General features: G+C 42.0%; 2 protein-coding genes across 4 annotated transcripts; both read right to left on the bottom strand.

The window, feature by feature from the left end:
* Window positions 1-37893: 37893 nt before the first annotated feature.
* Window positions 37894-96694, bottom strand: disc1 (DISC1 scaffold protein). Of its 3 annotated transcripts, none has more exons than XM_017721370.2 (14): window positions 96228-96694; window positions 83309-84150; window positions 81313-81382; window positions 79257-79410; window positions 75937-76018; window positions 75368-75600; window positions 66809-66863; window positions 63372-63474; window positions 62323-62511; window positions 61980-62040; window positions 57478-57718; window positions 48430-48474; window positions 43652-43769; window positions 37894-38592 (listed from the first exon to the last, which is right to left on the bottom strand). In XM_017721370.2, exons 1-14 carry the CDS (start codon window positions 96265-96267, stop codon window positions 38405-38407), a joined length of 2421 nt encoding a protein of 806 aa, XP_017576859.1. In that variant the 5' UTR covers window positions 96268-96694; the 3' UTR covers window positions 37894-38404. The 3 variants fall into 3 exon arrangements, 2 of the variants coding, with proteins under 2 accessions (XP_017576859.1, XP_017576860.1); XR_005130276.1 differs by lacking the exon at window positions 37894-38592 and adding an exon at window positions 52212-52259 and having other exon boundaries at window positions 43736-43769; XM_017721371.2 differs by lacking the exons at window positions 37894-38592; window positions 43652-43769 and adding an exon at window positions 44789-44853.
* Window positions 96695-124340: 27646 nt separating this feature from the next.
* Window positions 124341-128921, bottom strand: tsnax (translin-associated factor X). Its single transcript, XM_017685225.2, has 6 exons — window positions 128585-128921; window positions 128255-128347; window positions 127041-127155; window positions 126804-126934; window positions 125287-125408; window positions 124341-125021 (listed from the first exon to the last, which is right to left on the bottom strand). Exons 1-6 carry the CDS (start codon window positions 128598-128600, stop codon window positions 124644-124646), a joined length of 855 nt encoding a protein of 284 aa, XP_017540714.1. The 5' UTR covers window positions 128601-128921; the 3' UTR covers window positions 124341-124643.
* Between the last annotated feature and the right edge of the window lie 15258 nt (window positions 128922-144179).

The following is a 144179-nucleotide window of genomic DNA, read 5'->3' as shown; positions in this document are numbered from 1 at the left end:
CCAATAATTGACTCCCCCGTAACACTCTTGTGTTCAAATTTTCATTTTCATCTTCAGTCTCAGTTTTTGGTTTTTTAAAGAAGTGGTGGTCAAGTATGTTGGGTTGTTTAGCCATTTTTAGTCATTGATCACCTTTACCATATGACTCATTTCTGGATGGAAACATTGTTATCACTACTCTGCTGCCCTCTAGTGTTGTGGAGATCAGTCTCTTATGTACTCTGTAGTACATAGTTTTGACAAATGTCAATATTTCATAATTAAAGTGAGCTGACAAACATCTTGGTGGAGGCAAATGCCCCCCACCCCCTTGCTCACCAAAATGTCACCCATGGCAGAGCTGGCTGGTGATTGCAACCCCCCCTCACCACACACACACACACACACACACACACACACACACACACACACACACACACACACACACACACACACACACACACACACCCCGCTGCTCATGCTGTGTTTATCTGCTGGTGTTTAATAAAGAGCCCTACACGCAGTAGAATCAGGGCCTCTCCTATGTCTGTGCTGATGCCACAATACTGTACTATTACTGATGAGGTTCTTCAGAAACAGCTTCACAGCTCAGATCTGCTCCATCAGATCCCTGTGTGTGCAGTACCCAGTACAGCGTGGCCTATTTCTCCTCATCTCCCTGTCCCAGAATCACCAGCAGGGCGCTGGGCAGTGTTGGTAATGCACGTGTGTAAATGGTGAAAGAGATGGAGGTTTCCAGTATAAAAGTATGTGCTGTACGGAGAGCCTGAGGTTGTTGCTGCCTCGTTCAGCTCAGGGTTATTAGCATGCAGAGAGAGAGAAAACATCTGGAGCCCCTCAGAGTGAGCAGAGCTATTCATAGAGCAGATCCCCGAGGAGCAGCCATGTGAGGATCAAAGCACCTTTTGAAGAGCACAGTGTGCTGGAGGACATTTATCCTATGACCCAACAATGCCCCCCTCCCCCCCTCAAAAAAAAAAAAAAAACAACAATAGAAAAAGGGATTTTTAGAGAATACAAACAGACAGTCTAGGCTAGAGTACATGAACGTTTACAGCATTCAGTGGGGCACAGCCGGCGTGAGTGTGTACGGATTAGAATCTCAAATTCAGAGCACCACCAAATACACATTACAGTACAGTGGACACCAACATCTGAAACAGCCAGAAATTAAAGCTTATACCAGACATTTTCAGTCTTTAATGTTTTAGTCTGTAATTGTAGAGCTACAAAGTGCACCTATATTGTAAGTGGATCTGAAAAAATGGATAGTGAGTGTAGAAACAATATGTGTGTTATATCAAGTTAGGTATTTCAGTGAGATGCAATGATTACATTTATGTACAGTGTCACAGACATAAACTGGATTCATAAAAAGTGGAGAGTGAGATGGTCTTGTAATTATGTTTTTGTGTGTGGGGGTCCGTGTGGGTGTCCTTTAGTTCAGCCCAGGGGAGTTGAGGAGTCTGATTGCTTGTGGAAAGAAACTTGTGTTATTGTCTGCTGTCCAGTTTGGACCAGAGAAGGATGGGTTCCCCTTTTGAGTCTTGGTTTCTCTCAAGGTTTCTCTCTTGCTCTGAGGGAGTTTTTCTTGGTGACGCTCATGGAGGTCAGACTTGGATTTTTCTGTAGAGCTGCTTTGTGATGACGGCTGCTTTACTAAGCGCAGAATAAATAAACGTGATGGTCTTTTTTTTTTAATCAGGGTTTATTTATTTTGTTTTCATATTATATCACAGAAAAAAGAAAAACACACTGTATTCCCCACCCCCCATCCCTCACAATACCAGACATACTAACATAATACATACATACATACACAAAAGAACACATAGAGGGGGAAAATAAAAAATATTTAAAAAAAAGAATTGTAGAAAAGGAAAAAAAAAATAGAAAAAAATTTTTTAAATAATAAAATAAAATAAAAAAACAATAGTTACAGAGGGTAAATAAAATAAAATAAATGAATAAATGCAATAGATAAATAAATTAATACATTAATGAAATAATCATTCAAAAAGTTACATTAACACACTATCTGCATCGAAATATTCAACAAAAGATAAAAAAGGTTGCCAAATATCAAAAAACTTCCCAGTGGATCCTCTCAAAGTATATCTAATCTTTTCCCATTTAAGATGGTACAAGACCTCTCTAACCCAGTGATTGTAAGTTGGAGGATTAGTGTCTTTCCATTTAAACAAAATTAATTTCCTGGCAAGGAGAGAACAGAAAGCAAACATATTTATATCCAGTCTGTTAGGAGCGCTATCTATCGGGACTACACCGAACAATGCTATGAATGGTGATGGCTCCACCGCTTTCCCAGAGACCTTTGAAAAAGTCTTGAAGATAGAGTTCCAAAAGGTTTTGAGCATGACCAAAACATGTGTAAAAGTGAAGCAGGAGCTAGCCCACATCGGTCACATGTAGGGTCTAAACCAGCCTTGATCTTCGAAAGCCTAACTTTACACCAATGTAGACGGTGTACAATCTTAAACTGAATGACAGCATGCTTTGCACAGATAGAGGATGAGAAGATTCCTTGTATTATTTTGCGCCATGTTTCTTCTAATATTGTTCCACCCAGATCCAATTCCCATTTACTTTTAAGAAGCTCTAATGAGGTATGGTTATGTGAATCAAGTAGTCCATAAATTATACTAATTGCCTGCGTATTAATTGCTTTATGTTTAAAGAGATTACCCCTTTTGGCCCAAATAGCAAAAGCGTCATCCAACATTGATGGGGGAAACATAGGATTATTTATAATTGGAGCTGCCTGTGACAATCCCCTTAGGGAAAAGGACCTCCTAAACTGATTCCAGATTTTAATTGCACCTATGACAACAGGATTTGAGCAGAAGTTAGTAACAGGTTGTTTCAATGGCAGGTCAGAACACAATAATGCGGCTATAGAAGTGGACAAAACAGACGACTCCTCCAGGGTCATCCAAACAGGGATGCTAACTTCATCCTTCATCCAATACAACAGTGCCCTTATATTCGATGCCCAGTAATAAAACAGAAAATTCGGAAGTGCCAGACCCCATAAATTCCGGGATCTCTGCAGTTTTTTTCTTTTTATTCTGGGTGTTTTATAGTTCCAAATAAAGGACAATATTAATTTATTTAGTTTAATAAAAAATGATTTAGTTAAAAATACCGGAAGAGACTGAAATATATATAGGGATTTTGGTAAAATGCTCATTTTTACTATATTAATACGGCCAAGCAAAGAGAGTGGTAGAGGGGCCCACCACTCAATATCTTGTTTCAACTGGGATAATAAAGGTTGGTAATTAGTAATGTATAGATCATTATAATCATGTGTAATCCAAATTCCAAGGTATCTGAACATTTTAAGGCAATGTTTAAATGGAAAAAGAAAGCCAAGAAAGCCAAACCTTTCCCAGTTCCAACAGGCATCAACTCACTTTTCTGAAAATGTATTTTATATCCAGAGATCTTTCCAAATTCTGTAAGTTTTGTAAGTAAATTTGTTACACTTGCAATGGAACCACTCGCAATAGCTATAAGGCAAAATGAACATTATAGCTATTGCGAGTGGTTCCATTGCAAGCGTAAAAATTAATGGGGACAAGGGGCACCCCTGTCTCGTACCGCAGTGAAGTTCAAAATACGAGGACAAATTATATGATATGAATTTAGGGCCCAACCCAAAACGTCCCAGCACATCAAAGAGGTAGTTCCACTCCACCCGGTCGAAGGCCTTCTCCGCATCAAGTGATAACACCACCTCAGACACCCCGGACAGGGGTGGAGTATAAAGGATATTCAGCAGGCGTCTAATGTTAAAAAAAGAAAAGCGATTTTTATTAAAACCGGTTTGGTCCTGCGATATAATAGCAGGAAGGACACCCTCTAGACAACGAGCTAGGACCTTGGCAAGAATTTTGGTATCTGTATTTAGTAGAGAGATGGGGCGATACGAACCACAGTCCAGAGGATTTTTATCCTTCTTCAGGATCAAAGAGATAACTGCTTGATGCATGGTTAAAGGTAGAGATTGTACTGAAAATGATTCATTAAAAACTGATAGTAATAATGGAGAGAGCAAATCTGAGAATTTTTTGAAAAACTCTGTAGGGTAGCCATCAGGCCCTGGGGATTTACCACTCTGCATAGATTTGATCGCAGATGTTATTTCTTCTACTGAGAGTTCTTCCTCCAACTTACCAGCCATCTCTGAATCTAAAGAAGGAATATGCAAGGTTTTGTAAAAATTCTCCAGTTCGGTGGACTCAGAGTCAGATGTATGTAGTGACTGGTAAAAACATTTGAAACAGGAGTTCATTTTAAGACTCTCGTTCTGAATATGTCCTAGGTCGTTGTTAATTGCTGGTATGGTTATACCGAGCAGCTTTCTCCCCATGTTCATAACTCCTGTGGCGTGTTTTATAAATCAAATATTCAGCCCGTCACGTCGATAGGAGATCAAATTTGTAACGACATCAAGTTTGTAACGACATGCATTTTTTCACAGTTTCTGCAGATGGTGAGAGACTATTTAATTTATCTATCTCCAAGATCTCGTCCGTCAGTACCCTAAGGCATGCAGTTTCTGTTTTTTTTTTATATGCGCACCGTATGAAATTACCTGGCCCCGTATATATGCCTTCAATGCTTCTCACACAGTTAAGTAGGACATTCCAGGGGTCTGAATGATTTCAAGAAATTGTTTAATCTCTGAGGTAATAAAATTAATAAAAACTTCATCTGACAGAAATAATGGATTGAACCTTCAGGGACGGTAATTGAGCTGTGGGTTAGGAATATGTATATTCATAAGTAAGGGACCACGGTCGGAAATAACTATAGCTTCATAATCACACTTGGTGACGAAAGACAGAAGTCTTTTATCCACAAAGAAATAATCCATACAAGAATAGGTCCCATGGACTGGAGAGAAAAAGGAATACCCTCTAGAGCCGGGATTACGAAACCGCCACGTGTCTGCCACTCCATAAGACTCCAAAAATAACTGGATCGCGTGTGCTGATTTAGACAAAGAGGCCCGCTTCGGTGAACTGCGGTCCAAGACAGGAGAAAGTACACAATTCATATCACCCCCGAGAATAAGATGATGAGTTAACATGTTTGGTAAGCTAGAGAAAAAATCAGAAAAAACTTAGGATTGTCCCAATTTAGTGCATAAATATTGGCCAAAATTACTGGGAATGTATATAATTGCCCCACCACAACAATATATCGCCCTGATGAATCCGCCTCTACACTTGACACTGTGAATGGTACCTTTTTATTAATCAGTATGGCAGCACCTCTAGACTTTGAATTAAAATTAGAATGGAACATATGTCCTACCCATCCCTTTCTTAGCCGAAAAATGATCAACTGTGCATAAATGGGTCTCTTGTAAGAATGCAACGTCTACATTAAGGTGTTTTAAATGTGTAAATATCTTATTACGCTTTACTGGGTGGTTAAGTGATTTAACATTCCAACTTACAAAATTTACTAAAGAGCCTTCTGACCTCCTAGACATATTGATATGAACCATTTAGGTATACTGGATTATAAATGCGTGACACAAGGGAATCATAGCTTGGCAACAACTGAGGAGAGTAAAAAAAAACAAAACAAGACAAAACAAAACCACAAAGAAGTCTAGTATACCCCACCCCCATCACCTGTAAAACAGAGGTGAACATAGATCCCCACAAAAAGAGAACTACACATTTAGTATTATCTGGGAGAGAGCCAGCTGCGAGCTCCAACCGAGCATTCAAAGAAAAACTCACAAAGTTTTGACGCCGTGGAACATTATAGATTAACGCAATATTATCTTATCAGAGACCACAGAGAATAGAAAAAGAATGGTCACGCGAATAATAATAATAATAATAATAATAATAATAACACCAAAAATATAGATATATCAGAAATATCAGCAAGTTTGCGATACAATACCAAGCAGGACATGTTCGGACTAAGTGTGGCTCAAGAGCCCACTGAATTTAATCTCTTACCCCACAGTCTCTGCTGGCGAGATTATGCGCTTCTTAACATAGCTCATCGCTTTGTCCGCATCTGTGAATTCCTTTTCCTCTCCCTTGTGCGTGATGCGAAGTCGAGCTGGGAACAGGATTCCGTACCGGACATCTTGACAATTGTGAAGCAACCTCCTGACCTCCGTAAATGCAGCCCTGGCCTTGGCCACACTGGCGGAGTAGTCCGGAAAGATCGCGATTGGATCTCCGTTGAACCGAAGTGAAGTGCGGGTGCGTGCACGGGTTAGCACCTCAGTACAGTCCTGATAGTAGTGCAGTTTAGCTATAATTACGCGCTGCTTGCCATCTGATCTCTTTGAGGCTGGACTTCTATGTGACCGATCCACTAGCACATCTCTATCGAGCTGCAGTGTTTCCTGCAGCATCTTTGAGATGTTGTAGAGCAAGATGTAGAGCATGAGCCACTCGTCTCTGCCACCCCGAGAATTCTGATGTTGCATCGCCTCATTCTCCCCTCCATGTCCACACATTTCTCTCGCAGCTCCGCTTTTAAACCAGTCACCGTTGTCTGCAAAATAGTCACCTCATCTGACCATGTCGACTGTCCTTCTTCCACATCTTTTAGTGCAACCATCACCTGGATTGCTGCCATGTTGCTAACAATCTCAGCCTTAACCCCCTGTATCTCAACTTTCAAGGAGTCAAAATCCTCAGCAAGTGCATTTTTCAGTTCGGATTTAATCACCGCCGAGATATCTGCTTTTAGCACGAGAAGAATCTCGGATTTGAGAGCTGTCGCGTCCATCACGGGAGTATCTGGCGGAGGCAGAGTCGATCGCTCTGAGGGGACTGTGGAACTTGAGGTCGAGGTGGCACTGGGCCTCGTGCTAGGGGGTCCGGTGTACTTATATTTGCGCAAATTAGTCACCATAAGTCTACAAAACTCTACTGTCTTACTTGGAGAGTACTTTCAGCAAACTTTTCACAAATTTCTGTAGTCTCAAGCGTCCAAAAAAAGTAATAAACCAGAAGCTCGGCAGGAGCTCAAACTCAACACATCTTACTCCATAGCGAGCTCCAACGTGATGGTCTTTTTAAGTGAAGTCAGCTGGGTTAAGTTTACTGTGTGGCTCTGTTAGCACGGTGGTGTTTATAGCACAGGAGCACAGACAGGGTTTGGTTCACTCTCTGTTCTCTGTGAGGGGACAGCTGATGGTCACCTGTCAGCTGGAATGTTACCTTCTCTCCTCCATCTATTCTCTCCATCACGCGCCCCTCAGGAGGGCCAGATCAGAGGAGCTGATGGATGGATGTGGCTGAAGTGGCTGTCCTTTAACAGAATGTATGGAGACACAGTTCTGTGTTTTGCTCTGCTTGTCTTCTCTGTTCTCCACAGAGGTCTGACCATCAGCCCATTCTTCAGATTGGTGGAAAATCTGTTGTATATGAGTCTGTATAGCACCAAAAAGGTTCTGCTGTTGTACACCAGCTTGCCACTCCTAAAAATATGGTTCTTCCTATGTAAAGCCACGAAGGGTTCTTTGCATCATGAAAAGAATTGATAGAGAATGTGCTGTAGCTGGTTATATATAGAACCTTTTTGAAAAGGGTTCTGTCTAGCACCCAAACGGTTAGTCTATTGTTATTGAAGTCAAACATGTAACAATAGAAGAAACCTTGTTAGGTGCTATATAGAACCCTTTTTCAAAAAGGTTCTATATAGAACCATATACAGCACATTCTCCATCAATCTAAAGAACGCTTTCATGATACATGGAACTATTTAAGTATGCAAAGGGTTCTTTGAGTGTTTGTGGCTCAATATAGAACCATTTTCTTTACTAAACCCTCTAAGGACCATCATTTTAAGAGTGTTAATCTCACAGTACTTGGACTTTTGACACGTGAGTAAATTTAAAAGTGAGTGTTCTTGTTTTTAACTCAATTTTAACTCTGTGATATCAGTAGAGATCTGATGGAACTGGAGTGATATCTGGTTTAAGGAGATCTCTGCATGTGCACTGTGTCCACCATTGCACTGGAGAACAATAATTGGTTCTGGCACAACATGGTCAGCTCCAGAGGCGGTGTGAGTTGACTCCTGACTTTCTGTGAATTGTTAGTCAGCAAAGCGTCGCTGCTCTAATTTCTTTTGCATGAAGTGTTAATGAATCCCATCCCCTGAGGGTTGATGGCATTTAGCACAGAGGGCATCTTCACACCTAACACAGAGATAACAAACATACAGACATACAGTCAGAAACTACCTTTACTGTTTATATCCAGTCAAAACAGCCATTAAGTACAAGTTTTTCAGAAGGTGTTTTTGAAGATATTAGAAAATAATCTATTTACATAACAGAAGAAAAAGTCAGGAGTTTCCAGACCTGGAGTTCAAACACTTATTAAAAGCTCCAGAGAATATGTGTCTCTTAACAACCCCCTAGAAGAGCTGGTCCACCCCAAAACTGCCCCCATCAGATATACAGCACTTAAAGCTTTCTGTCCGTCCTTCCACTGTGAGAAGACCACTCAGCGCTGTGGGTCTGAAAGGACGTGTAGCTGATCAAGAGGAACCTCATTGAGAAAGGGAGATGGACACACCAAAGAAGGTGAAAAATGGACTGACCACCCCAGAGTCCAGGCCGCAATACCACTTAATGAGTTTGATTACTTCAGAAAATCATCAACCAGCTTCTAAGACTGAGCTTTGGAGGCGTGTCTGCATATTCTTTGACGAGCTGAAAGTGAGGCTACTGAGAAGAACAGAAGCTGAAATGAAGGGAGAGAGAGACTCACTGACTGAGCACAGCTGAGAGGAGAGTGAGCTGCTGAGGATTCTGGGTGATTTTCTGTGAACTGTGTGTTTTTCTGACACTGAAAAATGAAAAACCTGTATTTAAAGGCTGTTTTGGCTGGATCTGAAATTAGTGAAGGATCTCTGACATCTGTATATACTTTTCAACATCAAAATAAACAGGCTTTGCTAAAATGAAATGCACTACAGCCAAGGTGTGAAATACAGGTGGTCCTGGGACATCCAGGACCCCCTAATTAACCTCTTAGACCCCCTCAAAAAGCAAAATTTTGGGGGGTCCCTGAAAATAAACTTGATGTTATGATATTATGCTCTCTGTTTGGGAAAAATAGAAAAGCTGGTTGTTTATCTGCCTCCCCCACAATAGGCTTCTGTCTCTGGTGTTCTTAACTAACTAGAGCTGCAGCACTGCTCTGCCTCAGGGTGGAGTTGTAGCTGACTAGCTCATTCGGTCCTTCATAGCCTAGAAACCGTAACTCGGCCCGGATTCCTCTGAAAAACTTTCCAATGAGCTGCAGCAGATCTGAAAACCTGAAAACTCACCCAGTTTCCCAAGAGTTTGGAATGAAGAGTGACTGTTCCTCATTTCACACATTGAAGACGGAAGAGGAGACTAGGAAGATCTCATTTACTGTGAGGAACAGTGCAGAACCGCACTAGAACGAAGACTTTACAGAAGAAGAGACGAGGAAGATCTCAGTTAATGTGAGGAAGAGTCCAGAACCGCACTAGAACGAAGACTTTACAGAAGAAGAGACGAGGAAGATCTCAGTTAATGTGAGGAAAAGCGCAGAACCACACTAGAACAGAGACTCTACAGAAGAGGAGATGAAGAAGATCTCAGTTACTGTGAGGAGGAGCGTAGAACCGCACTAGAACAGAGACTCTACAGAACAGCTGTTAGAACAGACACTGATATTGAAGCATCAGCGCCGCTTTGGAGAGAGAGTTAGCAGACAGCCCGCAGTGGAAATGCAGATTTTAATAAAAAGTGGTGTAAGTGAAGCTCCAGAGCTGCAGTATGAGGCGAGTGTGAGGAAGCAGCAGGTGTTCGTCCAGCTCCTCTTTGGCTGGTAGAGCTAATCTCATATTCATCCCTGCAGGTGATCATCTCAGATAGCCAACCTCCCTGCCTGCCCCCCTCCCTCCTCCTCTCTGTCCATCTCTGTCCTCTAAGCTCCGGGAATCCCACATGACCACTCCCGCCTCCTGCTCGCTGCTGTCTCTGATGTAGGCCCAGCTTTTTGACTTTGCATACACTTTTTCTTCTTCAAGGGTTCTTCTTCAAGTGTTAATAAAGAAAATGGTTCTATATAGAACCATGAACACTCAAAGAACCCTTTGCAGGATTAAGGGATTCTTCTGTTGTTGCACACTCATACTGTAACAACAGCAGAACCCTTTTGGTGTTCTAGAGAACCCTTTTCAAAAATAATGCTGACCAGAACTGTATATGAAGATGTGCATTCTTAAAAAGGAGGATACTACGATGGTACTTCATTAACAGGAACAGCTCTATTTAGAACCATAAGTTCTATATAGAAGCAGAACATGCTTTAATGGTGAAATGGTTCTTCAGTTTGATGGAGAATGTGTTATATACAGTTCTATAAGGAACCTTGTTGAAAATGTTTCTGTATAGCATTAAAAAGGGCTCTGTATTTGTTATGATGTCAAATGATAGAAGAACCCTTTTTGGTACTTTACATTCTCCATCAGTCTGCAGAACCATTTCACCATGCAGAGAACCATTAAAGCATGAGCTGCTTCTATATTGAATGTATGGTTCTAAATAGAGCCATTCCCATTGATAAAGCACCCTTGTAGAACCATGATTTTTAAAAATAGATAGTCTTCATAAACAGTCTGGTCTGCATTATTTTTAAAAAAGGGCCTTATAGAGAACTAAAAAGGGTTCTGCTGTTTAAATAACATTATGTGATGAGCATGAGGATTTGGCTTCTGGACCAAAGAGGGGTTAACGTGGAAAAATAAGTTGGTGCTGCTGTTTTCCATGTTAACCCTAATGTGAACTGTGCTTTACCGGTTTGACTGGCTTTGCATGTCATTTCATTTCAGGATCATCATTAATTTGCTTCCATACCTTCATTCCACACAGCCTCAGTCACACTGGTGGCTTCATGCAGCATTAATCCCACATGTTTAATATTAATAGTATGTAAAATATTCCAAATAAAACAAGTTTGAGCATGCACATACGCTCAATTGACCAGTCAACCTGAAATGATATCAGTCGATATAAGCAGGATGTTTGTGGCTGTGAGTCACTCAAGCAACGTTTAAACCACAGCTTAACCTGATTACGTCTAAAGACACTATTTAGCGTAAGTCCTTTTCTCCTGTCTCTGTTTCTGCTTCTGTTTCTTCTCATTAGGCAAGATATCATTTAAGGGGTTAGAGCCTAATTTATAGTCCAGGTGACAGTCGCCGCTTGACGAAAAAGCTGGTTGACAGATGTGCCAGCGTTGTAGGCTTTCTCTCCTGCACCAGCGACAAAATGTATATCATTGTAGAACATCATCTGTAGTTTCTATGAAAACTCATATCACAGTTAAGGCTGAACGGTTTGGGGAAAATATTTAATTATATCTAAGATTTTTTTGGGATATCACAAGCTCTAGTGTTGTTAGGTTAAATTTACCCACTTAAAACATAAGACAGCATTATTGATAATAATTTGATATAAAAGCGATGAATGTTTAGGCTCCGTTGACAGTGCAGCTAATGAAACAGCAGTAATACCACACAGAACAGTAAACAGCTGCTGCAGTCAAACTGCATTAACAGTCAGAGTTTAAGCTGCAGAGTAGCTACAGCAACTAAAATTACACAATTCTGTCTCTTTCACATCATTTTTTTTGTCGAGAAACATTTATGGCCTGCAGTGTGTAAGATTTAGTGCAGTCTAGTGGTGAGGATGCAGATTGTACTCAGCTAAATCCTACTCCCTCACCCCTCCCTTTCCAAGCATGTAGTGGAACCTGTGGTGGCCGTCAGGTCGTCTGTCCCGATTTCTTTCCTTTGATGGTGAGGATTCACCCTCTCTGACTTTTTCTTTTGCTAAATAATAAGCATTTGTCTAAATTTAGGCTCTCAAACTTCATACACACACAAAATGTTCAGCAGCACCGGTGGCAACCACTGATTCTGTCTTCCAGCCGGAGCTACAGCGCCACCAAATTCAAGCTGCTGCTTCAATGTAAAGACATGAAAGGTGCCCTCTAGAGGCAGTTTTGGTCTGTCCACTCTGGAGTACAGTAGAAATATGGGGGCACAACATAGCAGCCTCTGTTGAAGAGGAGCTGGTTCTTATGTAGATATGAAGGGCTCATTCTAAGATAACTACACACACAACGATTCAGAGTTACCGGTGTATACCTGTAGTATACTACCTAATTGCACCTTTAAAATTACGCAATGCACCTTTATCATTACACACTCCAGCTTTAACATTACACCCTGTGCCTTTAACATTACACACTGCATCTTTAACATTACACACTGCATCTTTAACATTACACACTCCACCTTTAACATTACCCACTCCACCTTTAACATTACACACTGCATCTTTAACATTACTCACTGCATCCTAAACATTATGCACTCCGCCCTTAACATTACACACTGCATCTTTAACATTACGCACTCCACCTTTAACATTACACACTCCACCTTTAACATTACACCCTGTGCCTTTAACAATACACCCAGTGCCTTTAACATTACACACTCCACCTTTAACATTACGCACTCCACCTTTAACATTACGCACTCCACCTTTAACATTACGCACTCCATCTTTAACATTTCGGCACTCCACCTTTAACATTATACACTACATCTTTAACATTACACACTCCACCCTTAACATTACACACTCCACCTTTAACATTACACACTCCACCTTTATTACACACTGCACCTTTAGCATTACACCCTGTGCCTTTATCATTACACCCTGTGCCTTTAAGATTACACACTGCATCTCTAACATTACGCACTCCACTTTTAACATTACGCACTCCACCTTTAAGAGTACAGACTCCACCTTTAACATTACACCCTGTGCCTTTCACATTACACACAGCATCTTTAACATTACACATTCCACCTTTAACATTACACACTGCATCTTTAACATTACGCACTCCGCTTTTAACATTACACACTGCATCTTTAACATTACACACTCCATCTTTAACAGTACACACTGCACCTTTAAGAGTACAGACTCCACCTTTAACATTACACTCTGTGCCTTTAACATTACACCCTGTGCCTTTCACATTACACACAGCATCTTTAACATTACACATTCCACCTTTAACATTACACACTGCATCTTTAACATTACGCACTCCGCTTTTAACATTACACACTGCATCTTTAACATTACACACTCCATCTTTAACAATACACACTGCACCTTTAACAGTACACACTGCACCTTTAAGAGTACAGACTCCACCTTTAACATTACACACTGAACCTTTGACTTTACGTACTGCATCTTTAACATTACACACTGCACCTTTAACAGTACACACTGCACCTTTAACAGTACACACTCTACCTTTAATATTACACACTGCATCTTTAACAGTACACTCTGCACGTTTAACAGTACATACTGCACCTTTAACATTACACACTGCCCCTTTAAAAATAAGGTTTAAAATGAGTAGTTAAATCTGTGTTTTGGCTTTGCTGGATCGATTATAGCTTTATTACCTGATTGTGGAGAATTCCTTTAAAATGAATGTAATTTTGTCCCAAATGCACATGAGGCCGGACTTCGACAGAGCATGTTCTCAACAGGTGATTCTGGATGAGCTGCATAGTGAGAGTAGATCCAGAACAGGCTGTTGGGTCTTCAGGGAGGTGGGCTGTCAGCTCAGCTGAGCTTCACAATCAGGTGAGAACTGTTCTCTGACCGTTCTCAGAGCAACAGCCCCTTCTGAAAGAGAAACTGGTGGGCTGTGTAACTTTGAGCAAGAACCTCCTCAGACGTCCTGCACTTTACCTGCTGACTACACACTTAAAAAGGATGGTTCTTCAAGGGTTTTTTAATGAGGAAATAATTATGTACAGAACCATGAACATTCGAAGAATCCTTTGCATGACTAAATGGTTCTTTGCATTGTGAAATGGTACCTCAGATTGATGGAGAACGTGATGTGTATGGTTCTATATAGAACGTTTTGAAAAAGGTTATGGTGCTATGTAGCACCATAAAGGGTTCTTCTATAGTGACTTCTGTTGTTGTGTGTTTGTCTTTGACTTAAACTTTTTTCTGTACTAAAGAACACTTGAACAACCTTCTATTTTAAGAGTGCAGGACTGAATGAAACTCCAAACTCACAGAAAATGTTCTCATATTTTTTGCATTCTTCTGACTGACGTAAATGGACAGGAGGGGAATACTTATCTGAGGTTCTTCAATTTTTCAGTGTTTAAAAAGTCTAGAAACACCTTTAAAAAAAAAAAAAACTGCGCCGTATATCAATCCTTTCAATTCAGTGAGCAGCCATCACTTTGAGTTAGTGTCTCAGCTCAATGCTTCCTTCTGAAGGTACAACAGAGGTGAGACTTCATTAAATATCCATTCAACTGTAGATTTAAAATGAGAAATTTATATAATTTAATTAAATTATATAATTTAATTGTTTTTAATATTTTTTTTTATCCCTATTTGATCTGATATTTTGGGATTTTGTGGGAATATTTTTTATTATATTAACAGTATTGATTATTGCCGTTATTATTATTAGCATCTGATAAGATTTTACAATAAATTATTTTTCAGTCCCTGATGTCCGTATTGGCTCAGCTACACTGTAATTCTCAGTGTCTCAGCTTAAATAAAGCTTGATTGATTGATAATGTGGACACATATCACAAGTAAATCTAATTTGTCGAAGTTGAAAAGGAGTACATGCAAATTTCACCCACATGTTTGTTATTTATCAGCTTCATCTTTGGCATATCTGTCTAATCAAACTCAGAAGTGTGTGAATTTGAGTGTAGTAGTTAAACAACCTGAATGCTTTAAACTATAATCAAAATCATTTATAACACCGGTGATAAAACAAATAATAAAGTGTGCAGCACAAAGGATGTACTTGTTTTACCTGCACATTGATATAAACAAGCCCTGCAGATGTTTCATGCTCCATTTAAAGCAATATTACACAGTGCTTTTGTTTATTCTACTGGCTCCGCCAACAAAATAAACAATATAGAACACACCTAGTTTCATACACTGTAATAATAAATGTTTTTTGGGAAAATAATCAAAATCACACGATTGTGCTGTGTTAAAAATGCTGAGTTTTTTTTTTTATTTTATATTTTATACTTTCCAGTTTTCGTAATTTTAACACTATAAAATTTGGTCAGTAGGGGGGGCTGTGCACTTGCCACTCTATCTCAAGCTCTGCCTACAAGAACAGCCGCTGCATCATAAGCCACCAAATGTAGTCACTTTATTGGCTCCCTACAGAATCATCTGAATCGTTCTTCATGTAAAGGATATGCAAAAGAGGTGCTGATAGGCTGGCACTTGATTTCATGCATTGAAACTTAACGATGAATCAGCAAGTTACGGAGTGAAGATTTGCACTTCATGTGCAAATTCCTGCATAATTAACTGGTTAAGCCTCAGGGGTGAGCTGTGAGCTGTTCTGACTCCTTGAGGCAGGAACAAGTATAAAGGTTAGAGAGACAAGAAATAGGAAAAAGTTGTTTGGATTCCAACACTTTATGCCGTGTTCAATCGTCTCCTTTTCCAGGAAACTTGTGTTTCTTACACTGGTGAGGAGACTTTATACCACCCATCAGTTTGCTACTGGGCAAGGCAATACTCTTTTTCTGTTCAAACATACTACTACAGACTGCACAAGAAGACATCTCTGAGCAACAGCTTTTGTCTTCTTGTGGATTATATATTTCTCCAGTCATTCCTTTTCATCTTCCTCTCTTTCGTTCTCCTCCATCATTGGATCAAAACCGGTTAGATTGTTCCTTATTTAAAGCTTATTTGTACAGTTGTAAAGCTTGACTCAAGGACTTCATTTTCTGAAGAAAAAAGGATCTGGGACAATTTTTGTATTTTTTGGTTGTTTGTGTATCTGGTAAATCACATTTAATACACTTTGGCTTTTTTTTGACACATGGATATGTTTGAGTGCTCAATTTATGTCTTGCTGCTGTAGAATGTGTTAATGTTATTTCTGACTATTATCTGTCCAGTTTCAGGTTACCCTCTATTTCTATGTATATATATATATATATATATATATATATATATATATATATATATATATATATATATATATATATATATATAAAATATTGTTTTGTTGTTTTATTATGTGTAGCCCCTAATAGTTGGACGCTTACAATAGGAACCAGACGTCCACCTCTAAAATTTCCCTCACAGAAAGTTCTACATGAAATGGTTATGAATTCACTGCCTGATGACTCAGACGCTGTTTTATGATAGTTTAGAGAACTTAAACTTCATTCATGGAGGAGGGATACATGCAGGGTGCTGTCCGGCAAAATAATCCCCAAAGAAAACTTATTATTCCAGATTTTCCACTATTTTCCATCATCAACATTCCATATAAACTCAAGAGACTCATGTAGGTTCTCTGGTAGTTCTGGTTGGTAAATAAAATGTCTATATTTGTGTTGTAGTCATGGCGACCCCTGGTTCCTATCACCACCACTGTAAAGACATCTGAACCTTTCACACCAAACCGCTCTGAATCTCTCTGTTTACGTCTCACACACTGAACTACACTGATATGTAGAAATCATGTGTCACTGCTGAGGGAACGGTGGTGGTAAGGTTTCACAGCGATCTCAGAGATAAACACATGCACGGTGCTGCTCTCAGTGTTATGAGGCCCTTCAAGAAACAGATGGTGCTCCACTTTTCCTGTGGCTCTCCTGCTGCCAGCAGCTCCGTATGACCACCAGCCTCGGGCTACACTAATAACACCACTGTAATATAAAATAGCTGGAGGGGAGAAAGACGCAGGGATGATTAGAGGAGTCTCAGAGGAGAGGATGCTGCAGTCACATAATCAGCTCTTCCCTCAGCATCCTGAACGTACACCAGAGGATCATGAGAGTGTCACGTGAGAGGACATCAGGAGGACATCAGGACAGCTGAGAAACATGTTTTTGGCCATTTTAAGAAATAACCCCAGATTATACTAATCACATGCTATAAAACAAGCATAGAAACAGCGCAGGTTATATTAATCCAGTCCGAAATGCCAAAATCTGTAAACATTTGATCATATTCTGTGTGAAGTGTGTCATTTTTCTTAACTCTGGGGGCTCTAAGAAGCATTTCCTCATGTCTCTGATACTCGAATCAAAGTGATGCACTCCAAAAAAAGGCGTCAAGTAAAATTATCTTAAATCTGGTCAATAAATCTGATATGCCTCCATGTTGATCCTGCTGTAACCTCAAACTTTTAAAGTGATATTATTAAGTAAACTGATCTCATTGTATTGGCACATAAATTTGCTTGTTGAAAATTGTGTTTGAAACCAACATTTGCCAGTAAAATGAGTCCATCTTACTTAATAAAATCACTTAAAACAAGTAAAAACATCAGAAATAAGCTAGATAATCTTATAATGAGTGCACAAACATCTCAAAACAATAAATATTAGATCTATTAACTATATTAGCTATTTTCACTTGACAAAATTCTATTTTTGCATGTGTGTACTATCCCACCTCAGTCACATTACCGACTCACTGCATTCAGTTTAACCTCTTGAGTGGCCAAAGTTTTATTACACACTTCTATAATCTACAAATAACTCGGTCAGTTTATATTGAAGTTCCTGTAGTTACTTAATAATCAGCCTCAGTGCATCATAAACCTGAGATTTTAGGAGTTGAACTCAGCAGCTGGTTAAAGAAAGTGTGCTTGATGATTTTACCTTAAGTGACCTTTAGTCCCACAACAGGGAAATTTAACCCATCTGTGCAGTGAAGCACCACATACACACTAGTGAATACACAGGGGGCAGTGAGCACACTTGCCCAGAGCAGTGGGCAGCCCTATTCACAGCACCCAGGGAGAAGTTGGGGGTTAGGTGTCTTGCTCAAGGACCCCTCAGTCATGTACTGTCAGCCCTGGGGATGGAACCGGCGACCTTCCAGTCACAGGGCTAGTTCCCTGACCTCCAGCCCACAACTGCCCTTGTTTGATCTGGACCTTCAGGCTTTTCAGTTTGGTCCAAACCAAAACAGCAGGCGTGAAAGGTGCCTCAGGCCGCGGTCCGGACAAGGGACCAAAATTTTGTCCAACCAAAAGAGACGGTCCACACTGAAATATAGTTTGTCTGATTTGCAGTGTGGACAACTCAGACTTTCAGACTGATTTTAACAAGTTGAGGCGGGATATCGTCACTTGTTAAACAACAGAAGAAAAACAGGACCTGGAGAGCAATAAAACTGAGCCGCGGTAACTCACGGGGAGAACAAATGTGGACTTGAAAAAACACATAAAAATGCGGAAACGTCCCTGATTTATCTTTATTTCCCTATTTTTCCTTTATTTGTCTTTCAACTCTAAACTTTTTCATCACTTTTTATGTCACTCTAATAATTTAATACTATTTTTTTAACTTCATTTTTATTTGCCAATGTGTTTCACATTATTTTGAATATACATTTAGAAGCATTGTTTGATAAAAACATTTACGCTGAAAGAGAATGTAAAAGATAATGATAAAAGAATAACAATGTTAATAATAGGAAATAGTAATAAAGTGTAAAGGTTTAAATACAGAAGAACAGTAACTAAATTAGTATGGGTGCGCTTTCATGCATTTCACTCTGTTAGAGATGATACCAGTACAGTTGTTCAGCAGACCAGTGATACGTGATTTAACAACTTACCGCTTGTTCTCAAACAGTGGGCCGTTTCCATCTGTAATCTCTAATGGAATGTCATATTCATCCATCGCATAAATCTCCCTAATTATCACCCAGCATGCCTGCTGGGGGATGGTGAGGGGGGGGGGGCTCTTTTCTAAACTGGTCCACTGTGATGTGTTTTTTTTTTTTTTTTTACTCCTACCATCTACATCTGTGGCAAATACCAATATTTATTACTTCCCAGAATGGCTAAGGTTTTTTTATCTGTCATGGAATCATATACTGTAGTGCTATTTAATGTTTTTTTTTCTAGCAGTGTGTAGACCACAGCAGAACATTTTCCCTACAATTCCAGCAGCTTTTCATGGAAAAGCCATTCTTATGTCACATACAACGGTCAGGCATAACATCCTGAGCACCTCCATGTTTCTGCGCTCGTTGTCCATTTTATCAGCTCCACTTACTATGTAGGTGCATTTTGTAGTTCTACAGTTACAGACTGTAGTCCACCTATTTCTCTGCCCCCTTTTACCCTGTTCTTCAGTTGTCAGGACCTCCACGGACCCTCACAGAGCAGGTACTATTTGGGTGGTGGGTCATACTCAGCACTTCAGCACTGACGTGGTGGTGGTTTGTTAGTGTGTGTTGTGCCTCTCTGAGTGGATCAGACGCAGCAATGCTGTTGAAGTTTTTAAACACCTCAGTGTCGCTGCTGGACTGAGAACCAAAGATGTCTAGCTGGCAGCATCCTGTGAGCACTGATGAAGGACTAGAGGATGACCAACGCAAACTGTGCAGTAGCGGATGAGCTATCATCTCTGACTATACAAGGTGGACCGACAAGTTAGGAGTGTCTAATAGAGTGTACAGTGAGTGGACACAATGTTTAAAAACTCCAGTAGCACTTGTGTCTGATCCACTCGTACCAGCACAACACACAATAACACACCACCACCACATTTCCTGCTAGATCCTCTGTTGTTAGTAATTGATCTGAGTAGCCGAAACTCTGTGTCTTCTCTGTCAGTGGTGACGTTAGCAGTCAGTCCCTAGGCTTTTCTTGGTAAAGTACAGAGATGTGTTGCACAGTTGAATTGATGTCTTTGATGTTGTCAACTCTGTGATCATCCATATCCTGCTTTACTGCCGCTGCCCAGTCCAGCTGGGGGGTTTAGTCTGGCACCTCTGCTGAGACCTTTCTGGCGCTGGAGACCCTGAGAGGAGTTCAGTTCCAGGCAGCACAGCTCTCTGCTTCTCCTGAGAAGATAATCAGAGACCAGGACAGTGCTGGAGACAGAGTGACCTACATGAAGGGAAATGTGTGCCGTCATTCCAGCGCAGTCACAACGTAGTGGATCATTTCTAGACCAGCTCTTTCTAGGCATGTCCCCGGTGGTCTTCAGCCTGAGGAGACCATGAAGCACAGCGCGCTTTATGAAGTGTGTCAGAATGAAGAGAAAACGAGATTAGGGTAGAAATCTGTACCTTTGGGAAGCTCTTGCTTTTCTTTAAGCTGCAGATTACAGATCAGACAGACTGCAGTAACTGGGGTGTGGGGGGTGGTATGGGGATGGTGGTGTTTCTCTCCCTGCTGAGCCTGAAAATGGCCCCAGATGGACTGTGACACATTTGACGGGTGCCGCTGGTCTGAGTGTGAGTGTTTGCAGTAGTACAGATGATGTTTTTTTTTTTTTTTTTTTTGGGGGGGGGGGTGTTCAGGGGGTTTTGGGGGGGGTTTCGGGGGGGTTCACATACATCAGGGGTCCAAGTGTTATGGTCTGTTGGTGCTTTCAGTGGCTTACAGACCCATTGCTCATACTCTGATATTCAGTAATACACCAGTGAATAATAGGACTTGGAGTTAACGCATCTGCAGAGCCCTGTTCATCATCTTTGATAAATGAACTGGGTTTATAGAGTATTTACAAATAGCTGCTACAAGGTTGCTATGGTATCCCAGGTGGTTGCTAAGATGTTACTAGGCTGTGTCTGTGGTACCCAAGGTGGTTGCTAAGGTGTTACTAGATCATTTCTGTGGGGCTGCTAGGCTGTTGCTAAGGTATCCTAGGTGGTTGTTAGAGTTACTAGACTGTTGCTATGGTATCTAAGATGGTTGTTGAGGTGTTTTTAGACTGTTGCTATGGTATTCCAGGTGGTTGTTAAGGTGTTGCTAGACTATATCATGTGGTTGTTAAGGCATTGCTAGACCATTGTTATGGTTACCTGGGTGGTTGTTAAGATGTTGCTAGACTGTTGCTATGGTATCCCAGGTGGTTGGTAAGGTGTTGCTAGACTATCACAGATGTTTGTTAAGGTGTTGCTAGACTATCCACTATTCTTTGTGTCCAAAACTGCTGGAACACACGATACTGTATCCCAGTATAAGGATTGAAAAACGTGGTAGCTTGTGTTTAGCATACGGAGTAAACCTATAAATGTTCAAATGTGTAAATTGGAAACTTTGAATGATAACAATAAGAAGAACCCTTTAATCATGCAAAGGGTTCTTTGAGTGTTCATGGTTCTACACAGTGCCATTTTCTTTACCAAAGAACCCTTGAAGAACCCTTGGTACTTTTTTCTTCTTGTTTTTTGTGTTAATGTTGGTCTGGATCTCTTAGACATGGTTCATGACTGATGAACAACCTCTAAGATCTAGAAGGCTTTAAAAGCTCTTAGCCATAATGATGGTGGAGCGCCTTTATTATTAAGTCTGATACAGTAACTGTGAGCGGGAGACTGATGGCTCCTGCTGAGAGCAGAACGTTGCCTGTCACTCTTCACTCTGATTGTGTGTGACGTGGCCTTCTTTTACCTTCAGAAAGAGCAGATATTGCTGTGCTGCTCTTCTTCTTGGTGAGTTCTGCTCTGACTACTACAGGAACATTCAGATGTCTCTGCTTTAATGACGGTTTGTTTGTTTGTTTTGGGCCTCTTAAAGCAATTCTGTGTCCTGTCATGTGGACTGCCTTCAAGTCACTGATATTATGGGGATGTTTGTTGTTGTTTTGAGTGAAGTTGAGGTCAGGCTTGAAGAGTAATTGCCTCTAAAATGATGACAGCATTGACAATGAAAGTCAGCCCTTGTCCCTTTTGCCTTCAGACTGTATAAGTGCCCTTTTGGTCAGTGAGTAAATAATGTTGCATGTTCGAGAAATGCTTTGACGTGTTAGTTTTAGGTTACGTGTTCTCCAGTATTTTCTGCACTGGTTTATTTTTGCTATGAACTCTGATTGGAGGGGTGCTGTTAAGAAGGGTCTTCTTGGACTGTGTTCCAATGACGCATAGGGCTGTTGCGCGGTCTGTGCCATAAAGACGTAGTCGGACCGGTGGGGGATGAGTGAGGAGGCCAGAGCGTACACTCGATCCATGAGGCATCTGAAAAGACATGGTCCAATACACAACAGTAGCAACAGCACACATACAATAGGAGCTATCATGGCGAGATACTTTCCGAGCAGAGAAAGAGCATTATCAGCAGCATCATGCTTCTGCAAAACAAAAGAGAGATTAATAATAGGCAGAGCGGGTTATAATTCAGGAGCTTTGACACAACGGGAGGCGTGGATCCACTGTGGGAAAAGGTCAGTTAGGACACCAGTACGCGTAACAGCGAGTACAGTTGTGGGCTCCGAAAAAGGAGGGTCAGAAAAACCCTTTCGTTCAAACTTTTTGACCATGATTTGGTCCCCAGGCTTATACTGATGCGTGGGGGTCTTGGGAGGGTCAGTGATGTTTTGATTGACCCTCTCCCAGTATTCATTCAAGACTGACAACAGGCCCGCTGTGTACTCACTGCAACGTACTTCAAGGTCCGCCAGTCCCCCCAGAGCCGTTACTTGTCGAATGGGACAGGAAATGGTCGTCCCATGACAATCTCGTATGGCGATAGTCCACCTAAAGTGTCTGTTCGCGTGATGCGCTGTTCGGCTAAGACCACAGGTAGGACTTTCACCCAGTTGGTTGTGTTTTGAGTCTGCATGGCTTTTCTTAGCCGCCCCTTTATAGTGCGATTTACCCTTTCTACCATTCCGGAGGATTGGGGGTGATAGGGAATGTGAAAAGCCCTTCGAAGTGAAAGGTGTATCTTTGTCGGAGTCAATACCTAGAGGGAACGCCATATCGTGGTATGATTTCCTGATATAGTTTTGTCACTACCGTGTTTGCGTTTTCTTTATTACATGGGAATGCTTCAGTCCATCGGGAGAATTTATCAATCATTACCAGTAGATACTTGTGGGGTCCTACAGTTGTCATGTGTGTGAAATCTATTTGCCATTCCTGGAACGGCGTCTCAGGTTTGGGGAGAACCTGGTGAGGGCCTTTCGGCTTTGGGTTGTTCTGTGCACAAACGAGGCATCGGTCTAGAATGCGGTCTATAGCTGAATTCAAATTATGAATGCAGAACAATTCTGACATGTCATGCTTCACCCGTCTTCGCTCCCGATGAGGAATGCCATGAAAATCGGGAACGAGAAAAGGAACACAATGGGCGGGGAGAAACAGACGGCCCCTACCGTCACGGAACGGCACAACACCAGAGTCATAACCGCACGAGAGCCAATGCTGCGTATCCGAAGGCGAGGCAGAAGACTGGATGTCAACCAGATCTAGGCCAGGGAGGCAATCAACAGTAAGAGCGGCACAGGAGAAAGAGGAGGAGTCAAGAAACGGGCAAGGGGGCCCATGGAGCACGCCACGCCTGGCGGCAGAGTCAGCAGCGTTATTCCCGATCAAGTCAGGATCGGAGCCACGCTGATGAGCACGGACCTTGACCACAGCCAGACGAGAAGGCAGGAAACGTCCGGGCGAATAGAAGTTTCTGCGGCTAGGCGAGAAATGCAGTCATGGGAGTCAAAAGAGGAAGAAGTGTGTGAGTCAGACAAGGAAAGCAGGAAACAGAATCAAGGGCAGAGTGAGGACGGATAGAAAGATTTTCTGTGGCGAGAAGAATGTTCTCATAACCTGCACGGCGCTGGGCCGATAAATGCTGTGTGGAACAACTGTTAAGAAGCTGACACACCTGATGTGAAGTATGCAAGGTGAGGGCATGACCTAAAACGACTTTCTCTGCATCTTGTATCATGAGGGCACAAGCTGCGACCGCTCTGAGACAAGACGGGAGGCCTCTAGCCGCAACATCAAGCGATTTCGAGTAGTATGCGCAAGGGAGCATCCCCCCCCGTGGGACTGGGCAAGCACAGCAGCTGCGGTGCCCCCAGACTCCGACACCCAGAGATGGAATGGCAGGCTGTAATTAGGAAGACCCAAGGCAGGTGCTGAACGAAGGGCAGTAAGCAGTGCCACATAGGCAGTGTTCATGGCATCAGTCCAAGTCAGGGAGGAAGACATGGGCTGTTCATGGGAGAAGGAGGCCCTCAGGGTCTTATCGTGGGTGGAGCAGTCGGGAATCCACTGTCTGCAGTAGTTGATGAGACCCAGGAAGGACATCATGGCCTGTTTGGTGGCGGGTTTAGGAAGGCGTGTGATGCAAGAGACCCGGTCGGCAGAGAGCAGGCGCTGACCTTGAGAGAGTTCATGGCCGAGGTATTGAACATGCGGGAGGCAGAACTGCAACTTTTTCAGTGAAACCCTGAAGCCTAAGGTACCCAGCCGTGTGAGAACCAGTTTGGAGGCATCAACACAGGTGCATTCGTCTGGGGCCGAAATCAGGAGGTCATCCACGTACTGCAGGAGCACAGCGCCCCCGGGGAGGGAGAGGTCCGAAAGGAGGTCCCTAAGCGCCGCAGCGAAAGCGGCGGGAGAGTCGCAAAAACCCTGCGGCAAACGAGTCCACGTGTATTGGCGCTGACGGTGCGTGAACGCAAAAATGGACTGTGTGTCAGGTTCGACCGGAATACTGAAAAAAGCGGAACTGACGTCAATCACGGTGAAAAACGCATGATGGCAAGGAATCGATGACAGGATTGATGTCACGTCAGGAACGATAGGGGCTATCGGCACAACTGCATCATTTAAGCGTCGCAAATCCTGTGTGAAACGCCAAGACCCGTCCGGTTTAGGAACCGGATTAATGGGGGTATTGTAGGCGCTTTGACACGGGACTACCATGCCCAGAGACATCAATGTAGTGAGAATGGAGTCGATACCACGCAATTTGTGTTCGGGCAGCGGGTATTGTTTCACATACACCGGTGTAGAAAGTTTAAGAGTGGCCTCGTAGGGTTTACAATCTACACACCCCACGTCATCCTTATGGGCGACCCAGACCGTGCGAGGAATGGAGCTGAGAGGTTCCGGGATGGTCGGGCTGTCAGAGGGAGAGAGAGAAAGAAAAGCAGGTGAAAAAGACTTATATGATTTGTTAGCAATCTGCAAATCTCTAGAGGGAGAGCCAGTGGAAACAGTCATGCGAGAGCCGCTGAAAGCCAAAGTAATGCCAAGGCGGCTATGATGTCCCGGCCCATGAGATTAAACGGGCAGTCCGGCATAAAAACAAACACATGGGAAAAATGGAGGTCGTCGCAAAGAACTGATAGCGGGGGAGTGTAATGGGATACAAAGGGCTGACCTGTTATACCCACAGAGCTAGTGGTTCTGGATGACAAAGGGCCCTCATACTTAGGTCCGAGCGAAGAAAGAGTGGCACCAGTATCTATGAGGAAACTGAAGTCCACGCCCGACACGTTAAGCGAAATAACGGGAAGATCGTGTCTCTGGAAAGAGGAAAAAGTAGTGCTAAGATGAGCTTCGCTCGGGACCAGACTCTGTGGGCAGCCCTATACTGGGGGAAGTGGAGGGAAAGGGCCAGGAGGGCCCGTGGCATTCAAGTCTCCCACGTGTTTTCTACACTCGGGCTGCCAATGACCCTCCCTGCCACAGTAATGACATTTCCCCGGTTTTCTATCAGGGGCTGGCCTGTCCGGCCTGCGGTTAGAACCTGGATTTCCCTGGTATTGCAACAGAGCTGTGTTAGGGGCCATATCAAACAACCCATCTGATTCCATCATACGAAGCTTCTTCCCTACATCCTGTATTTTCAAGTTACTCCGATCAGTTAGCTGCATTTTCAGCATCTGCTGACAATCAGCACGACAGTTACTCATGAACGTATTAATGAGCAAAACATTCGGGTCTCTCTCCATACCTCCCTGGAAAATCCAAACATTCTTAAACCTTTCCCAAAAAAAAAGAAAAAAGCGGAACTGACGTCAATCACGGTGAAAAACGCATGATGGCAAGGAATCGATGACAGGATTGATGTCACGTCAGGAACGATAGGGGCTATCGGCACAACTGCATCATTTAAGCGTCGCAAATCCTGTGTGAAACGCCAAGACCCGTCCGGTTTAGGAACCGGATTAATGGGGGTATTGTAGGCGCTTTGACACGGTTACTCCGATCAGTTAGCTGCATTTTCAGCATCTGCTGACAATCAGCACGACAGTTACTCATGAACGTATTAATGAGCAAAACATTCGGGTCTCTCTCCATACCTCCCTGGAAAATCCAAACATTCTTAAACCTTTCCCAAAACCTAACAATTGGCTCACCCTACTCCTGCTTACATGAGGTTACTTGAGACAAATCCTGCCGATGTTGTTTGCAAGTGAACAGATATTTCTGTATATATATATATATATATATGTAAAAATCTTTTTAAAATCATCCCACACCTGTTTCATGTCATACCACGACGTATAACCCTCTTTCATGTAGGGGAGGTCCCATTGCGGATCCCCAATACCATCATAGATTATTCTATGAGCAGAACTCAAGTACCCTGCGTCAAAAGTCCCGTTCCTAGGGTATGGCGGAATTTGAGGATTACTCTCCGTCCATCCCGCTAGGTTAGAGAGAAACGGGTCAACATATTAGGCCAGATTACATCGCCTCATCCAATCAGCAGGTTTCTCATCCGGCTCTGGTTTGGGAAACGACGTACCCATAGCAACAAATACAATACAAATACAAATAACACAAAACTTGGGCATTAGAGGGATTGTGAGCATAATACCACTAGGCACCTAGGTTTGTCCCCTGGTTACAGGGGTAAATACCCTGCATCATCTCATACTCCCGCCCACCAGACAGGGCTGGGTAGGTTAGCTGATTCAAAAAAGAACGCAATATCGTCAACCAGGCAGAGGACCAAAGGAAGGAAACGGACTTACCAGGTGAGGATATCACGTCGGGGTCACTATAGTCATAAGGTCCTATATGGAAACAAAATATATTGTAAATGTATTAGTTAAATATGTTTTGCAAATTATATGAAAATGGCAAAGAATGTATTTGACAGAAAAGTCCCCATGAGTGTCGCCAATGGCAGTGACAGCAGCAAGGAAAAGCACCCTGAGAGCAAGAGGAAGAAACCTTGAGAAGAACCAAGACTCCAAAAGGGAACCCATCCTCCTCTGGTCCACATCAGATAGCAAACAATAACACAAGATGTGAGGTGGGTAGAGAACGAGCTGTTAGAGAGGGAAAAGCTTGACTTGTGTACAGCGTAGCTGTGGCCAACAACAGCTGGAATATAAAGTACCAAGACCTGTGAGAGAGCAGTGCCTATGTTAATGTTTTAATGTGTTATGTTTATAAATATGCATTCTTCAAGATCAGTTCATCCCAGAAATAGAGCTTGTAGGTTAGCTGAGGTTCCACAGCTGCTCTTGTGCGCCCCCCTCTGGTGCAATATCACCACATAACACCTGTGTAACCAAACACAGATTAAACTTAACTAGACACAAATAATTGTGAATTAGGGTGGCAACAAATGACTAATTTGATAGTGGAATAATCTATTGATTACTGAAAGGATTAATCAATTATTCAGATTATGAATCATTATATTACCAAATAACTCTTATGTAGCTATTAAATGTTAGATTTAGGTAGAAGTTGTTTTATGCATTTGCTACATAACAATGAAGACAATAATGATGAATAACATTCAAGAATTCACTGTTTTAATGAATTATCCTGAAAATACAAAAGATAAAAATATAAAACTCCAATATATTTTTCCTGACAAAATTTAAAACCATGGATGTGCAAAGTAGTACCTATAATAAATATAACAAACTAAAAAAGTTTTCTTTCAATCAAGTAAACAGAAAAATCTGAAATTAAAGTGTAAATATAAACAGTGTAGTCTATGCTCTGGGCTCTACTGTCTGTCTAAACTCTGCTGTAAATACATTCTACAGTCACAGGTCTTTGTTGAAATGTAGTAAAGTCAGTGTCCCTATGTGCTCCTGTGAGAGTCTCACTCTCCTCTAAGTGCAGATACTCCCCACTGCAGAGGGGCCGCTCTGATGGAGCTGATGGGAAAGTGGCGAATGTTTGCGGTAAACTTTTTCTATATAAGCTGTTAAATTTGGTATAAACAAATTAGCGGTAACCCTTTGTCCAGCTGCCCTGTGTGTTCACGGAGAACTACCGCCTGAAACGCGCGGTTTGCGAGTGGAGCCAAACGTTCACGGAAAATAGAACTGTTTGCAAAAGTTTGCCAAATTTGACCGACCTGGTGGCCTAGATGTTAAGATGGCGATGCAATCTGTAAAGTGAACAGGGTCACTGGGAATAACAGTTAATTGCTTCTCTGTTTCAGCATCATTAACGATTCCAGAGAACCTGCATTTTAAAATAAAAAATGTTCCAGCTGAGCTCAGAACATGAAGCAAACTCGTTCACTAGCACAGCTATCGCTACGACCGAATACACACAATTCTGTACTTTACACACTACACTAATGAGTGCATGTCTAATGGTGCATGTTATAGACTGAGTTTATACCTGTAATTGGGGTAACTTGGATGGTGAGAAGCAGAAAATTCAACCAGCTTCTAAGACTGAACTTTGGAGGCGTGTCTGCGGATTCTTTGAAGAGCTGAAAGTGAGGCTCCTGAAAAGAGTGGAACTTTTGCACTGTACTGTATATTATTATATATTCACTGGCACTGAGAACAACTGTGCAGACAGATATGAATATAGGAGAAGCGTCTTTTGTAACCCCTCTGAGCCAAACACACAGTAGAGTCTGCTCACCTATCCTGAGGGCGGGGTCTGTCTGAAAGCTGTGCTGTTCGCTGGCCTAAATGCAGGAGTTGCATGTCTTGTCAGAAAAGCTCAGCATCTCTGACGGACTGAACGATGAGCTCAGACACAATAAAATAAACAAACATGCAGACGAAAAGCATCTTCACATTTAGGCAGTGTAACACACCACCACCACATTCAGATTCCCTTATTGATCCCAGGGGGAAATTGCAGGGTTTTTTTTTTTTCTTCATCAGGGTCACTGCAGAGCTGAGAATGACCCACCACCCAAATAATCCCTGCTCTGTGGGGGATTTTTTGTTTTGTAGGTCAGGTTAATATCTGATTTAATCACCACAGATAACATCACTTTACTCAATAAAACTGTTCAAACACTATCACAGTGAAAATAACAAACACCTGGAAATGCATCCTACTGAGCCCTGCTGATGACATCACATATAGCCATGGCCTTATTAACACATGTGAACAAGATCCTAATGCCCATGACTTCATAAGGCATTAGAATGAGATAATTAAGTTGTAGTCACAACTTAGTAAAGCAAGCAAATGAGATCCTATGGCGTGTCCATGACTTAGTAAGCCACACATTAGGATCTCATTCCTATGCTTTACTAAGTGATTGCCACACATTAGGGTCTCATTCCCATGCCTTACTAAGTCATTGCCACACATTAGGATCTCATTCCCATGCCTTACTAAGTCAAGGCCATGCATTAGGATCTCATTCCCATGCCTTACTAAGTCATGAACACGCATTAGGATCTCATTCTAACAGCTTATTAAGTCATGGCCACACATTAGGATCACGTTCCCACAACTTACTAAGTCATGGCCACACATTAGGATCTCATTCCCATGCTTTACTAAGTCACACATTAGGATCTCTTTCCCATGCCTTACTTAGTCATGACCACACATTAGGATCTCATTCAAGTGCCTTACTAAGTCATGGCCACACATTAGGATCTCATTCTCATGCCTTACTAAGTCATGACCACACGTTAGTATCTCATTCCCATGCCTTACTAAGTCATGACCACGCTTTAGGATCTCATTCTAACAGCTTACTAAGTTATGACCAATCGTTAGGATCTCATTCCAGTGCCTTACTAAGTCATGGCCACACATCAGGATCTCATTCTCATGCCTTACTAAGTCATGACCACACGTTAGGATCTCATTCCCATGCCTTACTAAGTCATGACCACGCTTTAGGATCTCATTCTAACAGCTTACTAAGTTATGACCAATCGTTAGGATCTCATTCCAGTGCCTTACTAAGCCATGGCCACACATCAGGATCTCATTCTCATGTCTTACTAAGTCATGACCACACATTAGGATCTCATTCCAGTGCCTTACTAAGTCATGGCCACACATTAGGATCTCATTCTCATGTCTTACTAAGTCATGACCACAGCTTAATTATCTTATTCCCACACCTTACTTAGTTGTGGACGTCACCAGCGAGGCTCCCTAGCATCCAAAATTCACAATTTTTTCACAAAAAAATTAAATTTACAATTAAAAAGTAACAGTTAATTAACCAAAACTAACAAAAGTGCTAAAAACACTGGGAAGCGTTTTGGGCAAAAGACTCTTCAGTCAACAGAACTGATCCAAATGAACGGATCTTAACTATATTCACCTTAATAACTAAAGCATTACATGAAAAATAATCCAGTAAATGTTGCTGGATTTGCTTTAGTGTCTTTACCAAAGGAGGAAATTCAACCTAAAAACTGCAGTCAGTGCAGTTTTTCTCTTTTACGGCATGTAGAAGATTCTCACACTGCAGATCTAAACCATTCACACATGAACCTCATCGCATTCCTCTCTCTGCCCTCTCTGGTGATAGAGGTGAAATCGGAGAGATGCTGTGATACAGAGATGGAGGAGAAGAGCCTTCCATCAGAACAGGAGATCATTACTGTCACTCCCCATATGGACACAATGAGGAGAAATGGCTCCAAATCACACTGTGTGCATAATTAAGTGTGATTTCCAGAAGAAGAAGAGCCCATTTTCTGCTCTCGTCCCTCAGTCTGTCTCTCTCTCTCTCCGCCGTCTGTTTGTATCCTCCTTCATCATTGACGGGGAGGCAGTGAGATGTTGGAGACGCTCTGAACGCTCGCTAAACTTCAGGAGAGCTTCTGTTACAGTGAATCGGCCTGATGACTTTTACACGACTCCCACAACAGAGACCACAGGGAGCTTTCAGACCCGGTGGAGTGACCGTCAGTGTTGTGTGTCCATGTTGTATTAACGTGTGGGAATGAGATGCTAATGTGTGGCCATTAGTAAGGCATGTGAACAAGATCATGCCATAAGCTGTAGTCAAGGTATAATTATCTCATTCCCATGCCTTACTAAGCCATGTCCACAACTTAATTATCTAGTTCCCATGCCTTACTAAGTCATAGCCACAACTTTTCTCATTCCCACATATTACTAAGTCATGGCCACACGTTATTTAATTTATACTGGATGTGACCAGCAGGGCAGCAGACTCGTGTTTTTATTGCTGATTCTGATTTCAGAGTGTCTTTTCAGGGTTTTGGCTTCTGGGTGATTTTTACAGTTTTTATCAGTTATTTTTGAGGTCAAGTTAAACAAGGAGCACTTCATCAGGTGAAATGATTTTAAATTTAGTAAACATATCTAATGTTTCTCATTTTGAGATGGTTGTAAGTTTATTATAAAACCATTTTACCTCTTTTGCCTGTACAAATGTTTGGGGTCTGATTTAATTCAGACTAAACTTGTTTCTTTGAAGATGCGTTTTTAAAGCGATTCAATGATGAAACTAATCTTCAGTCTGTTTGTATGTAGCTGTAAAAATAATGATGTTTTGGATGATAAACAGAACTGGAAGTGATTTCATCATTCCTAATAAATCTATACAGCATTGAGGATGAACTGATACACAAAATGACACCCACAGTGTATCATATCTGAAAACCATTAGCCAAATCCTGCTAATTAAACAGATGCTCATAGTGTTTCCAATCAACAGAAAATTATAGCTTATTATTTAATAACACTTACATGTTTAACTGTTGTTTGCAGAATGCTGTAAACTGTTAATAGTTGGTTTAAGTTTTGGTGTTACATCATTTCAATTGTCACTGTTTGAGTTATTACTGAATAACAGTTATCATGATAAGTGTCCCCAAACTTTTGAGCTGCAGTGTAAAGTAAAAAGTAAAGTTAAAAAAACTCCAAACTGTAAATGCTAAAATTGTTATGTGTGATCAGACAAGCCCAACTCAATCGAATAACAACCAGCTACCCCATCAGACACGACACACCACACCACTAAAGAGTCGGACTCATGTTCTTGTGATGCTTCACAGGAATCAGAGCACATCAAAGACTTAAACCAACAGCAGACAAGCTTTTGTGAACTGTGCATGATCGAGACTTTCAGGATTAGAACGTTCCCCTCTGGCTCTTCTCAAAGCTGTGAAGTGCACTATACAGTCAGGGTAGCGTCCAAATTCACATCTTTAACATTGCTAACAATAGTCTCCCAAATCTTTCCTGTAAATAAAGCCCCACAACTTCTCTCAACCTGCTCACGCCTTTATTAAAGTTTCTACATACATTTGAAACATTAATATAGCAGCAAACAGCTGTTTCCTCTGTGAAGACATAGAGAAATAACAGCGTCCTGAGCAGAAAGTGAAGCCACACCCCCTCTGTGTGTGAATGTGTGTAATCTGAGCTTCTCTGTTTTTGTTTTTATAGCAGGTCTGACCACACGTACCCCCTGTGAAAACGTCAGCCCTCCCCACATTTTTGCCCTCCACAGACAGCACTGTGTAACAGTACAACAGGAAACGTTCAGCGACCTTCCAAACATTCCTCCACAAAATCTTCCTCAAAGTTGGTTTCCTATTTTAAATTTTTCTATATTTTCTCGTTCCACCTTAAATCTGACAGCAGTTCCACTCTGCGCCTTAGATGTCTGAATGTTACAGCTGCTCCATTTAAGGTGGAACAGGAAAATAGCTTCTTTCTATTTTCTTTAATTTGCTGTAGGAAAAAGAAGCCGACTTCAGCCTCGTGGAGAGCTGAAAGCCATGAAAATGGATGTGGAGGCTGCTCAGTTTCTGCTGGACAGGTGTGCAACATTGACTCATTTTTGCAGTAGGTCCCCATTGTTTCGTCCCATTTGTGAATATCAGTGAGAGCAGCTGGTTAGCTTTGTAGCAGTTATTGTAGTAACACTATGCTAACCCACAGCCTAATGTTAGCTACATTACTCGCTGTGTGGTTGTTTTCTGTAACATCGTATCCGTGTTGTTCATCTGTACAATGTTTGTGAAGAGCTTTATGGCCATGAAGATCTAAAACAAAACAAGTTCGCCAGCCCAACATTGTTCACCTTGGCAATGTGCGTTCAGGGATTTGGGGGTGGAGCTTCTGAAGCAGCAATGAAGGGAGGGCCGTGTTTGTTTTGCTGTTGAGTTCAAACATCAAGAATCGTTCTCCAGAATCGTATACAGCACCTTTAAGGTGGAGTTGCGTACAGTAAGATCTTATCTTACTGCAGATCTTAAGATCTTACTTAAGATCTTATCTTATCTAACTGTGTGCAAATTTTACACACAGTTACTGATCAGTTTGGCAAATCTGTACAATCAGTCATACCACACAATCTCATCTGGTAGGAGAGGATGTACGTGAATGTTTATCAACCTTAACAAAAACTATTATTACGGTCTATGACACCCATAGTAAGAATAAAAACTTATTTTACATGCACATTGAAATAAACGATCACTGTTCCATGTTCATTTAAAGACATTTGACACTGTGCTTTTGTTTTATACTACTGACTCCGCCAAGAAAATAAACAATACAGAGAAGTTAGTGTCCATCCATCCATCCATCCATCCATCCATTTTCTAAGCCGCTTCTCCGTCAGGGTCGCGGGGGGGATGCTGGAGCCTATCCCAGCACTCATACACTGCAAAAATACAGCATATAACTATTTTAAGAAAATAATAATAATTACACCATTCTACTGTCTGAAAAACACTGAGATGTTTTGTTTATTTCATGTTTTATTCTTTCCAGTGGTCATAATTTTAACACCGTAAAGTTTAGTCAGAAGGGGGCGCAGTGGATTGGCTCACAGGCTAATGAATGCTGTTATGTGATTGGCTCCCTACAGAAGTATCAGCATGAACTAGGGTGTGCTTTATGTAAATGATATGTAAATATCAGGTGCAGGTAAGTTGGTATTGATTTCACGCACTGAGACTGATTATGCTCAAATTTCTGTTCATTTCCACACCATACAAAATCCTGTGAATCAGAGCGTTTAGTACATCATTAAAGGCCGACTATGGATGTTAGATTCTTGATTTTTGTTGTTTTTGTATCTTCAGTTTGAAAATTGAAGATTATAGTTATGTTTTATTGTGTTTATTAAATATATATTTATATATGTGGGTTAACAAGACTTGTCATCCATTCGGCCCCGTCTGACAAGGACACAGACTCCCAGAATACACTGGGAGATTATGTGACTTTGGACGCCAGCTTGCGCTCCTATCAGCTCTCTAAGTCTCCTGAGTTCTGACTGCTTTCACCTGTGTCCTATCAAAGAATTTGTGTTTGATCTTTTTTGCCTGGACCCTGACTACGATTTGTGTTTTGCCCTTTTGCTTTGGTCATCTGGTTTTCATTAAACCATCCTCTCCTTCTTCCACACTCGTCTGTTTTTCTGTGAGCTCGTTACAACTATACATACATCTATACATTAATTATATAATTGATTCATTTTCCAAACTATCGCTTTAAAGGAGAAATTCATGTAATGCAACACAGATCAACTAGAATTCCATAAATAATTAAATTAATTAATCAAGCTGAGACTTTATAAACTGACCTTGTAATATTTAAATTACCAGTATATTCTAACTAAGCACTGACCAATAGAATGGATCAGCTGCACATTATCCTAAGGTCTTCATGTCCAGTGCGCAGTGTGGGCTAGAGGGTATAAAGCCCAACAGCTGTGGAGCAGTGGAACTGTGTTCTCTGGAGTGATGTGCAGTGGAGCTTCATCCAGTACCTTTTGGATGAGCTAGAGTGACCCAGAACAGACCATCCAACATCAGTACCTGACCTCACTAACGCTCAATCAAATCCTCACAGCAATGTTCAACATCTAGCATTTCCAGAAGAGTAGAGGCTGTTCCTGCAGCACAAACCCACTACTAACACCTTAATTTCAGAAGATACTCTGGACACACAGGGTTTTCATATATAGTTTAATAAAAATACTTATTGTACAAACAGACGCTTCATAGAAAAGACACACTGTCAGTGGTTAGTGGTCAGCACCATTAAACTACAGTCAAACCTCATCTCAGAACACACCATTATTACATCTGCTATGCTTTTATATATATAAATATATTATATATATAATATGCATCATTAATCACAGAGCTCCTGCCCAAAAGGGAAGATGATAAAGAAAGGCACACTGACCATTTTTATTTACTTAAATTTAAGGGTCACATTCATTTCTTTAAAAGGCCCAAATCCTCCAACATTGATAATTTATTTCTCCCTTTGATTTCCACCACAACATTAGTGTAGTTTTATTAATTAGCAAAAAGTCATAATTCATTTTTTTATACAACTATTTTCCTTCTTTATGTAAATTAATTTAAAAACAGCCCAGGCTGGAACACTCCTGATCACTTCAGTGTGAATGGGCAGAGCTAAACTGCTGTAGGCTGAATCGGCTGTTTTTGTATTCATGTATGGAGAGAAAATACACAGATTAACAGTGAAATGCAGTGGGCGCACGGTTTTAGTATGCATTGTTAAGGATGTGACATAAAGGATCTGTTGTAAAGATCGTGTTGTAAAGTATTTATAGTAAAGGACACAATGTAAAGGTTGTGTTACAAAGTACACATTGTATAGGACGTTGTGAATGTCATGTTGAAAAGAACATGCTGTAAAGGTCGTGTTGTAAAGGTCATGTTGTAAAGGTTGTGTTGTAAAGGACATGCTGTATAGGTCGTGTTTAAAAAGACATGTTTTAAAGGACGTATTTTAAAGGTCCTGTTTATAAGGTCACATTGTAAAGGTCATGTTGTAAAGGAAGTATTGTAAAGGTTGTGTTTATAAGGTCATGTTGTAAAGGACGTGTTGTAAAGAACATATAAAGGACATATTGTAAAGGTTGTGTTGTAAAGAACATGTAAAGGACGTATTGTAAAGGTTGTGTTGTAAATGTCGTGTCGTAAAGGTCATGTCTTCTGCTAACCAGGCTGAGATGAAAGAATAATACTGTGAAAAGCTGAAAGTGCTCATTGTGTTGAAGTTATGTTTTGAAAGTTAATCCCACATATGGTGATGTAGGCATGCAATTTAGTAGCAATATTAAATATAGTTTATATAACAAAAGAGAAAAAATAAATAATAAAAGTTACACCGTGTGCTTAAAAAGACGTGCAGGCACAATTCCGATCAGACCGAGACTGAGTGTAGGACACTGTGCTTTTGTTTTGTGTAGACAAAAACACAATCTGAACATACATGTACTGGATAAGGGGGTTTAAAGGGTTTATAACACTGGGGCACACGGTTACAACAATATACGGTACCTGCTAATGTAGTGGACGTGAACAGAGACTGATAATTAAGACTTTCCCAACTCACTTTGATTCATTATTAGCATCCTTAGCATTAAAAGGTAACCAATACTTTACTGTAGGTCAGTGTTCATAAGGCTGTATATCACCTGCATAAGCTCTGCATGATGAAAGACATAAACTTACATAATCATTTATAATGGCTTATCTAATACATCGTTTGTCATAAAGGTTGCATTGGCCAACTCTGATGTCAAGTTGAGATCATGTCCATGTCAGGTTGATTAGTAAAGCAAAATGTTATATCGTGATAACTCCAGAAATTTTTACGATGCATGATAAGCCACATGCTTATTATTTCAGATGAAAAAAGAGCCAGTAGTGCTACACTAAAAAATACTATCTAAAACTGTGAACACATTTATATTGTATTATATGTTATATTTATATCATTTATATTCAGTATTTATCACTAAATCCAGTTAAACCGACTAATTTTACTCTCTAATGAAACATGCAGAGTCAGAGTCTACAAGCACTGACGATACACAGGACATGTTCATATTGCATTGTGACATAATTTATCATAACTTATCACCATAATGATATACATTGTCAATACTGCCTAGCCCTACTGATTAGGTTGTCATGACACTTTCTGGGTTGAAATCACAGAGACTAGTGTTTGCCCTCAGTGGCCTGTGGCGGCACTGCAAGGGGGCTGTTGACAGTTTTTTCTAGTTCTTTCTTTTTTTCATTCTTTATTTCTATATTAATTTCTTTATTTTGTTCATTTGAATTGCAAACCTTAATTACAATAAAGCCATGTAAATAAACCAACTACTTTAAATGTGACAAAAGTGATTTCTGTGATAATGATTTGCAAAAGTAAACCATCAAAATTAGCTGAATGTTTAAGTCGCGCTCTGATTCTACTGGCAAAATGCAGTGTAACCAACACAGCTGGCTAGATATGCTTGTATTTTTATGTGTAATTTTGATTTTGATTATGATTACACAGTCAAGTGAAATTCAGCAGGCTACATTCAGTTCAATTCTATTTGTATGTATTTGTATAACACTGTTTATAGCGGGTGTTAAATCTTCCCGTGAGTTGCTAAAGGCTGGGAACCCCTGAGATAGCCTTCTGTAATTCAGTGTCTGTTACAGTGACGTAGTGCTGATAACAGCTTCTAAGAGGGACTGATTCTGTTATGCATAAACCAACTGATTTCCTGTTTTATCACATTACTCTGTGCTGTTGTATTTTTGAGCAACGTTAGCGTCATCACCTACGGATGGAAGCCTCCAGCCGACAGTTCCTTTTAGCTAAAGTCTCGTTTTCCGTTGTTGTTTTTCCTTCTACGTACATTTTTTTAAAAAAAAGATAGTGCTTCAAGGGTTCTTAAATAAAGTATAAAACTGGTTTTATATGAAACCATGAACACTGAAAGAACCCAGTATGATTGCAGGGTTCTTTGCATCATGAAAGGTTTCTTCAGATTGATGGAGAATGTGCATGAATATGTAATGGACACTTTTTTGAAAATGGTTCTACATAGAACCCAATAAGGTTTTCATATTGTTACAAGGTTGACACTGTAATAGAAGAACCACTTTTGGTGCTATATAGAACCCTTTTCAAAAAGGTTCTATGTAGAACCATCTACATGACATTCTCTGTCAGTCTGAAGAACAATTTCATGATGTAAAGAACCCTGCAATCATGCTGGGTTCTTTGAGGGTTCATGTACACTAAACTACAGGGTCAGATGGTCATTTCACCAAAAGGTGTCATGACGACCCAGTCAGACTAAAATCAGTCACCTGTACAGGTGTCGTGTGAGATTGACATCAGAGCTCACCACAGCAGCCTTCATGGCCGACGTCTATAAGAATAAGCCTTTATTATTGTTCATAAAGGATTAAGTCAATGGGCATGACAGGCTAATGTAGCCTGATGAACCCTGAAGTAAAGAGTGTCACCCAATACGCTGCTCCTTCAAATCTCCCAGCTGTCACTGAAGTAATTATCCTCCTCTACTTCTAATGTCTCTCCATCCTCCACATCATGAAACTGCTCTTTGTCCTCCTGCTCCTCCTCCTCTTCATCAAACGAACTCTTCTTTAGCTGGGCCAGCATATCCTGGAGAGTGGCCTTCACCTCCTGCACCTCCTTCTCCAAGGACAGTGCACATGAGGAGTTAAGGAGCAAAACCATGCAAATTCATTCATTACTGCAAGAAAAAAGAACCACTCTGTGTCAGTAAATGACACCGTTTAAAACGCTTGCTGATGAAATCAGAAAGGTGATTACTAACCACTGTTTGACCTGCATCAAACTGAAAGCAGCACATATTATTTGATGTGTAACAAACTGTAACCCCATTAAGAAATTAACACTTTTATAAATCATTTCCACTGAGCATCAATCCATTTCAGACGAGCTTGAGCCCAGAGAAGTCGGTGGCGTTTCTGGGTGTTGTTAATATGTGACTTCCACTGAGCAGAGCGCAGTCTTAACCTGCGTCTGCGGATGCAGCGACAGACGGTGTTTATTGGTAATGGTTTTGTCAAAGTATTCCTGAGCCCACTTCAACCAATCCACAGTCAGTGCAGTGCTTTCTAGGATGGTATATTTATACCCAAACATGAGTGCATCACCTATTAAAATGTTTCTGACCGTTTCACAATGTTTTTAATCTTCCTCTGAATCTTTTGTTGAAATTATGTGTTGTAGAGATGAAATACCTCAAATCAATTGTCCTTGTTCTCCAATGTCCTCCTAAATTTGTTCTTAAATGTGCTCTTGTGAAAGATCCTAAGTCTACGTCAGATTCATGTCGTGTCGGTTCTCACCTCTGTGCTCTTGAGTGTGTGCAGATTCTGTTCTTACCCAAGAACAAACCCAGATAGGAGAATATCGGTGAGTCAGAGTCTTCATCAGAACTGCGTTAGTGGGTTTAAGAAGAGATTTCATCTTGAGAATGGATTATGAATGAAGAACATTGTTTGTTATGTAACATTATTGTTAAATTGTGCAGGAATACTTTGACAAACTGCTGCTGCATCCACAAATCCAAGTTAAGACTTTACTACATACAGTGGGAGACGTTGGATTATTCGAAGCCTCGACCCCTCCTCAGTCAGTACCCGGCCTTTCTACGATGCTCTTTTAATACCCAAACATGAGTGCAGCACTTGTTCAGGGTGTTTTGAACATTTCACAATGTTTTTAGCCTTAAATGGAAACTTTTCTGGAAAGTGTTGCAGGCATTCATTTGTGAATGAACCTAAATAACATAAATCATTTACTCATCACTTCTTATCTATCTTTATGTATTTGTTACAGCAGAGTTGATTACTGTAATGGTCTTCTTACTGAACATCCTAAGAAAACCATACATCCTTTACAACTCGAACAAAACGCATCAGCATCCTAACAGAAAACTCAGAGAGATCAGATCAGTCCCACTTTAAAAGAGCTGCACTGGCTACCTGAAACGCTCAGGATAGAGTTTAAAGCTCTGCTGTTGGTCTTTAAAGCTCTAAATGACCTTAAGCTCCTGAACATGTCTTTGTTTATGATTTTAGATTCTGACCTTCAAACACCTTCGGTAAAACACAGAAAACGTGGAGAGGCTCTTTCAGTTCTTCTGCTTCTAAACTGTGGAGCTCAGTTCAGCTTTTATCAGACAGTCGACCTCAGAGCTCACTTTTAAAAAACACCTGTAAATGCAGCTCTTTAAACTAGCATTTAATTAAAATGTAATACTAATTAATACTAAATAATAAATACTAATGATTTCTTGTTTTATCACCTGACTATAAAGTACTTTGAGCTGCCATCAACATGAAGTGTTATATAAATAAAATGATGATAATGATTATTATTACTTATTATTATTATAATAATATGCATTTCTCATACTTTTTATTTTTAAGAAGGGCTGTAATTTCATAGCAGATCGTCCAAAAATGCCCTGCACGAGGGAGTCCTCCACTGTCTCCAGCTCCTTACGCTCATTCTTCGATCAGTAATTCTTCTCATGACTGAACGGTTCACCCTGAGGAGTCCACTTCAGACAGAGCACTGTGGCCTAAATACCTCGCGCTGTCTCTGGGGAACAGAGCGGACTTCACTCATCACTTTCAGACTGTTTAACCCGCCTAGAGAACCAAGCAAGGGGAAAGAGTCTCAGGCTTCAGTAGCAGATTAAAGGTACACCTCTCGTGGCAGATGGGACTGATGCAGCTCGTTTTGCTCTCCAAATGGACCCAGATTGTCCTCATTCATAATTAACCAGGCGTTCAAATGTGCATCATGAATTATGGAGAGGGATCAGTGAGATCCCCTCTGGCTGATCGGACAAACGTAATGAAGTTTCTTGGCAGGAATCCCTATTATCTGTCGGTCTGTCTGCTCAACCTCTGCGCTAAACAAGATTCTTACTCCTCCAGCCTGCAGCGGCTTCCTTAGCTTCACTGCCAGCAGAACCAAGGAAACAGAAGATGTCTGTGAAGATACAGGCCAGCTTGGCTGATCTCTGTTCTAACAGACCTCAACTGAAACAGCAGGGTCCTTGCAGTAAGAGCCTTTAGTCTGTTAGTCCTTTAGTTCTGTCACTGAATGTGTCTAAACTCTCATCCTCTTTGCCTCATAATCCCCCCCCCCTCAGGGGATCCCCAGCGCCACCTTAAACACTGTTCCGTTACTTTAATAGCCTTTGGAGGGCGAGGAAATGAGAGAACACCAGCGTCCACTTCAGCAGCAGAACTTACCCAGAAAATACCCAAAATAATGACGGGCAAAGTGATTTATAAGCTGCAGCAATAACTACATTAACATGCTTATCGTTTCAAAACCACATACTCTTTAATAAAAAAAAAAAAGTTCTTCCAAGGATTCTTTAGTAAATATGTAGAACCATGAAAACCCAAAGAACCTTTTGGCAAAATGGTTCTTCAATGGAGAATATCAGGCTTGTAGAACCTTTATTGGTACTATATCAACCCTTTTAAATAAGGTTCTACAAAACCACCAACAGCTCTTCATAAATCTGAAGAACCATTTCATCATGCAAAAAGGTTCTTTGAGTATTCATAGTTCTATGTAGAACATCTTTTTTAAGTGTGTAATGCACTTTGAAGCCACACAAAAAGAATGGGTTATTTCACTTTGCATGGTGAAATCGTTCTTCAGATGAAGAACCAAATGGTTCTGCTACTATTGTCATTGTATTGTATTGTCAAGCTTGTAACAATAGCAGACCCATTGTCATTATATAAAACGTTTTTAAAAAAGGTTCTATATAGAACCATATACAAGACATTTTCCATCAATCTGAAGAAAACCTTTCACCATGCAGAGAACCAGTTAAGCATGCATGTCTTAAAAAAGCATGTGTGGCCAAAGAACCTTTTTTTTAAAGAGCGGGGTACAAAAGCTGCTTTATGAGTTCCGTAAACAGAATAACCATTTCTTTAACACTCACTGATCTAGATAAAAGATCATGGTTCCTCTGAGTTTACAATAAGACCCATCCCTCTGAGCTAAACACTAAACTAACACTCTGTCATAGAACCTATAAAAGATCTACATAAATATTAGGAGTCGAGAACTGTAGCTGACTCTTGTCATGGTTCTAAGCGCTTGTTTGTTTCTCCTTTTCCAAATTTAAAGTTTCGCACATGTTTATTTAATTTCCAGTCCAAATGGCCTTTAAGTACAAGTTATTGATTTTTCAGCATCAGAAAACACATACAACAGAAAATTACAGAGCAGCTCACTCTCCTCTCAGTCAGTGAGTCTCTCTCTCCCTTAAATCCAGCTTCAGTTCTTCTGAGGAGACACACTTTCAGTTCCTCAAAGAATCTGCAGACACGTCTCCGAAGCTCAGTCTTAGAAGCTGGTTGATGATTTTCTGAAGTAATCAAACCCATTCAGTGGTGTCGAGGTCTGGGGTGGTCAGTCCATCGCTCAGCTTCTTTGTTTGATGTGTTGGTCTCCTTTTCTCAGTGAGGTTCTTCTTGATCGGCTACACATCCTTTCAGACCCATGACGTTGAGTGTTCTTCTTACAGTGGAAGGGTGGACAGAAACACTTGTGGATGTTTTCAGGCCTGAAGCAGCTAGATTTTCTCCTCTGTCTCAAAGATCAAAGCTTTCAGTGCTGTTTATCTGATGGGGGCAGTTTTGGGGTCGACTAGCTCTTCCAGGTGATTGTTAGGCCTCATCTTCTTTAACCGGTTTCGGAAACTCTTTATTGTTCTCCTTCCTTATACAAGCGGATTATATACCATCTAATCTTCTGACAAACATCTCCTGAAAAATATATAACTTGTACTTAAGGGCGGTTTTGTCTGGTAATTAAATAAATGAAGTTGGTCTCTGATTTTTTTGTTACGGTTCTGTAAATTTTCTGGACAAAATTATATTTTTGTGTCCAGTAATCAGATCAGATCAGTGTGGTAAATAAATTCTGATGTGTTGTTTGACAAAGAGAGTCAGTGTAATGTTTCCTGGCAGACGAAGACAGACCGGCAGACGGGATTAGACATTACCATGTCACTGCAGTGACAGTATAATCCACCACTAATAATAATTGGCAGCCCCCCCCCCCCATCATTCACTGAATGATGAAATGGTTCTTCCAGTTGATGGAGAAGGTGCCATATGTAGTTCATTATAGAACCAAAAAGGGTTCTTTTGTTACAATGTCAAGCTTAAATGCAGCAGAAAAACCATTTTTGAAACATTCAAAGAACTGCGGAGAACCATTTTAAGCATGCAGATGGTTCTTTAAGTTTTCATGGTTCTATAAAAAAACGGCTTTACTAAGAAACTCTCAAAACCAACATTTTAAAAGCATCGTTACGTTTTTTGGGATGTTATTGCCCATATTTTTAATTAACCTATAAAATGTGCAGTTGCTACTTTTTTATTTAATGTAAGGACAATATAAAGTTCAGTGAGATTTGGGTGACTATTGACTTCCAGTATTAGCATCATTAGCCTTGTAGCTCCAGTGCTAAAGAAGTAAGCCATTTCTTGGCTGATGGACCAGATCTGGGGGAAGTGGAAAACTGTGGACATGTGATTTACTGCAGAATCATTTCCTTAATGTGAATAAAAAGAGAGGTATATTAAAGTCTGTAAAGCTGAGCGATGTTTATCTGAGGTTCTGTAAGAGAATCTCATGAACACAATTCAGTAAAAACACTCAGACAGACGGGCAGAGAAAGGATATCAGTGAGGTCCTGGTCGCTGTTCTGCAGCGCAGTCAGTAGCTGCTCCTCTAAAGACAGCAGCCTTTCACTGATCAGCTCACAGCGCTCGATCAGCTCCACCGCCTCACCGTGCAGATCCTGCAAACATAAACAAAGACCGACAGCAGCAGCAGGTTAGGACTGAGATCAGTATGTTCAGGTCAAAGCTGGAGTGGAGTGGACAGGAAGTAAAACTCTGATAATGAGCCGTTTCAGTTTGGACAGTGAGGGAGTTTCTCAGGAAGCAGGATTTCTTGCTTATTTGTTTACGAAGTGCTGAAAGTATATGCTGTCCCAAGAATATTTACTCTGTGTTTATGAGTGGAGCATTGGCCTGCATGTGTTGTTGCTTTTGGTTGTGATGTGTCACAATGACCCTCACAACACACAGAACAGCGCGTCTGGCAGCTTATTATAGTGAAGGCACTAATGAGAGTCATTCTCTCTGGTTTAGCTCCTCATTCCTGCAGCAGTGGATGCTGCGAAGAAGTTAAATGGTGTGAAATTCGGGAGGGAGGGTATAGGGGGGTGTATGTGGGGGGAGGCAGACACATTGATTTCCTTTGTGTCAGCATAGCAGGCAGGTGGGCAGCAGCAATGTGGATCATTCAATTAAAGTCATGAGAGAGAGAAAGAGAGAGAGAGAGAGAGAGATCTGAGGGAGAGACACACAGAGAGAGAACTGAGGGAGAGAGAAAGAGAGAGAGAACTGGGAGAGATAGAGAGAGAAAGAACTGAGGGAGCAAGAGAGAGAACTGAGGGAGAAAGAGAGAAAGACAGAGGAAGAGAGAGAGACGTATAGAGAGAGGAGACAGAGAGCACACTCTCTCCCGTTGTCACTCTCCTGCTACCTGGCTCACCTGAACTCGTCAGCTCGGCTCTTTAATCCAACCACCGCTCCCCAAATCCCTATAATAATCTCACTGCATGATGGCAGTGATTATGTACATAAAGCTGGACGTATAAAAGCTTTTATAGGAATCGAAATCGCTCTTATTCCCGAGCAGCGCCTTCAGCTCAACACTCAGCCGCTCTTATCCCTAATGTGGACACCTCCACTGAGGAACTGCTTATTTTAGAATAATGCGATGGAGCCATTTGTTCCCTTCACTGCTGTACAGTCCCTGCAGCTGTGAGTCTCTCAGCTCAGCGCAACACTGCCCCCCAGTGGAGCACAGAACACCTGCGGAGCAAAGCGCATAGCCTGACTCACTGTTATTGATTGAATAATATTAAAACACTTATTATTAAAGGAAGATTCATGATTGAAGAGCTTCTTCCCAAAATGCAGCATTTATAATATATAATACAGGATATACAGCTCACTTAATCACAAAACACTCACTAAACACTCACACTAACAGGTATGAAAACAGCTAATATTTCTCACAGTGAGATGGCTGTAAAGATGCTGTAACATTATTCAACTTATTTACAGACATTTTTACTTGTTTTAAGAGATTCAAAGTGTCTTATTCCGTTTGGCAGATCATTTGAGACGTTTGGAGGAATAATGAATGATTTGAAGTACCACATTTAGAACATATCATTTTGAGTATAACTATGAGTATTGAGTATTTGCGGAAACAGCAGCTGACCGGCTAGGAAGGTTGAAAAAAGATGGTTCTTTAAGGGATCTTTAGTAAATGAAATGGTTCTATTTAGAACATAGAACCATAGATGGTTCTTTGCATGCTTCAGTTGTGTTGTATATGGCTTTATGTAGCACCAAATAATGTTCTGCTATTGCTTTGATGTTAGGCTTGTAACAATATTAGAACCTTTGGTGCAATATAGAACCATTTTCAAAATGGTTTCATTCAGCACCAAATACAACATCGATCTGAAGAACCATTTCACCATGCAGAGAACAATTTAAGTATGAAATGGTTCTATACAGGGTGTAAAACATCTCTTTAAACTCAAAAACCTTAGTAATATAAGTTATATATGATAAATCAATACAAACAATGAACTCTGGGTGCCCCCCTAACTGAAAACCTTAGAAATGACATTTGTTCTAAAAGCAAAGCTTTGGAGCAGTCGTGGGGTGAAAGTCAGGAACCAGCCCTGTGACCAGAAGGTCTCCAGTTCGATCCCCTGAGCCGACAGTGTGTGACTGAAGTGTCCTTGAGAAGGACACCTAAACCCCAGCTGCTCCCCAGGCGCTGCGGATATGGCTGCACACCGCTCCATGTGTGTGTTCACTAGTGTGTATGTGGTGCTTCACTGCACAGATGGGTTAAATGTGGAGGTGAAATTTCCCCGTTGTGGGACTAATAAGGGTCTCTTAATCTAAAACTCAGCAGTTCTGACTGTCACCTGAACCAGACGAGCTTCACAGCATAAATACGTAAAATATATTAATTAAAATAAATATGATCAGTGAGAAGATCATGTGACCTGCAGAACCAGCTCAATAAGACTGAAATACATTTTATTTACAGCATCTAGAGTGCGTTTTGTTGAGTCTGTGCATAAAGACTTAGAGAAATGTCCTGTTACACAGCATATGTAGTTCTAATTGTTTTACATGGGGGTCTTAGTCCCCCCACCCCGTGTGGACGCTGTAGTTTGGCCTGTCTGGCTCTCACTGTGAGCTGTTTATCTGCTTCTAAACGCTGGAATATTACAGACACCAACAGGAGATTAAAATAATACAGGAGTGAATTCTGTAAAACCCACTGATCAAAACAACTTAACTCAGGTCCACAGATCATGTTTCTCATTATGAGATTGCTGTAAGGATGTGTTAAGATTATTCAACTTATTTCCAGACACAAAGTAAGAATTTCATGCTAGGAGTAAAAACAAAATAATACATCTTCATCTACGAGGCATGAGCAGATAGATCCCATAGAGAAGTTCCCGCACACCGTCTTTAAAACATGTAAGAAGTCTTTAGTCAAAGTTAATTATACGGCACTTTTTACAGCAGGTGGTGTCACAAAGCATCCGGGTCCTGATGAGCGTTGCCAAGAAAAGCTCCCTCAGAGCAAACAGAAGGAATCCTGAGAGGAACCAAGACTCAGAAGGGGAACCCATCCTCCTCAGGACCACAGCGTAGAGCCCATGTGTCAAACCCCACAATTGCAGCGTCATGTGCTCTGATTAATGTGCTCCTACCCCAGAGTGAGAAAATCTAGCTGACTTTAAAGACTGACTGTTGAGACTCACATGATTTACCATGTCCATGTCTGATACTATCAGAATATGATGGACAAATCAAATGGAAATCTTGTGTTTAAAATGCAGAATATTAAACAGGTGAAATTCCTCTACTAATAGGTCACCGGTAGTAGCTAAACCTGGACTGTGACTGAATGAAATATTAGAGTTAAATTAGATGTTTAGCTCACTGTCCTTCACTCAGTGGGCAGAGAAAGAACAGCCACAAAAAATCTGGCCGATACAAGTCGAGGGATTCTGTCTGTTTTAACAAATAATCTGCCAAAGAAATAAGACACATTCATAAGATAAAATTATTAGTAAAATGTGTATGTATATTATATATGAGGCGTAACGTTCTGACCGCTTCCTTGTTTCCGCGCTCATTGTCCATTTGATCAGCTCCAGTTACTGTATAGGTGCACTTTGTAGTTCTACAGTTACAGACTGTAGTCCATCTGTTTCTCTGATACTTTGTTAGTCCCCTTTTACCCTGTTCTTCAGTGGTTAGGAACCTCATGGACCCCCACAGAGCAGGTAAAATTTGGGGGGTGGGTCATTCTCAGCACTGATGTGGTGGTGGTGTGTTAGTGTGTGTTGTGCTGATGCAAGTGGATCAAACACAGTAATGCTGCTGAAGTTTTTAAACACTGTGTCCACTCACTGTTCACTCTATTAGACACTCCTACGTTGTCGGTCCACCTTGTAGATGTAAAGTCAGAGACGATAGCTCATCTGCTGCTGCACAGTTTGTGTTGGTCATCCTGTAATCCTTCAACAGTGGTCACAGGATGCTGCCCACAGGATGCTGGTGGCTGGATATTTTTGTTTGGTGGACTATTCTCAGTCCAGCAGTGACACTGAGGTTTTTAAAAGCTACAGCAGCAATGCTGTGTCTGATCCACTCAGACCAGCGCAACACACTAACATACGACCACCATGTCAGTGTTACTGCAGTGCTGAGAATGACCCACCACCCAAACAGTACCTGCTCTGTGAGGGTCCCTGGGGGTCCTAACCACTGAAGAGCAAGTAACAATGTATCAGAGAAACAGATAGACTACAGTCTTTATAATGAATTTAGGACGTTTTCATTTGCTAAGTCATAATTTTTACAGTGTGAGTAACTTTTGTGGTGCAAAACCATCTTCAGAGTGAATCTAGAGAAACATCTGTCAAAATACAGAGATGATGTTGCCATGGGAACATGAGAAGATGACCACCAGCATGTTCTGTTTATCTTATTTAGCTACATTAAATATGTATTTTACCCTGTGTTAGTTTGTGCCCCGGCCCCTTCAAGTCTCAGCCAAACACAATATTATTGATTATTATTAAATGAACAGAGGATGTTTCTAATGTTTTGAGTTGGTCCTTCAGCCACACCGTAAAGACAGTGATGCAAAACAGAGGGATAGTATTGATCGGCTGTAGTTTACACTATCAGAGCTCATTATTGATTGTACGGGTCAGTGGCTGTTTTTAATATTCACTTCCAGTGAGATTTATGAGGGAGGACAGAACAGACAGTATAACCCATAATAAAATGCAATAGTGGAGGACAATAATAAAGAGAATAATAAAGCCGTACCTCAGGATGACCGTCCTCCAAACAGAACAGGAACTCTTCCAATTTCTGCAGATCAGAGAGAACCTCTTTCATTTTAACAGAAAAAATACAAATAAATAATAATAAACTTTGTGAATGATTCAAATCTATACTATACTGAAGATGGATCTCCACAGGTTCTTTAGTAAAGGCAATGGTTCTATGTAGAACCATGAGTTTTATACAACTCTTTCATGGTGAAACGGTTCTCCAGATTGTAGAGAATGTGCTGTATATGAACTGAAACAGAACCTTTTGGAAAACAGTTCTATATAGTACCAAAAAAGGGTTCTTCTACTGTATACAACCTTGACATTTTAACCATAGCAGAACCCTTTTTGATACCATTTTCAAAAAGCTTCTATATAGAACCATATACATAATATTCTCCATCAATCTGATGAACCATTTATGCATGCATTTATGCATACATTAACAGATGAAAAGCAAAATGACGAACTAATGCCTGCAGTGTGGGTTCTGTGATGTGACTGTTTTAGATATCATTGGAGCTGTTCAAGGAATGGTTAGATGAAAAATCAGGTGTACACGGTTCTCCACTTCACCCAGATGTGGTTAATCAGCCAAGACAAGTATGGTGTCCAAATGTAGCTTCTGTAGTTTCTAACGTCCAGGCTAACATTTCTAACACTAGAAGTCAATAGTCACCCAAAACCTCTCTCAGCTGTTCAAACTCCAGCTTTTCGTTAAGATGGATCAGACGTGTAGATGTGGTTTAGGACACGGACATTGATCCATCGAAGCTGCGCAGATGCGAGTGAAAGTCTTACTCAGGAGACCGTCTTGCCACAGTGAAGCGAGCTGTGATTTGGGCGCAGTAGATCAATCAGCTTCAGAATCAATACCTTATTTGCACATCATTTACATAACACACCCTAAGTAACCCTCATTTGCATAATAATTTACATGAAGCACTCCCTAACTCATGCAAACATGTTGACAGTGAGTCAATAAAACACTTTTCATTCATTAAATAAGCCAGAAGTTTGTTCCTGTAGATGGAGTCTGGGGTTGAGCAGGAGGTGCTGTGCTCCCCCTACTGGCCACAGCTTAAGTAGCTCAACATGGTTAAAATTACAACAACTGAAAAGAACAAAATCTAAAATGAACAAAATGTAGATATTAAAATGATGTGATTGTGCAATTATTTTCATAGAGCACTGGCTGACTGAGTAATAATATTATAGTACATGATAATGCAAAGTAAAAACAACAGGGGTGAAGCGAGACGCAGGAGTCACAGTTCAGTACAAGGTCAGCATGATGCAGAAAAGCAATAAAATCCCCAAATGCATCAGGCTCAGTTTCTTATCATTTATTCTGAACAGACAGTGGATCAAGTCACAGTTTATTCTACCTGGAGTCGTGTAGTGCCCACCTTAGGAAGCTTTAGCTGCTACAGCCTGTAGTGGGAGCAGAAATGCACTAAAGTCTGTAAGCGTCAGAGCCGAATCCGTTCAGAGGAGCGGAAACGCATGAAAGTCTGTAAGCGTCGGAGCCGAATCCGTTCGGAATAACGTAAACGCAGTAAAGTCTGTAAGCGTCGGAGCCGAATCCGTTCAGAATAACGTAAACGCAGTAAAGTCTGTAAGCGTCGGAGCCGAATCTGTTCAGAGGAACAGAAACACAGTAAAGTCTGTAAGCATCGGAGCCGAATCCCTTCAGAATAACGTAAACGCAGTAAAGTCTGTAAGCGTCGGAGCCGAATCTGTTCAGAGGAGCAGAAACACAGTAAAGTCTGTAAGCGTCGGAGCCGAATTCGTTCGGAATAACGTAAACGCAGTAAAGTCTGTAAGCGTCGGACCCGAATCTGTTCAGTATAACGTAAACGCAGTAAAGTCTGTAAGCGTCGGAGCCGAATCCGTTCAGAGGAGCAGAAACGCAGTAAAATCTGTAAGCGTCTGAGCCGAATCTGTTCAGAGGAACACTTTCTTTTCTCAGCCCTCTTTTCTTTTCTTTTACGACACTAAGTACCGTACTGTTCACCCCTCTACAACGGTGTGACAAATGCTACTGTTTGCTGCAGCCGTAAGTAGTGGAGTCCGTAGGTGAGTTGAATTAACCTAATCAGCTTGAGGGCTTCTGGGAATTGGAGTTTCCTTAAGTTGTGGCCCCTTGCTGCCATCACCCTCTGCTGGCAGTAGGCGGTTCAGGCTGGACACCTTGCTGCCGTTGCCCTCTGCTGGCAGCACACGGCGCAGGCTGGACCCTTACAGCTGTGTAGAGAATCAGACTCGCTTCTCTCCTTTAATTCCAGCCTATGTTTTTAAATCCTCTCTTTACTGACCTCGATAGCCACTTCCTCACCTCTCACTCACTGTTCACCTCAGACTCCGCCTCTCAGCTGATCGGGTCAGGAGTTTTTCCGCGGCTGCAGGTATGAAACCCTGATAGGCTGGATCGTCCTCCAACTCTGCTAATCTGCTAATGGCTACTGCTTTTCTGGGTGGAACTCGTGGCTGTGAAATCTGGTTCTCCATTATGTTTATCAGTCTTCACACATATTGTGTATTCTCTGTATGGCTGCATGCACAGAACTGTAACACCTGTACTGACAAATACACGGACCGTTACATCCTGTATAAACAGTACAGACCACACTAACGAATGTCTGAGTCAGGGATGTTTGCCACGTTGCAGATGAAAACGAAAGCAGACCCTCCATCATCTCCCACTGTTTATTCTGCTTCTGAGAGCAAACAGAAAGGAAGGGCCAGTCTTTTGGGGTTAACATTAGCCTAGCATGGACACCAGAGTGCTTCGGTTTCCTCAACATAATGCCTGAGGAGCTCAGTTCCATCAGACGACACCTCCAAACAAGCCGCAGAGCAGCTGATGGTGAAGTGTGAACAACTTGTATATTCAGCAGAGTCTGACGCGGATAAAATACAAACGACTTCTTATTAAAATTTCCCATTCCACCTTAAATAGTGAAATGTTGCTGCTCCATTTAACTGAATAAGAAGCCAATTTCAGTTTTTACCTGGTGTTAGAAAGCAACACTGACAAGTTTATTTATATATTATATTTATCATATATATTTTACTATTTTGCACAAAAAAAACTGATTTAATTTAGATTCTTAAGTTAACAGCTTTACTTAAGGATGTAGAAGTTTTAATTTGACAGTACATGTGCAATGAAAGATATACCAAAACCTTCAGACATTTCAACTATATATTCATGTTCAGTTTTTATGAGGTTGAGTCAAATTTCAGCACAGCAGCCGACTGTCTGAAGTGTCTGCGGAGTTCAGCTACAGGTTTTGTCCATGTTTCTATCTCACAGGGAGTCAGACTGTGTCCTAAACCACATCTACAACTCTGCTCCACCTTAACGAAGACCTTGAGTGGCTGAGAGACAGTTTGGGGATGTATTAATTATTTACTGAACGGATTTGGTTGACTATTGACGTCTGATCTGCGTGGAAAAGTCTTTTCACAGAGCCGTTCACTTAAAGCAGAAAAAAATCCTGCAACAGCAGCACAAACACTGTCTGACTGCAGCTGCCAGGGCAGAATCACAGTAGAACACATTTATATCTAGTTTCTCCTGGATTTGAATGTAAATGATGCCAGTTAATTATCCCCCGTCAGATGGTGATAATTATGATGATAATAATAATGATGATGATGTGAGCTGCATTCTCATACTGTACACTTACAAAGAGTCAGATTACGCTGCAAATGAACAAAGACAGCGATGTAGGCGGAAAGAAGATGAACAAAACCACGCCGTCTCACCTTCTCTGTTCAGGGTGGGAGTGGAGGAGGGTTAGGGGAGTTGCCAGTCTTCAGGAAACAAAGAGAGACAGCAAAAAGAGAGAGGAGGCGTGGGCATGTGGCAGCAAACAGAGACACAGATTAATCAATCAAGGTTAAAACAAAAGCATCAGTGAGAGACAGACAGAGAAAGAGCAGGTCAGCAAAGGAAACAGGCCAGAAGAACATTAGAAAGAATGAAAACATTCATCTGAAAAGACGTTGATGTGCATGCACTGTTTTAGCTTGGAGCAGGTGGACAAAAATAATGCTCATTTATATTCACTTTGTAGTTTACAGTACTGTAGCAAGTCAGAGGCCCACTTTATTTGTTTAATTTACAGTCAAAAATGCTTTTAAGCAAAAGCAAAAACATAAATTTCACGGAAAATAATACAGAAACCTCAACACAACATGGTGACATGGTTCTCTAGGTTGACGGAGAATGCACCGTAGATGGTTCGATACAGCACCAAAAAGGGTTAAAGCTTGGATACAACAGCAGAACCCTTTTTCAAAAAATTGTATATAGAACCAACACATTCTTTGCCAATCCGAAGAAACATTTTACCATGCAAAGAACCATTCAAGCATGCAAACGGTTCCTTGAGTGTTCATGGTTCTATAAAGAACCAATGTCTTTAGTAGTAGAAAAACAGCTGCTTCATTAGTTGTTTTAAACGGGATAAGCGCTGGACTGAAGGTCATGGTTCCCCTGAGCTTACAACAGGAACCATCAATCTGCCCTAAACTAACACTCTGTCATAGAATGTTGATGCTGTGTTATTTGGCACATGAAAAAGAGATCTGCATGTTTCAGTGTGTTCCTGCTCTGGAACACCCACTTTAATTCAGTAAGGTTTGTTAATAAGCTGGTTAGTTGGAGGAGGGAATACATTTGAACAGGAGGTTCGCCAGGACCAGGGTTTGGAATTGCTGCTTTAGAGTAGGATAGTGAACTGAGGGTCCGAGCCCAGCATAGTTCAGTGATTGTCCTGCTCTGGCACACCGACTAAACCTGGTACTGTCCTCCAGAAACATCTCTGTTGTGACGGTGCATGTGTTAAGTTGCAGGTGTTTCTGTATTTGCAGCTCGTTTTTATTTGTAGTTTGTTGGGTCGCTCACTCTATATCTCTCTGGTGTGGAGATCTGAAATGTTCTCCTAATGTAAAAAGCCAAATTCAGTTGCTTTCTTAAGGAAAACGGACAGAATAACATTGTGATTTTGACCTGCGTTCAATCTGCTGAGTGCAGCGTCAGATCAGACCTGATCAGTAATGACCTGATCAGTAATGGCCTAATCACAGAGTAGCAGAACTTCTCTGTAGAGATGTTGTACTGATGATGGCTGACCGTCTTGGGCCAAATTCCATTTCCCCCTTCGCCCCTGCCACTCAGCCCTACCCTTTTTTGCGTGTTCTCGTCTAGGTGTAGGGTGTCCTGAGTCTTGTTGAGATAGAGGGGTGGGCTGAAGTGTTGGGGCTACATGAGCCTCCAAACGGAGAGACATAAGAAAAAAAAAGCCAGTGATTGTGGGAATTTTAGCAGTTAAAAAATTACGACCATCATTATATTATATTAGTTTAATGTTGTTTCAGTGTATCATGGTCTTTTTCTTCATAACAAGCATAAAAATCACTAGTAGCGCTGATGTTTCAGTAGCTAAATTACTTGTTTCACCTTAAATGGTGCAGCAGTTCTGATGCATGAATGTAACTGCTGCACCATAAAAGCCACTCAGTGCGTCTTATTTAGAAGAGTGAAAACTGCAGACATGAACAGCAAATCAAAATGTTTAATGACTGGCAGTAAACCCTGATCACTGCTTGAGGAGGTTAACACGTCAAAAGTGAAGATAGGAGGCTCAAATAAGTCTATCTTTTTCAGCATTTTCACTAAAGCCATTTCTTCTGACTGCATTTCAGCTACAAATATAATCTTTTCATATTTTTACATTTAATATGTTGTGCATTTTTATGTGATGTATTTGTATAATAAAAACTACATAGAAATGCAACAAAAAAAAAATCAGACATAAGTTTATGGGTTTCCGCCACTTCATAAACTTAAGCAGCTTAATAACTTAACCTAAACAAGCTCAACAACTCCAAATACATCTCTCACATTTTTAAAAATCTCTTTCCTAAACATGTCAGAACTGTGCCAAGTGACATTTGAGAAAATCAGAATTTTCTGAATAAAGTTATGCAGTTAGTTTACTTTTTTTAAGTTGCTGTATTTGGTCCTGTATTATGAAAAATAAAATAATGCCAGAAAACTATCTACTTAGATATAATGTAGGTGACTAACGTTCTCTATACTGAATCTGTAAATATGCGTGAAGGACTGCTCCACTTGACATTTTTAGACTTTGGGAGGCAAAAATATCTATGATGATTTGTATTCTGATGCATTAAATATGTATTCACATTTGCTGTATTCACATATTCACAAATACTGTATAATAACATGTATTTATTAAGTCTTTTTATAGGAAAATAATGGAGTGGGGCATAAAAAATGTCTATCATGACACTGACCTAATAATACAGCCCTAAAGCATGAGAAGGTGTAAGGTGTATATGTAAAGGTGCATCTAATGCATCCGATCACTTAAAGGAAATATGTGGCAATCTTAACCTAACACAGTTAATCAATGAACCAACTCGCCCAAATCTGAAAGAACCCACCAAGTCAACCCTGATAGATCTAATACTCTCAAATAAAGCTGACAAAATTACTCCCTCAGGAGTTTTTGAACTTAAGCATAAGTGATCATTGTCCCATCGGATGTATTAGAAACAGTTGCACAAACAAAACAGGCTCTCGGTTGGTGGTTAGAAGAAATTTTAATAATTTTAATGAGCAAGCTTTCCTTTCTGACTTAGCAATGAGTGAAATCCACCTTACACTAGAAATCTCAGATGTTGATGGGGCACTAAACCACTTCAGTAAAACTTTCCGAACAGTGGTAAACAAACATGCCCCATTCAAAAAGTCAAGAATCAGAGCCAGATCAAGTCCCTGTTTTACGGGTGAAGTTTCCTCATTGTTTAAGGCCAGAAATAAAGCTTGGTCAACTGCGAGACGCTCAGGGGAGAGAGACCATTGGCTTACCTTTAGACAGCTGAGAAATAAATGTACTTCTGCTGTTAGAAAAGCTAAATCAGAATATTACTTTAGCTTAATCACCAGCACTAGAAACCCTCAAAACCTCTGGAAAATAGTAAATACTCTAAAAAAAAATAATTCCCCCCTTTTTCCAACAAGCGTTTTAGTTGACGATCAGCTGATTTCTGCCCAGAAGGAAATATGTCAAGCCTTTAACTCACATTTTGCTACATCTTTGATAAGAATAGCACAAACCTATTGAATAAAACTGATCTCAGCTCTACTATTTCTAAAATGCATGGTCTTTTCTCACTCCAGCCATTTTCTCCATATTTAGTTGCTAAAGCCCCGGCTACAATTAATCCACGAAAAGCCACTGGAGAAGATGGGCTGGACCCCTTTTTATTGCGTCTTGCAGCCCCGATTATTTTAGAATACATTTTATACATTTTTAATCTTTCAGTTTTATCTTGCAGAATTCCCAGGGTCTGGAAAACAGCTCATGTAATTCCTCTGCATAAAGGTGGTGAGACAACAGATCTGAATAATTATAGGCCAATCTCAAAACTTTAGCAAAAATGATTTAGAATCTCTAGTAAATCAGCAATTGAAATCATTTCTTCATGAAAATTCTGTTTTAGCTAAATATCAGTCTGGTTTCAGAGAAGGTCACAGCACTATCTGTGCTACGACACTGATTTTAAACAATCTTTATTCAGATATAGACAAGAAGAAACATTACGCAGCTGTTTTTATTGACTTAACAAAAGCATTCGACACAGTTGATCACACTGTTCTTTTACAGAACTTAGAAAAGATTGGCTTTGATGCAACTGCGCTGGACTGGACCCAAAACTACCTCACTGACAGAAATCAATGCATGACATGGAATAATTATAAATCAGAGTTCGTATCTGTATCTAAAGGTGTACCACAAGGATCAATTTTGGGTCCAGTCTTATTTAATATCTACATACATATTGCTACCTCTGCTTCAACCTCAGACTGCAAAATTCACCTTTATGCAGATGACACGATTTTATATTGGTCAGCTGATTCTATTCATGCTGCAACAAGAAAATTACAGAGCTCATTTAATGCTCTGCTGGTGGCGTTATATAAGCACAAATTAGTTTTAAATGCCACGAAAACTAAGTTCATGCTGTTTTCCAGAACCACACATAAATAAACTAGTCAGTAAATGCAGACAGAAGCTGGGTTATTTTTATAGACATAAGTCCTGTTTCCCCATGCATGCCAGAAAAAAGACTAGTTGAAGCAACTTTACTATCAGTGTTGGACTACGGTGACGTTATCTATAAATATGCTCCCTCCAGCTCTCTCAAATTACTGGACCCAATGTATCACTCTGCCCTGAGGTTCATCACTGGAGATCCGTACATAACTCACCACTGTGAGCTGTATGCGAAAGTTGGGTGGCCCTCTTTAACGGTACAAAGGGAAACTGGTTGATTTTTATTTATAAGACACTCTCCGGTCATTTGCCAGAATACATCACTTCATTGATGAATACAAATAACAGTAATTATCAGACTGGCTCTAGTAATTGGATCAGCTGCCAGGTACCAAGAGTTTTTACTGAACTGGGAAAATCTGCTTTTAGTCACAGTGCACCAGTGAGCTGGAATTCACTACAGGACACACTAAAACTCAGCTCACTGGTGTCACTCAGTCATTTTAAACTTTTAATATCAAACCACCTACAGACAGCCTGTACCTGTTTTACTTAATCATATTTATTCGTAACTTTTATTTTTGTGTTAGTTCTCCTTAGTTCTTTATCTCTTTTTATTTATTTCCTCTCATTTTATTTTTAATAGTTTTTTATCATTACTTTTTTAAATTTGTGATATTGTATTATTACCTTACTAATTTCTTATCTACTTTTGATCTTAATTTCTTATCATTTAAATCTCAAGTTCTATTTTTATCTTTTATTCACTGTTAGTTTAAATTTTCTTTTAATTTAAAATGATTAAATGTAGTTATTATTTTCTTTGTGATGTCAATCCCTGTTTTTGTAAATGATCGGCTACATTGAAAATGAGGGTTGCCCTCAATGTACTTCCGAGTCAAAATAAAGGTTAATTGATTGAAAGGTATGAGGTGGGTCACCTTGGTGAATTCAGAGTTTTGCAGGTTGACCTCTGAACCCCAGCAGCCCCCCAGAGCAGTGAGCATAGCACAGTCTGCTTCTGTCTTGGAAAAGGTCTGAACCTGCGGACAGGGCTTTGCGGGAGAGGGTAGATCCTCTGGCTCAGAGCAGGTGGGAGTGTGGAGCTGGAGACCCCGCAGGAGAAGGTGGCAGGCCTCCAGATCAGCCTCCCAGATCCGCTCCAGGGCTGGACTTCCGCAGCTGACCGGAAAAGATCAAACAGGCTGTGACCAAGTGTCAAAATCATACACAGCTTTTTAAACAGTGATGAAAATGTAGAGCTGTGATTGACACTGTTGCTCTCCAAGAAACTGACAGCTTTTTATTGGAACGTTCCATTCCACCTTAAATGGTGTTCACAGGCACCAGACTGTGGACTGAGAAGTTAGTGAAGCTTTAGTCTTTTTCGCTCTTCACGAACACATTCAATCAGTGAAGATACCAGCTGTGTGGATCTATCAGGCAGTTTCTACGAGGAACGTTAGACCAATTTATCATCTCTGCTCATGTGGAGCATCTTCTCCACTGCAGGTCAGATAGAACCTGAAAACACGATTCGAGACACAGAACCCAGCGGAAGCCAGAAAGAAAGTCCAGCAGTGCCGACGCTGTCTGTACACTCAGATTATCAAACAATCAAAACATTCAAAACCACAGATTCAGAGCAGAACCACTGATATTTACTTCAATGAAGAGTCAATGACATCTTAAATATCAAAGCTAGTTAGAATGCACTTTCTTAACTAATACGATACTGTTTTTACCCCTGTATTGAGGGGAACAAACTCAATTCCTTTATTTTACAGTAACATTACACATATTTAAAGACAACAAAGGGGTTAACAACAAAGGATAAGAGTTTGAGTACATTAATAAAAAGCATGTGCTTGGTCATAATGTCTCTTTAAATCTCTTTTTAAACATTGAGTATTATTTATTTGTCGTGAGATTTCGCAGAAAGATGTTTTTTGCCTAGAAGCAACATTGCGCGACAGTTGAATGGATTTAGCCAGTCACAAGATCTCACCACTTCAGGGAACATGGCACTATATAATTTCTTCCCACTGTAGCACAATGTTGTCTCAAGATAACATACACCAAAATGACCCCTGCACACATTATTGTTATTATTATTATTATTATTATTATTAATAATAATAATAATAATAATAATAATAAGCACGACCCTGAGGGAGAAGCGGCTTAGAAAATGGATGGATGGACGAATAATAATAATGTTTTTTAAATTAATAATCAGGTCTGAAAAAATAAATCAATAAAATAAAACAGATCTTTTTAATTGCTCTCGTAATGCATGCAGTACAGTGTTAAATTTCAGTGTGATACAGTATCGGTATTAGTGCACTACACTCTTAAAAACAATGGTTCTTCAAGGGTACTTCAGTAAGGAAAATGTTTCTATATAGAACCATGAACACTCAAAAAAAAACCCTTTGCATGATTAAATGTTTCTCTGTTTGATGAAATGGTTCTTCAGATTGATGGAGGATGTGTTGTATATGGTCCTATACAGCACCAAAAATCGCTCTGCTATTGTTTTGGTACGAGCTTGTAACAACAGAAGACCCCTTTTTGGCGCCATGCAGAACCATTTCCAAAAAGTTTCTATATAGAGACATATACCCATTCTCCATCAATCTGAAGAACCGTTTCACCATGCAGAACCAATAAAGAACCATTTAGATATGACACCGCTTTCTTTGCTAAAGAACCCTTGAAGAACCATCTCTTTTTAAGTGTAGTATTGTTATCAGTGCACTGCGCTACTACTATCACCCCAAAAAAAGCAGTCTGCCCAAACAATGAACTGGCAAGCGGTTCTCAGTAAAGTGCTATGCTGTGTGAAACTCAAATGGGCATCTTGAGGACCATTAAGGACCTCTCCTCCTGTAGACCCATCTCCATGTTTCTATGGTGAATAACGAAGAGGAACTGACAGCAAGCGGGCAGGAGAGAAAAGGAGGGAAAAGTGACCGTTCCCCTCCTTCTCTGACTGCTAGACTGATCACCTTGGTAACAGACAGAGCTTCAGGTTTTAAACAGGAGCTCTGTGAACAGAGCGGACAGAACCATACACTAAAGCCTCCTCCTGACGGCAGCACACGGCGCCTCGCTGTGTTTGAGGGGGAGGGCTGAGATCTCACCACGCTAAATTACACCAAGCCTCTTTCACCTCTTTAGAGATCTGAAACTGAGCAGCAGCTTCTGAAGCACCAGAGGAAATTACTATTCTAGCAGGGCTGAAATGATCAATCAACAAAATGCACATCACAGTAATCAAGACGATTGACAGTTTTGATTTGGGGGCAGTCATGGGCTGGAGGTCAGGGAACCGGCCCTGTGGACGGAAGGTCGCTGGTTCGATCCCCAGAGCCAGGTGAGGTGTCCTTGAGCAAAATGTTAAATGCGGAGGTGAAAATTCCCCATTGTGGAACTAATAAGGTTCACTTAACTATCATGCTATAGTGTATTTATATTTTATTCAAATAAAACCATTTTGGGAGCTTAAGTAAACCTTTTTAGGTTAACAATGCTATTAACAATGCTATTTTATTCTGGACATCACTTCATAAGTAATAAGAACCATATTTAACTGAAATGAATCTAAAATGTTTTATTGAGTGAAACAGTAAAAACAGAACAGAACTGATCAATATATAGTCAGATGTCAGTGTGTCTGTCTAACCGTAGCGAGATGAATTGAGTGTAAAGCCCTAACCTTGCCGATTGTAGTTTTCCATCTGAATTGTTTATGGGTCTCTCACACTCAAGCTTTAATCTCAGAGCGTCAGGCGTTCTGGACTTCAGTAAATATTACAAACGTTCTCTCTATCATTTTTAGCTGAGAAATTGAGGAGCCTCTCGGCTTGTAGGCAGAGACCACGGCGTCGCCTGAAGCAGCCGGCCGAGCGAGGACCTCATACTCTGGCTCACTACACGAGAGGTGAGGGACTCAGTAAGTTCTGACCTGTTTGTCTCATTATTTGCATTTATCTGTATATCAACATAATAAATGACAAAATGAACACCCTAAGAATTTAAACCTGTATACCAGATGAACCAGGATATCATCCACTAATTATCGGTTGACAATAAGAAAGCATTGACAAATATTGTGGCTGAATTTTAACATCCCCTAAAATCACTTTGTCACATATGAAGAGGAAAGGGACTCGATCTCCCAGAATCACCTGGGAGATCACATGACTATGACACTTCCTACTTCCTCTCACAACACACACACAGACTCCATAACCCAGAATACAACGGATGATCAGCTGACTCCAGGTTCTCGCACACGCTCCTATCAGCGTTCTCAATCACCGGACTTCTGATGTGTTTCACCTGTGGGTTTTATTCATGTGATATCCCAGTTAGCATATAATCCTGGGCTTTAGCTTTAGTCAGTGTGAGGTGTTGTTTTGATGGCAACTACTGAGAGTTATTCTGATTGTCTTTCTGAGAGAAAAGGAACCCAGTTAAACCCAGAGCAGCGCAATACATTACAATCCATACTAAACTAGTGCTGTATAAAGAGACATGAGAACCGTCCTGTGCTTTAAGAACCCGTCATGAATCAGACGTAGGCTTTTTCTTAGGACCTTCATCAACAGCACACTTAACACACTTAGGAAGATTTTAAGATCGAGGACCAATGTTTTTAGACAGCATAACCAGTTTATAAAAGCACAATGATGCTACATCTTACACACCTGCGTCTGTAGATCAGCCTGCTGAATGAAACGCTGCCATGACACAAATACTGAGGCTGTTTATACCATCAGCTGCTCAGTGAGGGCTCTTCAGTAAAAGGGAATGCTTCTATTTAGAACCCTGAGTTCTGTCTAGAACAATTTGCATGGTGAAACAGTTCTTCAGATTGATGGACAATGTGCTGTATGTGGTGCTATATAGCATCAAAAAGGGTTCTGCTATTGCTACAGTGTCTAATTGTCTATTGATAGTGCCACGCTTGTATCAACAGAAGAACACTTTTTGCTGCTATGTATGTATTTTCAGAAAGGTTCTATATCGAACCCTATACACATGCCTTCTCGATGAATCTGAAGAACCATTTCACCATGCAAAGAACAATTTAAGCATGCATATGGTTACTGAGTTTTTATGGTTCTATAAAGAAACATTTTCTTACTAAAGAACCCTTGAAGTACCACCTTTTTAAGAGTGCAGTTCAGGATGTTGAGGTAAGAGGCTGAGATATGTGTCCAGAGTTAAGGCAGGATGTGCTTCTGTAATATGAATCTGTAAACCACCTAATCGTGTGCTGGTGAGATCTTAATCTAGAACTAAAGAAGGAAGTTCTCTGTACCTCAGCTCCAGAAGTGCACTGAAAAGGTGGAACATGTTCTATAAAATAGCGATGCAGAGGGAATAAGAGTCAGTTGGGCAGAACACAAGAATTAGTGAGAAGACCTCTTACCTGTGCAGTCGGTCCTCCAGGAGCTCAGTGTACTTAACAATGTTCTCCTTCAGGTTTTGCTCTGTTAAGAAAAGAGAACCTCCATCAGAATACAGTGAACAATGAAATCAACACTGAGACACATGCTCCTTTTCTCCTCCTTTTCTCCTCCTTTTCCCCTTCTTTTCTCCATTTTTCCACCAGTTCTCCTCCTTCTCGGTGTGAAAACAGCCTAAAATACTCACTTTTAGTATCATATAATCATGTTTAAGATTTCACGCTGAGTTCCTGGGACTTTAAACTCTACTACTAGATTAACGCATAACCGTACACCTTCATGATTCCTCTGGAGGCTATGACTCACCGTACTGAGCTTCTCTCTTCTGCAGTTCCTTCTTCAGCTGGCTGTGCTGCTCCTTCATGTGGGCCAGGTCATGAGCACTCCCTGCGCTCAGGGTCTGAAGCCTCTTTGCAAGCCCCTCCAGATGATCCCTCTCCTCATATACTGACCTCATCTCTGTCTTCAGCTCCTTCGCAGTGCTGAAATCACTCCCTACACCAACAACAGCAAATTACCACTGGGAGGTCAGATAAGAGTAATGGCTCGTTCACTGCTCTGCCTTAATGCTCTATGCTTGATGCTGAGTTTTTGATGACATGATTATGACACTAACAGGATGGACACCTCAGAGATAGCAGATGAGGGGTGGTGATTTCACGGTCTGTAGCTCTAATTTTCTTCATGTCAGTGAAGAAAGGGCTCATTGGAAAGGACGCATCATGCTCTACTGACCTGGGGCGTTTGCCGTTGTTCTAACATTTCTCAGCTGATCTACAGAGTTTCAAAGTTCAGACAATGAACATCTTTATCTTCGATTTCCTGAAGACTACAGTAAAAGTCCTGTCTGGTTGTAGAGGGAGCATAACCCCCTGTAATGCTGTAAAGTGTGAAGTCAGTTACTCTTATTTTTGCCACGTTATGGTGCTCTAAATTTCTATGGCTCTCAGGACTTTCATCATGGGCAAGCGTCTCGGCAAGGCTGTCTAGGGTGTGCCTAAGTCAGATACACATTTGCGAGATTCCAGGGGTTATATCCCTGAAGGCTAGCAATGCTATCCCTGTGGTTTTATTCACGGCATCATCAGCGATTAGTCAACATCAACTTGACTTTAATCACATAAGAGTCGTGCAGTTGTGCAGCCCCTCGACTCTGGTAGTAGGTATTTCTGAGGTCAATAAAAACTGAAGAAATACAGATCCAATAAAAAAGGACACAGTAAATATCTAACGCCATCTAATCAAAGGGCTACCACAGAAACAATTTACAGTACAGTGAATAAAGTCACGAGTGATATGACTATGTGGTTCTGTCAGGGTGGAAAATCTAGACAGTAGTGGGATCTTTGCAGTACCTGAAATAGCTGCCAGCTTGACCTCATGCAGAGCCAGCAACTGCGTCTCACTCTCACTAACTTTCCTCCTCAGACTACTGCCCAGCCTCTGACTCATCACCACCTAAGAGACAGAGAGGCAGACGGAATACATAAACAGAAGGAAAGACAGAGACCACCCTTCGTTTATTTAGGTGACTAGTCAAAACAGCCAATAAGTACAAGTTAAGAAAAATAAAAGGCCTTTGAAAGTAGTGACTGATTTTCACAGATGTGTTTCTCACTGTTCCTCTGACTGGCCTTTAACGGTTCTCTGTGACCACTGGTTAATCCAAATAATTCTGTCCAATCAGAGACAGGCCTTTTTATATTTCTGTATGCTCAATGTTTAATATTAGTGTTAAAATCTTATTTTTTATTCATATCACTTCTGTTGTGTTATTGTTTGCTGTCTGGTGTGGTCCAAAGGAGGATGGGCTCCCCTTTTGAGTCTTGTTTCCTCTAAAGGTTTGTCGCTCTTGATCTGAGGGAGTTTTTCTTGCTATTGTCATCATTGATGCTCATCTGGGGCTTTTCTTTTCTTTTTGTCTTTAAGCACTAAAATTTAGTGCATCACCCTTTATCTTTATTATAGCTTCAGTTCTTTTCAGGAGACTCACTTTCAGTTTGTCAACTGGACTCTGGGATGGACAGGCAATTGTCCTGATAAAAAACAGCAGCTTCATTTGATTGCAAACATTCTTCTTTTTTGAGAGATGCAAGATTTCATTGTCTCATCCAATCAACTAGTGAAAAAGATTGAATACTTAATTGGTATTCACAGAGGAACCAGCCAGTACTCGTCTTTTTCCCCTATTGCAAACTCCATGTTGTCCAGCTTGGATGAATTTCAGGCATTAGGATGTGACTGGAAGGCTAATGTCAGCTTTGTAGCATTTGGGTTTTATGTAGTATGCGTTTATGTTTTGGCCAAAGTGAAATTCAGTCTATTTTCAAATGCAAGTGATCAGTATAGTGTAGACTCTGCCTTCTACAGTGGTATGCAAAGGTTTGGGCACCCCTGATAATTTTCATGATTTGCCTTTATAAATCATTGGTTGTTCGGATCAGCAATTTCAGTTAAATATATCATACAGCAGAGTGATATTGGGAAGTGAAATGAAGTTTATAGGATTTACAGAAAGTGTGCAATAATCATATTAATTAATTAATAATTACTTAATAATATTTAAACAAAATTAGGCAGGTGCATAAGTTTGGGCACCCTTGTCATTTTATTGAATTGAATACCTTTATCACTAATTATTGGAACACAAAATTAGTTTTGTAAGCTCAGTGACCCTTGACCTACATACACAGGTGAATCCAATTATGAGAAAGGGTTAAGGTGGCCAACTGCCAGTGTTTCTCCTCTTTGCATCTTCTCTGAAGAGTGGCAACATGGGAGCCTCAAAACAACTCTCAAATGACCTGAAAACAAAGATTGTTCAACATCATGGTTTAGGGGAAGGATACAAAAAGCTATCTCAGAGATTTCAGATGTCAGTTTCCACTATGAGGACAGTGTTGGAGATGGAGCTGCCGGGTAGAGGGAGAAGAGGTAGACCTCAGAGAAGGTTTATGGATGTAGTGAAGGTGGACATGGAGATGGTTGGTGTAAAAGTAGAGGAGGCAGTGGATAGGGCAAGATGGAGGCAGAAGATCCGCTGTGGCGACCCCTAAAGGGAGCAGCCGAAAGAAGAAGAAGAAGAAGAAGAAGAAGAAGTTTCCACTATGAGGAACATGCAAGACCACAGGCACAGTTCTAGTAAAGGCCCGAAGTGGCAGGCCAAGAAAAATCTCAGATTGGGGCTGTGTGGCCAGTGCAGATACTGGGAATCTTGTTAAAGTTGAGGGTCACATGGATTCCAGTCAATATCAGCAGATTCTTGAGGACAATGTTCAAGAATCAGTGACAAAGTTGAAGTTGCACCAGGGCTGGATACTTCAACAAGACAATGACCCTAAACACTGCTCAAAATCTACTAAGGCATTCATGCAGAGGAACAAGTACAACGTTCTGGAATGGCCATCTCAGTCCCCAGACCTGAATATTATTGAAAATCTGTGGTGTGATTTAAAGCGGGCTGTCCATGCACGGAAACCATCAAACCCGACTGAACTGGAGATGTTTTGTAAAGAAGAATGGTCCAAAATACGTTCAACCAGAATCCAGACTCTCATTGGAAGCTATAGGAAGCGTTTAGAGGCTGTTAATTCTGCAAAAGGAGGATCTACTAAATATTGATGTAATTTTTCTGTTGGGGTGCCCAAACTTATGCACCCACCTGCCTTTGGGCAAGACTCCCAACACTACCTTCGCCTATCTGTATGAAATGATCAAATTGTAAGTCGCTCTGGATAAAAGCGTCTGCCAAATGCCATAAATGTAAATGTAATGTAAATGTAAAGATGCGCTGAATTCAGATTCCAATTTCAATGAGGAGCCAATACCTGATATAACAGTCTGTGCAGCTGAGCTGGTTTGTGCCGTAGGAGCAGCGTTTAGGTCCAGCAATTCGTACAATAAACTTTAATTACTGAATTTCTTTGTCTCTTGAGAAATTGTGCTATTTTTCAGCACACTGAGATGTTTTTATTGAAAGTTTGTGTTATATTCCTGTACAAGGGATAATAAATCTAAACTTAAGAATCTTGTGAACTGAGAGCTCCCCCTACAGGATGATGGGGGGGTCTGGACTCTGGGGCGGTCAGTCCATTTTCCAGCTTCTTTGTTTGATGTGTCTGTCTCCTTTTCTCAGTGAGGTTCTTCTTGATCAGCTACACATCCTTTTAAGACCCACAGCACTGAGTGGTCTTCTCACAGTGGAAGGATGGACAGAAACAAGTGTGAATGTTTTCAGATCTGAAGCAGCTTGATTTTCTCCTCTGCCTCAGAGATCAAAGCTTTCAGTGCTGTTTATCTCATGGGGCAGGTTTTGGGTCGACCAGCTCTTGCAAGTGGTTGTTAGGAGCCACATTTTCTCTGTAGCTTTTAATCAGTTTTGAAAACTCCTCTTTTTCCCCCTTTGTCTTTCTCCTTCCTTCTCCGAATGGATTAACTCGTATCTAATCTCCAAACAAATATCTTCTTAAGTCATTGTAGCTGCTCGTGTAGAAGATTCGTAAGGTGAATCTGAGTAGCTGTTTGTGTGAATGTTAGTGTCTGACTCCCAGTGACTCCTTCCAGAAACTTGCTGGAATCGCTGGGTTTAAATGTAAAGAGTGGACAAATTCAATATTTTTATTTTTTATATTACACTAGATGTGTAGGCTACTGTGTGATTTTCTGTTGAACATATGTTTTCGGTTTTGTACATCCTTTTGGACTGGAAATGAACTAAACAAAGGGGTTTCAGCACAACCTCTGGTGTAAACAGTATATAATCGATGATGGTGTCACTGTGAGGAGGTCTTACTTTTGCTGTTGCCTCTTTTATGGATGAAGTCAATCTCTGCTCCTGCTCCTGTAACCTGTAAAAAAGGGAGAAAGATAAGATGTCAGACACAAACAGGAACTGCTTAAATATCAGATTGAACAACCTCTGTCACCTCAGGAGCTCTTTGTACCAAATACTGTTTTTCAATAAGTGACACAATTAATAGCGTAACGTGGATTTTATGGAGTCAGGAGAACGAGGAAACATCATCAATTCAATTCATTCCTCAAAATTTTACTAGCAAAGCTTTCAACAAATAGAAAATAAATAAAGAACCTTTTCATCGTGACATTGGGGCAGCTTAGCAAGAAGATAAGCTGGAGTCTATTGTGTGCACCCTTTAAAAAGGTGGTCCTTCAAGGGTTCTTTAGTAAAGACAAAGGTTCTATGTAGAATCATGAACACTCAAAAACCCTTTGCATGTTTAAACAGCTCTTTGCATGTTGCTCAGATGGATAGAGAATGTGTTCTGTGCAGCTCTATCGGGTAAAAAAAAAAAGCATTCTGCTATTGTATACAACACAGTACCTGACATTGTGAAAATAGAAGAACCTTTTTTTGTTGCCATATAGAACCATATACAACAGATTCCCCATCAGTGTGAAGAACCATTTCAGCATGTAAAGAAACATTTACGTTTTAGTGCACATGGTTCTATTTAGAACAGTTGGGACACACTTACCAAAAGTTTTTTAGAAGAAATTTCTTCTTATGCAGTTCTCATGAAGACTCTGATTCACCGATGTTCTCTTATTACTTCCTCCTGACTCTCTGATCTCTAAACTGATTTCTGAATCAGAGTAACAGAGTCTAGAACAGAGGAGTTTATCTCCTCCTGACTCTCTGATCTCTAAACTGATCTCAGACTCTTGTTGTTCTGGATGATGGTGTCTTTGTGGAGGCGGCGAGGCTCTGAAGGTGAGGCCACACTGATCTGATAGTGTTTGACTGTTCGGTGCTAATGCTGTAAACGAGTAAATTGTCACCACTGTGAGTAATGGATCATAAAACGGTTTGAGGGAGTCAAATCCTGAGGTTCTAAGCTTTCCAGTTCACTGCATCACTGCACTGCTGGACGATCTAATGCATAAAAACAGAAGTGAAGGATCGACAGAACTGTGCTGGCACTTATACGGTGATCTAGAACAGGCCGTCTCTGCCATTTAATCTCCTCTCATGTGATCTGAGTGTTGCTGATGGATTAATCAATACGCAAAGAATGTGATCTAATTAAGCTGAAAATGGGTAGATTTATATTTTTGAGATAAAAACACATTAATCGGAATGTAATTTACACATCAGTCAAAATGTGTTGCTACTCTTAATAAAGAAGTCAATAATGGAGGGGGCTCACGTGACCCTGGCGAGGATGGCTGCATAGTGTAGGAACTCCTCTCAGTTTCGCACAAAAACTACCCCAAACATTTACAAAGTTTGATTATGTCAAATCCTTTGTCAGTCAGGGAATGCGACGTTTTCACTAAAGCACGCAAGACAAGTTCGCGACTTGCGAAAACGACGCCGTCGGCTGGGGATACAGAGGCTAACAGCATGGCGAGTGTAGCTGAGGTGCTAACCGAGCTAAAAGCTCTCCGTTCTGAGTTTGGTTCCAAGCTCGACGGAATACACAACCGCCTGGGCGACTTGGCGAACTCTGTCACGGTGATAGAAAACAAGCTAGCTGACATCAAAGGAGACGTCACGGCCAACAGAAAATGCATCGAGGAAGCCGAAGCCCGTATATTAGCGGTCGAAGAAAAGCTCGACAAAACTGAGTCAGCGTTGGCTTCAGCTACAAAGCGGCTCGTGTACCTGGAGGCAAAGACGGACGACTTGGAGAACCGCGCGAGGAGGAAGAACATTCGGGTGTTCGGTCTTAAGGAGGGAGCTGAAGGTAGTCGCCCACTCTTAGATTTTGTGCACGACATGCTTCCCAAATGGTTAGACCTGGGGTCCGACAGATCCTTCATACTGGAAAGAGTGCACCGTACACTGGCACCTGCTAGACCTAACCACAACCGAGCGGTTCTTATCCGTTTCCTCAAATTTCAAGACAAAGAATTCGTCCTACGTACCACAAGGCAACGAGACATCACATATGATGGAACCAAGCTCTCATTTGCCCAGGATCTCTCTGCAGAAACGATCAGACGGAGGCGCGAGTTCGACGGCGTCAAGAAGATCTTTATTGATATGGGGACTTTCCGCGGGTTCCATCTTCACCCGTGTAAGTTGAGGGTGCTACACCGCGGAAAGATCCAGCTGTTCGCATCACCGCAAGAAGCCGAAGATTTCTACCGTAATACCAGTGCCAGGTAGACTGAGTGGTCACGTTAACACTATGTGTCTTTAGGGAGAAGGGGTGAGAGTTCACACTGATAAACATAAGTATAAGCGTATTATCCCAAACTAAGCTCGACTGAATTATGATGTAACTATGTTACAGTGATCAGTGGCACAGGACATTGTAGGCTAAAGCTACAAAAGGTTCTTATGAGGTTTAGTGTTCAGTTTTTTGGATAGGTTAATGTCGTTTTGTTTCTAAGCGTAGCAAGTTTGCTTGGCCGCATTTCTACTTTAGCAATGGTTGTATGTGTCTGCTGTCCTGCAGAACTGTTAGTTCTGTGAAATAGGCACTCTTTCTTTAAAATAATTAGATAATAATTCAGGTACATTGTGCGGTGTTGGGGTGTGTGTGCTGTGTGCCAGACTAGTTGAGGCTCTATTTGTTAACAGAGGGCTGTCTTGTCACCTGGGGACAAGGCTTTTACTTTGGGGAGTGGGTTGGAATTTTTTTTTTTTTTCCCCCAAATGGTCAACCATTACCAACATGACATACAAATTTCATTATGGCTCACATCCTTAATGTGATGACATTTAATGTCAGAGGTCTAGGTCACCCAATTAAACGTAAAAGAGTAATCTAGATAAGTCTTCGATGTTAACATATAACCCTAATGCATCAAGGACCTTAAGTGTGGCCGCTAGAGAAGCAGGCCTTGTTGATGTATGGAGAGAATTCAATCCCACGTCAAAAGACTATACTTTTTACTCAGCCAGGCACAAAACATATTCCAGATTGGACTTTTTTCTTCTACCTAAAAATTATCTTTCTTCAGTCATCTCTTGTAGTATAGGATCTATCCTTATATCGGATCACTCACCGGTTTACCTCCAACTCTCTCTTGCTCAGCAGACATACCAAACTAAGTATTGGAAGTTTAACTCTTCACTTCTTACAAACACAGAAGCCTGCGATAATATTAGACTTTGGCTGGAACAGTATAGATAGGATAATGCAACCTCCCCTGTCACCCCTGCTCTGGGACGCAGCTAAGGCTGTGATTAGAGGACAGCTGATTTCATATACTTCTGCTAAGAAAAAGCTGGCAATTAAAAAAGCAGAGCAACTTAAAAAGGAGCTTCTTAATTTGGAACAATCTCATAAACAGTCACCTACAGATGAAAATTTCAGGAAACTAAAGTCTGTTAGAAGTAGCCTTAATTCTATTAAAACTGAACATGTTAAAAAACTTATATTTTTCACTAAACAACATTACTATGAATATGGTAATAAACCTAGTAGGCTCTTAGCATATCAGCTTAAAAAAGAACGTTCCGATCGCACTATAAAATGTATACGCAACAAAACAGGTCAATTAAAATATGATATACAATCACTACAGTCCTCATTTCTTGACTTCTACACAGTTATACACATCAGAAAATCCCCCAGAACCAGATATCTGTGCATTTTTAGAAAATATACATCTACCCTCAATTTCTGAAGATGACAAGGAACGTTTGACCTCTCCATTTACTGCAGAGGAGGTGTTGCAGGCAATCATGTCACTGTCCTCTGGAAAAGCTTCAGGAATGGACGGCTATCCTGTAGAATTCTCTAAGGCCTTCTGGCCTCAAATCGAACCCCTTTTTATGCCCATGCTTGCAGACTTTTTTGAAAACGGAACTCTTCCGGAGTCGATGAGGACAGCGGTGATATCGTTAATACACAAAAAAGATAAGGACGATACAGACTGTGCCTCTTATTGACTAATTTCATTACTCCCAGTTGACTTCAAGATTATATCAAAACTATTTGCCCATAGATTACAAGATTTACTCCCCCAGCTTATTGATGTAAATGGCTCCCTTTCCGAAAAGTCTGACTTGTCTAGGGGCTGCCGCCAAGGCTGCCCACTATCCCCGTATTTATTTAACTTGGCTGTCAAACCATTTGCAGCGGCCATACGGACTAGTGGACAAATTTCAGGAATTACTATTTGAAAGATGGACAACAGGATATCATTGTATGCAGATGATATTATGTTGTTCTTGACCAGCCCAGAGAAATCAATTCCAGCAGTATTGGATCTTATAAATACATTTGGAAAGATATCAGGTTATAAAGTTAATTTAACAAAATCCAACGCATGTTTATTAAGCTCCCCAGTATCTAGTGAACTCAAGAGTACATCACCCTTTGCTTGGGCACAGGAAAGATTTAAGTATCTGGGTGTGAATATGTCCCCTAAGCTTATCTCTTATCTCATATAAACTATACCCCATTACTTCAAAGAATCAAGGAGGAATTTGAACACTGGCATCTGCTTCCCATCTCATTCCTTGGACGAATCAATGTCATAAAAATGAATGTCCTACCACGACGTTGTTATTTATTTCAGTCATTGCCTTGTTACTTGGATAAGACTTTTTTTATATCCATAAATAAATTGATAAGCTCTTTTATCTGGAAGAAATCCCTACCTAGAATAGCTCTAAAAACTTTAACCAAATCCAAAGCAAAAGGGGGATTGGGACTCCCGGATTTACAGTTATACTATTGGGCTGCTCAGGTGAAGGGTTTGATTGGCTGGTTACAGAACCGTGGATCTGCTCGCTGGACAGATATTGAGGGAGAACTTTGTTTTCCTACCCCTCTAGATTACCTACCATTCATTACTAATATAAATGTATTACATTCAGTGCCAAGAACATTTGTAATTTATAATATTTTGCAGGCTTGGCAAGATAATAATAATAATAATAATAATAATAATACATTTTATTTCATGGCGCCTTTCAAAAACCCAAGGTCACCTTACAAAACAGAAAAAAGCAACAATAATAATAAATGTGAATCAACAATCATTTGAATACGTCAAAATAAAACAACACTAAAAGAGTCACTGTAAAACAACAAACCAGTTTAAAGAGAATATGCTTGCTTAAACAGGTATGTTTTCAATAGAGATTTAAAAGAGAGAAGAGAGTGTGCATTCCTAATAACTGGGGGGAGGGAATTCCATAGCTGAGGGGCACAGCGACTAAAGGCTCTGTTGCCCATAGTAACAAGGCGGGCAGAAGGAACAAAAAGATGAGTGGAGGATGAGGATCTGAGGGAACGGGACGGAGTAGAGATGTGTAACAGTTCAGACAGGTAAGGAGGAGCAAGGTTATGAATGGATTTGAATGTGAGAGTTAAAATTTTAAAATTAATTCTAGCTTCAATGGGTAACCAGTGGAGCTGTTGCAGAACCGGGGTGATGTGTTTTCTGGGTGGAGTACGAGTAATGACCCGGGCAGCAGAGTTCTGGAGAAGTTTCAGTTTATGGAGAGTCTTATTCGGGAGACCAAACAGAAGAGAGTTGCAGTAATCTAACTTGGATGTGATAAGGCTATGGACAAGGACAGCAGCAGCATGAGGAGTAAGAAAGGGACGAAGTCGGTTAATGTTACGCAAGTGAAAGTAGGCAGAACGGGTGATAGAATTAATATGAGATGAAAAAGAAAGCGTACTATCAAGTATGACACCCAGACTCTTTACCTGTATGTAAGATGTAAATAAGTTCTGTGGTTCTTTTGGCAAAATATCTTTGTTAGCTCCAATATCCTCCAATCCGGATTTGCCGCCTTCAGTCGGTAAGTCCCTATTCACTAACTGGAAAGAATATGGTATATACAAGTTTCAGAACTTGTTTAGTGACGGCTCCCTTAAATCTTTTTCAGATTTAAAATTGGAGTTTAAAATTCCGAAACAGGATTTTTATAAATACCTACAAATTCGGCACTTAATTACTACACTGAAGAGGAATGGGCGTCTGTCTTTGAGGCTGTCTGGTTTGGAGGAGATTTTGGAAAGTTCCACGCCATTGAAAGGAAAAATTTCCCTACTCTATAGTACCTTGTTAGACAACCATAGTTCCTCTTTGACGTCACTGAAGAGTGTGTGGCAGAAAGATTTGGGATGTGTTCTCAGTGATGAACAATGGGATACTATCTGTCAGAATGTCTTTATCTCATTGTCTAGCAACAAAACAATTGAACAGAACTATAAATTCTTACATAGGATGTACCTCACCCCAGTTCGTTTAAACAAAATATACCCTAACTCATCCTCCAGATGTCATCGCTGTAAAATGTGCTTAGGGTCATTTATTCATGTTTTTTGGTTTTGTGGGGCATTAAAACATTTTTGGAAAGAGATACATGATTTAACTGTTAAGGTTTTGGAAATCCCAATACGTTTTGCACCCATATGGTACCTATTTGGTACTGATCTGGACAGGACATTGGATCCCACAACTGTCAAGAGGATTGGCTTAATATCATACATAGCAAAGAAGTGCATCTTGCTCAATTGGAATCAACAAAGGCCTCCAACACTCAGTCTGTTCAAAAAAACGATGAATGAAACATTGCAATTGGAACAACTTACTTACTGCTTGAAAGATAAAGGAGACATTTTTCAGAAAATATGGGAACCACTTATGGACCTCTGACTGTTTTATGTAGCCGGCACCGTCTGTTGTGATTGGGTAGTTACAGGATATGTATTGTGACCATTATTTATTTATTTTATATGTATGTGTATCTATTATTATTATTATTATTATTATTATTATTTTCTCTTTTTTTTAAATTCTATTTTATTTGATGGGGTTTTTGTTATGAAAAAACATAAATATGATAAATAAAGAATTATAAAAAAAAAAGAAGTCAATAATAAGCTCTTATTGAACTGAACTGCACTCATTTCGGAAATAATCAGTGCATCCAGCAATAACGAAGCTTCAAGCATCTTTCATACAGTGAAAGGAAACAGCAGCTCTCAGAAACTCTAACCCTTCACGCTGATATGTTTCACTCTGGCCCACCTGGACATTCACACATACTTCAACTGCTCAGGAGGCATATTTAAAAGGGCTCTCCACCAATTTTTCTAATTCTTTGCATACTTCCATTGTTGCAATGTAAGCAATGACATTCAAAGTGGTTTGTCTACAGTGGCTCACTGTAGACTAAATTAAATACGCCCTCACCTCAGTCAGAATAGGCTAGTCTGATTGAGGCCATTCGGGATACAGTTTGTAAATAATCCATTAAATAGAAGAATAATATCTATGTAAACACCTGTATCCAATTACATTCCCTATCAGAAAGTTTAAGTACGTTCTGCATGTGCGTCGCGTCATGGTGAAAGTTTATACCGTTCAACGTGGCGGAGCAGAAACTTGTCTGCAGAGGAGACGAAGTTTATATTCTGATCTTTCAAAAGACGGCGGTGGGACGGACATCCAGCTTATGTGTCTCAGAACACGACATCTTCCTCTTGGCCTTCTTTAATAAGGACATGTAAACACCTCAGTTATAATCTACACTTACCAGCTACTTTATTAGGTACACCTGTTCAATTGCTTGTTAACACAAATAGCTAATCAGCCAATCACACGGCCGCAAATCAATGCATTTAGGCATGTAGAGGTGGTCAAGACAACTTGCTGAAGTGCAAACCGAGCATCAGAATGGGGAAGAAAGGTGATTTAAGTGACTTTGAACGTGGCATGGAAGTTGGTGCCAGACGGGCTGGTCTGAGTATTTCAGAAACTGCTGATCTACTGGGATTTTCACGCACAACCATCTCTAGGGTTTACAGAGAATGATCTGAAAAAGAGAAAATATCCAGTAAGCGGCATTTGTGTGGACAAAAATGCCTTGTTGATGTGAGATGTCAGAGGAGAATGGGCAGACTGGTTCGAGATGATAGAAAGGCAACAGTAACTCAAATAACCAATCAAAATCTCTGAGGAATGTTTCCAACACCTTGTTGAAAGTATCCTACAAAGAACTAAGGCAGCTCTGAAGGCAAAAGGTGGTCCAACATTTTACTAGCAAAGTGTACCTAAAAAAGTGGCCGGTGAGTGTAGAATCAGAATGTATTCACAGCGACTGGCAAAAATCTTTGCATGTAAACACAGACACTGTCTTAGTCATCAGGCAGTGAATTCATGGAACTTTATTCACTGTAGGAACTTTCTGTGATGGAGCTTTTAGAGGTGGACATCAGGTTCATATCACCACCACTGTGAACAGTTCTGACTCGGTAAGTTTATATAGAATGGAGCGTTTCACACCGAGCTGCTCTGAACCACTCTGATTACATCTTAACCACTAAATAAACCACTAAGCAGGAGTTTTAAGTGTGAGACGCTCGGTTTCACGGGGTTAAACAGCATATTTGAGCAGCGTTTGTCCTACCTGGTGATGCTCGGTCCCGGAGACAGAGAGATCTGGACACGGTGCTTTGATGTGATTAGGTCCTCCAGTACTCGGCCGGTCAGGTGCAGCTGAGCTGGGCTGTAGCCTCTCAGCAGGGTTCCCTCCATCTCCATCGTCTCCAGCTGGAGCTCCTCCTGGGTCAGCTGCTCCTCCAAAGCCAGGCTCCGCTTTTGCAGTACCTCCAGCCTGAGCTGCAGCCCTGCCATCTCCCTCTGAAGAACACAGACCACATCAGTGTTACTGCAGTGCTGAGAATGATCCACCACCCAAACAGTACCTGCTCTGTGAGGGTCCATGGGGGTCCTGACCACTGAAGAACAGGGTTAAAGCGGGTAACAAAGTATCAGAGAAACAGATGGACTACAGTCTGTAGAACTACAAAGTGCACCTATACAGTAAGTGGAGCTGATAAAATGTACAGTGAGCGTAGAAACGAGGCGGTCAAAATGTTATGCCTGATATTAACATCAGGCATAACATTCTGACCACCTCCTTGTTTCTACAGTGTTAATTATATAATTGGGTTATTGTCAGGTTGTTTGACTCACCTGGATCAACTCTCTCTCCTGTACCAGCTGCTCTCGGCTCTCCTCGGCCCTTACGCGGCTCTCTGAGGCCTCTTCAGACGGTCTGTGTGAACACAATGACCTTCATCAGCATCAGAGGAACAGGACAAAAGCCTGTGCTGTCAGGGATGAGTTACACTTCAAACAAAAACACATTTCTAAGCAAAACAGTGTTTGCTCTGAGACCGCCCCCTGACTGTGACTGGTCCTCCCCCTGACTGTGATTGATTTTCTCCCTGACTGTGATTGGTCTTTATTTGTTCCGAGAACTCCCCCTGACTGTGATTGGTCCTCCTCCCGACTGTGATTGGTCCACCCCTGACTGCGATTGGTCCTCCCCCTTACTCTGATTGGCCCTTATTTGTTCTAAGACCTCCCCTAATTGTGATTGGTCCTCCCGCTGATTGTGATTGGTCCTAATCGCAGTCAGCGTCATTTGTTTCACTCTTGCAGCGTGTTTGTAGTAAACTTTCATTCAGTTCTTTTGTAAATGTTTTTATTTTTTATTGTTACCAGCTGAAGAATGATTACGCTAGCTCGCTTTCTTAATTCTAACAGTGTAATTTCATTAGAGGTTCCAGCACACTGAGCCAGAGGAAAGCACAACTCCAATACAATGGAACAGGACATGCTGATTTGGACAGGCCTCCTCTGACATTCCGCCACTAATGGAGCCCCAGCTGACTTCCTTCCTGTTTCAAGGCTTTTTTGAACATGCTTTAGGAATGCATGTCATTAAACACGGATTTATCATCTCGATCCAGTCAGCATTCTGCATATTCACCCCCCTCTGAATGCACACAGAGGGGAAGGTGGTCTTTAATAAAGTGGTTAATACTGTAAAGGGAAGCAGATCCATATTAGAGCCCAGATGCACCAACAGCTGTTGATGCAACAGCCTGACTGACGATCTCCTTCAGTCAAATCTGTTAAACTGCAGTGTAAAAAGTAAAAAATATATTGTTTTAATGTCCTACAAGCTTCAGATATCCATGTTTGAGCTAACCTAACAGTGAGAAAGTAAAAGTAAATCACTGTTAGCAGCGCCGGGGGAGAGGGGTGGTCAACTTAACAAAGAACATTTATACATTAAACAGTGAAACAGTAATGTGTGCTTTAATTTATGTTAGCGTGTAATGTTTTATTGGTCATTTACATCAGTATTAAACTTTTTGATACCTTATGGTAGGTTTTGTTCATAAGGCTACACAACCCCTACATAAACTTGTCATGACTATTGACATAACCCAACATAACTGTTTATGATCTTTTATTCCAACAGGCATGGTTTGCTATAAAGGCTACATTTTGACAGTTTTGATCAAAGTTAGCTATTACAGACGATGCTTATGTAGCCCTTTTTTTTTTACCTTTTATAGCTCTAGGAGTTAGAGAATTGTAAAATGCTTTGAAATGTTCATTATGTATACATGTATCAATGTGTACTTGGTGTTTGTTTTCTTTTCTGAAAAGTTATTGAGTTTAATGAAAGTTTGCTTTAATGGAAACTTTTCTTTTACTGTTCTGAGTTCAGTTCCGGGGACGTGGGCGGGGCTGAAGGAGTTCGTGGGGAAGAACAGTGGGGTGTCTGGTCGGTGAGCGAGAGAGAGACGCGGGAGCTGGGAGCAAGAATTTTGCGAGCGTTTTTCGTGTGAAAATTCTCTAAGTGAGGAGAGTGAAAGAGCTGATGCAGTGCAGGTCGGGGTGACAAACTAAACTGAAGCGTGTCCTCCGCTAATTAGCGAAATTAGCACCGTGTCGTTTGTCGGAGCAACTCGGCCAAGGGACGGAGAGACTGCTGGAACCGACGGACGCTGAATCAGTGCTGTGGACGGGACGGGACGTGCCGACATCCTCCTGTTTGGAACCTAGGGTCTCGCTTGTAAATGTTTTTGGGTTTTTCAGCCATTGGAAAGCTCCATGGCGATGCTCAAGCTGCCGGCTGACCTGTGAGTGACCGCTTACCGTTTGTTTTTTTCTCTTTGAGCTCCAACGCACGCCAACTGAGGGTAGCTCCCTCATAAACTGTGAACATTTGGGTTTTTTTGTTCTTACTCCACACGGAACACCAAATAAATGTACTGTAAAATCACTGTTTAACCTGTGGTTAAACCAAGCCCAATTTCACTAATTATTTTCCTTGATTTTTAGTTAGTAGTATGAGAAGCATAATTACTAGTTCTATAATTAAATCAGAACCAAAAGACAGATTGTGTTGCCTGTGACTTGGGGGTTTATGGTTTTAGTATATATTTTCATGTGTGTATTCATTTTTTGGACGGTCGTAGGTGCAGGTTCAATATAAGCATGCATGGGAGATTCAAGTAGCTTTGATTAGCTGCAATTCTGAGCCTGTAGGCAAAAATCACCTTAGCAAACCAGCCAATTATAGTTTAGTATTTGTAGGACCCACCTTGTACCTCCCATGCTACTTCAGGTCAAAACGTTAAGCACCTTTAGGCTCTTGTTGTTCAATCAAGTACCAGGTGGGGGCGCTACACTTATTAAAAACACATTTATAAACAGTTATGTAGGGTTATGTCATCAGCTTATGTAAGCGTCATGTAGTCTTATGAACTGAGCCTGCAGTAAAGTGTTGCCAACTTTTTCTAATTGGAAATACAACATTGATACATTTACTCAAGTACATCTGCTTGATGGATTTGTACTAAATACTGAGTTTTTCAAATGTCATGATTTTCAAATCATGACACTTTCACTTCTGCTCAAGCATATTGGAGATTTTTCTCAGTTTCATTTCAGCCACTCAAATTTACTCATTCATTTTTTTCTGTTTAATTTCATTCTATTTTGTTGGTGACAGCATCTGTACTGCTGTGACTGATCGCATCTCTGACTTTGGACCTTTAGCGCTGTGTTTTAGACCTAAATAATCACAAAAAGATAAGAACAGAGCCATACAAACCTCAGACAGATGCTGGAAGAAGTTCTACTGAAGTTACTTAGAATTGAAGAAGAATTTTGACCTGCTTATGTAAGTTGCATTTAAGGACTTTTACTTTTTTATTTTTAATTTTTTACTTTTTCTTTATTTTTGTACTTTTTAAGTATTAGTACTTTCCTTAGTACTGATTTTGGCTACTCTCTTTTTTCTACATGTATTTGTCTCAAACAAACTGATAAAAAAGGAACCCAGTTCATTTTCTGATTGTTGCATCGTAAACACATGATGTTCTTCGACAGCCTGACCTCCAGCTCAGTGCATCAGGGCCTGAACACCTGTCTGACTGATCTCTACTGAGGGCTAATGAGAAATAAGGTAAGCACTCTTTCTCACAGACCTGCAATCTGGATCCATCCTGCGGAGGGCACTGTGAATGGTGGTCCTGAGCCGCTCTAAAAAGCAGGTGACTCTGGGGTGTCTGGAGGGCAGTCCAGGCTTCAGAGAGGCCTTCTCCTTCATCAGCTCATCCAGCTTCTTACTGAAGCGCTCGGCTGGAAAAACACACAGGGTTCAGACTCTGAAGACTTTCTGGGTGGATTTACAGCTTTTAGACACTAAACTGTTTCAACCATTTATTGTCATGCTGTGTTTGGGTGGTCCCCTATTGATGCTCTACATCTACTGCAACAACTTTAATAAGTTTTCTGCTGATCTTCAGTTGATTATCAGCAACATAACGGTTAGGGTTAGTAGTAGGTTGTAGTAGTAGATGTAGGTTTTGCCTTGAGGTCATTGTTAGGAGTAGGTGTAGGTTTTGCCTTGAGGTCAGGGTTAGGAGTAGGTGTAGGTTTTGCCTTGAGGTCAGGGTAAGGTTTAGGTTTAGGGTTAGGGATTGAATAAACTTTTACACTGAACTTTGAGTTCAGTTGAATTTAATGGATATTTAGTTGAATGTCACTGAAAGGCAGATGAGCATTTCTAAAGCATCTATACTGGACCATCCAAATAAAGTGGTACCCATTTATCTCAGCTTTACAGGGGTCTGCCTGTAAAAACACCATACATCACTAGAATAGATGCAAAAAACATAAATACAGTGAAAAGTAACATTGAGGACATCTGGAAATGGACAAACTAACACACTAACACATGAACCCATATGACTGCAATCAGACTCTCACACACAGTGTACTTCACATAAACAAGATATCAGATCAGACCTGCATTTCACAGAGTATCAATACCTACAGCCCTCGCTTCTGTCCTGTTAAAGGACCATTTGATCAGGTTTAAAATAAAGAGACTGGAACACAAACTAATTTCAAACAGTGAAGAGCATCAGACAGGATTCTGGAGATGTTCCTACACTTTCAGATGGAGCTGATAAACACATTCACACAGTTATTTCTGTCAGAGTTATATTTCTCAATACAATTTAATATAAATGCATTTTAAAATATATTTGGTTAATATAGAGAAATATATTTTAGTGTTTGAATGTATTTAATCATCGACTGCAGTGGGTTTGAAATGTACTTCAAGTATATAAAAATACATGTCCATATATTTTTTCTCCACATGGGAAATCACTAATAGTATAATATAGTAATGGTATAATAGTATAATATGAATAGTATTCACTTATAGTACTAATATTATTTGTATTTATTCTAATTTTAGTGCAGTTTTTTTCTCGTGTGCCTAAACTTTGTTCTGTTTTTCTAAAAACCACATGACCACAAGTAAACCTGTGTAATATCATGTGAGGAGCCATGTGAAAATGTGCAAATTGTGCCTTGTTCATAAGATTTTGGAAAAGAAAAGGCATTAAAGCCCCTAAATCTTATTTTCCCCACATGTTCCTTTGTTTCCGGTCACTGTCTGCTAAATTTCATGGCTCTATGACTTTTTACGCAGTTCTATAATCTCAGTATCTGAATAATTTCCCCCAAAAAGCACCTCTTAGACAGTTCCTTGCGTCGTGAAAAGGTTCTTCAGATTGATGGAGAATGTGTTGTACACGGTTCTATATTGAACCTTTTTGAAAACGGTTCTCTGTAGCACCAAAAAGGGTTCTATTGTATACAAGCTTGACATCATACCGATAGCAGAACCCTTTTGGTGCTGTATAGAAACATATACAACACATTCTCCATCAATCTGAGGAACCTTTTCACGAACCAAAGAATTATTTAAGCATGCACATGGTTTTTCAAGTGGTTATGGTTCTATATAGAACCCCTTTCACACTCAAACTTTGTTCCGGACCCGGGACTGCTTGCTGTGAGTTCAATATGTTTGGTCAAGTGTGAAAAATGTTCTCCTGTGAGTAGAACAGAGAACTGATCTCTGGTCCACCTGAAATCCATGGTCTGGGTTTTGCTTCCAAACTATAGTCAGTAATTTTCATGAATGCTAACATTGTTAATTCTATGAATTCACAAACATCTCACCTGTGTCATAATCATCGTCTAGAACTGCCTTTTGCTGAAGTCTCTGGAGCTTAAACATCATAGACTCGATCTAGAAAAGAGAGACAACGTTAATTCTAACATCTTTCCTCCTGGAGTCTCTTTATCAATGGTCACCAGCGCGGGTCCTGAAGATCTACCTTCCTACAGAGTGTAGCCCTAACCACAGTCCACCACACCTGCTTCAGGTAGTCCATCTCCGGAAATCCCTGCAGTAGCATCAGGAAAGAAGGGGGCAGCGTTTTAGACACAGACTGGAAATAAACTCTGCAGGACAGCAGGTCTCCAGCTCACCTCCTCCTGATGGTGACCATTGCTCTGTATTCAGTGTCGGAAGTTGCAGCCACATATTCGTGGATTTGATCAAAATTGCATTGTGTTGGTGCTGACTTGCTAGCCTTGAACAATAACCACAGAAGAGTGAGTGTACACCGATCAGGTGTAACATCATGACCACCTCCTTGTTTCTATGCTCATGCAAGGTGCACTTTGTAATTCTACAGTTACAGACTGTAGTGCATCTATTTCTCTGATACTTTGTTAGCCCCCTTTTACCCTGTTCTTCAGTGATCAGGACCCCCATGGACCCTCAAAGAACTATTTGGGTGGTGCATCATTCTAAGCATTGTAGTGACACTGACGTGGTGGTGGTGCGTTAGTGTGTGTTGTGCTGGTATCAGACACAGCAGCACTGCTGGAGTTTTTAAACACCTCAGTGTCACTGCTGGACTGAGAATAGTCCACCAACCAAAAATGTCCAGCCAACAGCATCCTGTGACCACTGATGAAGGACTAGAAGATGACCAACACAAACTGTGCAGCAGCAGATGAGCTATCGTCTGTGACTTTACACCTACTAAGTGGATCAACAAGGTAGCGGTGTCTAATAGAGTGGACAGTGAGTGGATAGTGTTTAAAAACTCCAGCAGCACTGCTGTGTCTGATCCACTCACACCAGCACAACACACTAACACACCACCACCATGTCAGTGTTACTGCAGTGCTGAGAATGACCCACCACCCAAATAGTACCTGTTCTGTGAGAGTCCATGGGGGTCGTGACCACTGAAGAACAGGGTAACAAAGTATCAGAGAAACAGATGGACTACAGTCTGTAACTGTAGAACTACAAAATGCACCTATAGAGTAAGTGGAGCTGATAAAATGGACAATGAGCGTAGAAACAAGGAGGTGGTCAGAGTGTTCTGCCTGATTGGTGTAATTACATATTTGTGTGAGTACCAAGCTGCACTGATCTGTGCTAATGAAGTGTAGATAACTGGTGTGGTCAGTGTCTGAGGAGTGACTTGAGTGCAGCTATGGTTAGCCAACAAGATAACATCACAGTTGCAAGCTGGCTAACTCATCAAGCACAAAGAGTAGACGCAAGAAAGCAATCATAACTGCACTAGATAATTATATACATGCCACAGCACTGTGAGGATAGCTGGTGTGGTTAGCAGCAGTTATCAAACATGCTAAATCATCTAAAACAGTAAAATCATAAAAGTGTTGGTTATAAAAACAATAATAGTCTTCCAATTGTCTGTGTATCAAACATTCTCTATTTTATGTGGGGATTTATAACCAGTGAGGAAGAAATGGTAAATGGTTTGTGCTAAAATTAACATTAGCTACACTTTTGGAAGTTCAGGGCAATGAAGTTCTGCTCCTTCACAGCAGCAGCGCTAAGGCTTTGAAGACACAAATTCACACCACCAAAGGTTATTTGCCCTGGACATTTCAGACACACACACACACACACACACATATTCTAAACCGCTTCTCCCTCAATGGTGCTTGAGCCTATCCCAGCGGTCATTGGGCGGAAGGCAGGATACACCCTGGACAGGTCGCCAGTCCATCGCAGGGCCGTTTCAGACATGAAAACGTTATTTTAATTCTATTAAACTTTACTTTTTTTTTTTACTTTTTATTTAAACATTTAACACAAAGGCTTTTAAAAGGGGTCACTAACCCTGGAATTGGTGTGGTTTTCCTGCAAGCATTCCTGCAGAATTCCCTCACACTTGTTCATGAAGACGTCCCACCGCTGGTCTGAAGATGGTGTGGCGCTCTCGTAGCCAGAGGTGGAGGAGGAGGCGGAGTCTGAGGAGTCCACCGACAGTGAGGAAGTGACCTCTGTGTCTGAGTCTGGCATGTTGTCTCTGGAACGAGACGTCATGCCAAAGGACATGTGTCGGTCACTCCTGTGCCAGGGCGCATCCAGATTTATCCCTAACAGATCATCGTCCAGTAAGAGGTTCTGCGGCTTCCCTGATTGACCAGGCAGTTGGTCTGCTCCCGGTACATCAGCAGAACCGATCTGAGAAGACTCTGTGTCTTCATTTTTGAATACAGACTGTTCCACTACAGTAGATCCAGTCCTCGGTTTAGAACTTTCACATTCACTCGTGTCCCAGAAGGAGCGCTCGGAGTCCAGTGATTGCTGGATGAAGCTGAAGCTGGAGTTAAATGTGTCGTCTGATGGAGTGTCTTCAGGACACTCTACGGCACTGGGAGATATCTGCTCATGGGCACCACGCCACTGTGGACTAGAGATGTCCTGGAATGACTGACCTGCTCTGTGTCCTGCAGAATCTCCTCCACAATGACCCTGGCTGGTGGGTGGTTTGATGGCGCTCTCGTCACCGTTAAGACAAGCAGATGGACAGGACGCCTGGACATCAGAGTCATGGTGAAGTAAGCAGGGCACCCTGCCAGCCAAACATGCAGCACAGTCCAGATGTCTGGACAGATTTGTTGTCCTCAAACTCCTCCTGCGAGAAACGTCCACTTCAGGTGCTGTGAAGAGGCCACCTGTTGAAAAGAAGATTACTGATTAAGAATCTTAGCCACGAGGAACCGCAACTTGGCGATCAACAAGTTTCCTTACAGTCCTGACTCTGTATATCACATTGTCAGCCTGATTCCTTTGGGTGACTGAGATATTGGGGATCACACACTACTCAACGTTTAAGCAACTGAACTCACACGATATATATATAAATAATATATAAAAATATATAATAAAAATACATATAAATAAACAAGAGCGGCTGCTGTTTTCTCCACCGTTTGTGCTGACACTTAGAATAAGCAGCAGGTAAAGGTATTTAAATGGGAGTGCTTCATTCTTTATTCTTTATTGGGATCCCCATTAGCTTCCACAAAGCGGTCACTAGTCCTCCTGGGTTCCACACAAGAAAGATTACAATCAAAATAAAACAAACATCTTTAAAATCATGCTGTGTCATAAACGAACACAATCTAATACTCAAGATGAGAATCAATAACCTACACTTAAAACCAAAAACCAACATCACCACAATAACATCTACAATGAGGTTCATCAAATTTAGTTTAATAACTTTTTAAAAGAAAATCTACTAATAATCTGTTTGATGTCAATAGGGAGCTCATTCCAAGCTAAAGGTGTTCTATAAAGAACGGTTCTCTTCATGCAGTTTGATGATGGACTTGGCACCACCAGCTGACCAGAACTCACTTCACGTGTATTTCACTCCTGACAAAAGCCTGAAATCTTTGGTGTATTAATCTTAATGACATTAACAGTTTAGTTTATAATGCAGAGCTAATGTGGCTGCTCTGTTCTGTGTCATTTAAGGTCTTTTCAAATATTTCTTAGCGGTGCTTGACCAAACCACTGGGCAGAACTCCCGGAGTCACAAAACAAGTGATTGAACTATAACAATCATAGCAGAAGATCAGAAGAACATTCGCAGAACATTTCTGAGATGTTACCTGGATTATTTTCATGGATTAAAGGTGGGATCAGTATGGAAGCTTTTAGAGTTTTAGCTGATCATAAAGCTGCTCAGACCACTAAAAACCTTCAATACACGCGTGAGAGAATTTTCACCATTTTCCTTCTTTACTTGCTGTTTTTTCTTTTTTCGTGTTCTCAGTTTTCATTGGCTGTGGGAGGAGCTGATACAGATTGAGTCTCTGACCAGTTTATGCTTCTCTTTATGCTGATAATTAAAATGATCAGGCACGTATGATAAACTCTGCATTGCTCACACACGACTCGGCTAAAAATTGGAGCTGCATTCAGAGAGAAAGTTGTGCAGTGTGCCCTCAGCTTCACCGATTCTCTCCTAACAAACACTTCTTCACCAGTGTGGAAATCATCATGGAGTCACGTGACGGTGCAGCTGCCGCAGAACATTCTTCTGCCAAACTGCAGAAACATCGGGCAGCAGGACTAGAAGGAAGAACCAAGAATGTAAAACACAAAACGTGCCACGTAGTAAAAACTATATCAAGACATGAGAGATTTCTGCTTGTTTCAGTATATTTACATACAGTGGTATCCAAAAGTTTGGGCATCCCTGATAATTTTCATGATTTGCCTTTATAAATCATTGGTTGTTTGGTCAGCAATTTCAGTTAAATATATCATATAGCAGACGAACACAGTGATATTTGAGAAGTGAAATGAAGTTTATAGGATTTACAGAAAGTGTGCAATAATTATTTAAACTAAATTAGGCAGGTGCATAAGTTTGGGCACCCCAACAGAAAAATTACATCAATGTTTAGTAGATCCTCCTTTTGCAGAATTAACAGCCTCTAAACACTTCCTATAGCTTCCAATGAGAGTCTGGATTCTGGTTGAACGTATTTTGACCATTCTTCTTTACAAAACATCTCCAGTTCAGTCGGGTTTGATGGTTTCTAAGCATGGACAGCCCGCTTTAAATCACACCACAGACATTCAATAATATTCATGTCTGGGGACTGAGATGTCCATTCCAGAACATTGTACTTGTTCCTCTGCATGAATGCCTTAGTAGATTTTGAGCAGTGTTTAGGGTCGTTGTCTTGTTGAAGTATCCAGCCCTGGCTCAACTTCAACTTTGTCACTGATTCTTGAACATTGTTCTCAAGAATCTGCTGATATTGACTGGAATCCATGCAACCCTCAACTTTAACAAGATTCCCAGTACCTGCACTGGCCACACAGCCCCACAACATGATGGAACCGCCACCAAATTTTACTGTGGGTAGCAAGTCTTGGAATGCTGTGTTCTTTTTCCGCCATGTATACTGCCCCTTGTTATGTCCATATAACTCAATTTTAGTTTCATCAGTCCACAGCACCTTATTCCAAAATGAAGCTGGCTTGTCCAAATGTGCTTTAGCATATCTCAAGTGACTCTGTGGCGTGTGCGCAGAAAAAGCTTCTTCTGCATTACTCTCCCATACAGCCTCTCCTTGTGCAAAGTGCGCTGAATAGTTGAACGATGCACAGTGACACCATCTGCAGCAAGATGATGTTGTAGGTCTTTGGAGCTGGTCTGTGGGTTGACTATGGCTGTTCTCACCATCCTTCGCCTCTGCCAATCTGAGATTTTTCTTGGCCTGCCACTTCGGGCCTTAACTAGAACTGTGCCTGTGGTCTTCCATTTCCTCACTATGTTCCTCATAGTGGAAACTGACAGCTGAAATCTCTGAGCTTTTTGTATCCTTCCCCTAAACCATGATGGTGAACACTCTTTGTTTTCAGGTCATTTGAAAGATGTTTTGAGGCTTCCATGTTGCCACTCTTCAGAGAAGAGGCAAAGAGGAGAAACATTTGCAATTGGCCACCTTAACCCTTTCTCATAATTGGATTCACCTGTGTATGTAGGTCAAGGGTCACTGAGCTTACAAAACTAATTTTGTGTTCCAATAATTAGTGCTAAAGGTATTCAAATCAATAAAATGACAAGGGTGCCCAAACTTATGCACCTGCCTAATTTTGTTTAAATAATTATTGCGCACTTTCTGTAAATCCTATAAACTTCATTTCACTTTCCAAATATCAGTGTTCATCTGCTATATGATATATTTAAGTGAAATTGCTGATCCAAAATTGCTGGGGCAGTCGTGGGCTCGAGGTTAGGGATCCAGCCTCGTGACTGGAAGGTCGCCAGTTCGATCACCAGAGCTGACAACACATGACTGAGGTGTCCTTGAGCAAGACACCTAACCCCCAACTGCTCCCCAGGCGCTGCGGATTGGGCTGCCCACCGCTCCGGGCAAGTGTGCTCACTAGTGTGTATGTGGTGTTTCACTTCACGGATGGGTTAAATGCGGAGGTGAAATTTCCCCGTTGTGGGACTAATAAGGGTCTCTTAATCTTAAACAACCAATGATTTATAAAGGCAAATCATGAAAATTATCAGGGGTGCCCAAACTTTTGCATAGTACTGTATATAATCTCTGTTGGAACAGAGAAGGAGATGCATTCATTCTGAGTTCATTCTTTCCGAGTTCATTTATTCTGAGTAACCTTAGACTTTTTCTACTGTTCCTGGAATTCTGAACAAAGTAAAAATAAAATTCAAATAAAACACATTTTTAGATGTTTAAGTAAACCTCATTTTGTATGTTTCTACAAGAGCCACTTTTAACGAGTGAAGTAATAAAATATTTCACAAAATGTAAAAACAGATCAGAACATGTAGATAAACTGAGCATCAGAGCAAGGCCCTCAGGTCGGACCATAAGTCTCAAAATTCTGTTAAAAATAAGTGAAAAAAATCTACAATAATGCTCATTCTTGTTTGCGCTTATATGTTTAATGTTAAAACGAGTCTGAGGTCACTCTGTGTCCAGTGTTTTTCTGATGGACGTGAATGGGGTCAGTGTGGGGGTCAGCGAGACAGACAGAAGCTTCCTTTGCTCTTTATACCCCATTCAGAGTTTCTGTATTGATTTCCTACTGAGGACTTCATTCATTCAGTCTTAGAATGAATGTCACAGTTAATCTATGTAGAAACACATAGCTGCTGTCCTGGTTTTATGCCGTGACACACTAGATCAGCCATTCTATTTATTTTTAATGTGGCCAGTTTTGTTCATTTTGTTGATAGTTTTATGGGGGCCTCACAGCAAGAAGAACCTGGGTTCACTTCCTTGCCCCAGTGATCAGGGTCCTGTCTCCCGTGTCTGCGTGGGTTTCCCCTTACAAACAGGAGTCAGGAGGTGCTAAATTGCCCAGAGGTGTGAGTGTACATGTCTGTCTGCCCTGTGATGGACTGACTACCTGTCCAGTGTGTTTCCTGCCTTCCACTCAATTACTGCTGCAGTTGGCTCCCAGAAGGATGTCTATGTTCTAGAAATACTGCTCCAAAAATACTGTACATGTCTATTCACCCTTTGCCTTTAAGCCCCGCCTCCTGATTAGCCCAGTCTGCTCCAATTGGTCAGCTCGCCCACTCTGACCCGATCAGTCAGCCTCCAGAGAGGTTCCACCTCTCCATGTTCCGCTCCTGTCCTGCAGTCTGCAGACAGACCCTTCTCTCCTCAGCAGCTGTACCTCCGCTATGGCTGGTTCTCCAGCGGCGTCGGTTCTGCCGGATCAGTCTGATCCAGAGTAGATCCTGAAAGTCCGATCATCTTCTTCTCCACATGCTACAGCACTGACCACACTCTTCCTCCTCCAGTAGCCGCTGTGTGCTGTGTGAGGGGGTGGAGCTCGCCGGTAGGTGGGCAGTAAGGACTGTGTTACGAGTTAATGTCATACTGAATAACAAAGGAAAAGGGCTGGAATTCCAACCAGGCATTTCAGGCAGCTGAGAAGAGTGGGTTCTGTGGGAGAGAGGTTCTCCCTCTGGAGAGAACGCTGAGCTTTGGGAACTTTATATGCACGAAAAGATACAACACACTAAAGGAAAGAGAAGAACTGGAATAGCATAACAGTTCCCATTTAAAGAGCAGAAATGCAATGAAATAAAATGGAATGTTCTCTAACTAAAGGCACTGTAGACGTAGCCTTGAGGGTTCCACCTCAGTGGCAGTTTAGTACCATTTTTCAAAGAGTGTACATGCTTTAAAAAGATGGTTCTTCAAGGATTCTTTAGTAAAGAGTGTGGTTCTATATAGAAACATGATGTGGTTGGGATAGTGTAGTGGTTAACACCTCTGCCTTCTACACTGTAGACTGGGGTTCAATCCCCACCTGGGCAAACACCCAATACACTATACCAATAAGAGTCCTTGGGCAAGACTCCTAACACCGCCTTGGCCTACCTATGTAAAAAAAAAAGAAAAAAAAAAAAGATCAAATTGTAAGTCGCTCTGGATAGGAGCGTCAGCCAAATGCCGTAAATGTAAACATGAAAACTCAATGAAGCACTTGCATGATTAAATGGCTCTCTGTGCTGAAATGGTTCTTCAGACTGATGGTGAATGTGTTGTATACAGTTCTACATAGCACCAAAAAGGGGGCTCTGCTACTGCTAAGATGTTAAGCTTGTAATACTAAAAGCAACCTTTTAGGTGCTATATATACGAACTCTTTCATGACCCTTTAATCATGTACAGGGTTCTTTGAGTGTTCGTGGCTCTTCATAGAACCATTTTCTTTGCTACAGATCCCTTGAAAGACCGTCTTTTTCAAGAGTGAACCTCAGAAAACAAACTAATGGATTGTTGACCAAATCAAGCCTCACCTCTGGGAGCCCAGATAAACAAACTCATGCTTATTTGGACATATTATGAGAACCGGTTAGTCTGAAATTGGAGAATACGTGAATAACTCTGCTTAGAACGAAGCAGGTGGCTGTACATTTTTGAAAAACACTGTCAGGTGTGTCAGCTGTCCTGCAGTTTATATGATCTGAAAGACTTGAGCAACATGTTTTTCAAACTGTTTCAGAGGAACACAAAGAGCTGATAACAGCACTCAGATCTCATCTTACTCCAGTGGCACCAAAGTGGAAAATAATCTACAGAAAAACTTTCACTTCCTCAAATGAAGTCAGATCTGGTGAGTCAGGGTTCACTGTGGAGCTTAAAGATCAGCTTCGAGGAGGGAAACTGAAATGGCCCTGTTTATTCCTCTTTCCTTTTCATTAGCTGCCCACATTCCACCATTACGCTGCAGTGCTCACGAGCAGCCAATCAGAGACAGATAACAGAGCAAGGTTTACACAGATAAGGTAAAACCTCCTCCGAACTGAGAAACAGAACCAGCTCAGATAGAGAGCACATCTGCTCCACTCCAGGGTTCAGACCATCTTTATTCTGGATTTCAGTATTAGAAAACTCACCCTCCCCTAGTTTAAAATGGACAAATAATTCTGTTTCTATTATTTAATCTTTTAATGTGTGTCCGTGTTTGTCGGTGTAAATATGCTGACTGGTTTCAGAGCAGTGCAGGTTTAATTTCCAGTTTTTCTTTTATTTTTACCTCATTGTCATGTTTGTTAAACTGTTAAAGCTGCAGTCTTCCACACACAGAACTCCTCCCCTCAGTAAACCTGAGGGCTTTAAGAGTTTTCAGATTGTGGTTACATCAAAGTTAATAAATATGAAAAAGACTGTGTTTTTTTATTAACAGATTAATAGGCTACAGTAAACTGTAAAGGAAAGCAACAATAAATGTAGCCTAGAGACATCATGGTAAACTTATTTTAACACCATGCAGTTTATTAGACTCACAGCACAAACTACCAAACCATACCAAGAACTATCAAACCACACCAAGAACCATCAAACCATACCAAGAACTTCTGAATCACTCCAAGAAATACCAAGAACTACCAAACCACCCCAAGAAGTACCAAAAACAGACCAAGCACTACCTAACTATACCAAGAGCTACCAAACCATACCAAGAACTATCAAAACAGACCATAACCACCAAATCACACCAAGAAATACCAAAAAACAGGCTAAGCACTGTCAAACCACACCAAGAACTACCAAACCATACCTAAAACTACCAGACACAGACCAAGAAATACCAAACCATACCGAGAATTACCAAAATGCCCCAAGAACTACCAAAACAGACCAATCACTATCAAACCACACCAAGCATTATCAAACCACACCAAGAACTACCAAGAATTACTATACCATATGAAGCAATATCAAAACAGACCAAGAACTACCAAACCATACCAAGGTCTGCCTGGTGCCAAACAACACCAAGAATACTACCAAACCATACTATTAACTACCAGACTGTACCAAGAACTACCAAACCATACCAAGAACTACCAAGAACTGCCAAAACGGATCAAGAAATAGCAAACCATAAAAACAACCATATCAAGACATTTGGTCATATTTTCAGATAAAAGCAGAGCAGCTTGAGTGGTTATAGGGGACAGTGTGAGTGATGTGAGCCCCTGAGGGACTGAGATAAATTGGTTCACTTCAGAGTAGGAACCATCTCAAAACCATATCACTTATGCGGCTTAGATGATGAATGAATAAATGAATAATTCTAATAATAAGATTTTTTCTTCCAGTAGTTTTGAGATCCTAACTCTGAAGTCATAGTTTCAGATTGATCTTTGGTCAACAAAAAACCCCCCCTCACACACACACACACACACACACACACACACACACACACACACACACACACACACACACTCAGACACACACAGGTTTATTTTCCTCAGTTATCTGAATAAGGATTCAGTAACTCTCTGAGGAGCTTCGCTTTCTTTCCTTTAATTTCTCTGCTTGAGTTTTAAATGTTTGGACGTTAATGCATTAACATAATGACTCAGAAGAGCTGCCATGTTAAAATTCTAGAATCATCCTTCTCTTCATCAAATACATCAAACTATTTTAAAACAGTCTTTGATCTTTAGTTTTACCCTCTCTGAGTTCAGTTTCCTTTTATCTTTCAGGTTTGTGTTGCTGTTCATTCTCTTTGCTGTAAATATAACATTCTAGAAGAGAAACTCTCTCAGTCCAGCTCCGTAAGTCCTTCCACTTTCATTGTTGCAAAGACCAAAACGTCTCCTCTTCCTGCCGTGTCATCAGGGAGACAGAAATACACTGAGAAGAATACGCAGCTGCTCTGGGAAACTGGTTTAAATGCTGATTGAGTTAATAATGAGTAATTAAAGCCTCATCGATCTTAAAATGACTTTATCCCTCATTAGGACTGAACAGGCTCTGGGCTGGATGTACTCCACTGCTATTTTATCAGTGCAGAACACTCAAGAGTGTTCTAGATCTTCACTGAAGGCCTAATGAGTACTGTAACAGAAAAAAAAAGTCTGTAATTGTATAGTGTTTATTTAGTTTAATAATCACGTGTGTTTATTCAACTCTGTAAGTGCTGTAGTAAAACTCTTATTTCATTCTTAAATTTTTGTCAGAAACAAAAGCGTTAAAATCTTCAAACCCCCAACAAAAAAATGGTCCAATCAGGATTGTTCTCTCTGGGGTGTGTAGGCAGATTCAGCTGAGCTGCTCTCTCATTGGTTAGGGCTTTAGGAGCTGGACTGAAGGCCTTACACCTTAGATTAACTACCAACATAATTAGGAAGTGACAGAATCGACCAATTAGGCTTTGATTTACTATGAGGTGGTGAGAAAAGCCCTTCTGGAGGTTCTAGATATGTCCCTGACAGTGAATATGAGTCTAAGCAGATTCGGGTCAGTTGTTAGTAGTGTTAAGCAGCGGCGGCAGTTCTGTGTCAGAACCCTTTACTGAAAGAGTGGCTGTACCACTGATACACACTGGCTCAGATAAGCTCCTATCTATCTGTGTTTAATCTAGAATGCCCAAAAACTGTGAATCAGCATTAGCTTCATACTAATGTGCCACTAGAACAGTGGAACACTTTAGCATTGCTGTAGTACTGAACTGTACAATAGGGGTGATTTTATCACTTTCTGACTGAGTTTTGACCTGAAGGCCTCGCTCTGATAGTCACGGTTCTCCACTGGCTTTTGGATTTGTGGAATCACATGAAGCGACGCTCCAGCAGATAGATAACAACAGGAAAATAAAAGAACAGAACCTTAAACAAAAGTGGGCTGTCAGTATTGATAACTGAGTATTCTCTCAATTAATTTGACGATTAATCGAGTATTTTTATTTAAACGAAAAACAAATAATATGGGCTTAATAGAACAATAACACACTGTGCAGAACCTTTCAAAGACCTCAAAATACTTTACACATAAACGATGAATATACGCACATACACACACACACACACCCCCCAAGTCAAATGACTTAAATATGACGATGTTCAGCCAATTTAATGCACAGTTTCCGTTTATCTGCCGAGTTTATAAATAAGAAGAAAGCAGAGAAAATATGTGAAAACCTTTTGCACAGGCCACACCATGCGCTTTACGTTCCCCCCAAATATGTTCATAAATTCATAAATAAACGGCATCTGTGTGTTAAACTGGGCGGCACAGTGGTGTGGTGGGTAGTGCTGTCGCCTCACAGCAAGGAGGGTTGAGTTTGAATCCCCGGCTGGGTGACCAGGGTCCTTTCTGTGTGGAGTCCGCATGCTCTCCCCGTGTCTGCGTGGGTTTCCGCCGGGTTCTCTAGTCTCCTCCCACAGTCCAAAGACATGCCGATAGGACATGCTAAATTGCCCCTCGGAATGAGTGAATGTCTAGGTCTGTCTCCCCTGCCATGGACTGGCGACCTGTTCAGGGTGTATCTTGCCTTTCGCCCAATGACAGCAGGGATAGGTTCCAGCGACCCAGAAGGATAAGCGGCCTAGAAGGTTTGTGTGTGTGTTAAAGACAATGTGTAACTTCTTTTCAACAAAACCCAATCTGGCCAGGGGGGGAACAAACTTTTGCACACATTTATGTACATTTATATGTGTCAAAAAAAGATTTGAATGAGTGTAAATCATGAAGAAAAGACAGGGGCTGCTACATAAAGGCTGCATTAAAGTGCTCGTATGAGTGTTTTCACTAGAGTCTCAGAGCAGAGCTCTCGGATCGGTTCGGTTAGACCAGTTTCTGTAATCCAGGACGCGTGTTAAGCTTTGCCGAACTATCCATTCCACCTTAAATGCTGCTGCAGAGATGACGTGTGGCCTGTAGAGGGCGCCGATGAGCCAGATTCCATCACTAAATGTGTGTAACTGCTGTGAAGCTGGACTGGTTGGGCTGTTCTGCTGAACTAATCAGTGTGTTTATTTCCTACTCTGCCCTGCTTTATAAACACTTTACATACATAACAGCCATAAATCACTTTATATATAATAATGTTTAATGTCTGAACCGGCATTGCTGAACAAACAAAGCATGGCTTAGGAGAATGTCTGAAGGTGTATTAGTTTAATTAATGCATTAATACTGTATTTTTAGTAATGTTTAGTGTATAACTGTAGGATCTGCTCCCACTCAGCTGAGGTATACATATATAATATATATATACATATATACAGTGGGGGGAAAAAATAGGGTCACTAATTGTGCAAGTTCTCCCACTTAAAAAGATTAGAGAGGCCTGTAATTGACATCATAGGTAGACCTCAACTATGAGAGACAAAATGAGGAAAACAATTCAGAAAATCACATTGTCTGATGATTTTTAAAGAATTTATTTGCAAATAATGGTGGAAAATAAGTATTTGGTCACCTACAAACAAGCAAGATTTCTGGCTGTCACAGACCTGTAACTTCTTCTTTAAGAGGCTTCTTTGTCCTCCACTCATTACCTGTATTAATGGCACCTGTTTGACCTTGTTATCTGTATAAAAGACACCTGCCCACAACCTCAAACAGTCACACTCCAAAATCCACTATGGTGAAGACCAAAGAGCTGTTGAAGGACACCAGAAACAAGATTGTATACCTGCACCAGGCTGGGAAGACTGAATCTGCAATAGGCAAGCAGCTTGGTGTGAAGAAATCTACTGTGGGAGCAATAATCAGAAAATGGAAGACCTACAAGACCACTGCTAATCTCCCTCGATCAGGGGCTCTACGCAAGATCTCAGCCCGTGGGGTCAAAATGATCACAAGAACGGTGAGCAGAAATCCCAGAACCACACGGGGGGACCTAGTGAATGACCTGCAGAAAGCTGCAGAGAGCACGTCTGAAGTTTGCAAGAGAGCATTCGGATGTTCCGGAAGAGTATTGGGAGAATGTCATATTGTCAGGTGAAACCAAAGTAGAACTGTTTGGTACAAACACAACTCGTCGTGTTTGGAGGAGAGTGAATGCTGAGTTGCATCCAAAGAACACCATACCATACTGTGAAGCATGGGGGTGGCAACATCATGTTTTGGGGCTGTTTCTCTGCAAAGGGACCAGGACGACTGATCCGTGTACATGAAAGAATGAATGGGGCCATGAATTGTGAGATTTTGAGTGCAAACCTCTTTCCATCGGCAAGGGCATTGAAGATGAAATGTGGCTGGGTCTTTCAGCATGACAATGATACCAAGCACACTGCCAGGGCAACAAAGGAGTGGCTTCGTAAGAAGCATTTCAAGGTCCTGGAGTGGCCTAGCCAGTCTCCAGATCTCAACCCCATAGAAAACCTTTGGAGGGAGTTGAAAGTCCGTTTTGCCCGCTGACAGCTGCAAAACATCACTGCTCTGCATGGAGGAATGGGCCAACACATTTAAGGGTGTGTGTGTCTCATCATTTTTATGAGTTCATACACGCTGTCTGACTTTATTCATTTATTTTATTTCTCTGTTATTACTCCTGTTATATCACTGTTATTATCACCGTTATTACTGTTATTAACTATAGACTGAGCTCAGCTCTGAAGGTTAGGTTCTGTGGAGGTTAGGTTCTATGGAGGTTGTGTTCTATAGAGGTTGGGTTCTACAGAGGTTGGTTTCTATAGACGTTACGTGGTAACGTCGTCCTTCAAACTGCGGTTCCAATAAAGCTATTTTGATTTGAACTGATTGGGTGAGAACCGCCCCATCCGCGCCCTCTGCAGGCCGCACGCGGACGCTGCAGCAGCAGCATTTAAGGTGGAACGGAGAGTTTAAATAAAGACGCTGCGAGTGAGCGGCAGCACCGAGGGGCTTTGCTAGGAGTTGCGGGTTTTATGAGGCGCAATAAAGTCAAAAACACACACACACCATCACGTCGATAATCGATCTGTGGATCAATCCTCTCGAGCTCTTACCTTCAGTCCTCATTCGGAGCTTCACCATCCCCGAAAACATCCTCACCAGCTGGAGTTTAGTCAGGGCTCGGAAAGTCTTTCATCTCCGCACAGACGACAAGAGCCGGCAGCTTCTTCAACTCCAAATATTACTATTATTACTATTAATAATATTACTATTATTATCCGCAGATCCGTTCCTCGCAGAAAGAAGTCCGTTAGGTGAAGTTGAGCGGCGGTTCCACCTTAAACAGCCGTTTCCTCCGCAGAGCTAGAGAGCAGAACCAGAACCAGCCGCAGCGCCGCGAACAGAGACGAGTATCAGTAGATCCGCCGAGTCTCCGCTCATTAGACCGAGTTACTGTAAAGTCCGCTGAGCTGGCTGGCAGACAGACAGACAGACCGGCTGTGCTGAGCTGAGCTGAGCTGTGTTCCTCAGTTCCTTGGTTCCTCTGACGTGTGCTGGAATTTGACTCTTGACTCCATGAAGGTCCTCCTGCTGGTCAGTCACACACAGAGCACTGACGGAGTTATACACGCGCGCGGGTGCGTGTGTGAACGTGTGCGCGTGTCATGTGAAATCATATTTAATGAGACTTGTGTCACTTGGGAACTATAGCCCTGCTGAAAAAGGACCATTAGAAAACATTAAAAACAATTACCTCTCTAAAGAGAATTAGCTCTGCACCTTTAGATCCCATTAGGAAATCATCAAATGCGTTTACAATCAGCCACTGGTCTCCATTAGGATCCTTTACGCAATGACATCCACTTAAAGTCACTATTAACCCATGACACACACACACACACACTCTCTCACACACACACAGACACACGCACTCACTCACTCACACACCCACACAGACACACACACTCACATACAGACACATTCACATAAAGACACACACAGACTCACTCACACACATATACACTTTCACACACATACACACAGACACATGTACTCACTCACTCTCACACATACACACACACACTCACATACAGACACATTCACATAAAGACACATACACACACAGACAGACATAAACACAAATACTTTCACACACACTCACACACACACAGACACACGCACTCACACACACACACAAATATACATTTCACACACACACTCTCTCACACACACACACACACACACACATACAGGCACACAGACTCACTCACACACACACATTCACACACACAGACACACACACTCACACACAGACTCACACACATACTCTCACACACTCACACACAAACACTCACCTACACACACAGACACACACTCACACACAGACTCACTCACACACACAGACATACACATACACTTTGACACACACTCACATACACACACACGCACTCACACACACACACAGACACACGCACTCACACACACACACACACACACAGACACATTCACATACACACACTCACACACGCACAAACACACACACTCATACACACACCCACACTCACACACACACACACACACACACACAGACTCACTCACACACACAGACACACACAAATACACTTCTTACTTTGCCGCAAACAGAAAACGGACACTTTTAAGATCACATTTGACCGACAGCCGATTTGGTCCGACTCTGAAGATGAGACAACACTAAGTTCCCAAACTGTCGTCACCACTGAGCAGCTTTTCTGTGTTTTCTTGGGTCAGTTTTATGGCTCAACCTGATTTGGTAAGACTGAAGATCAGACTATGTTTGGGTTAATTTCTGGCTGATTCCAGGTTGTATAGCTGTTCTTGTGTCACAGATGCCAACTGAAAAGCTGCTCAGTGGTGACGACAGTTTGGGAATTTAGCATAAGGAACTGGAGAACGAACTGCCAGCTGTGCAGCGAGTGGGTGTTACTCTGACGTAGAAACAAGCTGCTCATTAAGGAACTATATTTTGGAGGAAGGACTGAACATTAAAGTATATTAAACGCCCCGTTCACGGCCCAATAATTTCTTAAAGCAGCATTTCTTACACTAATATTCATGATGTTACGAACACAGTAAATTCAAAACAGACCGTGACATCACAAAAACAATGACTTCAGAATGGACTTAGTTTCTGTATGTGGACTGTGTGTTCTTGGAAGTGAATGGTACGTTTTGAAGTTTTAACACTGTTTAAATACTACATCAAACTCTTATTTGAGGAACAGTTAGAACATTATGGTTTTCCATGACACAGGCCCTTTAAGGGTTTAAACAGAACCAGACATGTGCAGTTTCTGTCTTATTCCACTGAAAAACCACAAACAGGCCCAGAAGTCTGCGCTTGGCTCAGTGATCAGGGTGTGGCTACATCCAAAAGCATGTATTGCTGTACTGAACAGTACAAAAGTATATTTGTGTGTGTGTGTGTGTGTATATATATATATATATATATATATATATATATATATATATATATATATATAAATATAAATAAAATACATTACACCACCATCAATGGTGCATTCATTAGTATAGTATGTGCGGTATAGCAGAGTGTGGTTTGAGTTGCAGCCCACGTCTCCTGGACATCTAATCAGGTCAAACTGTCACAGATCCTGATCTAAGACTCTTACCGGGATGATCCTCACAGACCAACTGTCTGACCATCTCAGCACCTGCGCCTGGAGTAAAGTGGTTAAAATGAACCAGCTGGTCGTGTTAGTGGACTTAATGGAGTGGAGTGGAGTGCTCTAACCTCCCTCGTCCAATCAGCCTCATCATTCCCCTTGTAAAGGGGACTTTACAAAATTCCTGCCTAATTAACTGGTTCAGAGTGGTTTGGTTGTGGTTCTAGAAACTTAAGAGTCAGAACTGTTCACACTGGTGGTGATAGGAACCAGATGTCCACCTGTACATGAAATGGTTATGAATTCACTGCTTGATGACTGAGACGCTTTGTTTTATGATACTTTAGAGAACTTTAACTCCGGTCAGAGGAAAGAAGACAAGGAAAGTTGGTGGTGGAATGAGGAAGTCCAGGAGAGTATTCAGAAGAAGAAGGCAGCTAAGAAAAAGTGGGATAACCAGAGAGATGAAGGAAGTAGGCAGGAGTACTGTGAGGCTAGACGCATAGCGAAAAGAATGGTGGCAAAGGCAAAGGCTCAGGCCTATGATGAGCTGTATGAGAGGCTGGACAGTAAAGAAGGAGTAAAGGATTTGTTTTGCTAAACAGAGAGATAGTGGATCAGGAAGTGCAGAGAATTTGTAAGGTGGAAGTGAAGGCAGCTTTAAAAAGGATGAAGAATGGAAAGGCAGTTGGTCCAGATGACATACCTGTGGAGGTATGGAGATGTTTAGGAGAAAAGACAGTGGACTTTTTAACCAGGTTGTTTAACAAAATCCTGCAGAGTGAGATGATGCCTGATGAGTGGAGAAGTAGTGTATTGGTCCCCATTTTTAAGAACAAGGGTGATGTGCAGAGCTGCAGTAACTACAGAGGTATAAAGTTGATGAGCCACACCATGAAGGTATGGGAAAGAGTTGTTGAAGCAAGGCTAAGGCGAGAGGTTCAGATCAGTGAGAAGCAGTTTGGTTTCATGCCCAGAAGGAGTACCACAGATGCAATTTTTGCATTGAGAGTGTTGGTAGAGAAGTACAGAGAAGGTCAGAAGGAGGTACATTGTGTCTTTGTGGATCTAGAGAAGGCATATGATAGGGTGCCAAGACAGGAACTGTGGTACTGTATGAGGAAGTCAGGTGTAGCTGAAAAGTATGTTAGGGTGGTGCTTCTTGTTTGCAATGGTGATGGAAAGGTTAACAGATGAGGTCAGGCAGGAGGCTCCCTGCACCATGATGTTTGCAGATGACATTGTAATCTGTGGTGAGAGTAGAGAGCAGGTGGAAGAGAATCTGGAGAGGTGGAGGTTTGCACTGGAGAGGAGAGGAATGAAGGTCAGTAGAGACAAGACGGAATACATGTGTGTGAATGAGAGGGATGCAGGTGGAAAGGTGAAGATGCAAGGAGTAGAGGTTGTAAAGGTGGATGACTTCAAATATCTTGGGTCAACCATCCAGAGCAATGGACAGTGCAAAAAAGAGGTGAGGAAGAGGGTGCAGGCAGGATGGAGTGGGTGGAAACGGATGTCAGGGCTGATGTGTGACAGAAGGATAGCAGCAAGAGTGAAAGGGAAGGTTTACAAGACAGTAGTGCATCCTGCTATGATGTATGGTTTGGAGACTGTGGCTCTGTCTAAAAGACAGGAGGCTGAGCTGGAGGTGGCGGAGATGAAGATGCTGAGATTTTCGTTGGGAGTGACAAAGATGGACAAGATTAGAAATGAGCAGATCAGAGGGACAGTGAAGGTGGAGCAGTTTGGAGATAAAGCCAGTGAGGCCAGGTTGAGATGGTTTGGACATGTGTTGAGGAGGAATAGTGGATATATTGGGCAAAGAATGTTGGAGATGGAGTTGCCGGGTAGAAGGAGAAGAGGTAGACCTCAGAGAAGGTTTATGGATGTAGTGAAGGTGGACATGGAGATGGTCGGTGTGAAAGTAGAGGAGGCAATGGATAGGGCAAGATGGAGGCAGATGATCCGCTGTGGTGACCCCTAAAGGGAGCAGCCGAAAGAAGAAGAAGAAGAAGAAGAAGAGAACTTTAACTCCATTCATGGTGGAGGGACACATGCAGGTCGCTATGCAGCAATTATTCTGCAAAGAAAATGTATTATTCCAGATTTTAGTTAACATCTTATAATTATGACTTTCCATCTAATAACATCACACATTTATGACTTTCTGTCTCATAATAATGACTTACCATGTCATAATTATGACTTATTAGCTAATAACTATGATATATCTCTTAACTGTGACTATCCCACGATTATGACTTAGTATCACTTATGACATTGTATCTCATCATTATGAGACGTGTATTATCATACACCATATTAAGAGATCCTACAGGGCCTTTTCGTCCTGTGTTTACATGCAAAGATTTTTGCCAATCCGATTGAATACAATTGGATTACAGATTCAGACTGAGGTGTTTATATGCTCACTCAATTCAAGTGTCTGATGAAAATCTTCGTTTACATGCACGCTACAAGTAATCCGATGCAAAATGACGCGCATGCGTGGAGTAGCGCTTAGAGTAAACGTTACCATGAGAGCGAACATCACGTGAGGTCCAGTCAGCGTGAGATGAGTTTCCAGTTGGCGTGCTTGAGGTTTGAATTGCTTTAAACTGATGTCAGATTCAGAAAAATGTCCTCATAAAGGAAGCGGCGAGATGAAGACGTCGTGTTCTGAGACACATAAGCTGGACCGCCGTCTTTTAAAGATCAGAGCATAAACTTCGTCTCAGACCAGTTTCTGCTCCGCCATGTTGAACGGTATTAACCTTTCGCAATGACTCGCTGCGCATGCGCAGAACGTACTTACACGTTCCAATTGGAGTGTAATCGATTCCGGTGTTCTATCGATTTGTCCTACTTCGTCGAGTCGTCCTACCGTAGCGTATATTTATAGATCGTATCTATCGATATGTGCTACCGTGTCGAAAAATAATACCGCGACTATTTTGTGATATTAGGGGTAGCACATATCGATAGGCTAAAAATACAGTGTCAGATCCTCCTACCTGTATTATATTAGGAGTAGCACATATCGATGGACTGTAATGAAATCAGTACCAGTGTCACCGTACGCGCTAACCCTAACGATTTCAACAGTAAAACTTGTGCCATACTTTTCTAACATTTCTGCGGCGTTAACAAATGTCTAAAATGCAAATTACTTTTGCGTTTACAGTAAATACACAGTAGTAATAGTGTAAAGTATTACATTAATTAAAAGCAATAAACACTCACCATTAATTACACACTTTCTAACCAAGGTAGCAAGAATTGATGAGCCTTCCTACAAATTAGCTTAGAAAGCGATGTACGCATGCGCAGTAAATCGAAGTAGGACAGCTCGATGAGTAGCACAGTTCGACAGAACACCGGTGTTCTGTCGAATTGTGCTGCTTTGTCGAAAAATGCTACCGTAGCGTTAATCGTCAGCAGACTCTATCGATCTGTGCTACTCCATCGAGAAATGCTACCTTATCGGTTTGCACTTCCAGTTGTGTGTTTCCCATTAAATAGAGCCTAACTCAGTATTATGACACATTTAATTACAAAATCAAGTACGTGCACTGTATGGACAAGGGAAGCATGGATTTAAATCCATTATAACTTCCTTATTAAATATTTTCCATGTGTAGCATATCTCGATAGACTAATATCACATGTCAAATGATGCATCCCTTATCGAAAAAATGCTTCCAGTACAGACCCATATTTTTTTACATCACTACTTACTCTGTGTGCACTGTATGGACAAGGGAAGCATGGATATGCAGTTTATTATAACTTCTTTATTATAACTTCTGTATACAAACCATATATGCATATATATATATATATATATATATATATATATATATATATATATATACATATATAAACTAATAATATATATATATATATATTATAACTTCTGTGTACAAACCATATATGTATATATATATATATATATATATATATATAAACTAATATATATATATATATATATATATATATATAAATAAACTAATATATATATATGTATATGTATATATATATATATATATATATATATATATATATATATATATATATATATATATATATATAATAAACTGCATATCCATGCTTCCGTTGTCCATATGGTGCACACAGAGTAAGTAGTGATGTAAAAAGATATGGGTCTGTACTGGAAGCATTTTTCGATAAGGGATGCATTATTTGACATGTGATATTAGTCTATCGAGATATGCTACACATGGAAAATATTTAATAAGGAAGTTATAATGGATTTAAATCCATGCTTCCCTTGTCCATACAGTGCACGTACTTGATTTTGTAATTAAATGCGTCATAATACTGAGTTAGGCTCTATTTAATGGGAAACACACAACTGGAACGTATACTCGACAGAAAGGGAGCATAGATTAATGGGCGTGGAAACTTATGACAAGGCTGTGGGTCTGCGCATGCGCAAAAGCGCAAAGTAGCAAATATCGATGCGTAGCACAACTCGACAGAACACCGGCGTTTACACGGATATTATTCTTCTATTTAACGGATTATTTAGAGGGTTAACCACCTCGTTCAATCAGATAGAAATTGTATACCGAATGTTCTCAGTCGGACCAGACTATTCCGTTTGAGGTGTTTACATGGACGTATTCTATTCCGATTGAGCTATTAGTCGGATTATTAACGGCTTATTAGGCTGCATGTAAACGTGGCTAGTGTGTCGTTTCAGCTTCCCTTTTGTGTAATAACCGCTTATTAATATTACAGCTATAAGCCTTGGAATCGTTTACAGCAGTTTTTCCTTTACTGTATTATTATTGTTTGTTGCCATAACAGTTATTAATAGCTCAGGCAGTCTTACACTAGAATTGCTGTGTGTGACTACAGCTGCTCTCTACTTGCAACACACCCTTGAAAAGATGGGTCATTACGGGTTCTTTAGGGTTCTATTTAGAACAATGAGATCTATATAGAACCATTTCTTCAGATTGATGGAGAATGTGTTGTATATGGTTCTTCCTAGAACCTTTTTGAAAATGCTTCTATTTAACAACAAAACAGGTTCTGCTATACAAGTGTGACATCATAACAACAGAAGAACCTTTTTTGGTGCTATAGTCTGTTATTCTCTGCCCTACTCTCTTAAAAAAGATTCTTTAATGAATACAGATGTTCTATATAGCACCAAACAGGGTTAAAAAGCTTGACATCATTAGAACAGCTGAACCTTTTCATGTGCTATGCAGAACCATTTAACCATGAAATGGTTCTTCAAGGGCCTTTTAGTGAAGATAGTGGTTTCATATAGAACCAAAAAACACTCAAAAAACCATTTGTATGTTTAAAGGGTTCTTTGCATGGTAAAAGTGTTCTTCAGAATGTGTTGTATGGGGTTCTATATAGAACCTTTTGGAGAATGCTTCTATGCAGAACTGGGAAGAGAAGGGAACTGGCCCTGTGACTGGAAGGTTGCCAGTTCGATCCCCATAGCCAACAGTACGTTACTGAGGTGCTCTTGAGCAAGACACCTAACCCCCAACTGCTCCCCAGGCGCTGTGGATAGGGCTGCCTGCCACTCTGCGCAAGTGTGCTCACTGCCCCATAGTGTGTGTGTTCACTAGTGCGTATGTGGTGTTTCACTGCATGGATGGGTTAAATGCAGATGGGTTCCTGATGTAGGACTAATAAGAGTCTCTTAAATAGAGGAACCCTTTATGATGCATCATTCCGAAGAATCATTTCACCAGGCAGAGAACTCTTTAGGCATGAAATAGTCCTATGTAGAATTCATGGATCTAAACTATTTCTTTTACTAAAGAAGCCTTTATTGGGAGTGCAGCAGATCATCTGCGATCCACTGTGAGTGTTGAGTTAAAGCAACAGCTGGTTCATGAGGAGTTTGGCCACTTCCTATTTCCCCTTCAAAAACAGGACTGCCAAACAGCAGAGGGCACCGGGGAGCAAGTACTCAATGGATTAGGGGTGGAGCTAAATGACTAAAAACAAGAAATTTCAAACAGAAGAACGAGTTTCACTAAATAAGCAGAGAAATCTGTATGTTTCCCTTTACTACAGCAAACTTTACACCAAACAGCTGATTGGTTAGCATTACTGCGACTGAGTGCTGATTGGTTAGCGTTACTGCTACTGAGAGCTGATTGGTCAGCGTTACTGCTACTGTGAGCTGAATGGTTAGCGTTACTGCTACTGAACATTGATTGATAAGCGTTACTGTTACTGAGGACTGATAGGTCAGCGTTACTTCTACTGAGCGCTGATTGGTTAGCGTTACTGATAGTGAGAGTTGATTGGTTAGCGTTACTGATACTGAGAAATGATTGGTTAGCGTTACTGCTACTGAGAGCTGATTGTTTAGCGTTACTGCTACTGAGAGCTGATTGTTTAGCCTCACTGCTTCTGAGAACTGATTGGTTTGCGTTACTGCTACTGAGCGCTGATTGTTTAGCCTTAGTGCTACTGAGTGCTAATTGGCTAGCGTTATTGCTACTGAGAGTAGCTGTTTGGTTAGCGTTACTGCTACTGTGAGCTGATTGGTTAGCTTTACTGCTTCTGAGAGCTGTTTGGTTAGCATTACTCCGACTGAGAGCTGATTGGTTCGCTTTACTGCTACTGAGCACTGATTGGTTAGAGTTACTGCTACTCACACCTGATTGGTCAGCGTTACTGCTAGTGATTGCTGATTGGTTAGCTTTACTGCTATTGATAGCTAATTGGTTAGCGTTAGTGCTACTGAGAGCTGAATGGTTAGCGTTACTGCTACTGAGTGCTGATTGGTTAGCATTACTGCTACTGAGAGCTGATTGTTTAGTGTTACTGCTACTGATAGCTGACTGTTTCGCCTTACTGCTACTGAGAGCTGATTGGTTAGCGTTACTGCTATTGAGAGCTGATTGGTTAGCGTCACTGTTACTGAGAGCTGATTGAGTAGCGTTACTGCTATTGAGAGCATATTGGTTACCTTTACTAATAACAAGAGATGATTGGTTAGCGTTACTGCTATTGTGAGCTGATTGGTTTGCGTTACTTCTACTGAGCGCTGATGGGTTAGCGTTGCTTCTACTGAGCGCCTATTGTTCAGCGTTACTGCTATTGAGCGCTAATTGTTTAGCGTTATTGCTACTGAGATCTGACTGGTTAGTTTTACTGCTACTGAGAGCTGATTGGTTAGCGTTACTGATACTGAGAGCTGATTGGTTAGCGTCACTGCTACTGATAGCTGATTGGTTAGCGTTACTTCTCCTGAGAGCTGAGTGTTCAGCGTTACTGCTTCTGAGCGCTAATTGTTTAGCGTTATTGCTACTGAGATCTGATTGGTTAGTTTTACTGCTACTGAGAGCTGACCCTTCTGCGTTACTTCTACTGAGAGCTGATTGGTTAGCGTTACTGATACTGAGTGCTGATTGGTTAGCATTACTGCTACTGAGTGCTGATTGGTTAGAATTATTGCTACTGACAGCTGATTGGTTAGTGTTTCTGCTACTGATAGCTGATTGTTTAGCCTTACTACTACTGAGAGCTGATTGATTAGCGTTACTGCTACTGTGTGCTAATTGGTCAGGCTTACTGCTACTGCGCGGTAATTGGTTAGCGTTACTGCTACTGAGCGCTGACTGGTCAGCATTACTGCTACTGATAGCTGATTGTTCAGCGTTACTACTACTGAGTGCCAATTGGTTAGCGTTACTGCTACAGAGAACTGATTGGTTAGCGTCACTGCTACTGAGAGCTGTTTGCTTAGCGTTACTACTACTGAGAGCTGATTGGTTAGCATTACTCATACTGAGAGCTTATTGGTTAGCGTTACTCCTACTGAGCGCTGATTGGTTAGAGTTACTGCTACTGAGAGCTGATTGGTCAGCGATACTTCTACTGAGCGCTGATTGGTTAGAGTTACTGCTACTGCGAGCTGATTGCTCAGCGTTACGACTACTGAGTGTTGTTTGGTCAGGCTTAATGCTACTGACAGCTGATTGGTTAGCGTTACTTCTACTGAGCGCTGATTGGTTAGCGTTACTGCTACTGACAGCTGATTGGTTAGCGTCACTGCTACTGATAGCTGATTGGTTAGCGTTACTTCTCCTGAGAGCTGAGTGTTCAGCGTTACTGCTACTGAGCGCTAATTGTTTAGCGTTATTGCTACTGAGATCTGATTGGTTAATTTTACTGCTACTGAGAGCTGATTTGTCAGCGTCACTGCTACTGAGTGCTGATTGGTCAGCGTAACCTCTACTGAGTGCTGATTGGTTAGCGTTGCTTCTACTGAGCGCCTATTGTTCAGCGTTACTGCTATTGAGCGCTAATTGTTTAGCGTTATTGCTACTGAGATCTGACTGGTTAGTTTTACTGCTACTGAGAGCTGATTGGTTAGCGTTACTGATACTGAGAGCTGATTGGTTAGCGTCACTGCTACTGATAGCTGATTGGTTAGCGTTACTTCTCCTGAGAGCTGAGTGTTCAGCGTTACTGCTTCTGAGCGCTAATTGTTTAGCGTTATTGCTACTGAGATCTGATTGGTTAGTTTTACTGCTACTGAGAGCTGACCCTTCTGCGTTACTTCTACTGAGAGCTGATTGGTCAGCGTTACTGATACTGACAGCTGATTGGTTAGCATTACTTATACTGAGAGCTGATTGGTTACCGTTACTGATACTGAGTGCTGATTGGTTAGCGTTACTGCTACTGAGTGCTGATTGGTTAGAATTATTGCTACTGACAGCTGATTGGTTAGTGTTTCTGCTACTGATAGCTGATTGTTTAGCCTTACTACTACTGAGAGATGATTGATTAGCGTTACTGCTACTGTGTGCTAATTGGTCAGGCTTACTGCTACTGCGCGGTAATTGGTTAGCGTTACTGCTACTGAGCGCTGACTGGTCAGCATTACTGCTACTGATAGCTGATTGTTCAGCGTTACTACTACTGAGTGCCAATTGGTTAGCGTTACTGCTACAGAGAACTGATTGGTTAGCGTCACTGCTACTGAGAGCTGTTTGCTTAGCGTTACTACTACTGAGAGCTGATTGGTTAGCATTACTCATACTGAGAGCTTATTGGTTAGCGTTACTCCTACTGAGCGCTGATTGGTTAGAGTTACTGCTACTGAGAGCTGATGGGTTAGCATTACTCATACTGAGAGCTTATTGGTTAGCGTTACCCCTACTGAACGCTGATTGGTCAGCGTTACTGTTACTGAGAGCTGATTGGTCAGCGATACTTCTACTGAGCGCTGATTGGTTAGAGTTACTGCTACTGCGAGCTGATTGGTCAGGCTTACTGCTACTGCGCGGTAATTGGTTAGCGTTACTGCTACTGAGAGCTGATTGATTAGTGTTACTGCTACTGAGCGCTGAGTGGTCAGCATTACTGCTACTGAGAGCTGCTTGGTTAGAGTTCCTGCTACTGCGAGCTGATTGCTCAGCGTTACTTCTACTGAGTGTTGTTTGGTCAGGCTTACTGCTACTGACAGCTGATTGGTTAGTGTTTCTGCTAATGATAGCTGATTGGTTAGCCTTACTGCTTCTGAGAGCTGATTGGTTAGCGTTGCTGCTACTGATAGCTGATTGTTTAGCCTTACTACTACTGAGAGCTGATTGGTTAGCGTTACTGCTACTGAGTGCTAATTGGTTAGCGTTACTGCTACTGAGAGCTCATTGGTTAGCTTTACTGCTACTGAACGCTGATTGCTCAGCGTTACTTCTGCTGAGCGCTGATTGGTTAGCGTTACTGATACTGAGAGTTGATTGGTTAGCATTACTGATACTGAGAAATGATTGGTTAGTGTTACTGCTACTGAGTGCTGATTGGTAAGCCTTACTGCTACTGAGAGCTGATTGGTTAGCGTTACTGCTACTGAGAGCTGATTGGTTAGCGTTACTTCTACTGAGCGCTGATTGGTTAGCGTTACTGCTACTGAGAGCTGATTGGTTAGCGTCACTGCTACTGATAGCTTATTGGTTAGCGTTACTTCTCCTGAGAGCTGAGTGTTCAGCGTTACTGCTACTGAGCGCTAATTGTTTAGCGTTATTGCTACTGAGATCTGATTGGTTAATTTTACTGCTACTGAGAGCTGATTTGTCAGCGTCACTGCTACTGAGTGCTGATTGGTCAGCGTAACCTCTACTGAGTGCTGATTGGTCAGCATAACTGCTACTGAGAGCTGACTGGTTGCGTTACTTCTACTGAGAGCTGATTGCTTAGCTTTACTGATACTGAGAGCTGATTGGTTAGCATTACTGATACTGAGAGCTGATTGGTTAGCGTCACTGATACTGAGTGCTGATTGGTTAGCATTACTGCTACTGAGTGCTGATTGGTTAGAATTATTGCTACTGACAGCTGCTTGGTCAGCGTTACTGCTACTGAGAGCTGATTGGTCAGCGTAACTGCTACTGAGAGCTTACTGGTTAGCATTACTGCTACTCAGCACGTATTGGTTAGCATTAATGCTACTGAGAGCTGTTTGGTTAGTCTTACTGCCACTGAGAGCTGATTTGTCAGCGTTACTTCTACTGAGAGCTGATTGGTTAGCATTCCTGCTACTTTGTGCTGATTGATTAGAATTATTGCTATTGAGAGCTGATTGTTTAGCGTTAGTGCGACTGAGAGCTGATTGGTTAGAGTTACTGCTACTCACACCTGATTGGTCAGCGTTACTGGTAGTGATTGCTGAATGGTTAGCTTTACTGCTACTGATAGCTGATTGGTTAGCATTACTGCTACTGAGAGCTGAGTGGTTAGCGTTACTGCTACTGAGTCCTGATTGGTCAGCCTTACTGCTACTGAGAGCTGACTGATCAGCGTTACTGCTACTGAGTGCTGATTGGTTAGCATTACTGCTACTGAGAGCTGATTGGTTAGCGTTACTTCTACTGAGAGCTGATTGGTTAGCGTTACTGATACTGAGTGCTGATAGGTTAGCATTACTGCTACTGAGTGCTGATTGGTTAGAATTATTGCTACTGACAGCTGATTGGTCAGCATTTCTGCTACTGAGAGCTGATTGGTCCACGTAAATGCTACTGAGAGCTGACTGGTTAGCATTACTGCAACTCAGAAATGATTGGTTAGCATTAATGCTACTGAGAGCTGATTGGTTAGCCTTACTGCTTCTGAGAGCTGATTTGTCAGCGTTACTTCTACTGAGAGCTGATTGGTTAGCGTTACTGATACTGAGTGCTGATTGGTTAGCATTACTGCTACTGAGAGCTTATTGGTTAGCATTACTGCTACTGAGAGCTGATTGGTTAGCGTCACTGCTACTGATAGCTGATTGGTTAGCCTTACTGCTACTGAGAGCTTATTGGTTAGCATTACTGCTACTGAGAGCTGATTGGTTAGTATTACTGCTACTGATAGCTGATTGTTTAGCCTTACTGCTACTTAGAGCTGATTGGTTAGCGTTACTGCTATTGAGAGCTGATTGGTTAGCGTTACTGCTACTGAGAGATGATTGAGTAGCGTTACTGCTATTGAGAGCTGATTGGTTACCTTTACTGATAACAAGAGATGATTGGTTAGCGTTACTGCTACTGTGAGCTGATTGGTTAGCCTTACTGCTACTGAGAGCTGATTTGTCAGCGTTACTTCTACTGAGAGCTGATTGGTTAGTGTTAGTTCTACTGGGAGATGATTGAGTAGCGTTACTGCTATTGAGAGCTGATTGGTTACCTTTACTGATAACAAGAGATGATTGGTTAGCGTTACTGCTACTGTGAGCTGATTGGTTAGCCTTACTGCTACTGAGAGCTGATTTGTCAGCGTTACTTCTACTGAGAGCTGATTGGTTAGCGTTACTGATACCGAGAGCTGATTGGTTAGAATTATTGCTAGTGAGAGCTGATTGGTCAGTGTTACTGCTACTGAGAACTGACTGGTTAGCATTACTGCTACTGAGAGCTGACTGGTTAGCATTACTGCTACAGAGATTTGATTGGTTAGCATTACTGCTACTGAGAGCTGATTGGTTAGCCTTACTGCTACCTTGTGCTGATTGGTTAGAATTATTGCTAGTGAGAGCTGATTTGTCAGTGTTACTGCTACTGAGTGCTGATTGGTCTGCGTAACTGCTACTGATAGCTGACTGGTTAGCGTCACTGCTACTGATAGCTGATTGGTTAGCCTTACTGCTACTGAGAGCTTATTGGTTAGCGTTACTGCTACTGAGAGCTGATTGGTCAGCGTTACTTCTACTGAGAGCTGATTGGTTAGCGTTACTGCTACTGAGCGCTGATTGGTTAGCCTTACTGCTACCTTGTGCTGATTGGTTAGAATTATTGCTAGTGAGAGCTGATTTGTCAGTGTTACTGCTACTGAGTGCTGATTGGTCAGTGTAACTGCTACTGATAGCTGATTGGTTAGCCTTACTGCTACTGAGAGCTTATTGGTTAGCGTTACTGCTACTGAGAGCTGATTGGTTAGCGTTACTGCTACTGAGAGCTGATTGGTTAGCCTTACTGCTACCTTGTGCTGATTGGTTAAAATTATTGCTAGTGAGAGCTGATTGGTCAGCGTAACTGCTACTGAGAGCTGACTGGTTAGCGTCACTGCTACTGATAGCTGATTGGTTAGCCTTACTGCTACTGAGAGCTTATTGGTTAGCGTTACTGCTACTGAGAGCTGATTGGTCAGCGTTACTTCTACTGAGAGCTGATTGGTTAGCGTCACTGCTACTGATAGCTGATTGGTTAGCCTTACTGCTAATGAGAGATTATTGGTTAGCGTTACTGCTACTGAGAGCTGATTGGTCAGCGTTACTTCTACTGAGAGCTGATTGGTTAGCGTTACTTCTACTGAGCGCTGATTGGTCAGCGTTACTGCTACTGAGAGATGATTGAGTAGCGTTACTGCTATTGAGAGCTGATTGGTTACCTTTACTGATAACAAGAGATGATTGGTTAGCGTTACTGCTACTGTGAGCTGATTGGTTAGCCTTACTGCTACTGAGAGCTGATTTGTCAGCGTTACTTCTACTGAGAGCTGATTGGTTAGCAGTACTGTTACTGATAGCTGATTGGTTACCATTAATGCTACTGAGAGCTGAGTGGTTAGCGTTACTGCTACTGAGAGCTGATTGGTTAGCATTACTGCTACTGAGAGCTGATTGGTTAGTATTACTGCTACTGATAGCTGATTGTTTAGCCTTACTGCTACTTAGAGCTGATTGGTTAGCGTTACTGCTATTGAGAGCTGATTGGTTAGCGTTACTGCTACTGAGAGATGATTGGTTAGTATTACTGCTACTGATAGCTGATTGTTTAGCCTTACTGCTACTTAGAGCTGATTGGTTAGCGTTACTGCTATTGAGAGCTGATTGGTTAGCGTTACTGCTACTGAGAGATGATTGAGTAGCGTTACTGCTATTGAGAGCTGATTGGTTACCTTTACTGATAACAAGAGATGATTGGTTAGCGTTACTGCTACTGTGAGCTGATTGGTTAGCCTTACTGCTACTGAGAGCTGATTTGTCAGCGTTACTTCTACTGAGAGCTGATTGGTTAGTGTTAGTTCTACTGGGAGATGATTGAGTAGCGTTACTGCTATTGAGAGCTGATTGGTTACCTTTACTGATAACAAGAGATGATTGGTTAGCGTTACTGCTACTGTGAGCTGATTGGTTAGCCTTACTGCTACTGAGAGCTGATTTGTCAGCGTTACTTCTACTGAGAGCTGATTGGTTAGCGTTACTGATACCGAGAGCTGATTGGTTAGAATTATTGCTAGTGAGAGCTGATTGGTCAGTGTTACTGCTACTGAGAACTGACTGGTTAGCATTACTGCTACTGAGAGCTGACTGGTTAGCATTACTGCTACAGAGATTTGATTGGTTAGCATTACTGCTACTGAGAGCTGATTGGTTAGCCTTACTGCTACCTTGTGCTGATTGGTTAGAATTATTGCTAGTGAGAGCTGATTTGTCAGTGTTACTGCTACTGAGTGCTGATTGGTCTGCGTAACTGCTACTGAGAGGTGACTGGTTAGCGTCACTGCTACTGATAGCTGATTGGTTAGCCTTACTGCTACTGAGAGCTTATTGGTTAGCGTTACTGCTACTGAGAGCTGATTGGTCAGCGTTACTTCTACTGAGAGCTGATTGGTTAGCGTTACTGCTACTGAGCGCTGATTGGTTAGCCTTACTGCTACCTTGTGCTGATTGGTTAGAATTATTGCTAGTGAGAGCTGATTTGTCAGTGTTACTGCTACTGAGTGCTGATTGGTCAGTGTAACTGCTACTGATAGCTGATTGGTTAGCCTTACTGCTACTGAGAGCTTATTGGTTAGCGTTACTGCTACTGAGAGCTGATTGGTTAGCGTTACTGCTACTGAGCGCTGATTGGTTAGCCTTACTGCTACCTTGTGCTGATTGGTTAAAATTATTGCTAGTGAGAGCTGATTGGTCAGCGTAACTGCTACTGAGAGCTGACTGGTTAGCGTCACTGCTACTGACAGCTGATTGGTTAGCCTTACTGCTACTGAGAGCTTATTGGTTAGCGTTACTGCTACTGAGAGCTGATTGGTCAGCGTTACTTCTACTGAGAGCTGATTGGTTAGCGTCACTGCTACTGATAGCTGATTGGTTAGCCTTACTGCTAATGAGAGATTATTGGTTAGCGTTACTGCTACTGAGAGCTGATTGGTCAGCGTTACTTCTACTGAGAGCTGATTGGTTAGCGTTACTTCTACTGAGCGCTGATTGGTCAGCGTTACTGCTACTGAGAGATGATTGAGTAGCGTTACTGCTATTGAGAGCTGATTGGTTACCTTTACTGATAACAAGAGATGATTGGTTAGCGTTACTGCTACTGTGAGCTGATTGGTTAGCCTTACTGCTACTGAGAGCTGATTTGTCAGCGTTACTTCTACTGAGAGCTGATTGGTTAGCAGTACTGTTACTGATAGCTGATTGGTTACCATTAATGCTACTGAGAGCTGAGTGGTTAGCGTTACTGCTACTGAGAGCTGATTGGTTAGCATTACTGCTACTGAGAGCTGATTGGTTAGTATTACTGCTACTGATAGCTGATTGTTTAGCCTTACTGCTACTTAGAGCTGATTGGTTAGCGTTACTGCTATTGAGAGCTGATTGGTTAGCGTTACTGCTACTGAGAGATGATTGAGTAGCGTTACTGCTATTGAGAGCTGATTGGTTACCTTTACTGATAACAAGAGATGATTGGTTAGCGTTACTGCTACTGTGAGCTGATTGGTTAGCCTTACTGCTACTGAGAGCTGATTTGTCAGCGTTACTTCTACTGAGAGCTGATTGGTTAGCGTTAGTTCTACTGGGAGATGATTGAGTAGCGTTACTGCTATTGAGAGCTGATTGGTTACCTTTACTGATAACAAGAGATGATTGGTTAGCGTTACTGCTACTGTGAGCTGATTGGTTAGCCTTACTGCTACTGAGAGCTGATTTGTCAGCGTTACTTCTACTGAGAGCTGATTGGTTAGCGTTACTGATACCGAGAGCTGATTGGTTAGAATTATTGCTAGTGAGAGCTGATTGGTCAGTGTTACTGCTACTGAGAACTGACTGGTTAGCATTACTGCTACTGAGAGCTGACTGGTTAGCATTACTGCTACAGAGATTTGATTGGTTAGCATTACTGCTACTGAGAGCTGATTGGTTAGCCTTACTGCTACCTTGTGCTGATTGGTTAGAATTATTGCTAGTGAGAGCTGATTTGTCAGTGTTACTGCTACTGAGTGCTGATTGGTCTGCGTAACTGCTACTGAGAGCTGACTGGTTAGCGTCACTGCTACTGATAGCTGATTGGTTAGCCTTACTGCTACTGAGAGCTTATTGGTTAGCGTTACTGCTACTGAGAGCTGATTGGTCAGCGTTACTTCTACTGAGAGCTGATTGGTTAGCGTTACTGCTACTGAGCGCTGATTGGTTAGCCTTACTGCTACCTTGTGCTGATTGGTTAGAATTATTGCTAGTGAGAGCTGATTTGTCAGTGTTACTGCTACTGAGTGCTGATTGGTCAGTGTAACTGCTACTGATAGCTGATTGGTTAGCCTTACTGCTACTGAGAGCTTATTGGTTAGCGTTACTGCTACTGAGAGCTGATTGGTTAGCGTTACTGCTACTGAGCGCTGATTGGTTAGCCTTACTGCTACCTTGTGCTGATTGGTTAGAATTATTGCTAGTGAGAGCTGATTGGTCAGCGTAACTGCTACTGAGAGCTGACTGGTTAGCGTCACTGCTACTGATAGCTGATTGGTTAGCCTTACTGCTACTGAGAGCTTATTGGTTAGCGTTACTGCTACTGAGAGCTGATTGGTCAGCGTTACTTCTACTGAGAGCTGATTGGTTAGCGTCACTGCTACTGATAGCTGATTGGTTAGCCTTACTGCTAATGAGAGATTATTGGTTAGCGTTACTGCTACTGAGAGCTGATTGGTCAGCGTTACTTCTACTGAGAGCTGATTGGTTAGCTTTACTTCTACTGAGCGCTGATTGGTCAGCGTTACTGCTAGTGAGCGTTGATTGGTCAGTGTTACTTCTACTGAGCGCTGGTTGGTTAGCAGTACTGTTACTGATAGCTGATTGGTCAGCGTTACTGCTAGTGAGCAGTGATTGGTCAGCGTTACTGCTAGTGAGCGTTGATTGGTCAGCCTTACTTCTACTGAGCGCTGGTTGGTTAGCAGTACTGTTACTGATAGCTGATTGGTTAGCATTAATGCTACTGAGAGCTGAGTGGTTAGCGTTACTGCTACTGAGAGCTGATTGGTTAGCGTTACTGCTACTGAGAGATGATTGAGTAGCGTTACTGCTATTGAGAGCTGATTGGTTACCTTTACTGATAACAAGAGATGATTGGTTAGCGTTACTGCTACTGTGAGCTGATTGGTTAGCCTTACTGCTACTGAGAGCTGATTGGTCAGCTGATTTGTCAGTGTTACTGCTACTGAGTGCTGATTGGTCAGTGTAACTGCTACTGATAGCTGATTGGTTAGCCTTACTGCTACTGAGAGCTTATTGGTTAGCGTTACTGCTACTGAGAGCTGATTGGTTAGCGTTACTGCTACTGAGCGCTGATTGGTTAGCCTTACTGCTACCTTGTGCTGATTGGTTAGAATTATTGCTAGTGAGAGCTGATTGGTCAGCGTAACTGCTACTGAGAGCTGACTGGTTAGCGTCACTGCTACTGATAGCTGATTGGTTAGCCTTACTGCTACTGAGAGCTTATTGGTTAGCGTTACTGCTACTGAGAGCTGATTGGTCAGCGTTACTTCTACTGAGAGCTGATTGGTTAGCGTCACTGCTACTGATAGCTGATTGGTTAGCCTTACTGCTAATGAGAGATTATTGGTTAGCGTTACTGCTACTGAGAGCTGATTGGTCAGCGTTACTTCTACTGAGAGCTGATTGGTTAGCTTTACTTCTACTGAGCGCTGATTGGTCAGCGTTACTGCTAGTGAGCGTTGATTGGTCAGTGTTACTTCTACTGAGCGCTGGTTGGTTAGCAGTACTGTTACTGATAGCTGATTGGTCAGCGTTACTGCTAGTGAGCAGTGATTGGTCAGCGTTACTGCTAGTGAGCGTTGATTGGTCAGCCTTACTTCTACTGAGCGCTGGTTGGTTAGCAGTACTGTTACTGATAGCTGATTGGTTAGCATTAATGCTACTGAGAGCTGAGTGGTTAGCGTTACTGCTACTGAGAGCTGATTGGTTAGCGTTACTGCTACTGAGAGATGATTGAGTAGCGTTACTGCTATTGAGAGCTGATTGGTTACCTTTACTGATAACAAGAGATGATTGGTTAGCGTTACTGCTACTGTGAGCTGATTGGTTAGCCTTACTGCTACTGAGAGCTGATTTGTCAGCGTTACTTCTACTGAGAGCTGATTGGTTAGCGTTACTGCTACTGAGAGATGATTGAGTAGCGTTACTGCTATTGAGAGCTGATTGGTTACCTTTACTGATAACAAGAGATGATTGGTTAGCGTTACTGCTACTGTGAGCTGATTGGTTAGCCTTACTGCTACTGAGAGCTGATTTGTCAGCGTTACTTCTACTGAGAGCTGATTGGTTAGCGTTACTGATACCGAGAGCTGATTGGTTAGAATTATTGCTAGTGAGAGCTGATTGGTCAGTGTTACTGCTACTGAGAACTGACTGGTTAGCATTACTGCTACTGAGAGCTGACTGGTTAGCATTACTGCTACAGAGATTTGATTGGTTAGCATTACTGCTACTGAGAGCTGATTGGATAGCCTTACTGCTACCTTGTACTGATTGGTTAGAATTATTGCTAGTGAGAGCTGATTTGTCAGTGTTACTGCTACTGAGTGCTGATTGGTCAGCGTAACTGCTACTGAGAGCTGCCTGGTTAGCGTCACTGCTACTGATAGCTGATTGGTTAGCCTTACTGCTACTGAGAGCTTATTGGTTAGCGTTACTGCTACTGAGAGCTGATTGGTCAACGTTACTTCTACTGAGAGCTGATTGGTTAGCGTCACTGCTACTGAGCGCTGATTGGTTAGCCTTACTGCTACCTTGTGCTGATTGGTTAGAATTATTGCTAGTGAGAGCTGATTTGTCAGTGTTACTGCTACTGAGTGCTGATTGGTCAGCGTAACTGCTACTGATAGCTGATTGGTTAGCCTTACTGCTACTGAGAGCTTATTGGTTAGCGTTACTGCTACTGAGAGCTGATTGGTCAGCGTTACTTCTACTGAGAGCTGATTGGTTAGCGTTACTGCTACTGAGCGGTGATTGGTTAGCCTTACTGCTACCTTGTGCTGATTGGTTAGAATTATTGCTAGTGAGAGCTGATTGGTCAGCGTAACTGCTACTGAAAGCTGACTGGTTAGCGTCACTGCTACTGATAGCTGATTGGTTAGCCTTACTGCTACTGAGAGCTTATTGGTTAGCGTTACTGCTACTGAGAGCTGATTGGTTAGCGTCACTGCTACTGATAGCTGATTGGTTAGCCTTACTGCTACTGAGAGATTATTGGTTAGCGTTACTGCTACTGAGCGCTGATTGGTTAGCCTTACTGCTACTGAGTGCTGATTGGTTAGAATTATTGCTACTGACAGCTGCTTGGTCAGCGTTACTGCTACTGAGAGCTGATTGGTCAGCGTAACTGCTACTGAGAGCTTACTGGTTAGCATTACTGCTACTCAGCACGTATTGGTTAGCATTAATGCTACTGAGAGCTGTTTGTTTAGTCTTACTGCCACTGAGAGCTGATTTGTCAGCGTTACTTCTACTGAGAGCTGATTGGTTAGCATTCCTGCTACTTTGTGCTGATTGGTTAGAATTATTGCTATTGAGAGCTGATTGTTTAGCGTTAGTGCGACTGAGAGCTGATTGGTTAGAGTTACTGCTACTCACACCTGATTGGTCAGCGTTACTGGTAGTGATTGCTGAATGGTTAGCTTTACTGCTACTGATAGCTGATTGGTTAGCATTACTGCTACTGAGAGCTGAGTGGTTAGCGTTACTGCTACTGAGTCCTGATTGGTCAGCCTTACTGCTACTGAGAGCTGACTGATCAGCGTTACTGCTACTGAGTGCTGATTGGTTAGCATTACTGCTACTGAGAGCTGATTGGTTAGCGTTACTTCTACTGAGAGCTGATTGGTTAGCGTTACTGATACTGAGTGCTGATAGGTTAGCATTACTGCTACTGAGTGCTGATTGGTTAGAATTATTGCTACTGACAGCTGATTGGTCAGCATTTCTGCTACTGAGAGCTGATTGGTCCACGTAAATGCTACTGAGAGCTGACTGGTTAGCATTACTGCAACTCAGAAATGATTGGTTAGCATTAATGCTACTGAGAGCTGATTGGTTAGCCTTACTGCTTCTGAGAGCTGATTTGTCAGCGTTACTTCTACTGAGAGCTGATTGGTTAGCGTTACTGATACTGAGTGCTGATTGGTTAGCATTACTGCTACTGAGAGCTTATTGGTTAGCATTACTGCTACTGAGAGCTGATTGGTTAGCGTCACTGCTACTGATAGCTGATTGGTTAGCCTTACTGCTACTGAGAGCTTATTGGTTAGCATTACTGCTACTGAGAGCTGATTGGTTAGTATTACTGCTACTGATAGCTGATTGTTTAGCCTTACTGCTACTTAGAGCTGATTGGTTAGCGTTACTGCTATTGAGAGCTGATTGGTTAGCGTTACTGCTACTGAGAGATGATTGAGTAGCGTTACTGCTATTGAGAGCTGATTGGTTACCTTTACTGATAACAAGAGATGATTGGTTAGCGTTACTGCTACTGTGAGCTGATTGGTTAGCCTTACTGCTACTGAGAGCTGATTTGTCAGCGTTACTTCTACTGAGAGCTGATTGGTTAGTGTTAGTTCTACTGGGAGATGATTGAGTAGCGTTACTGCTATTGAGAGCTGATTGGTTACCTTTACTGATAACAAGAGATGATTGGTTAGCGTTACTGCTACTGTGAGCTGATTGGTTAGCCTTACTGCTACTGAGAGCTGATTTGTCAGCGTTACTTCTACTGAGAGCTGATTGGTTAGCGTTACTGATACCGAGAGCTGATTGGTTAGAATTATTGCTAGTGAGAGCTGATTGGTCAGTGTTACTGCTACTGAGAACTGACTGGTTAGCATTACTGCTACTGAGAGCTGACTGGTTAGCATTACTGCTACAGAGATTTGATTGGTTAGCATTACTGCTACTGAGAGCTGATTGGTTAGCCTTACTGCTACCTTGTGCTGATTGGTTAGAATTATTGCTAGTGAGAGCTGATTTGTCAGTGTTACTGCTACTGAGTGCTGATTGGTCTGCGTAACTGCTACTGAGAGCTGACTGGTTAGCGTCACTGCTACTGATAGCTGATTGGTTAGCCTTACTGCTACTGAGAGCTTATTGGTTAGCGTTACTGCTACTGAGAGCTGATTGGTCAGCGTTACTTCTACTGAGAGCTGATTGGTTAGCGTTACTGCTACTGAGCGCTGATTGGTTAGCCTTACTGCTACCTTGTGCTGATTGGTTAGAATTATTGCTAGTGAGAGCTGATTTGTCAGTGTTACTGCTACTGAGTGCTGATTGGTCAGTGTAACTGCTACTGATAGCTGATTGGTTAGCCTTACTGCTACTGAGAGCTTATTGGTTAGCGTTACTGCTACTGAGAGCTGATTGGTTAGCGTTACTGCTACTGAGCGCTGATTGGTTAGCCTTACTGCTACCTTGTGCTGATTGGTTAAAATTATTGCTAGTGAGAGCTGATTGGTCAGCGTAACTGCTACTGAGAGCTGACTGGTTAGCGTCACTGCTACTGATAGCTGATTGGTTAGCCTTACTGCTACTGAGAGCTTATTGGTTAGCGTTACTGCTACTGAGAGCTGATTGGTCAGCGTTACTTCTACTGAGAGCTGATTGGTTAGCGTCACTGCTACTGATAGCTGATTGGTTAGCCTTACTGCTAATGAGAGATTATTGGTTAGCGTTACTGCTACTGAGAGCTGATTGGTCAGCGTTACTTCTACTGAGAGCTGATTGGTTAGCGTTACTTCTACTGAGCGCTGATTGGTCAGCGTTACTGCTACTGAGAGATGATTGAGTAGCGTTACTGCTATTGAGAGCTGATTGGTTACCTTTACTGATAACAAGAGATGATTGGTTAGCGTTACTGCTACTGTGAGCTGATTGGTTAGCCTTACTGCTACTGAGAGCTGATTTGTCAGCGTTACTTCTACTGAGAGCTGATTGGTTAGCAGTACTGTTACTGATAGCTGATTGGTTACCATTAATGCTACTGAGAGCTGAGTGGTTAGCGTTACTGCTACTGAGAGCTGATTGGTTAGCATTACTGCTACTGAGAGCTGATTGGTTAGTATTACTGCTACTGATAGCTGATTGTTTAGCCTTACTGCTACTTAGAGCTGATTGGTTAGCGTTACTGCTATTGAGAGCTGATTGGTTAGCGTTACTGCTACTGAGAGATGATTGGTTAGTATTACTGCTACTGATAGCTGATTGTTTAGCCTTACTGCTACTTAGAGCTGATTGGTTAGCGTTACTGCTATTGAGAGCTGATTGGTTAGCGTTACTGCTACTGAGAGATGATTGAGTAGCGTTACTGCTATTGAGAGCTGATTGGTTACCTTTACTGATAACAAGAGATGATTGGTTAGCGTTACTGCTACTGTGAGCTGATTGGTTAGCCTTACTGCTACTGAGAGCTGATTTGTCAGCGTTACTTCTACTGAGAGCTGATTGGTTAGTGTTAGTTCTACTGGGAGATGATTGAGTAGCGTTACTGCTATTGAGAGCTGATTGGTTACCTTTACTGATAACAAGAGATGATTGGTTAGCGTTACTGCTACTGTGAGCTGATTGGTTAGCCTTACTGCTACTGAGAGCTGATTTGTCAGCGTTACTTCTACTGAGAGCTGATTGGTTAGCGTTACTGATACCGAGAGCTGATTGGTTAGAATTATTGCTAGTGAGAGCTGATTGGTCAGTGTTACTGCTACTGAGAACTGACTGGTTAGCATTACTGCTACTGAGAGCTGACTGGTTAGCATTACTGCTACAGAGATTTGATTGGTTAGCATTACTGCTACTGAGAGCTGATTGGTTAGCCTTACTGCTACCTTGTGCTGATTGGTTAGAATTATTGCTAGTGAGAGCTGATTTGTCAGTGTTACTGCTACTGAGTGCTGATTGGTCTGCGTAACTGCTACTGAGAGCTGACTGGTTAGCGTCACTGCTACTGATAGCTGATTGGTTAGCCTTACTGCTACTGAGAGCTTATTGGTTAGCGTTACTGCTACTGAGAGCTGATTGGTCAGCGTTACTTCTACTGAGAGCTGATTGGTTAGCGTTACTGCTACTGAGCGCTGATTGGTTAGCCTTACTGCTACCTTGTGCTGATTGGTTAGAATTATTGCTAGTGAGAGCTGATTTGTCAGTGTTACTGCTACTGAGTGCTGATTGGTCAGTGTAACTGCTACTGATAGCTGATTGGTTAGCCTTACTGCTACTGAGAGCTTATTGGTTAGCGTTACTGCTACTGAGAGCTGATTGGTTAGCGTTACTGCTACTGAGCGCTGATTGGTTAGCCTTACTGCTACCTTGTGCTGATTGGTTAAAATTATTGCTAGTGAGAGCTGATTGGTCAGCGTAACTGCTACTGAGAGCTGACTGGTTAGCGTCACTGCTACTGATAGCTGATTGGTTAGCCTTACTGCTACTGAGAGCTTATTGGTTAGCGTTACTGCTACTGAGAGCTGATTGGTCAGCGTTACTTCTACTGAGAGCTGATTGGTTAGCGTCACTGCTACTGATAGCTGATTGGTTAGCCTTACTGCTAATGAGAGATTATTGGTTAGCGTTACTGCTACTGAGAGCTGATTGGTCAGCGTTACTTCTACTGAGAGCTGATTGGTTAGCTTTACTTCTACTGAGCGCTGATTGGTCAGCGTTACTGCTAGTGAGCGTTGATTGGTCAGTGTTACTTCTACTGAGCGCTGGTTGGTTAGCAGTACTGTTACTGATAGCTGATTGGTCAGCGTTACTGCTAGTGAGCAGTGATTGGTCAGCGTTACTGCTAGTGAGCGTTGATTGGTCAGCCTTACTTCTACTGAGCGCTGGTTGGTTAGCAGTACTGTTACTGATAGCTGATTGGTTAGCATTAATGCTACTGAGAGCTGAGTGGTTAGCGTTACTGCTACTGAGAGCTGATTGGTTAGCGTTACTGCTACTGAGAGATGATTGAGTAGCGTTACTGCTATTGAGAGCTGATTGGTTACCTTTACTGATAACAAGAGATGATTGGTTAGCGTTACTGCTACTGTGAGCTGATTGGTTAGCCTTACTGCTACTGAGAGCTGATTTGTCAGCGTTACTTCTACTGAGAGCTGATTGGTTAGCGTTACTGCTACTGAGAGATGATTGAGTAGCGTTACTGCTATTGAGAGCTGATTGGTTACCTTTACTGATAACAAGAGATGATTGGTTAGCGTTACTGCTACTGTGAGCTGATTGGTTAGCCTTACTGCTACTGAGAGCTGATTTGTCAGCGTTACTTCTACTGAGAGCTGATTGGTTAGCGTTACTGATACCGAGAGCTGATTGGTTAGAATTATTGCTAGTGAGAGCTGATTGGTCAGTGTTACTGCTACTGAGAACTGACTGGTTAGCATTACTGCTACTGAGAACTGACTGGTTAGCATTACTGCTACAGAGATTTGATTGGTTAGCATTACTGCTACTGAGAGCTGATTGGATAGCCTTACTGCTACCTTGTACTGATTGGTTAGAATTATTGCTAGTGAGAGCTGATTTGTCAGTGTTACTGCTACTGAGTGCTGATTGGTCAGCGTAACTGCTACTGAGAGCTGCCTGGTTAGCGTCACTGCTACTGATAGCTGATTGGTTAGCCTTACTGCTACTGAGAGCTTATTGGTTAGCGTTACTGCTACTGAGAGCTGATTGGTCAACGTTACTTCTACTGAGAGCTGATTGGTTAGCGTCACTGCTACTGAGCGCTGATTGGTTAGCCTTACTGCTACCTTGTGCTGATTGGTTAGAATTATTGCTAGTGAGAGCTGATTTGTCAGTGTTACTGCTACTGAGTGCTGATTGGTCAGCGTAACTGCTACTGATAGCTGATTGGTTAGCCTTACTGCTACTGAGAGCTTATTGGTTAGCGTTACTGCTACTGAGAGCTGATTGGTCAGCGTTACTTCTACTGAGAGCTGATTGGTTAGCGTTACTGTTAGTGAGCGGTGATTGGTTAGCCTTACTGCTACCTTGTGCTGATTGGTTAGAATTATTGCTAGTGAGAGCTGATTGGTCAGCGTAACTGCTACTGAGAGCTGACTGGTTAGCGTCACTGCTACTGATAGCTGATTGGTTAGCCTTACTGCTACTGAGAGCTTATTGGTTAGCGTTACTGCTACTGAGAGCTGATTGGTTAGCGTCACTGCTACTGATAGCTGATTGGTTAGCCTTACTGCTACTGAGAGATTATTGGTTAGCGTTACTGCTACTGAGAGCTGATTGGTCAGCGTTACTTCTATTGAGAGCTGATTGGTTAGCGTTACTTCTACTGAGCGCTGATTGGTCAGTGTTACTGCTACGAAGAGCTAATTGGTCAGCGTTACTGCTAGTGAGCGTTGATTGGTCAGCGTTACTTCTACTGAGCGCTGGTTGGTTAGCAGTACTGTTACTGATAGCTGATTGGTCAGCGTTACTGCTAGTGAGCAGTGATTGGTCAGCGTTACTGCTAGTGAGCGTTGATTGGTCAGCCTTACTTCTACTGAGCGCTGGTTGGTTAGCAGTACTGTTACTGATAGCTGATTGGTTAGCATTAATGCTACTGAGAGCTGAGTGGTTAGCGTTACTGCTACTGAGAGCTGATTGGTTAGCCTCACTGCTACTGAGTGCTGATTTGTCTTCGTAACTGCTACTGAGAGCTGACTGGTTAGCGTCACTGCTACTGAGAGTTGATTGGTTAGCATTACTGATACTGAGAGCTGATTAACAGTGGATTAATAGCAACTTTTTCAAAGCAGTATTAATAATGAAGGTGAAAGATGATAAAAGACAAATTCACAACATGACCAAGCTTTAATGACATTTCTTTTCACATTCAAATCAAAATGAAGTGTTTCAAATGGCACTAAGTTGCTTCCAAGGCTGAAGCAGACGGGATGAGTGAGACGAACAGAAGAGAAAAATGCTGCTTCTCTGTTTGTTCAACCGATATGCCAGAAAGACTCTCAGAGGAGCAAGCTAGGAGCTGTGAAGGCACACCAGCGTGGCTTAAAACACAAATTCTAACACTGAACTACAGACGAGTATAAATTAAAACCAAGGTGAGACACATGCAGGTCTGAGAACATTAAACCCCTCTATGACACTCCCTCATCGTGGTCCAACAGCGCCGTCCTGCTGGAGAGAACGTCAGCCAGCATGTGTTTGGGGATCTCTGAGCCTCGCACTCTCAGCATGTAACAGGCGTCCTCCACCTTGCCGAGGCTCTGCCGGAGCGTGTGCAGCTTTTTGGAGACCTCGTATGGACCCATGTTCCCGATGTAGGAGAAGCCATCGTGGATGTCCCGCAGGAAGCTGCTGAGCTCAAAGGGAGTGTCCATATCTCCATTCCCCACGCTGCTGATGCACATTCGCATCAGCTCACCTGTCAGGTCAGCCACGCCCAGCAGGTAGTCTGTAGGAGTCACCTGGAAGGTCAGCACGCATGCTTCTGGAAACGAACCTTCACCAGTTACCTGGAGAGAAGAGGACGGTAACAATGAGCTTCTGCACTAATCATTACTGATAACGTCAATAATAAAATGTTGGCTATTAATTAGTTGCTTTGATGATATTAAGACTGCATTTACATCACGCCGGCCATTTTACATCACGCCGACCAAGAGCAGGTGACCGAGGGGTGGGGTCTGAGAGCAGGTGACCAAGTGTTGGGGTTTGGGCTAAGAGCTCTGCAGAATGTAAATGTCTCAAACCAGATGGCAGCTAGTGTCAGGACTGTACCTTTGTTTCCAGCTTCTCCTCCTTCACGAAGACGAGGCGAGCGTTAATCTCCTCCAGGCTAATCAGGATGCGATGCCTGATGAAGTGATGGAAGGACACGGCCTCCACGTACTCCTGAACCCCTTACACAGAAACAGACACCTTCAGTTCACAGTGGATCAGCTCTGTGTAGAAACGTCTATATTCATCCTTGTCTGGTCCTCAGTTTTTGGGTAAAATATGGAAATATTAAATCTGAATGGTGGGGCTAAACTGCTGTAGCTGAATGGGTGGAGCTAAATTGCTGTAGCTGAATGATGAAGCTAAACTGCTGCAAGCTGTATGGTGGGGCTAAACTGCTGTAGCTGAATGGGTTGTGCTAAACTGCTGTAGCTGAATGTGTGGGGCTAAACTTCGGTAAGCTGAATGGGTGGGGCTAAACTTCGGTAAGCTGAATGGGTGGGGCTAAACTGCTGTAAGCTGAATGGGTGGGGCTAAACTGCTGTAAGCTGAATGGGTGGGGCTAAACCGCTGCAGCTGAATGGTGGGGCTAAACTGCTGTAGTTGAATGGGTGGAGCTAAACTGCTGTGGTTGAATGATGCAGCTAAACTGCTGTAGGCTGAATGGGTGGAGGCAAACTGCTATAGCTCAGTGGTGAGTTGTGGGGCTAAACTGCTGTAGCTGAATGTGTGGAGCTAAATTGCTATAGCTTAATGTGTGGAGCTAAATTGCTATAGCTTAATGTGTGGAGCTAAATTGCTATAGCTGAATGGTGAGGCTACTTCTACAGCTGAGTGGTGGAGTTAAACCGCTCTAGGATGAATGGGTGGAGCTAAACTTCTGTAGCTGAGTAGGTGGGGCTAAACCGCTGTAGCTGAATGGGTGGGGCTAAACCGCTGTAGCTGAATGGGTGGGGCTAAACCGCTGTAGCTGAATGGGTGGGGCTAAACCGCTGTAGCTTAATGTGTGGAGCTAAATTGCTGTAGATGAAAGAGTGGAGCTAAATTGCTGTAGATGAATGGGTGGAGCTAAATTGCTGTAGATGAATGGGTGGAGCTAAATTGCTGTAGATGAATGGGTGGAGCTAAATTGCTGTAGATGAATGGGTGGAGCTAAATTGCTGTAAATGAATGAGTGGAGCTAAACCGCTATAGCTGAATGGTGGAGCTAAACTGCTGCAGGATGAATGGGTGGAGCTAAACTGCTGCAAGCTGTATGGTGGGGCTAAACTTCTGTAGCTGAGTAGGTGGGGCTAAACTGCTGTAGCTGAATGGGTGGAGCTAAACCGCTGTAGCTGAATGGGTGGGGCTAAACCGCTGTAGCTGAATGGGTGGGGCTAAACCGCTGTAGCTGAATGGGTGGGGCTAAACCGCTGTAGCTGAATGGGTGGGGCTAAACTGCTGTTGGCTGAATGGCTGGGGCTAAACTGCTGTAGGCTGAATGGGCAGGGCTACACTGCTGTCACTGAATGGGCGGGGCTAAACTGCTGTCACTGAATGGGCGGGGCTAAACTGCTGTCGCTGAATGGTTTACTAACCTGATGTGAAGGCTTTATGGAACTGGTGGAGATCTTCTCCTCTCAGCTCCTCAGCTACCTGACCAATCTTCTGCCTCACACCGTCTAGTTTGGCATCAGCCTCGTTCAGCACCTCCTCCACGTTGGGTACACTGTGGTGCAGCCAGCACAAATTAGCAACCGTGGGTTTTATTTCAGTCTAAGAAACACTTTTTACACACATGTAACCACAACACATCTGTGGTGTCCTCCTTGTACCTCGTCACTCTGTGCAGCAGGAATATCGTCCTCTTGCTCTCAATCGTGATGTCTCGGCTTAGTTTGACCAGCCGCTCATATTTGTCGTGCTTGGTGTCCAGCTCCTGCTGAAAAACTGCGGGCAGCGGGGATAAATTACACACTAAACCAGTGGAAACATAAATACTGCAGTTAACAAACTGCAGTCATTCATATTACTATAAGGGGACGTATAAGTCCTTCATAATAAAGTCGTTACGATGAAAACCGAGTGGTTTGGTGTAAAACGCTCTGTTGTAAACTTACTGAGTCAGAACTGTTCACAGTGGTGGTGACAGGAACCAAACGTCCCCCTCTAAAAGCTCCCTCACAGAAAGTGCCTACATGAAATCGTTATGAATTCACTGCCTGATGACTGAGACACTAAACTCCATTCATGGTGGGAGGGATACATGCAGTGTGCTGTGCGGCAAAATAGTCCCCAAAGAAAACTTATTATTCCAGATTTTCCACTATTATCCATCATCAACATTCCATATAAACTCAGAAGACTCGTGTAGGTTCACTGGTGGTTCTGGATGGTAAAATAAAATGTCCATATCTGTGTTATAGTCATGGCGATGCCTGGTTCCTACCACCACCACTGTATGGGAAATAAGGGAATAGACTGTATTAGGAAAATAACAAAACACAGTCTTTAGTTTGAATGCAATTTGTAATAGAATTTGATGTAATTTTGTAATTTATTTGATGTATTTATATAATAATACGTCAAATTTGTGTAACAAAACCAAGAATGTCAAATGTTTTTACTTCTTCCGAGCATGTAAAACATAGCGGGGATAAAAAGAAAGGGAAAGCACAGAATTCACGAGAGAACATTACACTAGCATGGCATCCCCTGATTGGTCTTTAAAATATATGGATTTATTTTCACGTATTTTATGTTAATGAAGTAATATGTAAATAGTGAAACGTAAAGCGGTTTACTGTAATGAATCCTGATACTCGGATGTGACAGAAATGCTGGTATAACGTGACTTACATTTGTGGAAAAATGTAATTGTGGAATGTTTATGGAACGTTTATGGCTGGAACAGGTTTATGAAATATGGATGAGGTGTTTCTGATGCTCTTTACTGTCTGTCTGGTCGTGTGCTGATACTCCAGCGCCCTTCAGAACCTTATGGGGCGGAACCCGAATGAATTAAACCATTATTCTTTAATTTATTTACCTCTGAAGGCTGCGACCACCTGAGAAGTGTGGCCGAGTGGATCTTCTGCCCTCTGGGCGGACTCGGTCCTGCGTCTCCGGGTGCTTCCATTACCTGAGAAAACATAATTTACAGGTTTATAATCAGAAACCGACCCGTTTCATCTCCAACTACGACCGCCAGCTGTGGCGAACTCTGTCAGGCAAACATCGCCAGCTGCTTGCTCAAATTCCCCGGTCCACCTTAAATGCTGGAGCGCCTCCATTCTGGCGCCATTTAAGGTGGAACGGGACAATTCGAACAAGAAGATGACGAGTAAAGCAGTGCTTGCTAGCCGGTGACTCGAGTTACCTTCTCTTTTGCTCATTTCTCTGAAGGGAACAGGCCGTATAATCAAACCGCGTCAGTTTAATGATATGAAACCGATAAACAAGCTGGGGCTGCGTTAGCCAGGTAGCTTAGCTTAGCAAGGCTAGGCAGTTGTCTAAGTTATCAGTCGGATATCTGACGCTAACGGTTTCAAACGCGTTGGTTTTTCGCACGTAAACAAAAAATAATCAGACGTCCAACCCGCGCTGGGCTGTAAAGCGCAGGCAGTTCAGATCATTCGCTCAGAGCTCCGGGCTAACGACTCTCAGCGCGGCCGGTCACCGCTTTCATTGATGCCTGTGGGTGCGTCAGATTTCTGTAGCTAACGCCCTTCCCCTATAAACATCCTCCCTACTGGCAGCTCACTACCTAGTGTTACTCCCTCTCTTCCTGCTTTGCCTGATCCGACAGCCATGAAGATCCACATTAGCGTTACTGCTACTGAGCGCTGATTGGTTAGCGTTACAGTAATTGACAGCTGATTGGTTAGCGTTATGGCTAATGAGACCTGATTGGTCACCGTTACTGCTACTGAGAGCTGATTGGTTAATGTTACTGCTACTGAGAGCTGATTGGTTAGCGTTACTGTTACTGAGCACTGAATGGTTAGTGTTACTGCTACTGAGAGCTGACTTGTTAGCGTCACTGCTACTGAGAGCTGATTGGTTAGTGTTACTGCTACTGAGAGCTGATTGGTCAGTGTTACTGCTACTGAGAGATGATTGGTTAGTGTTACTGCTATGAGAGCTGATTGTTAGCGTTACAGCTACTGAGCGCTGATTAGTCAGCGTTACTGCTACTGAGAGCAGATTGGTTAGCAGTACTGCCACTCAGAGCTGATTGGTTAGCGTTGCTTCTACTGAGAGCTGATTGTTTAGCGTTACTGCCACTCAGAGCTGATTGGTTAGCGTTGCTTCTACCGAGAGCTGATTGGTTAGTGTTACTGCCAATAAGAGCTGATTGCTTAGCGATACTGCTGCAGAGAGCTGATTGGTCAGCCTTACTGCTACTAAGAACTGATTGGTTAGCGTTACTGCTACTGATAGCTGATTGGTTAGTGTTACTGCTACTGAGAGCTGATTCCTCAGCATTACTGCTACAGAGCGCTGAATTGTTACAGTTACTGCTAATGAGAGCTGATTGTTAGCGTTACTGCTACTGAGCGCTGATTGGTTAGCGTTAATTTTACTGAGCACTGATTGGTTAGCGTTACAGCTACTGAGAGATGATTGGTTAGCCTTACTGCTACTGAGCGTTGATTGGTTGGCGTTACTGCTGTTGAGCTGCTTGGTCGGCGTTACTGCTACTGAGACCTGATTGGTTGGCGTTACTGCTACTGATAGCTGATTGGTTAGTGTTACTGCTACTAAGAACCTATTGGTCAGCGTTAAAGCAACTGAGAACTGTTTCATCAGTATTACTGCTAGTGAGAGCTGATTAGTTAGCGCTACTGCTACTAAGAGCTAATTGGTTAGCAGTGCTGCTGCTGAGAGCTGTTTGGTTTGCGTTACTGTTACTGAGAGCTGATTGGTTAGCGCTACTGCTACTAAGAGCTAATTGGTTAGCAGTGCTGCTACTGAGAGCTGTTTGGTTTGCGTTACTGTTACTGAGAGCTGATTGGTCAGCGTTACTGCTACTGAGAGCTGATTAGTTAGCGTTATTGCTGCTGAGAGATGATTGGTCAGCGATACTGCTAATGAGAGCTGATTGGTTAGCGCTACTGCTACTGAGCGCTGATTCGTTAACGTTACTGCTACTGAGCACTGATTGGTTAGAGTTACTGCTTCTGAGCGCTGATTTTTAGCGTTACTGCTACTAAGAGCTGATTAGTTAGTGTTATTGCTACTGAGCGCTGATTGGTTAGCGTTACTGCTACGGAGAGCTGATTGGTTAGCATTAGTATAACTGAGCGCTGATTGGTTGTCTTTACAGCTACTGAGAGCAGATTGGTTAGCATTACTCCTACTGAACGCTGATTGGTTAGCGTTACAGGTACTAAGAGCTGATTGGTTAGCGTTACTGCTACTGAGAGCAGATTTGTCAGTGTTAATTCTACTGAGAACTGTTTCGTCAGCGTTACTGCTACTGAGAGCTGATTGGTCAGAGTTACTGCTACTGAGAGCTGATTGGTTAGCGCTACTGCTACTAAGAGCTAACTGGTTAGCGTTGCTGCTACTGACAGCTGATTGCTTAGTGTTACTGCTGCCAAGAGCTGATTGGTCAGCCGTACTGCTACTGAGAACTGATTTGTTGGCGTTACTGCTACTGAGTGTTGATTGGTTGGCGTTACTGCTATTAAGAGCTGCTTGGTTGGCCTTACTGCTACTGAGACCTGATTGGTTGGCGTTACTGCTACTGATAGCTGATTGGTTAGCGTTACTGCTACTAAGAACCGATTGGTCAGCGTTAATGAAACTGAGAACTGTTTTGTCAGCGTTACTGCTACAGAGAGCTGATTGGTTAGCGCTACTGCTACTAAGAGCAAATTGGTTAGCGTTGCTTTTACTGAGAGCTGTTTGGTTTGCGTTACTGTTACTGAGAGCTTATTAGTTAGAGTTACTAACACTGAGAGCTGATTGGTTACCGCTACTGCTACTGAGAGCTGATCCCTTAGCATTACTGCTACGGAGCGCTGAATTGTTACAGTTACTGCTAATGAGAGCTGATTGTTAGCGTTACTGCTACTGAGCGCTGATTGGTTAGCGTTACTTTTACTGAGCACTGATTGGTTAGCGTTACAGCTACTGAGAGATGATTGGTTAGCCTTACTGCTACTGAGCGTTGATTGGTTGGCGTTACTGCTGTTGAGTTGCTTGGTCGGCGTTACTGCTACTGAGACCTGATTGGTTGGCGTTACTGCTACTGATAGCTGATTGGTTAGTGTTACTGTTACTAAGAACCTATTGGTCAGCGTTAAAGCAACTGAGAACTGTTTCATCAGTATTACTGCTAGTGAGAGCTGATTAGTTAGCGCTACTGCTACTAAGAGCTAATTGGTTAGCAGTGCTGCTACTGAGAGCTGTTTGGTTTGCGTTACTGTTACTGAGAGCTGATTGGTTAGCGCTACTGCTACTAAGAGCTAATTGGTTAGCAGTGCTGCTACTGAGAGCTGTTTGATTTGCATTACTGTTACTGAGAGCTGATTGGTCAGCGTTACTGCTACTGAGAGCTGATTGGTTAGCGTTATTGCTGCTGAGAGATGATTGGTCAGCGATACTGCTAATGAGAGCTGATTGGTTAGCGCTACTGCTACTGAGCGCTGATTCACTAGTGTTACTGCTACTGAGCACTGATTGGTTAGAGTTACTGCTACTGAGAGCTGATTTTTAGCGTTACTGCTACTAAGAGCTGATTAGTTAGTGTTATTGCTACTGAGCGCTGATTGGTTAGAGTTACTGCTACTGAGCGCTGATTGGTTAGCGTTACTGCTACGGAGAGCTGATTGGTTAGCATTAGTACAACTGAGCGCTGATTGGTTGTCTTTACAGCTACTGAGAGCAGATTGGTTAGCATTACTCCTACTGAACGCTGATTGGTTAGCGTTACAGGTACTAAGAGCTGTGGTTTGCGTTGCTTTTACTGAGAGCTGTTTGGTTTGCGTTACTGTTACTGAGAGCTTATTAGTTAGAGTTACTAACACTGAGAGCTTGGTTACCGCTACTGCTACTGAGACCTGATTGGTTGGCGTTACTGCTACTGAGAATTGATTGGTTAGCGTTACTGACAATGAGAGCTGATTGGTTAGCGTTATTACTGCTGAGAGCTGATTGGTCAGCGATACTGCTAATGAGAGCTGATTCGTTAACGCTACTGCTACGGAGAGCTTATTCGTTAGTCTTACTGCTACTGAGCACTGCTTGGTTAGAGTTACGGCTACTGAGAGCTGATTGGTTAGTGTTATTGCTACTGAGAGCTGATTGGTTAGCGTTAATGCTACTGAGAGCTGATTGGTCAGTGTTACATCTACTGAGAGCTGAGTGGTTAGGGCTACTGCTACTGAAAGCTGATTGGTTAGCGCTACTGCTACTGAGAGCTGATTGGTTAGATTTACTGCTACTGAGAGCTGATTGGTAAACGTTACTGCTACTGAGAGCTGATTGGTTAGAGTTACTGCTACTTAGAGCTGATTGTTAGCGTCATTGCTACTGAGAGCTGATTGGTTAGCGTTACTGCTACTGAGAGCTGATTGGTCAGTGTTACATCTACTGAGAGCTGAGTGGTTAGGGCTACTGCTACTGACAGCTGATTGGTTAGCGCTACTGCTACTGAGAGCTGATTGGTTAGATTTACTGCTACTGAGAGCTGATTGGTAAGCGTTACTGCTACTGACAGCTGATTGGTTAGTGTCACTGCTACTGAGAGCTGAGTGGTTAGAGTTACTGCTCCTGAGAGCTGGTTCTTTTAACGTTACTGCTATTGAGCGCTGATTGGTTAGGATTACGGTTACTGAGAGCTAAATGGTTGGTGTTACAGCTACTGAGAGCTGATTGGTTACTTCTACTGATAGCTGATTGGTTAGTGTTACTGTTACTGAGCGCTGATTGGTTAGCATTACTGGAACTGAGTGCTGACTGGTCAGCGTTAATGCAACTGAGAACTGTTTCATCAGCGTTACTGCAACTGAGAGATGATTGGTTAGCCTTACTGCTACTGAGCGTTGATTGGTTGGCGTTACTGCTGTTGAGTTGCTTGGTCGGCGTTACTGCTACTGAGACCTGATTGGTTGGCGTTACTGCTACTGATAGCTGATTGGTTAGTGTTACTGTTACTAAGAACCTATTGGTCAGTGTTAAAGCAACTGAGAACTGTTTCATCAGTATTACTGCTAGTGAGAGCTGATTAGTTAGCGCTACTGCTACTAAGAGCTAATTGGTTAGCAGTGCTGCTACTGAGAGCTGTTTGGTTTGCGTTACTGTTACTGAGAGCTGATTGGTTAGCGCTACTGCTACTAAGAGCTAATTGGTTAGCAGTGCTGCTACTGAGAGCTGTTTGATTTGCATTACTGTTACTGAGAGCTGATTGGTCAGCGTTACTGCTACTGAGAGCTGATTGGTTAGCGTTATTGCTGCTGAGAGATGATTGGTCAGCGATACTGCTAATAAGAGCTGATTGGTTAGCGCTACTGCTACTGAGCGCTGATTCACTAGTGTTACTGCTACTGAGCACTGATTGGTTAGAGTTACTGCTACTGAGAGCTGATTTTTAGCGTTACTGCTACTAAGAGCTGATTAGTTAGTGTTATTGCTACTGAGCGCTGATTGGTTAGAGTTACTGCTACTGAGCGCTGATTGGTTAGCGTTACTGCTACGGAGAGCTGATTGGTTAGCATTAGTACAACTGAGCGCTGATTGGTTGTCTTTACAGCTACTGAGAGCAGATTGGTTAGCATTACTCCTACTGAACGCTGATTGGTTAGCGTTACAGGTACTAAGAGCTGTGGTTTGCGTTGCTTTTACTGAGAGCTGTTTGGTTTGCGTTACTGTTACTGAGAGCTTATTAGTTAGAGTTACTAACACTGAGAGCTTGGTTACCGCTACTGCTACTGAGACCTGATTGGTTGGCGTTACTGCTACTGAGAATTGATTGGTTAGCGTTACTGACAATGAGAGCTGATTGGTTAGCGTTATTACTGCTGAGAGCTGATTGGTCAGCGATACTGCTAATGAGAGCTGATTCGTTAACGCTACTGCTACGGAGAGCTTATTCGTTAGTCTTACTGCTACTGAGCACTGCTTGGTTAGAGTTACGGCTACTGAGAGCTGATTGGTTAGTGTTATTGCTACTGAGAGCTGATTGGTTAGCGTTAATGCTACTGAGAGCTGATTGGTCAGTGTTACATCTACTGAGAGCTGAGTGGTTAGGGCTACTGCTACTGAAAGCTGATTGGTTAGCGCTACTGCTACTGAGAGCTGATTGGTTAGATTTACTGCTACTGAGAGCTGATTGGTAAACGTTACTGCTACTGAGAGCTGATTGGTTAGAGTTACTGCTACTTAGAGCTGATTGTTAGCGTCATTGCTACTGAGAGCTGATTGGTTAGCGTTACTGCTACTGAGAGCTGATTGGTCAGTGTTACATCTACTGAGAGCTGAGTGGTTAGGGCTACTGCTACTGACAGCTGATTGGTTAGCGCTACTGCTACTGAGAGCTGATTGGTTAGATTTACTGCTACTGAGAGCTGATTGGTAAGCGTTACTGCTACTGACAGCTGATTGGTTAGTGTCACTGCTACTGAGAGCTGAGTGGTTAGAGTTACTGCTCCTGAGAGCTGGTTCTTTTAACGTTACTGCTATTGAGCGCTGATTGGTTAGGATTACGGTTACTGAGAGCTAAATGGTTGGTGTTACAGCTACTGAGAGCTGATTGGTTACTTCTACTGATAGCTGATTGGTTAGTGTTACTGTTACTGAGCGCTGATTGGTTAGCATTACTGGAACTGAGTGCTGACTGGTCAGCGTTAATGCAACTGAGAACTGTTTCATCAGCGTTACTGCAACTGAGAGATGATTGGTTAGCCTTACTGCTACTGAGCGTTGATTGGTTGGCGTTACTGCTGTTGAGTTGCTTGGTCGGCGTTACTGCTACTGAGACCTGATTGGTTGGCGTTACTGCTACTGATAGCTGATTGGTTAGTGTTACTGTTACTAAGAACCTATTGGTCAGCGTTAAAGCAACTGAGAACTGTTTCATCAGTATTACTGCTAGTGAGAGCTGATTAGTTAGCGCTACTGCTACTAAGAGCTAATTGGTTAGCAGTGCTGCTACTGAGAGCTGTTTGGTTTGCGTTACTGTTACTGAGAGCTGATTGGTTAGCGCTACTGCTACTAAGAGCTAATTGGTTAGCAGTGCTGCTACTGAGAGCTGTTTGATTTGCATTACTGTTACTGAGAGCTGATTGGTCAGCGTTACTGCTACTGAGAGCTGATTGGTTAGCGTTATTGCTGCTGAGAGATGATTGGTCAGCGATACTGCTAATGAGAGCTGATTGGTTAGCGCTACTGCTACTGAGCGCTGATTCACTAGTGTTACTGCTACTGAGCACTGATTGGTTAGAGTTACTGCTACTGAGAGCTGATTTTTAGCGTTACTGCTACTAAGAGCTGATTAGTTAGTGTTATTGCTACTGAGCGCTGATTGGTTAGAGTTACTGCTACTGAGCGCTGATTGGTTAGCGTTACTGCTACGGAGAGCTGATTGGTTAGCATTAGTACAACTGAGCGCTGATTGGTTGTCTTTACAGCTACTGAGAGCAGATTGGTTAGCATTACTCCTACTGAACGCTGATTGGTTAGCGTTACAGGTACTAAGAGCTGTGGTTTGCGTTGCTTTTACTGAGAGCTGTTTGGTTTGCGTTACTGTTACTGAGAGCTTATTAGTTAGAGTTACTAACACTGAGAGCTTGGTTACCGCTACTGCTACTGAGACCTGATTGGTTGGCGTTACTGCTACTGAGAATTGATTGGTTAGCGTTACTGACAATGAGAGCTGATTGGTTAGCGTTATTACTGCTGAGAGCTGATTGGTCAGCGATACTGCTAATGAGAGCTGATTCGTTAACGCTACTGCTACGGAGAGCTTATTCGTTAGTCTTACTGCTACTGAGCACTGCTTGGTTAGAGTTACGGCTACTGAGAGCTGATTGGTTAGTGTTATTGCTACTGAGAGCTGATTGGTTAGCGTTAATGCTACTGAGAGCTGATTGGTCAGTGTTACATCTACTGAGAGCTGAGTGGTTAGGGCTACTGCTACTGAAAGCTGATTGGTTAGCGCTACTGCTACTGAGAGCTGATTGGTTAGATTTACTGCTACTGAGAGCTGATTGGTAAACGTTACTGCTACTGAGAGCTGATTGGTTAGAGTTACTGCTACTTAGAGCTGATTGTTAGCGTCATTGCTACTGAGAGCTGATTGGTTAGCGTCACTGCTACTGAGAGCTGATTGGTCAGTGTTACATCTACTGAGAGCTGAGTGGTTAGGGCTACTGCTACTGACAGCTGATTGGTTAGCGCTACTGCTACTGAGAGCTGATTGGTTAGATTTACTGCTACTGAGAGCTGATTGGTAAGCGTTACTGCTACTGACAGCTGATTGGTTAGTGTCACTGCTACTGAGAGCTGAGTGGTTAGAGTTACTGCTCCTGAGAGCTGGTTCTTTTAACGTTACTGCTATTGAGCGCTGATTGGTTAGGATTACGGTTACTGAGAGCTAAATGGTTGGTGTTACAGCTACTGAGAGCTGATTGGTTACTTCTACTGATAGCTGATTGGTTAGTGTTACTGTTACTGAGCGCTGATTGGTTAGCATTACTGGAACTGAGTGCTGACTGGTCAGCGTTAATGCAACTGAGAACTGTTTCATCAGCGTTACTGCAACTGAGAGATGATTGGTTAGCCTTACTGCTACTGAGCGTTGAATGGTTGGCGTTACTGCTGTTGATTTGCTTGGTCGGCGTTACTGCTACTGAGACCTGATTGGTTGGCGTTACTGCTACTGATAGCTGATTGGTTAGTGTTACTGTTACTAAGAACCTATTGGTCAGCGTTAAAGCAACTGAGAACTGTTTCATCAGTATTACTGCTAGTGAGAGCTGATTAGTTAGCGCTACTGCTACTAAGAGCTAATTGGTTAGCAGTGCTGCTACTGAGAGCTGTTTGGTTTGCGTTACTGTTACTGAGAGCTGATTGGTTAGCGCTACTGCTACTAAGAGCTAATTGGTTAGCAGTGCTGCTACTGAGAGCTGTTTGATTTGCATTACTGTTACTGAGAGCTGATTGGTCAGCGTTACTGCTACTGAGAGCTGATTGGTTAGCGTTATTGCTGCTGAGAGATGATTGGTCAGCGATACTGCTAATGAGAGCTGATTGGTTAGCGCTACTGCTACTGAGCGCTGATTCACTAGTGTTACTGCTACTGAGCACTGATTGGTTAGAGTTACTGCTACTGAGAGCTGATTTTTAGCGTTACTGCTACTAAGAGCTGATTAGTTAGTGTTATTGCTACTGAGCGCTGATTGGTTAGAGTTACTGCTACTGAGCGCTGATTGGTTAGCGTTACTGCTACGGAGAGCTGATTGGTTAGCATTAGTACAACTGAGCGCTGATTGGTTGTCTTTACAGCTACTGTGAGCAGATTGGTTAGCATTACTCCTACTGAACGCTGATTGGTTAGCGTTACAGGTACTAAGAGCTGTGGTTTGCGTTGCTTTTACTGAGAGCTGTTTGGTTTGCGTTACTGTTACTGAGAGCTTATTAGTTAGAGTTACTAACACTGAGAGCTTGGTTACCGCTTGGTTACCGCTACTGCTACTGAGACCTGATTGGTTGGCGTTACTGCTACTGAGAATTGATTGGTTAGCGTTACTGACAATGAGAGCTGATTGGTTAGCGTTATTACTGCTGAGAGCTGATTGGTCAGCGATACTGCTAATGAGAGCTGATTCGTTAACGCTACTGCTACGGAGAGCTTATTCGTTAGTCTTACTGCTACTGAGCACTGCTTGGTTAGAGTTACGGCTACTGAGAGCTGATTGGTTAGTGTTATTGCTACTGAGAGCTGATTGGTTAGCGTTAATGCTACTGAGAGCTGATTGGTCAGTGTTACATCTACTGAGAGCTGAGTGGTTAGGGCTACTGCTACTGAAAGCTGATTGGTTAGCGCTACTGCTACTGAGAGCTGATTGGTTAGATTTACTGCTACTGAGAGCTGATTGGTAAACGTTACTGCTACTGAGAGCTGATTGGTTAGAGTTACTGCTACTTAGAGCTGATTGTTAGCGTCATTGCTACTGAGAGCTGATTGGTTAGCGTTACTGCTACTGAGAGCTGATTGGTCAGTGTTACATCTACTGAGAGCTGAGTGGTTAGGGCTACTGCTACTGACAGCTGATTGGTTAGCGCTACTGCTACTGAGAGCTGATTGGTTAGATTTACTGCTACTGAGAGCTGATTGGTAAGCGTTACTGCTACTGACAGCTGATTGGTTAGTGTCACTGCTACTGAGAGCTGAGTGGTTAGAGTTACTGCTCCTGAGAGCTGGTTCTTTTAACGTTACTGCTATTGAGCGCTGATTGGTTAGGATTACGGTTACTGAGAGCTAAATGGTTGGTGTTACAGCTACTGAGAGCTGATTGGTTACTTCTACTGATAGCTGATTGGTTAGTGTTACTGTTACTGAGCGCTGATTGGTTAGCATTACTGGAACTGAGTGCTGACTGGTCAGCGTTAATGCAACTGAGAACTGTTTCATCAGCGTTACTGCAACTGAGAGCTGATTGGTCAGCGTTACTGCTACTGAGAGCTGATTGGTTAGCGTTGGTCAGCTGATTGCTTAGTGTTACTGCTGCCAAGAGCTGATTGATCAGCCGTACTGCTACTGAGAACTGATTTGTTGGCGTTACTGCTACTGATAGCTGATTGGTTAGCGTTACTGCTACTAAGAGCTGCTTGGTTGGCGTTACTGCTACTGAGACCTGATTGGTTGGCGTTACTGCTACTGATAGCTGATTGGTTAGCGTTACTGCTACTAAGAACCGATTGGTCAGCGTTAATGCAACTGAGAACTTTTTCGTCAGCATTACTGCTACGGAGAGCTGATTGGTAAGCGTAACTGCTACTGAGAGCTGATTGGTTAGCGCTACTGCTACTAAGAGCAAATTGGTTAGCGTTGCTGTTACTGAGAGCTGATTGGTCAGCGTTACTGCTACTGATAGCTGATTGGTTACTGCTGCTGCTACTGAGAACTGATTGGTTAGCGTTATTGCTACTGAGAGCTGATTGGTTAGAGTTACTGCTACTTAGAGCTGATTGTTAGCGTCATTGCTACTGAGAGCTGATTGGTTAGCATTAATGCTACTGAGAACTGATTGGTTAGCGTTACTGCTACTGAGCAGTGCTTGGTTAGAGTTACTGCTACTGAGAGCTGATTTTTTTACGTTACTGCTACTGAGAGCTGATTGGTTAGAGTTACTGCTACTTAGAGCTGATTGTTAGCGTCATTGCTACTGAGAGCTGATTGGTTAGCGTTAATGCTACTGAGAGCTGATTGGTCAGTGTTACATCTACTGAGAGCTGAGTGGTTAGGGCTACTGCTACTGAAAGCTGATTGGTTAGCGCTACTGCTACTGAGAGCTGATTGGTTAGATTTACTGCTACTGAGAGCTGATTGGTAAACGTTACTGCTACTGAGAGCTGATTGGTTAGAGTTACTGCTACTTAGAGCTGATTGTTAGCGTCATTGCTACTGAGAGCTGATTGGTTAGCGTTACTGCTACTGAGAGCTGATTGGTCAGTGTTACATCTACTGAGAGCTGAGTGGTTAGGGCTACTGCTACTGACAGCTGATTGGTTAGCGCTACTGCTACTGAGAGCTGATTGGTTAGATTTACTGCTACTGAGAGCTGATTGGTAAGCGTTACTGCTACTGACAGCTGATTGGTTAGTGTCACTGCTACTGAGAGCTAAGTGGTTAGAGTTACTGCTCCTGAGAGCTGGTTCTTTTAACGTTACTGCTATTGAGCGCTGATTGGTTAGGATTACGGTTACTGAGAGCTAAATGGTTGGTGTTACAGCTACTGAGAGCTGATTGGTTACTTCTACTGATAGCTGATTGGTTAGTGTTACTGTTACTGAGCGCTGATTGGTTAGCATTACTGGAACTGAGTGCTGACTGGTCAGCGTTAATGCAACTGAGAACTGTTTCATCAGCGTTACTGCAACTGAGAGCTGATTGGTCAGCGTTACTGCTACTGAGAGCTGATTGGTTAGCGTTGGTCAGCTGATTGCTTAGTGTTACTGCTGCCAAGAGCTGATTGATCAGCCGTACTGCTACTGAGAACTGATTTGTTGGCGTTACTGCTACTGATAGCTGATTGGTTAGCGTTACTGCTACTAAGAGCTGCTTGGTTGGCGTTACTGCTACTGAGACCTGATTGGTTGGCGTTACTGCTACTGATAGCTGATTGGTTAGCGTTACTGCTACTAAGAACCGATTGGTCAGCGTTAATGCAACTGAGAACTTTTTCGTCAGCATTACTGCTACGGAGAGCTGATTGGTAAGCGTAACTGCTACTGAGAGCTGATTGGTTAGCGCTACTGCTACTAAGAGCAAATTGGTTAGCGTTGCTGTTACTGAGAGCTGATTGGTCAGCGTTACTGCTACTGATAGCTGATTGGTTACTGCTGCTGCTACTGAGAACTGATTGGTTAGCGTTATTGCTACTGAGAGCTGATTGGTTAGAGTTACTGCTACTTAGAGCTGATTGTTAGCGTCATTGCTACTGAGAGCTGATTGGTTAGCATTAATGCTACTGAGAACTGATTGGTTAGCGTTACTGCTACTGAGCAGTGCTTGGTTAGAGTTACTGCTACTGAGAGCTGATTTTTTTACGTTACTGCTACTGAGAGCTGATTGGTTAGAGTTACTGCTACTTAGAGCTGATTGTTAGCGTCATTGCTACTGAGAGCTGATTGGTTAGCGTTAATGCTACTGAGAACTGATTGGTTAGCTTTAATGCTACTGAGAGCTGATTGGTCAGTGTTACATCTACTGAGAGCTGAGTGGTTGGGCTACTGCTACTTAAAGCTGATTGTTTAGCGCTACTGCTACTGAAAGCTGATTGTTTAGATTTACTGCTACTGAGAGCTGATTGGTAAGCGTTACTGCTACTGAGAGCTGATTGGTAAGCGTTACTGCTACTGACAGCTGATTGGTTAGTGTCACTGCTACTGAGAGCTGATTGGTTAGAGTTACTGCTCCTGAGAGCTGGTTCTTAGCGTTACTGCTATTGAGCGCTGATTGGTTAGGATTACGGTTACTGAGAGCTAAATGGTTGGTGTTACAGCTACTGAGAGCTGATTGGTTAGCATTACTGTTACTGAGCGCTGATTATTTAGTGTTACAGTTACTGAGAGATGATTGGTTAGCGTTACTGCTACTGAGCATTGATTGGTTAGTGTTACTGTTACTGAGCGCTGATTGGTTAGCATTACTGGAACTGAGTGCTGATTATTTAGCGTTACTGCTACTGAGAGCGGATTGGTTAGCATTATTGCAACTGAGTGCTGATTGGTTGGTGTTTCTGCTACTGAGTGTTGATTGGTTGGTGTTACTGCTATTAAGAGCCGCTTGGTTGGCGTTACTGCTACTGAGACCTGATTGGTTGGCGTTACTGCTACTGATAGCTTATTGGTTAGCGTTACTGCTACTAAGAACCGATTGGTCAGCGTTACTACTACTGAGAGCTGATTGGTTAGCGCTACTGCTACTAAGAGCTAATTGGTTAGTGTTGCTGCTACTGAGAGCGGATTGGTTAGCATTATTGCAACTGAGTGCTGATTGGTTGGCGTTACTGCTATTAAGAGCTGCTTGGTTGGCGTTACTGCTACTGAGACCTGATTGGTTGGCGTTACTGCTACTGATAGCTTATTGGTTAGCGTTACTGCTACTAAGAACCGATTGGTCAGCGTTACTACTACTGAGAGCTGATTGGTTAGCGCTACTGCTACTAAGAGCTAATTGGTTAGTGTTGCTGCTACTGAGAGCTGATTAGTTAGCGTTACTAACATTGAGAGCTGGTTGGTTACCGCTACTGCTACTGAAAACTGATTGGTCAGCGATACTGCTAATGAGAGCTGATTGGTCAGCGATACTGCTAATGAGAGCTGAATGGTCAGCGATACTGCTAATGAGAGCTGATTGGTTAGACTTACTGCTACTGAGCGCTGATTGGTTAGCGTTACTGCTACGGAGAGCTGATTGGTTAGCATTACTACAACTGAGGGCTGATTGGTTGTCTTTACAGCTACGGAGAGCAGATTAGTTAGCATTACTCCTACTGAACGCTGATTGGTTAGCGTTACAGCTACTAAGAGATGATTGGTTAGCGTCGTTGCTACTGAGAGCTGATTGGTTAGATATACTGCTACTGAGAGCTGATTGGTAAGCGTTACTTCTACTGAGAGATGATTGGTTAGCGTTACTGCTACTGAGCGTTGATTGGTTGGCGTTACTGCTACTGAGAGCTGATTGGTCAGCGTTACTGCTACTCAGAGCTGATTGGTTTGCATTACTGTTACCGTGAGCTGATTGGTTAGTGATACTGCTACTAAGAGCTGATTGGGAAGCGTTACTGCTACTGAGCACTGATTGTTTACTGTTAGTGCTGAGCACTGATTGGTTAGCATTACTCCCACTGAGAGCTGATTGCTTAGCGTTACTGCTGCCGAGATCTGATTGGTCAGCCTTACTGCTACTGAGAACTGATTGGTTAGTGTTACTGCTACTGAGAGCTGATTGGTCAGTGTTACTGGTACTGCTACTGACAGCTGTCTGGTTAGTGTTACTGCTACTGAGAGCTGATTGGTTAGAGTTATTGCTCCTGAGAGCTGATTCTTAGCGTTAGGTATTGAGCGCTGATTGTTTAGGATTACGGTTACTGAGAGCTAAATGGTTGTTGTTACTGCTACTGAGAGCTGATTGTTAGCGTTACTGCTACTGAGCTCTGATTGGTTAGTGTTACTGCTACTGAGAGCTGATTGGTTAGAGTTACTGCTCCTGAGAGCTGGTTCTTAGCGTTACTGGTATTGAGCGCTGATTGGTTAGGATTACGGTTAGTGAGAGCTAAATGGTTGGTGTTACTGCTACTGAGAGCTGATTGTTAGCGTTACTGCTACTGAGCGCTGATTGGTCAGCGTTACTGCTACGGAGAGCTGATTGGTTAGCGCTACTGCTACTGAGAGCTGATTGGTTAGCGTTACAGGTACTATGAGCTGATTGGTTAGCGTCATTGCTACTGAGAGCTGATTTGTTAGCGTTACTGCTACTGAGAGCAGATTGGTTAGCGTTACAGGTACTAAGAGCTGATTGGTTAGCGTCATTGCTACTGAGAGCAGATTGGTTAGCGTTAATGCTACTGAGAACTGATTGGTTACCGTTACTGCTACTGAGAGCTGATTGGTCAGTGTTACATCTACTGAGAGCTGAGTGGTTAGGGCTACTGCTATTGAAAGCTGATTGGTTAGCGCTACTGCTACTGACAGCTGATTGGTTAGTGTTACTGCTACTGAGAGCTGATTGGTTAGAGTTACTGCTCCTGAGAGCTGGTTCTTAGCGTTACTGCTATTGAGTGCTGATTGGTTAGGATTACGGTTACCGAGAGCTAAATGGTTGCTGTTACAGCTATTGAGAGATGATTGGTTAGCGTTACTTCTAGTGAGCATTGATTGGTTAGTGTTACTGTTACTGAGCGCTGATTGGTTAGCATCACTGCAACTGAGTGCTGATTGGTTAGCGTTACTGCTACTGAGAGCGGATTGGTTAGCATTATTGCAAGTGAGTGCTGATTGGTTGGCGTTACTGCTACTGAGTGTTGATTAGTTGGCGTTACTGCTATTAAGAGCTGCTTGGTTGGCGTTATTGCTACTGATAGCTTATTGGTTAGCGTTACTGCTACTAAGAGATGATTGGTTAGCGCCACTGCTACTAAGAGCTAATTGGTTACTGTTGCTGTTACTGTAATGTTTGGTTTGCGTTACTGTTACTGAGAGCTGATTAGTTAGTGTTACTAACACTGAGGGCTGAC

The sequence above is a fragment of the Pygocentrus nattereri genome, chromosome 5, assembly GCF_015220715.1.
Source record: "Pygocentrus nattereri isolate fPygNat1 chromosome 5, fPygNat1.pri, whole genome shotgun sequence".
NCBI classification, from domain to species: domain Eukaryota; kingdom Metazoa; phylum Chordata; class Actinopteri; order Characiformes; family Serrasalmidae; genus Pygocentrus; species Pygocentrus nattereri.
This window is presented reverse-complemented; position numbering and strand designations above follow the sequence as displayed.

What these genes read in the sequence shown, in the direction of transcription:
- disc1 (XM_017721370.2), bottom strand. Translation starts at nt 96,267, where the DNA reads ATGTTTTCGGGGATGGTGAAGCTCCGAATGAGGACTGAAG. An exon ending in AGACGATGATTATGACACAG is followed by an intron (nt 79,411 to 81,312) that starts GTGAGATGTTTG and finishes GTGTTTTTCCAG; the next exon opens with CCGAGCGCTTCAGTAAGAAG. An exon ending in CAAGCTGGCAGCTATTTCAG is followed by an intron (nt 62,512 to 63,371) that starts GTACTGCAAAGA and finishes TTGTTGGTGTAG; the next exon opens with GGAGTGATTTCAGCACTGCG.
- tsnax (XM_017685225.2), bottom strand. An exon ending in CTGCTGCACAGAGTGACGAG is followed by an intron (nt 126,935 to 127,040) that starts GTACAAGGAGGA and finishes GCTGCACCACAG; the next exon opens with TGTACCCAACGTGGAGGAGG. An exon ending in AGGAGAAGCTGGAAACAAAG is followed by an intron (nt 125,022 to 125,286) that starts GTACAGTCCTGA and finishes TCTTCTCTCCAG; the next exon opens with GTAACTGGTGAAGGTTCGTT.